The sequence below is a fragment of the Salvia hispanica genome, chromosome 3, assembly GCF_023119035.1.
Source record: "Salvia hispanica cultivar TCC Black 2014 chromosome 3, UniMelb_Shisp_WGS_1.0, whole genome shotgun sequence".
NCBI classification, from domain to species: domain Eukaryota; kingdom Viridiplantae; phylum Streptophyta; class Magnoliopsida; order Lamiales; family Lamiaceae; genus Salvia; species Salvia hispanica.
Window position 1 is genome coordinate 41,326,533 of NC_062967.1, and position 116,310 is coordinate 41,442,842.

At 34.3% G+C, this 116,310-nt stretch overlaps 12 protein-coding genes and 4 long non-coding RNA genes across 34 annotated transcripts; 6 read left to right on the forward strand and 10 right to left on the reverse strand.

Annotated features, from left to right (window-relative positions):
• Window positions 1–3,019: 3,019 nt before the first annotated feature.
• LOC125209070 lies at window positions 3,020–4,329 on the reverse strand. Its single transcript, XR_007174295.1, has 2 exons — window positions 4,172–4,329; window positions 3,020–3,287 (listed from the first exon to the last, which is right to left on the reverse strand). It is a non-coding gene; the product is annotated as an uncharacterized LOC125209070 (long non-coding RNA).
• Window positions 4,330–16,983: 12,654 nt separating this feature from the next.
• LOC125216509 lies at window positions 16,984–17,927 on the reverse strand. The gene has a single exon (XM_048118242.1). The coding sequence runs from the start codon at window positions 17,739–17,741 to the stop codon at window positions 17,157–17,159; it is 585 nt and encodes a 194-aa protein (XP_047974199.1). The 5' UTR covers window positions 17,742–17,927; the 3' UTR covers window positions 16,984–17,156.
• Window positions 17,928–23,638: 5,711 nt separating this feature from the next.
• On the reverse strand, window positions 23,639–26,205 carry LOC125208905 (ribosome biogenesis protein BMS1 homolog). Its single transcript, XM_048108430.1, has 5 exons — window positions 26,173–26,205; window positions 25,266–25,475; window positions 24,730–24,999; window positions 24,397–24,600; window positions 23,639–24,210 (listed from the first exon to the last, which is right to left on the reverse strand). Exons 2-5 carry the CDS (start codon window positions 25,413–25,415, stop codon window positions 24,046–24,048), a joined length of 789 nt encoding a protein of 262 aa, XP_047964387.1. The 5' UTR covers window positions 25,416–25,475; window positions 26,173–26,205; the 3' UTR covers window positions 23,639–24,045.
• A 2,685-nt stretch (window positions 26,206–28,890) lies between these two features.
• On the reverse strand, window positions 28,891–29,485 carry LOC125216215 (lachrymatory-factor synthase-like). The gene has a single exon (XM_048117873.1). It carries the CDS (start codon window positions 29,457–29,459, stop codon window positions 28,998–29,000), a length of 462 nt encoding a protein of 153 aa, XP_047973830.1. The 5' UTR covers window positions 29,460–29,485; the 3' UTR covers window positions 28,891–28,997.
• Window positions 29,486–34,282: 4,797 nt separating this feature from the next.
• Window positions 34,283–35,013, reverse strand: LOC125216838 (lachrymatory-factor synthase-like). Its single transcript, XM_048118615.1, has one exon. It carries the CDS (start codon window positions 34,884–34,886, stop codon window positions 34,413–34,415), a length of 474 nt encoding a protein of 157 aa, XP_047974572.1. The 5' UTR covers window positions 34,887–35,013; the 3' UTR covers window positions 34,283–34,412.
• Window positions 35,014–35,602: 589 nt separating this feature from the next.
• Window positions 35,603–38,676, reverse strand: LOC125212201 (protein SAWADEE HOMEODOMAIN HOMOLOG 1-like). The gene is made up of 9 exons (XM_048112296.1): window positions 38,536–38,676; window positions 37,895–37,980; window positions 37,762–37,807; window positions 37,527–37,662; window positions 37,379–37,442; window positions 36,965–37,016; window positions 36,596–36,739; window positions 36,065–36,184; window positions 35,603–35,980 (listed from the first exon to the last, which is right to left on the reverse strand). Exons 1-9 carry the CDS (start codon window positions 38,587–38,589, stop codon window positions 35,927–35,929), a joined length of 756 nt encoding a protein of 251 aa, XP_047968253.1. The 5' UTR covers window positions 38,590–38,676; the 3' UTR covers window positions 35,603–35,926.
• Window positions 38,677–39,933: 1,257 nt separating this feature from the next.
• LOC125213403 (histidine-containing phosphotransfer protein 4-like) lies at window positions 39,934–45,129 on the forward strand. 8 transcript variants are annotated; one of them, XM_048113928.1, is made up of 11 exons: window positions 39,934–40,072; window positions 40,905–40,933; window positions 41,042–41,115; window positions 41,358–41,473; window positions 42,687–42,786; window positions 43,540–43,571; window positions 44,204–44,334; window positions 44,434–44,502; window positions 44,581–44,652; window positions 44,805–44,877; window positions 44,952–45,129. In XM_048113928.1, exons 5-11 carry the CDS (start codon window positions 42,756–42,758, stop codon window positions 44,970–44,972), a joined length of 429 nt encoding a protein of 142 aa, XP_047969885.1. In that variant the 5' UTR covers window positions 39,934–40,072; window positions 40,905–40,933; window positions 41,042–41,115; window positions 41,358–41,473; window positions 42,687–42,755; the 3' UTR covers window positions 44,973–45,129. The 8 variants fall into 8 exon arrangements, with proteins under 8 accessions (XP_047969885.1, XP_047969883.1, XP_047969884.1 ...); XM_048113926.1 differs by having other exon boundaries at window positions 40,905–41,115; XM_048113927.1 differs by having other exon boundaries at window positions 41,042–41,473.
• Window positions 45,130–45,937: 808 nt separating this feature from the next.
• LOC125217016 (cell division control protein 2 homolog A-like) lies at window positions 45,938–49,546 on the reverse strand. 3 transcript variants are annotated; one of them, XM_048118835.1, is made up of 9 exons: window positions 49,421–49,546; window positions 48,687–48,695; window positions 48,416–48,600; window positions 48,034–48,154; window positions 47,635–47,808; window positions 47,091–47,254; window positions 46,874–46,961; window positions 46,742–46,795; window positions 45,938–46,332 (listed from the first exon to the last, which is right to left on the reverse strand). In XM_048118835.1, the coding sequence occupies exons 2-9, from the start codon at window positions 48,693–48,695 to the stop codon at window positions 46,243–46,245; spliced, it is 885 nt and encodes a 294-aa protein (XP_047974792.1). In that variant the 5' UTR covers window positions 49,421–49,546; the 3' UTR covers window positions 45,938–46,242. The 3 variants fall into 3 exon arrangements, with proteins under 3 accessions (XP_047974792.1, XP_047974793.1, XP_047974791.1); XM_048118836.1 differs by lacking the exon at window positions 49,421–49,546 and adding an exon at window positions 49,178–49,348; XM_048118834.1 differs by lacking the exon at window positions 49,421–49,546 and having other exon boundaries at window positions 48,687–49,349.
• Window positions 49,547–55,827: 6,281 nt separating this feature from the next.
• Window positions 55,828–56,341, reverse strand: LOC125211743. Its single transcript, XR_007174562.1, has 2 exons — window positions 56,252–56,341; window positions 55,828–56,127 (listed from the first exon to the last, which is right to left on the reverse strand). It is a non-coding gene; the product is annotated as an uncharacterized LOC125211743 (long non-coding RNA).
• Window positions 56,342–59,652: 3,311 nt separating this feature from the next.
• Window positions 59,653–60,604, reverse strand: LOC125211948. Its single transcript, XR_007174581.1, has 4 exons — window positions 60,466–60,604; window positions 60,276–60,402; window positions 60,075–60,205; window positions 59,653–59,995 (listed from the first exon to the last, which is right to left on the reverse strand). It is a non-coding gene; the product is annotated as an uncharacterized LOC125211948 (long non-coding RNA).
• Window positions 60,605–81,949: 21,345 nt separating this feature from the next.
• On the forward strand, window positions 81,950–85,830 carry LOC125213491. Of its 8 annotated transcripts, none has more exons than XR_007174950.1 (7): window positions 81,950–81,968; window positions 83,983–84,056; window positions 84,345–84,428; window positions 84,702–84,728; window positions 84,956–85,083; window positions 85,330–85,407; window positions 85,490–85,830. It is a non-coding gene; the product is annotated as an uncharacterized LOC125213491 (long non-coding RNA). The 8 variants fall into 8 exon arrangements; XR_007174954.1 differs by having other exon boundaries at window positions 84,348–84,428; XR_007174951.1 differs by lacking the exon at window positions 81,950–81,968 and adding an exon at window positions 83,358–83,392.
• Window positions 85,831–86,195: 365 nt separating this feature from the next.
• Window positions 86,196–86,794, forward strand: LOC125210199 (mitochondrial import inner membrane translocase subunit TIM17-2-like). Its single transcript, XM_048109769.1, has one exon. The coding sequence runs from the start codon at window positions 86,196–86,198 to the stop codon at window positions 86,724–86,726; it is 531 nt and encodes a 176-aa protein (XP_047965726.1). The 3' UTR covers window positions 86,727–86,794.
• Window positions 86,795–86,828: 34 nt separating this feature from the next.
• On the reverse strand, window positions 86,829–89,255 carry LOC125213489 (putative pentatricopeptide repeat-containing protein At1g69350, mitochondrial). The gene has a single exon (XM_048114063.1). The coding sequence runs from the start codon at window positions 89,100–89,102 to the stop codon at window positions 86,829–86,831; it is 2,274 nt and encodes a 757-aa protein (XP_047970020.1). The 5' UTR covers window positions 89,103–89,255.
• Window positions 89,256–90,867: 1,612 nt separating this feature from the next.
• LOC125213490 (amino acid permease 8-like) lies at window positions 90,868–94,383 on the forward strand. 2 transcript variants are annotated; one of them, XM_048114065.1, is made up of 7 exons: window positions 90,868–90,985; window positions 92,436–92,663; window positions 92,759–92,852; window positions 92,944–93,167; window positions 93,272–93,411; window positions 93,502–93,729; window positions 93,836–94,383. In XM_048114065.1, the coding sequence occupies exons 1-7, from the start codon at window positions 90,874–90,876 to the stop codon at window positions 94,265–94,267; spliced, it is 1,458 nt and encodes a 485-aa protein (XP_047970022.1). In that variant the 5' UTR covers window positions 90,868–90,873; the 3' UTR covers window positions 94,268–94,383. The 2 variants fall into 2 exon arrangements, with proteins under 2 accessions (XP_047970022.1, XP_047970021.1); XM_048114064.1 differs by having other exon boundaries at window positions 92,944–93,161.
• A 9,908-nt stretch (window positions 94,384–104,291) lies between these two features.
• Window positions 104,292–106,391, forward strand: LOC125210201 (MDIS1-interacting receptor like kinase 1-like). Its single transcript, XM_048109770.1, has 3 exons — window positions 104,292–105,173; window positions 105,232–105,823; window positions 106,087–106,391. The coding sequence occupies exons 1-3, from the start codon at window positions 104,292–104,294 to the stop codon at window positions 106,389–106,391; spliced, it is 1,779 nt and encodes a 592-aa protein (XP_047965727.1).
• Window positions 106,392–109,935: 3,544 nt separating this feature from the next.
• LOC125216739 (RNA polymerase sigma factor sigC) lies at window positions 109,936–113,825 on the forward strand. Of its 2 annotated transcripts, XM_048118506.1 has the most exons (8): window positions 109,936–110,171; window positions 111,435–111,592; window positions 111,719–111,904; window positions 112,019–112,282; window positions 112,377–112,607; window positions 112,836–112,976; window positions 113,061–113,261; window positions 113,453–113,825. In XM_048118506.1, exons 1-8 carry the CDS (start codon window positions 110,081–110,083, stop codon window positions 113,738–113,740), a joined length of 1,560 nt encoding a protein of 519 aa, XP_047974463.1. In that variant the 5' UTR covers window positions 109,936–110,080; the 3' UTR covers window positions 113,741–113,825. The 2 variants fall into 2 exon arrangements, with proteins under 2 accessions (XP_047974463.1, XP_047974462.1); XM_048118505.1 differs by having other exon boundaries at window positions 111,719–112,282.
• Window positions 113,826–116,310: the final 2,485 nt, after the last annotated feature.

The window sequence follows — 116,310 nt, forward strand, 5'->3', positions numbered from 1 at the left end:
ACATTCAAAACCCCAAAGCATATAGAAGGTGCACGTGTGATCAGACTGAATTCGAGGGTTAGAACGTTGAATCTAATTTGTCTTACTTTATAATGGGGTGGCAAAGCTTTACTCATTGATAGGCATGGGAACATGTCTTCTTATAATCACTAGTACTTCAATTTTTTTTTAAAATAGTCTTATTTTATTATTTTAGCCAGATGGCAAAGCTTAATTACTCATTGTGAGGCATGAGAACATGTCTTCTTATAATTACTAGTACTTCATCTTTTTTCTTTAAAAATAATCTTATTTTTATAAAATTAGTTCCGCTATCTATTAATACTATTTTAATTACTCTTCTCTCATTCTTTCAACTTTAACAATCGTATTTAATCTACGTTGTGGAGTTAGAGGAAGTATTATTCATGGTGTTAGGAATTAGGATCGAGTCATTTCATGAAAAATCCTCCGTCGATATATCAAAGTAATAAATGATGAATATGGAATAATAACTTTGACTTACATCATCCAATTTTTTTTTTTATCAATGAACTATATTTAGCTTTATTAATCTATGATTTGGATTTACTTTAATCCTATCATATATGTGTATATGTAGTACATTGAATATGATTATATGAATCCTATAAAATTAAGGACCACGTACTTACTAGAAACGTAGCCAATGAATCCTATAAAATTAAGGACCACGTACTTACTAGAAACGTAGCCAATGAACATCTAGTAAAAATTGAACATATAGGAAAGTATATGTATATATGGGAGTGATTAATTGTTAACCCATCATTTAATTGCTGACTATAACTAATTTAAGGCCACATGATTTTAAAAAACGTGTGGTCTGCAATTTGCCACGTGTAATTTTTATTTTTATTAATTAAATCGAAAAAGATAAAAAAAAACGCCAAATTAGGGTTTTGGATGAAAATGTCAATATAGTGTTTCGAAAATATCAACACAATGCTTTGAGAATGTCAACACAAATTTAGGATTGACATTTTATATGTTTTATATTGACATATTATCTTAGCTGCATTGACATTAACCTGTGTACGAAAAATACGAAAATTCTAGATTTTTTTTTTCAAATTTTGACGTCGGAACATATGCATGTAATATATCGTTGGAATCCTTATAAAATTATCTTTAATTTGATATATGTTATATGAATTTAAAGTTTTGGGATTTCTTTTAAAAGTTAGTTATAACTAACTTGACATTAATACCCCTATTGATTTTTATTGAAATTAATCCTATAGCCTTTATTGACGTTTTTTGTTGATCGTATTGATATTTTGTGGTTGATGATCTAGGCCTTTAGTTTGAATATCTAATGGCTATTATTGAGTTGTAGTTAGCAATTAAGTATTGAGTTAGCAATATAACACTCCCATATATATATATATAGAGAGAGAGAAGTGATCAATGTTTAACTAATTTTAAATCCATAACTAGAGAATAAATCTCAGCCACACATTTTAATACTTCAAATTAATCCTATGGCTTAAGTAATCCTATTGCTTAAATATAGCCCAAGGGCATTTTTGGAATTCAATATTACTAAATCAAACTTACGATTTCTTCACCACCACCATATTTCCGTGATTTTCTTAGCTCTTCGTGATTCACGATTTCTTCCAAAATTCAAGATTCCTGGTCGTTAATCCTCTGGATTTGTTCATCATGATTCGATTCCAGATTTCAGATTCATCACGATTCCAGATTTGTTCATCTCGTTCGTGATTTCCAGATTTCTAATCGTTCGTCAAGCATGATTTCCAGATTCGATTCCTGGTCAATCGTCCTTCATCGTGAATTCACATGATTCGATTCCAGATTTCAGATTCATCACGATTCCAGATTTGTTCATCTCGTTCGTGATTTCCAGATTTCTAATCGTTCATCAAGCATGATTTCCAGATTCGATTCCTGATCGATCGTCCTTCGTCGTGAATTCACATGATTCAATTCCAAATTTCAGATTCATCATGATTCCAGATTTGTTCATCCTATTCGTGATTTCCAAATTTCTAATCGATCGTCAAGCATGATTTCCAGATTCGGTTCCTGATCGATCGTCCTTCGTCGTGAAATCACATGATTCAATTCCAGATTTCAGATTCATCACAATTCCAGATTTGTTCATCCTGTTCGTGATTTCCAGATTTCTAATCGATCGTCAAGCATGATTTCCAGATTTCTAATCGATCGTCAAGCATGATTTCCAGATTCGGTTCCTGATCGATCATCCTTCATCGTGATTTCCATATTTCTAATCGATCGTCAAGCATGATTTCCAGATTCGGTTCCTGATCGATCATCCTTCATTGTGAATCCTTCGAGGTACTGCAAAAAGATGAAAGAGAAGTCAAAACAGAGGCAGTGAGAATCTGGCAGAAATAGTTCACTTTGTAGAATGTTTAGTTCACTTTTGAATGATTTTTAATATTTGAGTGAAGAATATTGGTTATAGTATACTGTTTTTTTCATAGAGTGAAGTATATTGCCCATAAAGTGAAGTATATTGAGCATACCTTATGGTGTACTGTTTTTTCATTCCGGTGAAATAAATACGATTTTTAATATTGCATAAAGTGAAGTATATTGAGCATAAAGTGAAGTATATTATGCATAACGTGTAATGTTCTAATGATGTACTGTTTTTTTTCATATAGTGAAGTATATTGACCATAAAGTGAAGTATATTGAGCATAAAGTGAAGTATATTGTGCATATCTTATAGTCTACTATTTTTTTTTCATTTTCAGTGGAATATATTGTGCTTATAATGATGTAAATTGAACATGTCTTATAGTTTACTATTTTTTCACTACAATGAAGTATATTGTGCATATAGTGACCTATTATATGTTTATAGTGAAGTATAATAACTTTACATTGAATTACAATGAAGCAAATATGTTTATAGTGAAACAAATATGCTCTACAGTAAAGTAAATAGTCAATATAATATTTAATTTAATTGAAACTGATGAGCTTTATATCCATTGAAAAATATTATGAACTATATCATTTTCATACAAATGGGCATGAACGCTTGAAGTTTACAATAATTTTTCCACATCTATCTCCATGTTGTTACTTCACTCTAAGCATAATCTGTTCACTCCAAACATAATATTGAATTTAAATGAACCGAATAGGGTTTACAATGAACTAAATGAAACATGTTATGAATATATCAAATTGGCACATCTTCGCCTTCATAGACGCCAAGCTTCCAATCATCATCTTGGCCTCTACTTTCGTTGCTCTAGATCTTCCTGTTCATCATGGTTTTTCGTTTCAGTGAAGTAAAACATGCTTAGAGTGAAGTATTCCATGGTTAGAGTGAAGTGTTTGTGATCCATGCTTATATTGCTCTGATTTTTCATTTCAGTGATGTAAAACATGTTTAGAGTGAAGTATTCCATGGTTAGAGTAAAGTGTTTGTGATCCATGCTTATAGTTTGTGATCCATCGTTAGAGTCAAGTGTTTGTGATCCGTGTTTATATTGCTTTGGTTTTTCGTTTCAGTGAAGTAAAATGTGCTTAGAGTGAAGTATTTCATGGTTAGAGTGAAGTGTTTGAATTATTTATAGAAACTATAAGCATGGATCACAAACACTTCACTCTAACCATGAAATACTCAACTCTAAGCACATTTTACTTAACTGAAACGAAAAACCAGAGCACTATAAACACGGATCACAAACACTTCACTCTAACGATGGAATACTTCACTCTAAGCACGTTTTACTTCACTGAAATGAAAACATAGTGCACTATAAGCATGGATCACAAACACTTCACTTTAACCATGAAATACTTCACTCTAAGCACGTTTTACTTCACTGAAACGAAAAACTAGAGCAATATAAACATGGATCACAAACACTTCACTCTAACGATGGAATACTTCACTCTAAGCACGTTTTACTTTACTGAAATGAAAAAATAGTGCACTATGTCACACCTCAACCCTTATGACGTATGCACTTACTATAAATAAATTCATAAATATTAAATAAATTAATCCACGCTTCAAGTACATAAAACGCACATATTATATCAGAGTCACATCATATAATCAAATTATTAACTTTATTTAACATCTAGCAAAGAAGCACATAAAATATGTAAAATTAAAAGTGTGATTTATACACACCTTAAATAAGGTGGATAACTAGTTGAACACCGATTCCGTCTCCTGCACTATGACCCTCAATTCTATTTTTTTTTTCTTCCATATTTTTCTGCTCCCTTACAAACCTAAGCTTCTTTATATATATAAATGTATAAGGCGGTGTAATAGACCGACTCTTATTTAGGTACTAATTAATACTATAAAACAATTAATATTTATGTTAAGTATTGTTGTACTCATAATTACTTATACATATTACGGCAGGAATGATGATGATAATATTAATAATATATAGTTATGTGTATCCATTTTTGGACTGAGTTGCATTTCCCATAATTCTTGAAATTTGAAATCATCTGAATTCGTACACGTATCCTTCCCTAAAACTTTAGTATGCCTCATAGTTAATAAACTAATTATACAAGTTATAAATAGTGTCACGTCTAGATTCTAGTTAATCAAACTATTGTTTATGTACATATACTAAGAACAATTACATATATATATTCGAAAATAATTATTTATGCACACACACATTCACGTAAATAGTATGCACATTTAACTTTACTATACTAAGGCAAAATATATGTTACACATAATATATAATTATGTTTATTCTAAATTAAATATTCATGATTTAAAACTATTTATATATATTGAACTATCACCTTAACAACTAATATATGCTCTATAACACACTTAGCATCTCTATACTAAAAATGACAATATAATATGCAATGACAATATAATATGATAATATGCAAAATAATGCAGGTGTCTGGTTAGGGATGTCACACACTATAAGTATGAATCACAAACATTTCACTCTAACCATGGAATACTTCACTCTAAGCACATTTTACTTCACTAAAATGAAAAAATAGTGCACTATAAGCATGGATCACAAACACTTCACTGTAACTATGAAATACTTCACTCTAAACATGTTTTACATCACTAAAATGAAAAATCAGAGCAATATAAGCATGGATCACAAACACTTCACTCTAACCATGAAATACTTCACTCTAAACACGTTTTACTTTACTAAAATGAAAGAACAGAGTAATATAAACATGGATCACAAACACTTCACTATAACCATGAAATACTTCACTCTAAGCACATTTTACTTCACTAAAATGAAAAAATAGTGCACTATAAGCATGGATCACAAACACTTCACTCTAACCATGAAATACTTCACTCTACGCACATTTTACTTCACTAAAATGAAAAATTAGTGCACTATAAGCATGGATCACAAACACTTCACTCTAACCATGAAATACTTCACTCCAAACATATTTTACATCACTAAAATGAAAAATCAGAGCAATATAAGCATGGATCACAAACACTTCGCTCTAACCATGGAATACTTCACTCTAAACACATTTTACTTTACTGAAATGAAAGAACAGTGTAATATAATCATGGATCACAAACACTTCACTCTAACCATGGAATACTTCACTCTAAGCACATTTTACTTCACTAAAATGAAAAAATAGTGCACTATAAGCATGGATCACAAACACTTCACTTTAACCATGAAATACTTCACTCTAAACATGTTTTACATCACTAAAATGAAAAATCAGACCAATAAAGCATGGATCACAAACACGTCACTCTAACCATGGAATACTTCACTTTAAATACGTTTTACTTTACTGAAATGAAAGAACAGAGTAATATAAGCATGGATGACAAACACTTCATTCTAATCATGAAATACTTCACTCTAAGCATGTTTTACTTTACTGAAATGAAAAAACAGAACAATATAAGCATGAATCATTAACACTTCACTCTAACCATGGAATACTTCACTTTAAGCACATTTAACTTCACTGAATTGAAAAAACAGAACAATATATCATTTCGCTCTTAGCAATATATCAGTTCACTCTTAGCATTTATCAGTTCACTTTAAGATCTATACATTTCACTGAAATCACAAAAACCAAAACACTATAGGGCATGTATCATATACTTCACTCTAAGCATAAAGTGATCCTCTTTAAGCAGAATAAACTACACTGAAATGAAGAAAATCAAAGCAATAAATAGGAATGAATCACGATTGGCGATTTTGAGTATACAGTCAGATTCTCTTGTTGTATTCATATTTTGATGTTTAAAAGCTACAAAATAAAATTAAATCTAAATCAGATGAAGAAATGTTAATGGAAAATGAGTTCTAAATCGGTAGGAATGATTTCTTACATTTTGAGAAATCTTTATGTTTTGATTACATTTGTTCGATGTTGAAACAACGGAACGTTGAGTTCTAAATCGGTAGGAATGTTGACGATAACAGAATGAGGCAATGGCAATGGCGTTGATGTTGAGTGAGAATGAATCAACCATGAGAAAATGAAAAGAAGTGAAGAGAACAGAAGAGAGAATCGAGCGGGAGAGATGATTTTCACAAATGAGAGACTAATTAGAGTGTAACCCTAATTTTGTGTGTGAAATGACCATTATACCCCCGCCTTGTTATAGTGAAGTAAATATGTGATAGAGTGAACTTCAAATTTGAAAATCACATGTGTAAATATTGGCCCTTGATTTTCTTAATCTTATGGTTGTGATTTGTTCTCTAATTATGTGCTTAATGGGCACTTGCCCTATATCACTACTCTATATATATATATATATATATATATATATATATATATATATATATATATAGGGGAGCACTAGGGTGCCCCCTTATTTAGAGTCACAACGTACATCCAATCTGGTGCTGCCATGTGGCACAAAACATGCAATATTTTAAACACAAAAATGCAATCTAGTTGTATATGCATTTTCGCAGATTGCATTTTAGTTGTATGTAAATTGCATTTTATAGTGTTGAGTTTTGCATTTTCACATAAATTGCATTTTTTATTGTTAAGTTTTGCATTTTCACATATAAAAATGCAATTCGTCTATATATAAAATGCAAATTAAACGGTCAATATCAAAAATGCAAAACTCAATGATAAAAAATGCAATCTGCATATAACAAAAATGCAATCCGCCGAAATTCATTTATAGCTTCTACAAATGTGTATTGCATTTTTCTGTATACAATATTGCATTTTTCGTGCCACATGGCAGCACGTGGTTGGATGTACGTTGTAACTTTAAAATTAGTTGTTATACTAGTACATCCCTATATATATATATAGATAGATATATATATTAAGATTATTTATTCATTTCATTTGTAAAAATAATGGATTCTTTTAAAATAAATGTGAGAAGAATCGAGTTTTATAATTCGTGCGATCAAATGAAAAATAAGTACTCCACGAGCTAATAACCTAACAAGACCATTTACATAAAATCGTTTTCCGTTGATGGAGTACTATTTAGTTAATTAAATACATATGTTACTATGTTTTCAAAATTTTCATTAATGTTAACACGAAAACCTTCTAATTAACCTTAACACCGTAACACGGTCTTTGACTAAAAAAAATGCAACGTCATCATCGTCTTTGTTAACAACCACGCTAATATCTTTTCTTTTTCAAAAAGAATCTAGATATTAATAGGATGACGATACAATCTGATAATAATCGAGACTTAAATAAGGGTATACTACTTGATTATATCCTCATAACTCTCTTTTTCAAATTTAAGTAGTATATCTTATTTAAGTCTTGATTATTATCAAATTGTATAGTATAACCTTATTTAAGTCTTGATTATTTTCATATTGTATCGTCATCTCTCGTTAATATCTAGAATCTTTTTGAAAAAGAAAAGATACAAGTGTGGTTGTCATTTTCCATAACATGACCATTAATGTATGTAGATAGATAGCTATCTCTAGGAGCCAATGCTCGAAACAAATATCACTAAATGAAAGCTCGAACTCAACGGAAGTATTTATTTCCTACTAAATAATTATTTGTAGTAGCCATAAAGTGATACTTCCTTCACCCTGTCCACATAAATAAAGATAATTTTTAGCCACTTTGGAACGTCTTTATATCTTTATTTACTTTTTCATTTTTGATAATTATATGTTTTATTTAAGACTATCATTCATTAATTTACATTTTATTATAATATTAATATATAAAGGTGTGATCGACATTCCATCGACTCTTTTTACTCAATTTTCTTTACATATCCATCAGATAATTACTTTGGAATTGGAGTTTTTTTTTTATGAGACCAAAATGCTCAAACCATTGAAAAATGGTGAGCTGAACAACAACGAACCACAAGGAGTTCATAGCTGTCCCAAAACGAGCTACTCCAAACAACACAACATACTCAAACAGAAAAATAAAAAAGGACAACCAAAGCTAACAAGAGTACGACACAGCACAACACCCAAAAGAAGACACCCAAGAAGCGTAACTAAACAGCTAAAAAACAGAGAGGGGGCAACCATTGAACCTTTTTCAAGTGAGCAACGAGTAGCAAACTAGAGGTGGGAATGGTACCACTTCAATCCAAAGTGAGGGCGTGGAAAAAACACTACCTTCTTGCTTCAGCTCGCCACATAAGCTTAATTCTATTCAAAATCAATTATTTGGTATTATAAAATTAGTTTTGAAATTGAATATTTTATCTAAAATTTTCTAATCTTGTAATTTGAATTCTTTAGCCAAAGTATATGATAAGCAGTGATATAAGGCAACCATTATTTAAATGCATTACTTGATAACATGAATTTAGTTCACAACAAGAATTTGAAAATACGGAGTGAACCAAAATGCCATTATAGTGAACTAAATATTCTATAGAATAAATACTTCACTATAAATATTAAATCATATGAACTAAATCGCTTTTATAGTGAACTATATAAATTCATGCTCTTTATTTAAGCATTTAATATTAGTTATACTATTAAGATCACTTTTAAAATTCCAAACAATTTAATATTAGTTATACTTGATCTGATCACTTTTAAAATTCCAAACAATTGTAAAATTGAATACCTTTCAAACACACTTCATACAAATTTACACAATATTACACACACGACACATACACTTGTATGCCCAACTCCATATGTATATAAATATTATGTAGAATTGTACATAACTACAAATTGAAAAAAAAAATCATCAAAAGTTAATGTCAAACTTTAGGTTTAACTTTTTGAGTTACCAAATAAAAAAAGTGAATTTAAAATATAAACTTATATCAATTACTTAATTTTATCAAATAAATAATGTTGGAGTAAATTTAAATATTATAATTACAATTTTATTTCTTTAAAATAGCAATTAAAACCCAACTCCAATTTCATTATACAAAACCTAATTCAGTTATAGCCGACTAAGTTGAAATAAGTCACAGTCCCAGAATGACAAAATTCACATGAGACTTGCGAAAATGGCTGAAAAATCGAACATCCATGATATTTTAGCCAACAGAGATTGTTTAAGAGGTGAAAATATCTTCTATTTTTAAGTACTACTTCATAATATAATTTCCATAATTTTATTTGTGTTTCCTTTTTAATTATTAGGGTTTCTTGACCTCATAATTGTTTTCACAGCAAAACTTTGATTTTAGATAATGAATTGCAATCTGAAAAATTAGGGTTTTTTAGAATTTCTATAAGTTTCATCATTTACACGACCATTTTCAAATGAATTTTGACACATAATGATACTTTTAATAGCAATTAATATTCTTAATATTTAATAGTATATTCCAAAATCCAACCATACTTATATCATAAACATTACAAGTCCACTTGTGAAATCTAATGCTCTTGCTCCGATTTATAATCTATCCTTCCAGCACAGCTAGACGTCCTGATTATTTTTATCCCACCGGATAAATTGTTTCTCTTGGAGCAATTTCTCTTGGCAATATCCCTCATCATCCATGCCATTGACAACTTGGGATTAACCCTAGTTGTATTATTGAAATCTTGCACAAACTTTTTATGTTTGATTATGGCATCTTCCATTGCTATGGGGCAACGCCGTAATCTCTCCTTCACAGCTTCTGTGCAAAGCCCGCAAACCCATTTACCCGAAAACGAGGTCCGGATTCGAGTTATATACTCCTTTGTGTAGTCTTCTTTGAGGCCACAACACTCGCATTCGGCTTGCAAGATTATTGTTTCTTCCATTTCAGCAATGGTCTCCAATTCTTTGCCTATTTTGTTCATTTCATTTGTCACGTCCGATACCGTTTTTCTTAGATATTGATGATCGCTCTGCAAGTATAATATGATATTATCAATATAGGTTACAATTATTAAAATGATAACTGAGGACCATATTAGTTTGTTGATCAATTCATACCAGTTGCCATCACAAAACATATCAATTCGTGACTCAGTATTAGTTCGTTAATTCATAGATATCGTTAGGGTTTTGTGATATTGAAAGTCAGCAACTGATATGTTTTGTGATGATCAACGAACTTAAGTGGTTCTTAATTCTCATTTTACAGTGATTCTCATTTGATCACAACTCTATAAATAATGTACTACTAACATAGGAAGGATAAACATCTTGTTATTGTGAGAACTAAACTAACTTATACATTCAGTGTAATAAATTATACACGTTGTGCGATAATTTATTGCACTGAATGAACAAATTCTTGAATCTTATCACAACAAGAAAGCTCTAATTAATACACACATGTATATTATACATATATTGACGAAGTGAAGCTAGGGTTGCATACCATGATTGGGAGAATATTGCTTTCTTGTTCTTCTTCTTGAGGTCTCACTAGCATCTCTCTTTGAGGAGAATAAAAAAATTATAGAAGTGGGAAATGGTGGTATTGTGGTATATATAGTGGGTGAAGGATGGTGGAACAATGAGATGGTGATGAAGAAAGGGATAGTTGATGATCATCAACAGAAGAAACATGAGATATCAACATTGCTTTCAAATTTGAAGTTACTTTTCCTATTCCAAGATAGGGCCCTTTAGAGGTTAAAGTCTGTGTATTTGAGCAGATAAGAGTCGCTTTCTTGGCATAGTGCCATAGCCATTAATGAATCTACATTGCAACTTGCAATTTGCATTAGATATTTACGTGTCGTAGGGTGATGAATCATGAAATGCTAGCTTAGACAAGTTGGTGAATGTTTAATTGTTTAATGAACGGATGTGTGTGCAGTGACGTAGCCAGGGTCTCAACATTAGGCGCCCCAAATCACTGTTAACAATTGTGAAGTATTTTTCGTCGTTGGAAACAACTTATGTGTATATGCTTGGACTCTCCTAAATCCTAGATACTAAACCCTAAATCTTATGCACAATTAAGTGACAAGTTAGATACAAAGTTTAAATTTTGTTGCAATTGCAACATTAGTATGTATTTGTGACTTTTCTTTGTTACGTCCAATCGTTGACTACTTAAGAGTATAATTTTGTTCAAAGTTGATTATTTCCAAGTCTCTAATTTAAGCTCAAACTTTATTTATTAAACACTTCAAATATATAGCTTTCTGTAAATTAAAATATTCATTATTTTCTTTTAAAATTAAATTGATCTATTCATTCACATATATAAAACATATTTATTAAAATTTGTGACATTTTAGTGTACAGAAAAATCAAGGTGTAATAAGTTAATAACTTATTGTTAATTATTGCACAACCATTGTGTGTTGTTTTAAAATCTAACTCGTCCAACGAATTTCTTCACGAGTCAATCAGTCGAGTTGCGTTAAACTCAAAAGCTTGACTTATATAGTAAACGAGCTTAACTAAACAAGTTTTAACAAATTTACAAAGTCGAGATGTAAAAAGTTTATCCAATTTACAAATTTAAACATATATTATTGTCAATGAATTCTATACATAACTAAGGCTATTTGAAATGAGGATTTGGGCTAGTATTGGATTAACATGAGGGTCATGTGAAATAGGGATGGACTTCATTTGGAATCAGACTCTCAAATTGCAAGAAAAGCCTTGTGGATATCTGTGTTTGAGTGTCAAAACAAACTAGGGTTTTTCTGGGGAAGTTAATGCTTGCATGAATAGTTGTTGAGCTTACCGTGAATTGCTCCACTTGGAAGCCACTGGTTCTAAATGGATAATCTTTGTGAATTTGTGATTGAGCAATATTGTATCTTGTCAGAAACCTTAAACAATTAAAATTTTCCATTTTAGGTCTACTTTCTATATAAATTTTATGTTACATGTTTTTATATAAACATGTACAAACTCGAATATTGAGCATTAATTTTATGTGATTTGTAAAATTAATAATCTCACTAATAATTTTTTAAAATAATAGAGTCAAATTAAATGTATGAACAAAACAAATAATTCAAAATATGGACTAAATTAGAGTAGTGTACATAAATGGTACCCTATTACGGACTCAATGTCCCACATCAGATGTCAGAACAACTAATGTGAGTATATAAACTAAATGAGTTCTCTCTTAAATAGACTAGTCTTTTGGGCTGAGTTATTATGTTTGTTCTGTATCCACTCGGAGTGGTGGCCGAATAACGAATCCGTCGTGACCAACGAGAATTAGGAGTAGTGGCCTGTCAAAGAACCAGCCGCGTCCAACGACGACGTTGGCCCTTAAAGGATGGTCAGATGTTACGGACCCAATGTCTCATATTGGATGTGAGAACAACTAGTATTTAGTATATAGACTAAGTGGCCTCTCTTTCTAAAATAGACTAGTCTTTTTAGATTGAGTTCTCCTGTTAGATGTAGAATAACTATCATATTGTTTTGAATTAAATTGGTAGTAGTAATTTGTTGTACCTTTATCGCCTACAAAAATTATCATAGATTGTGGAAGACCCAAATTTCATAAATAGTTGATAGTGTGACCGCATTGATAACCTGATTTCATATGTGGTTAATGTGGTAAGTTGTGTAGATCATACTAATATGGTAAGTTGTATAGATCATAATAATAAAAATGAAAAGTGATACGATACAAGTTTAATTACATTATTAATAAAGTATAATAGAAAGAAAGAGTAATGAATCATTGTTAGTTAAAAATATGGTTCACCTTATTATAGAGTAACAAGTTTTTCAAAACAAAAATGGACTACTTGTATAGGACCATGGATGAACCCACATAGAGAAAGGATGGGACTTCAGCCCTTAATGAATTTATTTCTTCATATTTTTCTTCTATAAATTTTTATTATTTATTCCTATTTTATGTACATAATTATATTATAGTCTATATTAGTCATTTAAATTACCTAAAAAAATATTTTTAAAATATAGCCCTTACTTAATGTTCATTTGTGCGTCCACCTAAAAGGGTCTCCATTTATATGGAACTAATGATGTTTAGTTTTTTTTCATAGAATAATAAAAAGAAATTGTGGAAATTTTATACTGGACCAGAAACGTATTTGTTATGACTTATGGCAACAAAAAAAATCAGACAGAGAGATGATAAAAATATATGTATCCAAAGTATGGCCCAATGTGTCATTCATATGTAGTAAGAAAAACCAGATAGACCAGTTTCAAAAAGAGTAACAAGTGGGCCGAAGAAAGCCCAATCCAAATATTGAGGATAAATATATATATATATATGATAACAATATAAATGAAATATACTGTATTTTGTTACAGACTAAGACTAAGGCGAAAATTGATCCTAAATATATGATCATTTTATGATTTTGGTCCTAAATTTCTTTTTCTGGATGTTTTAGTCCTGCATATTTCAAATCGGATCACAATTGGTCATTCGTCAATAATTCCGTAAATTTTATAACAGTTAATGGATTTAACTCAATTTTGACCAAATTATACAGTTAATTCTGATTTTTAATTAGTGACTTAAAAATTAAGGTTTTAATTAAGGTTTTCAATTTCTGCCAAATAATTAAGGTTTTAAATTTCTACCAAATCTCCTCCCCCACCACCGCCGCCGCCCTCCGCCTCTTCTTCCACGACTGCTTAGTCGGCGGCATTGAAGTTCTTACTCTTCATCTATTCTCCACCCCTCTGTTTTACTCTTCTTTCACATTCAATTTCTCAACTGTGTTTAGAAAATAGCTTCCTTCAACTGTGATATCTGCAAATTCTAAAATGATTAGTGTATGTGAAAAATTCACAGTAATGAAAATGAATATGTATCCAAAAAATATTGCTCCTACATCCATCAAAACTTCAAGCTCCTTGCAAAAAAAATCTACAAATGCACAAAAACTTCTCCTCTTAGTCTCTTACGGATTCTCTTATTTTGTTTTGTTACGCAACTTCATATACTTATTTGATACTGATATGTATGTGTTTGCTTTTTGCATTGTTGACTCAGATTTCAGCATAGCATAGAAGATCTTGCACGAGAGCAGTCGTGGAAGAAGAGGCGGAGGGCGGCGGCGGAGGAGATTTGGCGGAAATTGAAAACCTTCATTATATGGCTGAAATTGAAAACCTCAATTAAAACCATGATTTTTAAGTCACTAATTAAAAATCAGAATTAACAGTATAATTTGGTCAAAATTGAGTTAAATCTGTTGACTGTTATAAAATTAACAAAATTATTGACGGATGACCAATTTTGATTCGATTTGAAATGTACAGGACCAAAAAATCCAAAAGATAAAGTGTATGACCAAAATCATAAAATAACCATATATTCAGGACCAGTTTTGGTCTTCACTCTTTGTTACATAATAATTGGATATGTTTGCCTATAAGTTTTCAATTCACCTCCATTTGCCGACGGAAATTTCCAAAAATACTCTCTAATCATAATTAGTAATAGGGATGTCAGTGTAGCCTGCAACCCGTGGGCTTGTCCGAATAGCCCGCCCAAATTAATAGGGTTAGGACCGAAATTTATAGCCCAAAAAAATCAAAACCCCATTAGCCCGCACCCAATTAACCCGCAACCCGTTAGGGCCAGACCCGAAAACCCGATAAAATTTCTATTATTCAGTATTTTTACTCCTAATTCAACACTTTATTGATTAATTTTATAATATACATATCTAAAAATTAACTTTCAATTTTATATTAAATATATAAATTATATATTGAATTTTAATTCATATAAAAATTGATAAATAAATTAAAAACTTCAAATTCGCTAAAAAAATATTTAGATTTCTATAACATGCATTAAAATTTCACAAAATATCTCAAATATTAGTATTTGATCATGTTTATGATTGTGTTTAAGCTTATATCTCAAATTTATCATAATTAAATATTTTACATTTTATAAATATAACTATTTTTCATCATTATTTATTGGATTGAGCGCATGTTAATTTTATCGGTGACAACCCGATTAATCCGATGGGCTAGCCTGAAACCCGAGCTTTTAGGGTTAGGGTTGAACTTTTATAACCCAAAAGAAATCACAACCCGGTTAGCCCGCACCCGATTAACCCGAAACCCGAGTGTGCTGGCCCAAAACCCGATGGACCGGCACGATTGACATCCCTAGTTAGTCTGAGTAAACAGACATTTGAAAGGTTACATGAACTCGAAAAGCCGAGAACTTTAGTCTTATATATTAGTCACTTTATCTGTATGCAAATCTTATACACTCCTACTATTAATCACTTTATTGTTAGGCACATAAAAAAAAATTAAAATTAACTTGTATGTCTATATATTATATGCGCATGTTGTACAATTAACATTAGTCGTAGTCTTATTTAAATAGTTATGTTATATGCTAGATCTATATTGACCTCATATTATTTAGCGTATCAATAATCCAACCATAAATTTCCTAAGCTCTCCAAAATTAAATTTCCTCGACTACACACCTACTTTTTTATTAATCTTCAATTTCTTAGTATTCATTTACAACGTGATTTTTCTAAAATTAAATTATAAAGATTAAAAATTCAAAATTTGGATGATTAAAATGAAAAAGGTTAGATAATTGAAATAAAATAAAATTTACTACTTCATCCGTCCCAAGATATTAGACCTCTTTCTTTTGGGCACATGAATTTAGGAGATATATAGTTGTTTAGTGGTGTAAGTGGAGTTGATAGTAGAGTAAATTTTTATCATAAATAGAAATTATTCAGTGTATTGGGATACCCTAAAGTGGAATAGGGGTCTAATATCTTGGGACGGGTGGAGCATATAACTGGTGCATTTTAATTAAAGTCAGTGGGGAACTGGGGATCCAGGAATTTTGAAGGGATAATATATGTGAAGAAATCGAAGAAAATAGAAGACTAGGAAGAAGAATGGATGAATTGAGATAATGTTAGATATGTAAAGATATAAGTGGTATTTAAAGAGAGTGAATTAATAAAAAGGTAAAGATCCATTGGCAACGGAATAATAACAATATGAAATGGCAAAAGTGGCAACAGATGATAGAATTAAAAATTATTTAAAACTTGAAATTAAAAAAAAAAAATCAAATGGAACATCATGCTCCCGACCCACGATTGGGATGCACGCACGGCTGAGACTCGTGCGCGTAGTGGCACAATCACGCCGCACTCGTGGCTCATGTTGCAACCGCCACACCCCTCAGCGTTGCAGGTTGAGAGTTAATTAGTTTTCAACAATATGGATAAAATTAGTATAGTAATTAATAAGAAAAGGTATTTTGTCCATATTTATTTTTCCTTGGAAATTTTTCAGATTCGAATTAGACATGTTTCAGATTCGATGAATCATGTTAAGCGAATACTATTAGGTACATATCAAATTATCAACCGCACGGACAATAATTTAGAAACCCTTCGATGTATTACCTCATAATTGTTACAGATAAAAAAATTCTTCCTTCATCCATAATATATATACATTAAAAAATATACACATTAATTTATCAATTAGTTCAATTCTCTCCATGCACATATTTTTTTATGCGTATACATCATACACTTTTTGGTCACAACATGACAAAAGCGCCTATATATTATTATTTCCAAAACTTGAAAAGAAAAAAAACAACTTATAAAGTCAGAAAATTACACTACCAAATCAAACATATGCATTAATCGACAAAAACAAACATTATTGACAAGATCTAACAAGCATTAATTAAGATTAATAACATACTATTAATTAATTTACGCCTTGTTGCGATGATTAATCTCCTTAGTAATTGCAGGTATGCAGCTCGAACTCCTAGCAATTCCTCCTCTAACCGTTTGATTCGCACCTCCTTTATCTCTAGGGCTAAGTGATTTTGCCCTATTTTTCCTCAAAATGTCTCTCATGGCCTCCGCCTGGCAGAGCACTGGGTATGCTCTGCCTAGGCGGTTAAACCTAGCACATGCGCTCACATGCGCACGCATGGCCTCCTCCCTTTTCCCTCCGTTTTTCTCCATCTCCTCCTTCACGGCCTCTGAGCAGAGCCCGCATATCATCTGGCCATAGGTCCCGCGCACTTTCTTCACGTACTGTGGGGTGCACTCCTCTGACATCCCACAACACTCACACTTTGCGTCCTCGACCTCCGAGATGGGGGGCAAGGGCAAAGTAGCCTTCTCTGAGCCTGTTAGGGCTTCCTGGCTCATGAGCTCGAACGAGATGTCTGAGATTGTGCGTTGGAGGGTTTCCATCGAGAGCTTCGAAGGCTTCTGGATGACGTTGTTGTTGTTGTTGCTCTTAGTGTAACCTTGGAGAAAGGTGGTGTCACTATTGGGTGCCATTTTGGTATGAAAAGAAAATTGATGGGCGAGGGGCTAGGGTTTGTTAAATTTCAAATGTTTATATAGAGAGTTGTGTTGGATTTTTTCTAGTGTAGAAAAGGGGCTTGGTTAGGTTGAAATTGATGGGAAGAAGCATGAAGAATTGTAGAAAGTATAATATTGTGGAAATTCAAACACAACACTAAGTAGTGATGTGGAGATGGTATAACCCAAGCTATATATATAGAGTGATTGTTAGAAGTTTTTGTGGACATGATTAGAGCTAGAATATGTCTGTGATTAGAGAGGGACATAGAATCAACTGGATTTTTCATGTATGTCCATGGAAATGTAAAGAATTGCCTTAGTTCAATGTCCACTTCTTTTAATTTAAATCTAATTAATAGTGTTATGTTTCCGTGAACTAGTGTTGTTTCACGGACATTGTTATTGTAGCCATGCACTGTTGCTTTTGTTGATGAACACACAATGTCATGAAACCATTGCATTTGCATCATATTTTTTTAGTAGTATTAATTTTCTAGTGGGTCCCTTTTTGTATTCTTTTATCTATTGGGATTTTGGCATATATAGGTATAAATTATAATATGAGACACGAAGTGCAATTGCAAAGACCCATCACGAGAAAGTAATCAAACCAAATTTATGGCATAACTTGAAATAAAAATAAAGTTTTCTTTAGCTTCAAATCAACTCATGCACATGATTCTTGATTTGTAGCCAAAAGCAGTAACTCAACCACGCATAGTGAGTACTTCAGCGAAGTGCTCGTTATACTGTCAAAAGTGTTTGGTGAAACAACATTAGAGTTCTTGCTATTAAGATCAATGCTAATTTACCGAGCACTGAGTCACCAAGTTTCCGAGCACATCATTATGCTCGGTAAACAATTGACCATTTCCAGCCAAGCTAAACCAACGTGCTCGAGATTTATTAGTTGAACACTTCAAAACGCATAAGCTTTAGTTGATGCTCCAACTCAATATTGAGCTCCAGTAAATATACTTTGTATATGAACCAGCAACCAAAAGGTTCAAGAAAGTAGGCAAAAAGTTATGGGCATGCAATTAATTTTGTGAGCTCCTATAATTAATTTGTCCGTGAAAATGATAGTATTATACTAGTGACAAAATAAAATAAAATAAAGAAAATGTGTCTTATCATGTACATAATCACAAGCTTTCTTATCAAAAAGTAATGTGAAATAGATAAGAAGCGTAAACATCGACAAAATAATACTCCACTAAATAATCTATTCAAGGTTCGGAGAAAATTCAAAATTGGGAAGTATTCAAGATTTGATGCTTGTTCACTTCCTCTTCTCATCGGGGCAAATACTTGAGGATTGGAACGTCATCAGAGAGTGGGAGGGTTGACACCAGGTTTGAAAGCTTGAGAAACACACGAAATAGGTGGGCGTTGCCTCTTGCTCCCTACTCGCTATCTTCTCTCAGGTAGCTTCCTGTTGTTTTCCTTCGTTAGTTAGTGGTGTGCCTTGCTTTCGACTGCTGCTTTTTCTTTCTAGCTATGCAGATTTTGCACTTGTTGTGCTGTCAGCTCTGTTGGCTTTTTCTTCCGTTTTTTTAGTCCGTGTACGTTTATTGTTGTTGTACTCTACCTTGCCACTTTTGGATGGTTTGAGATTTTTGATTTATCTAAAAAAAAAAATTTGATACTTGTACTGATCAGAAAAAAATTCAAATTTCCAGCTTAAAGAAGTGAGAAAACCAAATTAGTCTGTTTTTTTTTCTTTATATTTTTCGTTTCCTTTTTTTTCTATTCTTAGAACTATACCAAATATGTAGTCCATTTGTGACGTGCAAGATTCCATCAATGTCACTTAGAAAAGATTTTGAGCTCCCTTTAGTTAATTATTACTCCTTATTTTACCAAATAAAATGTTTAGTTACATTTTATTTTGTATCCAATAAATTAATCTAAAATAAAACTATGTTACGTTAGACATTTTAATCTTTTGCTTTTAACTTTCCAACATAATTTCATCCAATAAAATATCAGAATGTACAATACAATATAACCAATCAAAGATATTTCATGTCCACAAACTCGATATGGAAAATGTTCTTTAAAAACATACAAATAGATCACGAGCAACATAATTAATTAGTGGATGTACGACACTCGAGTCACACTCTTGATAAAACACTAAAAAGTCAAAATTAAATTAAAGGGTGCGAGTTTTTCAGCCTCAAATTCTACATCAAGAAATGAGTTTGAGCCGTGGAAGTATTAAAGTGACATTATGTAACAGAAATCCACAAATTATCATGTTAAACTTATGAAGAGTCATGGATTTATTCAAACCACAACCTCGACCATATCCACAAAACATGGCCTATTTTAATTAGTGGTATGGTATTCATCTCCGGTCATCTTAAACTACTTGGCACTAATTTTTTTAGTAAAAACTTTATTTCTATTATAATACTTTAAAAAAATTTATAATTTTATTCTTTCTTCACTTAACCTTTAAAACATCAATTTTTCAAATTTTGTTCAAAGAAATTACTACGAAAGAGTAATAGTAGCATACTTAAAACAAATCCACCATGTCTAACCTTATCTACACAATCTATAGAGAGGCAAGTCATAAAAGGAAAGTATCAAGTCAAAATTGTCTATATTAACTCTTCAAAATATAGCTTCAAATCTACATTTGGTACCATCAATGAAAATGATATATCGGTACAATATTAGCTCTTCAAAAAATAGCTTCTACCAAAAACTCTTCAACTTCAAATCTATTTACAAATCTAGATAGGTAAGGATGACATAGAACAAGACACTCCATCTGCGGTCATGATTGTGGATTCTTTCTCTTCCTTTGATTTCTCCACTTCTACCGCCACCTTTCTCTCTTCCAAATCCTTTAGTTTCCGTTTTCTTAACAACTAGCCTATGTTGAACTTAGAAAAGTTTTCTTAGAGCACTCATAATTGAAGGCCCTTCCATTCCACCTCACCATTTGACCTAAGGGTCTATCTTCATGCAATGGAAGACCTTTCCATTCCATTTCATTTTCACATCATCACTATTTTATTTTAATTTTTTAGCACTTTTATATTTAATATATTATCAAATTAAATAAATTTAAATGCAAAAATATTAATATTCAAAAATATTCATTGTATTATAATATTGAAAAGGAAAATACAACGAGATGCAAATTTAAATAAAACTAGAGAGAGAAAAATTATTAAAAAATGAGAGAAGAAAAAATGATGGTGTGGGAAATAGAATGATGGGGATGGGGTATTTATATTAGAAAATATGAAATAATAAATAAAATAAAATAAAATAAAAAATAGGATCGGCCTAGGCCGTTCCAACGGCCATATGGGAAGGGCCTTTGATAGGCCTTCTTGCAATGGTTGGCCAATGGGGAAGGCCTCTCCATCGACCAACCATTGCTTAGTGGACATTTAGTGATATGATTGATAGATGAAAACAATCAAACCATTTACTTTGTTGGATTAGTACATTTTGAACTTATTTGACCATCTTATCCTTTAAATAGTCAAAATGTTCTGTTTTATCATCTATCATGTCACTCAAAGTAATGCCTCCTATGACTCGAGACAATATGTTTTCTTATTGAATCTAACAGAGAGCTAGGGAGTAGGAACAATAGTTCCCCCAAAGGTGATTTTTTTCTAGAGATATACCAAATGACAAGGAACTATTTTAATATGAATCCCACAAACGAATCAACCATTTACATTTGATCGCAGTTTCGGGTTAAGATATGGTTTCTAACTTAAATGTTTATTAATTTGGCATGATGACCAAAGGAGTGCCACCAAAGATGTGAGCCCAAGGGGCAGCAAATGGATGGTGGGCCCATAGCTTTGGGTTTTGCCACCATACGTGTGCCGTATGTGGAATCTAGCTGGAAAATAACTCTAGTGAAATCTTTGGCTTTATTAACTTCTCAGTGTAATTTAATGGTTTTGGGTTAAATCAGGACTCCCTGACTAAGTATGTTTATCAAATTACTACAAGTATTATAAGACTATTAAAATCTAACTTAAAAACAAAAGCAGTGAAATCTTTTAACAATTTCATAAAGTTATTACCTTCTCAGTTTTAATGAGTTAGTCATGGTTTCGGATTAAGATAGAGCTCCCTAACTTTAATGCTTTTCAGATTACCAAAAGAATCATAAGACCATTACAGTATATTCCATCCGTCCCTTGTTACTCGCACTTTTCATTTTAGGCCGTAAATTTGCGATTGATTTTTTCGTGTAATAAAATTAGAATTTTAAATGTAATGAGACACCACTTAATAAATGACCTCTTAACTTAAACTAACATATTGATTAAATGCATTAATTCTAACTTAAACTATAAATAGTGTAAGGAGTTTGTGACGAGCCGAAAAGCAATAGTGCAAGTAACATGGGACGGAGGGAGTATATAAATACATTGGTAACTGATAATTTCATATAGCTATTACCTCCTCAGCTTGAATACGTCGAAGGTTTTTGACAAATTTGTGCAATATCCTTCCAGGACACTCCATGAACACAACTCTCGGTACCTCAAACAACAGTCGTTTACTTGGAGTTGAGTCCTTCGATTCTGATGCGAACGGTTGAGCTTCCTGCAATGACTTGGGGAACTATTTTAATATGAATCCCACATTGGCTCCGCGTGAAAATATTGAATGGCATATAACTGAGTCAACCATTTACGTTTGATCACGGTTTCGGGTTAAGTTAGTGCTAAATATGGATATCCTAAAAAAGGGGCTACCCAAAGGGGTGCCACTAAAAATGTGGGCCCAAGGGGCAACAATTGGTTGGTGGGCCCATAGCTTTGGGTTTTTCGACCTGGCGTGTTCAATTTGTGGTAGATTCATACGAATGACACATCAGTTCGTGCCGCAGGCACGGACGGACAGCTTACCGCTGCGGATGCTCTTAAGACCAGTATCACTTTATTAAAAATAAAGAGAATAACATTTTTAGTCTCTGGGCTTGCACCAATATCATTCACGATCCCTATTCTGTAAAAATTTCATCAGACGTTCCTAAATATTGATATAATATCGTTGAAAGCACTTTTATATTTTTAAGATGTTTTTGGACAAAAATACCTTCAAGCTAGCTATAAGGTTATTTATGTTTATTTCATGAGAGAGGGAACTGTCATTTTAGTTCTCCTTCATTTCTTCATGTATGTGCCATGACGAGCAAGTATTTGCCACATACGTTAACGATTTCTCTTGGAGGAATACAGTAGAAATGAAAAAACAAAGTGTAAACCAAATAATGGTTCTCTCTCATGAAAAAGACATAAAGTTTTAAAAGTGCAAAAGATCTTCGATCGATATTATCAATATCCAAAAAGTCGCCAATTTCGCAAATAAATACTATTTCCTAGGACATTCGAATTGGATATCCCTGTAAAACAAGAACCGTACCCGCACCATCGAATTTCCTTCTATATATAATCTTTGATAACACATCAAAATTCCACCATCAGAGCAGTTCCGACCCAGAGGAAGCTACTGGCTTTTGGTGAGACGAGTAACAACACCGGAGGTTATCAGCAGGACTGAGATTCCATACCAAGGGCCTCTCTGCTTAGTCATAGGAAATGTACAAGATTGGAAGCCAAGGATTTTGATCGGAGCTTTCATCTGATTTTGGAATAACAATTGAGCTTCTATAAGAAAGAAAAGCACCATATCTTGTTCAAAGAAACTGGTAAGTAAATGCTGGTCAACTTTTATTCTCTTTCACTTAATCTTCAAATTTCATGTTCAAAAGAAATACCTCAAATAATACGAGATAGAGTGAGTAATAGCATAGTTAAAACAAAATTTCACCATGTCTACTTTATCAAGATACTTTATGGAGAGGCAAGTCATACATGCTAGTACAAAATTCTTTTGTCAAAAGTCAAAATGGCAAGTCATACAAACTACAAAGGTTTATAATTTGGTACCATCTAATGAAAATGATAGGTTCCAAATTAAGTCTTCAAAAATAGCTTCTACAAAAAATTCTTCAACTCCAGATATATCACGCTATGTATACAAGAGTACACCGAAATATGGATCATCATCCATCAAATATCTAGACTGATGAGAACGACATAGAGCGTAACACGCCTTCTATAACGTTGCTTTTAACCTACATATCCGTCTGCTTCTCGATGAAGGGGGCTTTCGACTTCATACTGCCGAATGAAAGTCACTCACAGAGGTTACAACAAATGCATTTCAGTAAGGCACATGAAGCCAGCAAAAATCTGGTTACCCAACCCATTCATGGTCATGATTGTGGGTTCCTGCGGATTTTCTTCTTCATTTTGTCCTCTTCTCGGTACCTTACCCTTCGTTCCTCACGCTGTCTCTTCTTCGAGATCTGCTCTTCCTTTGCTTTCTCCACTGCTAACAACTTTCTCTTTTCCGCCTCCGTTCGTTTACGTTTTCTTGTCTGCAGAAAGGATATCCCCGAATCCCGAATTAATAAAATTATAAATTAAATGACTGAAAATTTAACACTAGTCTATGTTGAAGAGAGAAGTTTTCTAATGGACATTTACTTTAAGCGATAGGATTGATTAAAATCTAGCTAAAAAACAACTGCAGTGAAATATTTGTAATTCCATAAAGCTATTACCTTCTCGGTCTTAAGGAGTTGAAGGTGTTGGACAAGTTTGTGCACTTTCCTTTCATGAGGCTCCATGACCACAGCTCTCCGGTTCTCAAGCAATGGCCGTTTTCGTGGAGCTAAGTCCTTCGGTTTTGATGCGAACGGCAGAGCTGCTTGTAATGACTTGGGGATGACCAATGGATTGAACTTCCTCGGCCTCCTTTCAACAGGCTACAATCACAATGAAGGGGGTAAGTAAAATACTCAGGCAAGTGAAATCCAATCTCTAAGTATAGGCTATGCAGTATCAATTTCTGATGGAATAGGACTGTGACGAGTGTAGCAAGAAGAAATTCTCACCCTGTAGAGAGAATCCTTGTTAACTGGCACTTGAAGATTATGTTCCCTCCTTAACTCGGCAACTGTTTTCATTCCCTGCCACGTCTTATCACGTGGCTGCAAGGCTGTTGTCAGAGGGTTGTAAAAGCGAGGGACTTCCACCTGAATCCAAGCACGCAAGAAAACAGTGTCGCCCATTTTAATTTTATCCTCGAATGTGCATCTAACGATGGCACCCTCCTTACTGCCGCCCTTCTTAGAGGGCTTGTTAGAAATCTCTCCTTTAGCAGCCTAGAATGAAATTCAGATCCAAAAGAGAACATCTTTTAGAATAAGGTAGACAGAGCATGAAACACGGAAACGAAAAATTATGAATTTCCTGACATAAATATAAAGTAATAAACAGCAAAAAAGTATAATCCACCTGCAGGCTGCAGCCATACGAAGTTTTTTAGACATCAACAAAGGAAAGCCTTCCTTACTAGTTTTTGATACTTTCATCCTCATGTATTGTTTCAATTACTAGCCTAGGTAACTGATATGGAGAAAAAAAATACCTTCTTCACTTGACCGCGAATTCCACTAACAGTTCGAACAGAAGCACCTTCAAACCTAGCTATTTCAAGATCTGAAGTAAACATGTCCTGAATGAATGCCGTCTTCTTGAAGATTTTACAGGGAGTACCGACTAGCTTGAGCTTCTTCATTATCTTTGCAGCATGGTTGAACTCTAGGACTGTAGCAGTAGCAGTAATCCTAAATGATGCCTGAAGGCAGGGTACCAAATAAACAATTATTGCTACAAACTAGAAATATGAACTGAACCAAATCTCAATAAAATTATACTAATCCTCTTATATGGCAAGTAAAAGGCACGTTACACTACTTGAGTGATCATTAGGGGCAGATACAAACTATTATTACTCAAAATGAGGTAAAAGAATCATATCCACAGTACTGTGGCAATATACAAACTTTAAAACACAGCCGAATGCAAGTTCTGTATAATTGTTTATATTGATCCAGAATAAGTTGAGAAACATTAGAATTGAATCTAAAACACAAGCCAGTAATCCACACAAACAAATTTCAAGCAATGTCTATGCGGAAAGCAAATCTAGTAAGAAAACTAGGTAATAACCCAACAGCTCTAATTCGTCGAGAACTGAAAAAACATGAAAACTTTTCAGTCTGATTTTCAGAGAATTTTCCTATCTTTAAATTGTGAAGAATGAAGTCATGCTCCAGTGGCAAAAGATCCCGTAATCAATAAAGTGTGGCTCTTTTGAGCACCACAACATTGAACCATGAATACCAGCACATGTGAAATTTACCCAAGTTCCAACACACTGATTCTGATGTTATCTGTAGGTATTACATGCAGAAGAAATAGGAGAATTTTCTTTAACATGCCTACACTGATACTCGTTTCAGAATAAGCCCCAAAAAATTACTACTAGTTACCTGATTATTTGATAAGTTCTGTATAGCAACAACCCCAGTGACATTCTATAGGACAAGAATTAATGGTGCGGACAAGATTTGAATAAATGATGCTTAGTGAATTAAGTATACAGAAAATTTACTTTTTTCGTTCCGTTTTTGCGGGAAATCATTTACTTCAATTTTGCTTTTTGATTTATTTACAATTATCTCATTTGCATCAATTAGCCTTATATTTTAAATGAATTTCTATATCAATTCATTATCAAATTATACATACTACATATATTTATATTTACTGGGACGAATTCATATTCTAATAAATATATGCAAAAAAAAACATTTATCATTAGATTAATTTACGTATCATTTAATATGTAAATTTATAGTCTAATAATTTAATTTGACTAATAATATGGCGTACTAGTTTTTTGGTCAAATAATATAGATTTTCAGTATAATAACGTAGCTTGACTAATAATATAATACTTCGTACTAGCTTTTTTGGTCTAATGATATAGATTTTCAGTCTAATACTAATATGGTTTGACTAATAATATAGCTTTTTAATCTAATAATGTAACTCGGCTATTATTATCACAACCGTCCAATCCAATAATTCAATGGTTATGATTTGTGTTGTGTTTTACACACATAACCCTAATACACCTCTCTATCTACTTCTTGTACTTATATTTAATTTATTATGCTAAAGTAATTACTAAATCGATCAGTCAAGTTCAATTTAGAGTGTATTTAATCAGGCAGAAGTTGAGCGTGAAGAAGAAGCTGGAGGCGTCCACAAGAGCTAGCAGAGATGATTAAGCATAAAGAAGAGGATGGAAGCATAGCTGGCCAGTGGCCACCGTAATGTCCGTTGGAGTGAATAAGACGATGATAATGGAAAAGGAATAACAACACCATTATAGTTAAGTATTAAAATATAATTAAAATGTATTTCAAGAAAACAAAGAAATGAATAAAAAAAATTAAATGAACAAAATCAAATAATGCTTTACAAGAAAATATTAAATTAAATAAAAATATAAATGAATTAAAAATAGAAAAAAATAATAAAATTTAAATATATTGGATGATAATATAAATGCTTTACAAGATAACGGAAAAAAGATAAAACGTACTCAATCCGTCCCATAAAAATAGGGAAACTTTCGTTTTTCCGTCGTCCCATAAAAATAGCTCATTTCCATTTATGGAAAGTTAATTTTGACTCATTACACGTATATATCGATTTATTTACAATTTATACCACTAGGGTCCACCATTAAACACTAATAATAATATAGGTCCTTCTATCTACTGACATTACTGTCCTTCTTTACATCTCTCTTTACCAAGTATGAATTGATTCTCGTGCTATTCAAATGTCTTTATTTTTATAGGATAGTGGGAGCAAATGATTAACAGAAATTTGAAATATGAAATTAACATATTGTTGTAACAGAAGAAGTAAAGAACCTATGTTTCGGTATGGGTAAAACTTAAAGATAAATTTCTCACTACATACAAATACTCCCTCCGTCCCAAGGTATTAGACCAACTTTCCTTTTTGGGATGTCCCAACATATTAGACTCGTTTCCTTTTTTAGCAAAAAGCATCTATCTTATTTTATTCTCCACCTACTTTTTTCTCTCTTCTCTCCTCTACTTTTCACTCTCTCATACTTTACTCTCTCCACTTTAACTATTTAAATATTAATTCCTTAAATCATGTGCCCAAAAGAAGTGAGTCTAATACTCCGGGACGGAGGGAGTACTATGTTTACTATGTTTTGGGATACAATTGTAGCATGAGCATTCATTGTTGGTTGCTTCTTGGATCTCCCTAACTTTGAACCTCCTTCTTCCCAAGCTAAATATGATATTTTTCTCTTTGTTTAAATACTTGAAATGATATTTCAAATTAATGTTGTAATTTATCCAAAATAAATAAATACTAAAATTTATGCCATATTATCTCTCTTTGTCTTTCTTAATTAAATAAGACACCATTATTTTTCCTACTTCTTCCTCTCTCTCTTTCATTTCTTGTATTTTCTTCTTCATTATTTCTTCTTTTGGTACCATTTAAAATTAAAATAAGAAGAAAAAGCTCAAAGTAGTGTCTAAAATAATTCATTTTATGGAGTAAAATTGACTAAGTGGGAGTATTCAATTTTAATTAAAATGATACATTATGTCTTCTTTATTCGTACACAAGTCAAAAAATGTTTTAAATTATTTTTGTATAAAATGGAGTTGGAAATTATTTTATTTATTTATTTTGGATAAATTCACAACATAAATTAGAAATATAATTTAAAGTATCCAAACATGAAGAAAATATATTTAATAATTGGATGGAAATTCTAAAAAAATATCATACTATGTATTTATTCTTAGGATGGAAAGTCTAAAAATACCTTCGTACCATAAGGGTATTTTGGAAAAAAAATGTCAAAAAAACTAAAAAGACTAAAAAAATTCTTCTAAAACTATCCATGTTCATGACCAAAACACGAGGGACTGTTTATATAGTTCACTCTTAATTAAAAAGTTTGGACTTTCGATCGATAGCTAGAAAACCTATTACTACTACTTATTTCTCACGCGAATTAATGAATTACTACTATTACGTAAGTTGAAATCCATTTTACGGAAGTTGAATCTCAAGCATTTATGCTTCTATTCGAATAAACGTTAACATGAGCATTATTCGAAAAGTTAACAAGGTTGGCATACCAAAAATTCAACTGAGATATTTTATAATCACAATCAAATTTAAAACATTTCTATCTTAATTATTTGAAAGGAATAACTTATTCATTAAAAATGCACAAAATCAATTAAAAAGCAGATTCCAAAGCTCTCTCCAAATTGAGAGCCATGCCTTGCAGCCCTATCCCAACATACTTAGCCAAATCCTCGCAGCTCAAGCCTTGGACCGGGTCGGTCTCGAACGACCATTCGATCTGGCAGCCGAGACCATCCCCGCCGTCGATTGGGACGACTTTCATCGTTGACTTGTAGTTGTTGAGCCCCATGTTGCTATCAACGACCTCGTAGCTGAGCCACATCTCGGCCGGGTCCATGCCCGTGAGGCGCTCGCGGCACCACTGCGCCTCCGAGGCGCAGTGGCGGACGAGGCCGTCTTCGTCAACGACTTTGAAGCACGTGTCGATTGTGGGGAGCCACTTGTGGAGGGTGCAGAAATCCTCTAGGAGCGGCCACACCTCGCTTGCGGTGGGGCGGAGGAGCTTTGCGGTGGCTTTGCCTTCCCATTTTGGAATCTCGTTTGCTTCTTCCATTTTTTTTTTTTTTTTTTTTTTTTTTTTTTTTTTTTTTTTTTTTGAGTTTTTTCTTGCTTAGATGAAAATATTGTGTAGAAATGAAGTTTTTATAGGGGAGAGGAGTTTTGTCGTTTAAGGTTTACACGCTGGAATCTTATTACTATAATTTATGTTTTTACTTTTATTGGATTTGGTGTGAGTGTGATACATTAATATTATATTCTCTTTACATTTGAAATTCTGTTCCTATCTCTTTCTGTAGAAAAAAAAATGCGATTTAAATCCTAACATATTATTAGTTCAAAAATAAAACATCTTATTAATTAAATTGCACTTTATTATCAAATTGAAATTAAAATTAATATTGTGAATAATTATGCAAAAATTCAATTGTGCACATCTATAGATTTAAGGTAAAACAGTGCATCTGATTTTGATGTATTTTTGTATAGAGACGATATATTGATATTTAAAATGAGAGAATATGAGAGAAGAGAAACGATTTATTTTGTAATTAAAATAAATATATTTGAAATGTTTATGTATATTTTTAAGAAAAATATAACATCAAATGACACAAGTCACATACAAATGGGTGTGTTGATGCTGAGAAGCTCAAATGCATGTGTGTTTGATGTAGAAATCACATTTTTGTACGAACTGAGAACATTAATACGTATACTATGTATTAATATAAAAATCACATTTTTTGTGCGAACGAGAATACAAATGTGTGTTATGTAAAAATTACATTTTTCGTGCGAACTAATAACATCAATGGGCTGGGAATGGTTCTCAATCTGCATAAGTATTTAATATTGTGAATTACAATCAAAATAGACTAATTCACACTCCACTAATTAATTTTTTCCACTAACTCTTCTTGACATTTTTAAAAACCTATACCAATTAAGTTTGACTATTTTATATTCATAGATATGTTTGACTTTTTAATATAGAGAGTACTTTTTAAGTTTACATTATCAATGTGGACAATTTGACTTCACTCAATTTTTATTGGGTTGTAATTAAATTGCTGGTTGGAATTATTTTTCAGATTCGATTTGACTCTGTGTTAATTGTTTGTTACTACATTTGATTTTGAGGGTATTTGTATTGATCAGTTTTGTTCAATACCGTCGGAATAAATTAAAGAGTGTGGTAGTAAGCATTAGCATGTTCATATACTGTAACATGTTAATGTGGATGTACTTATATATTTCTGCGAATTGAATTAAATGAGCAGTAGCTCATACACAGAAATAGATGGCATATGCTATGTTCCGTGTTGGCATTTATCAAATTTTATTTTCTTTATTAATTTTATAGAAAAATGTGTGACCATTTGAGTTCTGAGATAGAAAAATGTGTGACCATTTGAGTTCTGAGATAGGTCAAATTTACATATAAAATTATATTTTATTATTATATGTGTAATATTTATATAAATTTAGATGTTAGTTACAATAAGACGATCACAATTCTCATAAGAGAATCCGCAATGGTTGTCATTGATCCGATTCGACCAGAACATGATGCTGAAGGGACGCATTGTAGGTGGATTGGGGAGACGAACGCCACTCCTTCATATGAAAGCTTGTAGACAGTCCGCAGAACTTTTAGTATTTATTTTCATTTTATTAATTTGATTTTTTCCTTTTTCATACATTTACTTTTTAAATGTTATATTTAATTAGGATATTAATTCCCAAAACAACTACTACTATTTTTTGTTTAGTTATAATGAATGAATTTTTATTTGTTATTGGATTTAATTTAATTAGCTTTTATAGTAAATAAATTGAAGTAAAAATAAAAAATAACTAAAAATGTGGGATCAATTAATAGTTAAGAGGATGGTGATGGGGGTATTATTTTTTCACTGTGATGCATTGATAAATTCTGCATGCTATTGTTACTAAACTTGATATCAGTTTCAATATTTTGTGAAATACTGTATATTATTTAAAAATCTCCAGCAACTAGACTCTAATTTAATTTAGTATACTCCTACTTACTTATCCCTCTAATAAAATGTAGAACACAGAATTTATTAAATATTGACATACTAAGAAAATAAATTATGATGCAAAGTAAGGAAAGTAGTCATAATTATTTAAAGTAGGCATACCGCATACACATACAAAGTTTATTCATAGTAATTATTTTACTATTGTTTCCACTAATTATGTCATCATCAAAAATTAAGTGGATTTTAGAAATTGACACGGAATGTAGAGCAATTTGAATTTTGAAACTGTGGTCCTACAGTTTTTATTGTAATTGCAGAGCATAATATTTAAGAAGATGAGTGTGACTTGATTTTTTGGAACAAATTTATTAATGGTGAAGTTATTATTGTTATGCCTTAGCATTTATGCTCTACCCCACCACTAATTGTCGTGCACCGCCCATTTCAAGGTGTATGCTATAAGAAAGGAAAAAAATTCATTGTTAAGCTTTCAATCACAATTGAATGATGATAAGGAAAAATTAATACACTAATCACACAACTTCTACTCATTTTTTTGGTCGATTATAACACCGTTGAATAAATTATAAATATTACTTTATGATTTAGTATAAATTTATAGTTTAAGATACCTATTAAAATTGGAAATGGAGTAGTTAAATTTCATGTGAAAATTTGAAAAAAAGGGGAATTGTTATTTAAATTATAACTTTTCGTTAATATTTGTTCAATTTCATATTTTTTTTAACTATATATAAAGTCACAAATTTTAAATTTTTTTCAAGTATTCTATGATGGTCAAAATCAAAACTAATATGAGCAAAATAAAAAAAATATTATGACAACAAAATGACACCATTTTGAATATATTAACATATTTTAATTAACATTAAAATATATAATGACATTATTTTATAAAATTAACATTATTTTATTTTCATATCATATTTAATTTTTTTGTTTTAATTCTATTCTGATCATTGTGGAACAATTGAGAAAATTTTAAAAATTATAATTATAAGATAAGAGTATATTCCAGTTATAAAATGAATTAGAAGTTAATAAAAATTATCATTTACTTCTATATACTCCAAAAAACCAAATATTAGGATGCAATGACAAATGCACTCCATATTTATTTCTTAAGTTTATTTTATCATTTTAATATTTTAGATCAATATATCATTTTTCGCCAATCATGAATTACGTCATGTACCTAATAGTCATAATTTATGAATTCGGTCCTTACCTATATTTGCAATGCAATTTTAAGTCCAAATTTCAAGTTCCCTAGGAACAGTAGCTCTTTAACTGCAAGTCTCGTTTCGTTAACTGCAGTACCTTCCTAGAAGAGAGTCCAAAGTTATTTATTGATTGATTGGTGATTGTATTATTATCAACTAAGATGTGATACTAAATTTTATTTGTGTAACATTTCTACATTAAAATATTCTAAATTGTTTACACGGAGTATGAGTTAATCTCGAATAAATTGATTAAATTAAAAAATTTCAAATTTTATTATAATATTAATAAAAAATACTATTATTTTTACTTATATCACAAATTAATTGAATATGGCTTGATTTTATTTCTAGATAAATATATACATTTCAAAAAATTAAAAATATAGCTTAGAGTATTTATTTTCAAAAATAGTTGAGGAACACGTATTTTGCATGTTTTTAAGACTTAGATTTGACTCGTTTAAAATGTCACTAATGCATATTATGTCCATTATTTCATATACTTCTACATATTGATATCTTGACGTGTTTATTGAGAAATTAAAGAAAAATACTTTTAAAAGGTACAAAAGTCAAAACTGAAGTCCGGTGCATACAACAACCTTAGATCGAGCCAACTTTTCCGGCAATGTTGAAGTCCAATCAATAGCTTTAAACATCAAACTAATTTGAAAGAATATCACTTAATTAAATAACTTATGGAGTATGATTATAAAATAAGTCAAAATATATTTATTTTTTCAATTGAAAATAAAATCTTATTGCAACTTTCAATATGAAATAATTGGAGAATAAAAAGATATGTCCTTAAGTCCAGTAAACAAAAGACTTGTAATAATACTTTCCATTTTATAGAAATTCGAGGTAATATTTTTCATTTTGTCATAAATTTAAAAAATGCAAATCTCATTCAAGGAATAAATTTGGAGCCCCCACTTAAGTTAGTAATTTACAAATCGGGTGGCATTAACATGTAAGGAATCCATAAGTGGCCAAGTATTTTATGTACTTGAGATATTCTGAATGGCATAAACGATTCAACGTTATAGCATACACCCTTCATTGTAAATTCAGAATACACTTTAAAAAACTTTAATTATTAAATTGAGCAAAATTTGCTGACCTATATCCTACATTTTGGAGTTGTCCTTATATAAGAATCAGCAAAATTTTAGGTTGGTGATGTCACAAATTATGTGTCGTACCATGCTAACCTCGTTTGCCATTATATTATGGCGTATATATGTTTGCATCAATTACTCGAAACGAAATATATGTTGTTTAAAATAAAATATTTCATGTCTGTTTATTTCAAATTAAATAAATTGTGAAGTCATCGTCAATAATTGTTTTTTACTTTAACTTGTAATTCGTGATTAATCAAACGTGCAATATTGACATCAAATCTAAACTATACCTGATCAAATATAACTTTAATACGATAAATATGATTTAAACTTATCTTACTTCTTAGTTTTATTTAAATTATTTTTATTATATTTAAAAAATTATAGTAGTTTAGTTTTATTCTTGATATTGGTCTCTAAAACTATAAGATCCAAATTAGGCTTATTAGAATTAGATTACTACCCAACCAGCACAAATTGCTGCCTGCAAATGTATTAAACCACAACCAAAATAAACCTTCATTCATAAAAGAGACAACATTTGAGATCAAATAAACAACAACAACAAGAAGTCAAATAAAAAGACGTACACAATCACACAAATTGTGATTTAATATAATTAAATTCATGAAGATCCAGAAACAGCATCCTCCTCCATTTTCTTCACTATAAGCTGCAAAGCCACTTGATACTTGGCCACCAAATCCTCCAACTTTGCACCCTCCACCGGCTCAAGGCTGATCCACCACTCCACCATGCCGCCGCCGCCTCCACCGGCAACAACCTTAATGGTCGAAACATAGGACTTGAACCCGATGTTAGAATCCACCATCTCATAAGTAAATGTTTTTTGGGCTTCATCTATTGCCACCAACCTTTCCTTGGACCATTTTATCTCATCCGCTTCCTGCCTGAGCCCGAAGCCCGAGCAGTAGCGAATGCACCCCGGCTCCCCATTGGTTCCATGGATCCCGTGACAATTTGGGAGCCCCGAAAACCATTTGTGGAGCCCGAAAAAGTCTTGGAAAAAGGGCCAGATTTGGTCGGGCTCCGCCTTTTCGAGACTAGTGCAAACTTTTGCCTCCCATTTTTGCTCCATTTTGAGTTGGGATTGTGGAGATGACAAGGAATCGTTGTATATATATTTATAGTAGGCTGGGACTTTAATCTTTTGTAAATGCTATTAACTATAAAATATGAAGGAAAATTATGATAAATGTTTTTTTTTTTTTTTTTTAACTTTTTCGGTCTACAAACTTAACCAACGACTTCAAGGATGTATAAATTTTTTAACAAAGACGGTATATTCTCAAATTTGAGTTTTTGAATTTATTTTATCTCAATTTAAGTATATTAAACAACAATGAATAAAACTTTATGCTAAAGAGACAGAGGACTATATTTTAAAGATACACTTACTGATATTTAGAGACTTAAATGCAATGATGGAGACAGAGCAAACCTGCATGATTAATCAGGTTGATTTCATGTAAAATAAAAGTAGTTGGCAACGGCAAGTTCAATTTCTAATGAAGATTCGACAGATGTCCATACTATAAATGCGGGAGTTATCTTCTTATACTTTTACGAAGGAAACAAGCGCAAGAATTACCCATCCTTGACACATTAATATTTAATATAGTCACCTATCATTGACACAAAAATATTGGTAAATGTTTTTATTAAAGATGAAGATAAGCCTGTACATTTTGTAGCATTATCGATTGTAATTTGGAAGAGCTAATTATAAGTAAACTCAATAAAAGTTTTATAATCACAATTAGAATTTAATTAGAGCGCACTGATACATCGACATAGGACAAGAGTGTGCCTCGAGAAAAAATATTTGCAATATTCCTAAGTTCCTAACACAGTCGATGAGACTGAATTCCAAACTAAACGATGTAAATATTGTTCATTCTTTCAACATTTTCTTTAGAATTCTGTGAACCAACTTGTAAACGTCACATAAGAAAAGATCATAATCATCACTACCAAGTTGAACTAATACGAGCCTTGGACGCGATAGACAGTGCAGCCCAGAACACGAAAATAAAGGTGGAATGCACGACGACTCAAACTTTTCAATCTTGATGTATGTAAACCCGGACATATTCTTCAAGGGAGCTACTATTACTTCTACTTCGCGACTATGGTAGGCCGGCAACATAATCTCCTGAAACGGACCCTTTCCTATAAAACGGAGACATTTATCATATCAGATTGAATGCACCAAAAGTTTAACTTGATTATGATCCAAAAGTGGAAAGCATTCACCTCTGTATTATCATGTTCGTATCTAATCAAGAAAAGGCATCTGCAACCTCTTATATCATGCCATCTCCTTTGAATTTCGAGTACACGAGCATCGTAATATCTTGCTTGATCCTGTCTCTCCTGGTTCCGAAAATATACATGAGTGTATGCCGTCTAAACCAGAAATGACTTGTTAAATTCAGTGAGCTTTAAGCTGTTAGAAATTTTTAAAGGCCGCGACAGACATAGGTTTATCAGCATATTACATATGTATTGGTACTACATGTAGTTTTGTATTGCGTTTTACACTCTGATGGAACAAATCAGCAACCCCAGACTTTAGACGTGGTTTTTACAGGCCGTGTATTCATCCTAGAGCCTTATTTCAAACTGAGGTAAACTGACTGAACATTGCGTACTTCTCATTTCTCACTATACCTCTATCTATATACCTATCCGTATCACTCAAACCTTCCAAGCATTCTATTTGTAATCTTGCTGACTGATATGACTTCTGAAGGAACAAACTCCAATAAAGTCCCAAAAACATACCTGGAAGCACACTACTAGATCCCCAACCTTTACATTTTGGCATTCCGTATGCTCCAAAGCAACAGACCGCACCCTCACAGAATCTCGTGCATTCACCCATTCATCTTCCTCAGCTCCAAACCCAACAAACCTTACAAGGACTTCCTGCAGTTAGTTAAAGATATCAGACTTTGAGTTGATACATACATACAATGATACAGATACTTTCTCCCTCTGCTGATATGCATCGCAGGGTGAACAGAAAAGGCTAGGCCAAATTTAACAGAGAAAAAGAAAACTGAATGGTTGATATCAGCATCAGAAATTAAAAGTAGGAGCCATCAAAAGAAAAGGGTTGGTAAGGACGATTGCAGGATAAAAGTAACTCACAGGTTCCCCAGAACTGAGAAATCTATGGGAAAGAAATGTATCAATGTCATACCTGTAAAAAACATCAGAAGAAAATGGTAAATAAGACAACTAAATAAGTGACAAATAAATGTAGGTACATATCTAGATGTTGGTTAAAATAGGAAAGCATGTTGCTTCTTTTTCTCTGGAAATGGATACTGTATTGAAAAACTCTAGCTCTAAATTAATGCAGTCTTAGTCTATGCTCTCAGTTTCATTTTCATATCATAAAGAGACAGGAAAGAGTGCTGACATAGAAGATTCAACAAATTCTGACCTTCATTCCTGTAATTCCCTAATTTAATATGCAAATAATGCACGAAAGTGACTGATACAAAAATTCAAACGGAGAAATGGACAAAGAGACCCATCAAATGTTAAATTTAGGACTACCATGCTCTATCCTTCGAGGACCTCGCTTCAAACTCCAACCTAGATATATCTGCATCCTCGATTCCTGCCACAATTACAATGTCAGCCAGGATATAACATGTCAACTAATCATTTAGTTTGTATTAGAAATTTTGTAACCAAAACACACCCTCAGGCATCTTCGCATTTCCATTTGCTTTGTTCTGAGTGAGAGTTTCTGGGACATCAGGTAACTTGTTAGCTTCATCAAACGAAGCCTCTCTATAGTGGCCGTGCTGTTGATTTTTCTGAAACCAACTCTGAACCTTTCATATTGCGGAATGACAAAAGTGTTACAAAATTCCATTCAACTCTAAGAGATCAACTTATGATAGAAACCATCAAAGGAAAGGAAATGATTAAACCTCAGTCCACTTTACAACTGGTTTTCCAGCACGACCTTTCACACGACTGCATAAATGCCAAGCAGTGAGGCCTACCCCATACAATTCTTTAAAAACAGGCAATCTTTAAAGAATTGTTCAAACAATTACTCACTTGAAAAGTCTTGCTAATTTCTTACAGAACTCATCTTCCAAAGTTTGCTCTTTATGACTATCAAGCAACCACTCCATTTTCTGAACCTGATTAAAGGCATAATACGAGTTCCCCAAATAAGAGACTGAGTTGCTCACATAACGCATAATTCGACATAAACAATCTTACTCTCCAATACTTCAATAACACCTTATCACACAATCTGAGGCCACTCAAGCATTCTAGCATCCCTAAAAAGTTAGGGCTTTGAGACCAAATTGACATAAAAATTACAAATAAATTGGCTCAGCACCACCATTATTTCTACTTTGTTGATTTGTGCCAAATTATGCAAACATGAGTCAAATGGTTTTCAATCAAAACCATCCAACTACAATATACACCTATCCTTCCGTCCTGAAATTATAGTCTCCTTATGCTAAGAAAATGTATAACAAACAGTTATATACCCAGAACACAAATAATTTGAGCTAATTGAATATCTAAACAGGAAGAACCGAAGAATTATACGCCTAATAAAAAGCCTTCAACGCCTTAGTAACAAATCAACTTAAAAAATTTCACCGATAACAGAGATCACGAGTAGTGAATACATATTTGGGGATGGCACATATAAGTTGAGAAAATTATAGGTGAAAAACCTCGGATTTGGTGAAGCCGGAGAAGGATTGTCGAAGCCTCGGCCTGAGGTCCATTTGCCGCTTAAAATCTCAACCAAAAGAGGTTCACTCTTTGTTAACAACCATTTAAAGAGACGTTCTAAAACAATAAATAGCGATTATGGTATAAGAAATTAATACAGCATGAAATTAGAGAAATTCAAAAGATATACTATTGCTCCTAAAATTATTCAGATGAATCAAGATTATACCAATTCTATATTAGACTTTATATGTTATTCGGGACGATGTGTTTCTCGCTCTAAACGTACCGAACATACTTACGAAATTATGGAATTAAAGCTAGTTGAACGCATAACAAATAGTCCTACTCATTAGAATAACATTCCCGCGAAAACACAATAAACATTAAACTAATTTCTCAAAACCGATAATTCATAACTCTTATGGTTAGCGGAACACATAACACATAATATCATCTCATCAAATATTGTATCACAAATATGTCCATTTATAAATTTATTTCCAAACAATATAAAATCCACAAGTTCACCATTTATATTATCGTTCAATTTCCAAGTTAAAATATACTATTAGAAAAAAGTAAAATATAGGAGTATAGTACCATTTCTCAAAAAATAGCACATGAAAAATGATTCATAAATATAAAGCAAAATAATAGAGTAAATACAGAATTTTAACAAATGACCGAATCAATTCATTTAACTAATATATGAGCAACAGAAAAAAAAAAAAATAGCCACACATGATAAAGTTAAAACTGCAACTGCAATTCACTTGCTCCCTTGCCCATGTCACCCGCCAGGGTGGATTTGGAGACAACTGCAACTCACTACCTCATCAATGGTGACTCATTATTTCAATGAATCATTACTTCGGACAGAAGAAGATTATGGAAACAAGGAATATAGTGTGAAAAAAGACACTCGTTTAGGTATAGGGCTTTGGGATGGTTCGTGTGACGAAGTCACTTGCCCAGGGAAGTCTTTGTACCCCTTTTTCACACTTCATCCATAGAGGTAAAATATTGTGATAATTTAACTTAACCGCAATCGTGTAGAACTCACTATCTACAATATTCTTTTTTACTTCAAAATCACCGCGATGGGTAGAATATTTTGTCAATTATGTAATTTCTCGTTCTAATAAAAATTAGATTCATAGTAAGAGTTGACAAGACGTGAACATAGAATATTTATATATTTTTTAGTAAAACGTAACACTCACTCCTACTTTATTTTTTTTATTTTATTCACTATTTAATACACTATTTTTAAACTCCGTGTTTAAAAGAGCTGTGCTGAATAGTGCAAGCATGATACGTTATCAACATAACACGATTTATAAAAGTTTGACTATCAACGATTTCTTGTTTAGTAACAACTCTTTCATCAGATTGAAATCCTCGACTTAATTTCGCATTTTATTGTAATCGATAATCATCATACCCGTAGAATCTGCAACTCTTTAGGTTTTCATGCTAAGATTTTCGCCGAGGAGCTGAAGCTGATGTTTCTGCGGAGACGACTGTAAAACGGTATGCGATTACTCTAGGCTTTGTAGCTCAATAGTTGGCGACACGCTTTTTTGTTTAGCTGAATTTTGGTATACGGCGATGAGATTGTTGTTGACGAGAAGTAACTGTAAGTGATTATTGTAGTTCAATTCGACTTTTTAGCTGAATTTGGTTTGCAACGATGACATTGTTGTTGATGAGAAGGGGGAAATAGTTATTCTGAATGTTGTGGCTTTAACGGTTAGTGATTATTGTAGTTCAATAGTAGGCGGCACGGTTTTTTAAGCTGAATATTGGATGAGATTGTTGTTGATGAGAAAAGGGGAAAGCAGTAACTCAGAATGATGTGGATTAAACGGTAAATGACTATTCTAGTTCAACAGTAGGTCACACGATTTTTTTATTTTTTTTTGCTGAATTTTGGTTTACACCGATTAGATCGTTGCTGATGAGAAGGGGAAAATGGTAATTCTGAATATCGCGGCTTAATTGAGTAATTATCATAGTTCAATGGGAGACTAGGCGACATGACTTCTATATAGCTGGACGTTGAGATTGTTGTTGATGAGAATGGGGAAATAGAAATTTTACTATTTTGAATGAGATTGAGGTTATATGAATTCACATATGCTCATTTTCACCCCTTATTGCATGGATGTTATTCTTTTGTACGTTTTTGGGGGATGCGTTTTGTGTGTAATTGGTCAAATTCATGAGGATTATGCTGTCTTCCTTCTGGAGTTTATTCTTGTGAGTTCGATTCGTTGGTTTCATTGTGATTTAATCTCATAGATTTAAAGAAGCGAATTGAGTTTTTTGCCAGCCTATAATTCATCTTATATTTGATTTGCAGAAGAGTTTATATTTCCAGCCTATATTCTGGTATGATGGATCTGCAGGAGTTTGGCAAGAAAATAAGTAGATTTCGGTCCCAAAAACCCAAAGCCCGAATATGATGGAACTGATTTTCCTTTGTATTCACCGAGACAGAAGTAGGTTTAAGCATGTTGGATCATGATTATGGCTCCAAAGAAACATCTTGTACAGTAGCTTGGGGAGTAAAGGTTTGGAATTTGGAAGCTTATTGGATGCAAAGGAATAATTTTTTCACATTTACTTTTGTTCTGGACTGAAGTTGAACATTCGTGAAGATTATCACATCCTCTACGGTTTCTTATCAACAACACAGAGGAAAACAGAATCCATCTGTCTCTAGTGAATCAAAATCACATTTTTATGGATGCCTTAAAGCATTTTTTTTAAAAGCTGCTTTTGTGACCACTCATCCACATCAACACGTGGACAGAGTTTGCAGATGGGCTAATTATTCATGTAACATCTCTCAACTCTGCTTTCACTTTGCACCTTATGGTGGGATTGCTGCAATGCTGATAAGTAGTATTACAGGCAGCTAATCCAAAGGTAAATGCACTCTCTTTCTAATCATTACATTAGTGAGTTTTTTTTTTTTTTTTTATTCTTTCAGAATCCCTCTCTCCTGGATTCCTCATTTTTAGATGTTTATTCCTCCAGTTAATTGTTGGTTCATTTGCCTAACTCTTTGAATTTGAAACATTTTTGCTTATTTGAATTTCATCTTGTACCTTGACAATGATATCTGATGTGTTTCAATTATCTAATCGTCATACTTACTTAGAAATATCTATGCTACCACTAGCCTAGCCATACACAGAATCTTTTTGGGGAGTTTAATAGAATAGACAACTGTGTGCTGTCTTCACTTATCATTGACTGTTGGTTAGGCTAGGTTTACATCTTAGAGTTTTTTTCATGTCTGCCCAGTGCCCATTAATTGCTAGGGATAATTCTGTGCTGGTTTTGAAGATCAACAAGCTTTTTCGTGTTTCTACGTTGTAATTTACATTCACATGAATGTGCATAAGCTGCATCACATTTAAAGTTTACCAAATGGTACTAAGAGTGCTAGTGAAACTGACAAATCTTTTGAAGGCTTGCTGTTAAATGATTGCAATAAGAGTAAGAATATTACTATGTTTTTGCTTAATTTTAGCAAGAGAATTAGACGACAAAACAACGAAATTGTGATTGTTCATTGATCCCTTGGAAGTGGCACACAAGGTATCATAATTTTGTGGAAAAAGTTATAAAAAGTCATATCAGCTAAAAGTGGTATCCCAATTATTAACAAACGACTGAGTAACAAAAGTTTGATGTGGATAAGAACTCCTTGTGATACGACACACAAGCGTTTGAATATAAGCGATTGAGGTTTATTTTCGTTTGGTCTTTCTAGTTTCTCTTAAGGCATCCACTATGATTTGATTGTTGAGCAGAATGATCGCTCTAGCATATAATTCACTCGTAGCACACTAATTATGCTGAAATGCCCTTATATAGTTATCCTTAACACCTTGTTATTTTTGTCCTTATATAGTTATCCTTAACACCTTATTATTTTTGGTCTTGTCTTGGCTGCCTCAAAGCATCATTTAGTACCATTGGATAAATTGAACTTTTTCCTGCCAAAACAACTATTAGTTGAATTCTCCTATTATATGTAGTTAGTTCTATGCAAGAAAGACATGAATTTGATTCTAATCCAGTGAGTTTAGAAGAGAGATTAATGCTGAATTTTTCTTCGAATGTGGTGTGGGTGTTGTGTGGTATCATTGGGATTTTGGAGGGGGAGCAAGAAGGGACCAGGACATGGAAACTTTTAACTATGAAGGGACACATATTGCTAGAATCTGCTGGTATGACAAAAACCTCAGCTGTAAGAATATTGTGTGTGCATGTCTTTGTATGTGTCTCACTCGCACAGTTTCTTCGTTTCTAAGTGTGACACAACTATTTTGATATTTTGGGGGCGTTCACTTTTGCTGATAGGATTTCATGAGAAAAATATAAGCTAAGCTGCCATTTACTTTGATAGATTGATTAATTCCAAACTTTTTTGATCAGCTAATCTTTCAAATAGTTCAGTCAATATATACTACTAATATATGTATGACTAATTAAGTTTTCTTATTAGTATTAGTAGGATTTGAATATTCCAGGTTAAATTGCTAAAATATAAAATTATCTGATATGGAAAACTATAGCTTAATGTATCCTATATATTATGTATTTATGTATGTGGTTTGTTTATGAAAAAAAAATAGTCATTATTGACCTCAGTGTCCCCATATCCATGCCATAGGGTAGCTCTTCATTAAATTATGTCTCACTGTTGAACATGTAACAAAAGTACTTTTCTTTAACACATTCAAGCCATGTTTCCTGAACATGTTAAGTAAATATGACTACACATGGAAATGAGGGGGAGGGGGGGGACCTTCCTTGGATCTTTTTCTCCATCTATGCATCAATATTTTCACCTATATATAACGCATGCAACCATATGCCTCTTTTCCTATTGAATCCAGAAATACAATCTATTTTATCTTTCACTTGCTTTGTGCTATTTCTTTTTATTACAATGGAGGGTAATCAACTGTCATGCCAAGCTTCCTACATGAGAAATGCTCTATTCAATCAGGTTAGTTTACGGTGGCAAAATATTTTCTTTAACGAAGTTTGGTATTTTTTTTAGCCTGCCACATTTGAAACATATGAAGTTATTTGGAGCTTCCTAAACGAGGAATGCTCTATTCAGTTAGGTTAATTATGTCCTTTAAAATGGCAAATATATTTTCCTTTTGACGAAGTTTGGCAATGTTTTTAGCCTGCCATATTTGAACCATATGAAGTTATTTGGAGCTTCCTACATGAGGAATGCTCTATTCAGTTAGGTTATTATGTCCTTTAAAATGGCAAATATATTTTCCTTTTAACGAAGTTTGGCAATGTTTTTAGCCTGCCATATTTGAACAATATGAAGTTATTATTTTCAAATGAATTGTTGTCGCATATTTTCACGATAATCAACCTTTATTTTATTTGGCCTTTCATATTTTTCCTAAAAGTGGAAACCATCCCATAAGATTTTTCTCCTAATACAATATTGAAGAACTATAGTGCTATTATCCGAATTCCCAGCAATAAGTAACTACGTTTTGAAGATATTATTTAATCGATCAACAACTTCAAAGGTGTTGCATTAATATTCCTTCCATTTCTCATTATCAATATCATTGTTGCCTCCTTAGCTAAGTGTTGCTTCTCTCTCAGGGATATCTCGATGATCAATTCCTTCAATTGGAAGATTTGCAAGATGAAGCTAACCCTAACTTTGTGGAAGAAGTGGTCAAGCTATTTTACTCGGACTCAGCCCGCCTTATTCGAAACATAGAACTGACACTGTAAGTTGAAAAATTATACTACTAGTATATCATTTTCAGATTCTACCTTAACCGTTCGTCATTGAAATAGTTATTTTCTATCGTTTATCTTCCGTTCAGAGAAAATACTCCCTGGGACTTCGAGAAACTGGATAATATCATGCATCAGTATAAGGGTAGCAGCTCTAGGTACGTATATGATACTATTGCCTTATTTTCCTATTCATTTATGGTGTCTATATGATCATATTCTGCCCGAATCTGCAGCATTGGTGCCAAAAAGGTGAAGAAGGAATGTACACAATTTCAAGAATACTGCAAAGTTGAGAACATTGATGGGTATTTTTGTTTCCCTTATCCCATGTATACATGCCAACTTTAAATGTATGGCCATATTTTATAATAATACAGATTACAGGGTTTTCATTTATTTAGTGTTACTTACTATTCTGATTTGCAGTTATAAATTCTATAACTATTGTAATTTGTAGGTGCATGAGAACATTCCAAGAGGTAAAACAAGAACATGCATCTCTGAAGAGGAAGCTTGAGAACTATTTTCAGGTCTTCCTCGTTGTGGGTTTGTGTATGTATATATGTATATATCTATTAAACATGTTTTCTTGTCGTAATTTCAGCTTGTAAGAGAAGCTCGATAACTTGCTGGAGGAACGACATTACGAAGATGGTGATGCCAAATAAGTGAATGACTGTTACTAGTAGAATGGAAAACTTTTGACTAAATAAGAGAATGTTGCTTTCTGTTGAATGAAATAACTTTTGACTAGTCCTATACGGATGATCAGTTTCCGTACATTCTTGTGTTGATTTCGATGCTCATCTCCAAATTTTGCTCGTCTTTAAATAACTGAAATCGCAATGAGTCTGCATCAGCTCTTGAAGATCCTACTTTTAATTGGGTAAAAGCAATTTTAATAGTATGAAGATTCTTGGACACTAGAAACTTCGTTATTCGATTAATATTCATGATGGCCCATGTCACGTATTCCATTCGGCATGAAGAAAAAGTTGCTTTCAATAATAAAAGAAAGTGGCTTTTAACGCATTTTTCGTGAAGGCCTCTCAACATTTCTGGAAAAAGGAAGAATAATTGAATTCTAAAGAGATGAATCGATTAATAGAGTTTAAATAATTCTAAATCGTTCCACAATAATTCTTTTCGACACAGGTATGAAAAGTGAAAAGATAATAAAATAAGAAAGAGAACAAAATATAAAAGAAAATTTGTTTATTTTTACTCTATATATGAAAACGACTTAACTATAGAACGTTCTAAAATGAAAAAAATGAACTCAATTATAGTAGAATGGAGGGAGTACATTACTTAGAACAAGAGTTGCCGATCTGAAACGGAGATATAGCACAAGTCATGCAACCAAAATCAATAAATTTATTACTGAGTTGCAATTTTACATTCAAGTTTAAAATTTTGAAATATGATTTACGAACACTCCTCGCCCGTGAGCTTGGTGTATATTTAATGAACTTAATGGATTTGAGACATCCACAAAAAAATGTACACATTTATGTAGAACTTGCTAAATCCAAGACATCATGATTCCCATTAAAGCAGGTTTTGAACATACTATAGTGAAAAATGGCATAGTTTCTTAAGATAAAACAATGCATAAGATAAAACTTGAAGCAACCAAAAGCAAACCATAATATCTACTACAGAGCAAGGCAAAATCTAAAAGTCTTACCAACCAATCCTACAATCAACCAACAAAAATGAAGCAATCACGACCACACAAGGAGAGCGATAAGCAAGTGAAAGAGCGAGCTACTGTTAAGTCCAGAGTAGCTTTGCCCGGAACAACAACCCAAGAAATCGAAAACAGGTAACATTACCCGGATATCATGCGTTTAATAAATATACATTTGCACCGGGATGAGGATAATGCCTTATTAAGGGACAAAGTCGATATCCTTGAAGTACTCGTGGTCAAGGGCAGTCCTTGCTGTGATTCTTTTGCTAGGATCCAAGCAGAGCATTTTCTACAAGAGAGAAACAATGCATGAGTTGTCTTAACATCAACTATCTTTTCTTTGTTTGTATAACATGCATGCTGCTAGTCTCAGCAGACGTAAAATCAGAATGACTGTCTCGTATGTAATCTAGGTGAAGATTAAATTCAAATTGGAAAATAAAGGTACAAGAATTTCATGCCGGTGATATCTAAAAGGCAAACCATTAGTATATTGCAAAACAAATTTATGGTAGAAACTGAAAAGGAAGGACTGACTGATGTAATCTTTATTTAAAGTTCTAATACTATATGAAGAAATAAGAAAGTTTACATCATTATCATTCTACGTAACTCAACGAGAAATGCAGAACTTCTTTACAAGAATCATCCTAAACTCTAGATGACTCAAGAAACATCTTCAACGGAAATGAACTTACACGAAGGAGGTCAAGACCAGATGAATCAAGATTTGGTACGACAGTTGCCAGATCCTGCAAATAGAGATATGCTTGAATATTCTGATAGTTTAGGAGAAAGATCTGAAAAGGTAAAATATGCAAACAATATACCTTGGATGGCCACTTTGGAAATGATGATTTAAAATCAGGGAGGGATGTTACTCCAGGCCATGTGTCTTCAGTTGGGGTACCCATGACCCTTCATTAAGTTAATACACATCATAAATAGGCAACTCTGGTATGAATCTTAATTATAAAAATGAAAGGTGGAACAAAAAAGGAAAACTTGATGATTGTGAAAAATAATTTGTTGGTTTAGATGCATCACCTAAAAATTCTGAAGAGTTCATCAATTTCAGAGTCTCCAGGAAACAATGCATGCTTGTTTACCATCTCCGCAAATATACAGCCTACGGACCACACATCAACAGGAGTAGAATAGTGCCGCGAACCAAGGAGTATCTCTGGAGCTCTGTACCATAAAGTCACAACCTGCAAAAGAGATTCATGGTTTAGGGAAAGAAAAGGCAACGGTGAATTTGTAAGAGATCCTTTCTCGAGTCAGTTATAAGATGGTCATATCATGCAAAACTTCTGGACCAGTTTTGTTAGAGGTATCCACAGCCAGTGAATTTGGAAAGGAATAAGGTCATAACAGGAACATAGATAGAATATGAGGCAGTTTGCAAAGGTCAGGTTTGTCTTGTAGTCATGTTTTAGAAGATCAGGTTTCTTGTAGTCATGTTTAAGAAGATCGGAAAAAATTCTCACAAGTCACAAATCGACTACACAATCAAGGCTGATAGAATAGAAGTTATTATTCAGGTAGAAAAGCCTACAAATATAGTACTATCTGGTTGTGAAGCATTTACCTCATGTGTAAATGTCCTAACAGGAATACCAAATGCTCTGGCCAGTCCGAAGTCTGCAAGTTTCAGTGCATTGGTGCGTCGATCTATTAGTAGGTTTTGAGGTTTCAAGTCTCGATGAAGCACACGATGAGAATGACAATAGGCAAGTCCACATAGTATTTGGTACAGAAACGCCTGTAAGAGTAAGAGTGAGGTCCACTTAGTGATTACAACTTCCAGGAAAATTATTCACAAAAACTGTAAGAATTATTATAATATATGAATAAACACATATATTGTTATTTCTTTCTAGTCTCTATGTGATAAATTTCTCCACCAGATGCTTGCACGGTTCGAAATTCAACTTTTAGATCTAGCAGTCTCCCATAGATAAAAGATAGGCAGATAGAAGTCACTCACTTTTATCAGACGAGGATCCTGTGAAAACTCTGGACAAGAATCCATGTGTTTCTTCAAATCCAAGTCCAGGTATTCAAAAACCAAATACAAACGCTTCTCACTGTGAACCACATCATGCAATCTGCAACCAAGCATTAGAGGAAGTTTAATGCATGACTTTTGGTAATCAGAGATAGCTACATTGTATAATGAAGACATATCAATAAGATCATCTAAAGAATAATATCATATAGATGAAATAGAACTTTCAGTAAGGTTTTCCAAACAAGCTAATGGCATATATGTGTGCATCTAGTTTCCTAGTGTCACATTTTCTTCTTTGCAATATTCTTTTGTGACACTAATTTGCTAAGCAGCTAAACCATTTGAGTTTTATTCACACCTTACGATATTTCCATGCTGCATCTCTTTCAAAAGAGAAATCTCTCTGATGGCAGTGCTTGGCACCCCCTCATCCTCTTGCTCCAGCCTGATTTTCTTCAGGGCAATGGTTTCATTAGTTACACGATCACGGGCTTTGTATACCACTCCGTATGTTCCCTCACCAATCTTCTCCACTTTTTCATACTGTGTCGTTAATCATAAAAATCAGAACTCAATACAATTTACACACACTACATTATTATGCAGAAATTAGGGACACCTATATTTACCTGCTCCATCTGAGTCACCGTTAATTTGACCCACAGTCAGTCGCCGAAAATGTAAGGAAGGACAAAAAGAAATGTCAGGACACGAAGCACTGTATCTACAAATTCTACTTGTTCCACAATGTTTAGCAAATATCATACTACAATTCTTAGGAAAACACTGATGAAAGCACTATGGTAAACTACAATCAACTTTTCACAAAAATTGACTAGATCTGTGATCTAAATCAGTTTAAAAACAGCAATCACACATACACCATCGTGAAACAAATTCCATATCCAATGTACACATCCAGAACACAATGCCAGCAAAACAACAAACAGATACGGCATCGACGCACGTCACAAGTCAAATTCCGGCATAGAAACTACCGAAATAGCACAAAAATGAGTAAAATCAACATGCATTCTCTTCGTTTCGAGAATTTGACACAAAAATTAGAGCAACTGCACAAATCAACCGCAAATCAATACGCAATTCAGTAAACAACAACCGATTGGTATGAATCACCGTCGCATCCACCGATTCTCCGGTTAAGATACACAAACAAGATCAATCAGAACGAATCAGTCAAAAAGCAAGTCAATAAAAAAAATATATAAAAAACACAGGAGCATTAAAAAAATCATATGATGACAAAAAAACACAGTTAACTGAGTTGCATTTTGATTAAATGGAAATGATGCAACAAAATAAAGCAGAAAAAAACTAGAGAAATGATGGCGTATGTACGTACCAGAGATCGATGAATTGCGGAGAGAGAGAAGAGTAAAAAAAGGAGGGAATGGGGTGAGTTAGTTTAGCGCAAAGCAGTTTTCACCGAAAGAGAGCATTCATATCGCATAGGGTTGCTCTTTATTTATTCATCTTTTTTCCATTTTACAGTTCATCCATTGGTTCAACGATTTGACCACAGCTAAGTCAAGTCACTTTCTTTGCTTTTCCTTTTAGTAATTTTCCTTTCTAACAATTAAAATTGATTTATAAATATTTTAATCATTTTAAATAAAATACGTAGCCATGTAAAAATTAATTTTTTTATTAGATGTACCGATAATTATTTGCATATCAGACTGAAGAACATGCGTAGATCATCATAACTTTTAAATTAAACTCTTCTACTGATCTCGTAATATAAATGTTTCATTTGTTTATGAAATATAGTCTTATTGTTTCTGTTCTGTCTGCCATTAAAATTAGTAACTACTACTGGTATTATATTTATTTATTTCAATATTTTATACTTTCAGATTTAGTATGTTTTCACTTTACCGTATAGAAACCGTGTGTGCTTAAAATTTGATGGGATGTTAATTATGCTGACAGATAAAAGAAAATTAAATATAAAATATTATTATAAAAAGATTATTGAAGTGTGAACCACTTTTTTTTTTATCATCAATTAGTTTTAAGATTTGATTAGATGAATTATTATGGTATCAAGATTGATCTCCGGTTAACTAGTATCTCCTCGATCCATAACAAAATAGACTTTTAGAACAACATGAATTTTAATACATAATTGATAATGTAATAGATCGTAGAAAGAAAAAAATAATTGTATTATTGTTAGCGGAGAATGAGATCCATTTTATTAAAAATAAAATTTATTAAAAGTAGAAGGATTATTTTTATAAGGGCAAGGAATATATCTAAACTTTAAATTTGAGCCAATTTAATAAATTTGAGCAAATTGACAGAGAGTTAGTCCAATCATATAAAAAGTCAAACTTCACCTTGGAAAGTTTGGACAAAATTCATTGAATAATCAATATCAGGCCTGCACAAGCAAGGCCCATTACAAGTAATTGGTGGCCTAGGTGCTTATTCGTTATTTGCATAAATAACAATAATGAATTAATTTTCGTATGGATCATATTTGAATCCTAATTTTACAAAATAGATACCAACTAGGCTGCGTTTTGTTCTTAAAAGTGAGAATTCGTTCATTATATATACGCTGTCGTACTATTGGTAGAGAAATGATATACTTCCTGCAACGAGAGTCACACTTTGCCATTTTAGTCTATTTCAAGATAAGAGTCACACTTCATTTTTAGCATAAATAGTAAATAAGTCTCACATTCCACTAACTCACTTCACTCACATTTTATTATAAAACCAATATAAAAAAAAGTCACATATTCCACTAACTTTTCCAACTCATTATTCTTTACATTTTTTAAAAATCCGTGCTCACAATAAGAGTGACTACTATTGTCAGGGGCGGAGCCACTTGAGGAGCTTATGAGGCAAATTCCCCTCCTCAACCTATTTTTTTATACTATTTTCTTTATCAATTTTTGCAAAATTTTCAATTTTCTTCATAAATGCCCCACCTCAAAACACTTAAAAAAATTTTGTATATATATTTTTGCCCCTTCTGGATTGAATTCCTAGATCCGTCCCTGACTATTGTAGGACGAAGGGAGTAATACAAAAATCTTATGGGAGCATTATTATTGTCTGATGCACATTTAACATTGTTTATTTATTCATTTTATATATTTAGTTTGCTTCTAATATATTAAAAATGATATTGACATTTTAAATTTTACAAACCTTACAAAAATTGAAGCTTGATTTGTTTATTTTCTTATAACTTAATATAACATTAATAAAGTATTACTAAGATGTAGGATAATTTGGATCTCATCATGTAATGTGTATAATTGTATATAGTATTAATTTAGCACCAAAGTGTTGCAAGTGATACACTACTTACCAAAGGAAATTAAAACTGCCTGCTGTCCATCTTCCTAAATAAAGATTTTGTTTATATGCCTTAAAAGTGAAAAGAGTAAAAGATAAATTTACAAAAATTGTATGTACAGAATGCTCTTTAAATATAAATAGGATAAGACTAATTTATTTTGATTTGGTAACATCATTAATTACATATTTCTATGACTAAAATAACCCTATTTATAATTGTAGGAGGAAAATTACATTATTACAACCTTTTACTTATCAATTCATTTATTTAAACTATCACAATGATATGAAGATAAATAAATTGTTCCTTTCAAAAAATAAAAATTGGATAAAATATTCCTTTGTTACTTCATATATACTTATTTTTAAAACTATTGATAAATTTACTGTTAATTTCAACTTTTAGTTTCAAGTAACTTTATGTACATATTGGTTCATCTTTCAAAAGGGAAAAATTATTCTTTAACAAAATAAATATACATATCATTTAAATTTGTTTAATATTAAATTTCTTTGTAACAAGTTATACTAAATTGTTTATGGATAAAAATGTTAAGTAGTTTGATTTAATAAATATTAAGTTAATTATCAATATTTTCACTGTCTTTATTTTATTTTATTTTTGTTACTTATTTTAACTTATTTTCATATTTTTTTTGTTAAAAGTAGAAAAAACGCAATGTAAAATATTTATTTAAATTTTTGAAAATAAAATATTTTTGTTAGAATATAAGTATTTTCGTTTTGAATTTTAGTTAAAAGTGTTATTTTTCATTCTTTAATTAATATGAGGTGTTATAATGTAAAACTAAAGTATAATTGAAATAGGCAAGTTCCTTAATTTTTGCATATAATAAAAAATGACAAAAATACCCCAGTTTTGTATATACAATTTTGTTAATTTATCACTACAAATGAAAAATAGTACTGTAATGGATTTAATAATCTTCAATTCATATTATTTACGTAACAGTTACAAACGGATTCCCGAATCATATATAATTACAACATGATTGATCATGTAAACCACTTTTAACATCCCTCAATAGAAATGGTATTATTCAATGAATCACATATAACTTTATCTACACTTATATTTTTCTCAATTAATCTCATATTACCTTAAAATTTTCTATAGCAGTGAATTGGACCCCCAATGTTAAAATGATGTGTTAGCCATGCCTTAAATGTCATCGCAAGTAACTTTAATTTATACACTTATATTTTTCTCAATTTAAAGGAATACATTAATGTTTCGCATTGTCTATACTTATTAGTAAATATGGGCTAATTTGGTTGAAAAAGATATTTTTCAAAGTGTATAAGTAAATATGGGCTAACTAGGCATTGTATAAATATTGCAAACCAGATAGCGTTTCAAACTAAAATTTAAGCTTATTTTATCGTGTATTATATGCTATCTCATTATTATTTTATCTAAGAAATTTAATGCCACTTTTATGGTAAAAATTCATTACAAATACTAACTATTTTATTTTCACGGATGGATCTCTAATTAAGGAGATACCGTTTATATAATTCTAATGAATGCAATTATTTGGTATTGCAATCATAGAAACAAGTACATTGGTCGGATACTTCACAACGTCCATTAGCAAAGAGATCGTGCCTTTTCTTGCAGTCTGTCACACATTTTTTACGGTCACATAGTTCTTTTGTTGCCGGAAGTTCTTCAGTACATTGCCCTTCCCTTGCTATCGTTAAGCTACCTGCACAAATTATACAGTTCCCACTTAATTTAATTTTAATATACAAAATTTCACATGACTTATATTTTTTTTACTAAAAGGGGAAAAATTAAAATACTTTATCCGTCTTCAAATGAGTGGCGTATTGTGAAATTTATTTCACTTGCTTAGTCTTGAATGAATGAATTCTCAGTAATAATCTCATCTTAATGTAAAATTAAAAGGCTGACAAATGCAATCACATATGGTGTTCTAAAGTTGAAAGTATAATACTATGGTATAAATGTAAAATATCATCTTTATTGGTATTTTTTGCATGCTACATGATATAGTATTTATTTGGAGACATATCACGTGAAATTGAATTTGAAAAATCTTACATGTGTGGAGAATGAGAACAAGGATAAGAACAACTTGAAAGATGGAGCGCTTCATATCTGATTGTTGCACAAAAAAAAAACAATACAATGATGATCTTATGGGAATTGAATAATTTTTTGGTGTTATATATAGAGCTAAAAACTGGTTGAACATAAGATTAAGGTCCAAATTATTTCTAATGACAGTGTGATTTATTTGGAATGAGATTTTGGCATTGAATTGCGTGAACCACACCATTTTCATTGGGAAGAGAAATATGTTATTACAAAAAAAACGTTAACATTAAATTAACTTCAGCATAACATTCAAATAAGTTAACATTGAATTAACATATAAGGTTTATTAGCAAGAGAAAAGATCCCTAGTCTAGACATACCAAATAACATAGTGAATTGGTATGTCAAACAAATAATTATTTGACAAATGAAAATCTATAAAAATCATATTCCAACTATGCATGGCCACAAATGGAAACTAATGAATGTATATCTAAATTTAATTATAACTTTAAATTATGGGAATTTCTCCAAAAAATTTAGAACATTCCTTACAGACTCTCAAGTCTCAGCTGTATCTAATGGGTAGAAATATATACGTACATTTATAATTTTTACAGCTAGTACAAAAAAGTACAAAAAATTGAAAATAATCAATAGTAATATATTTTTAAAAAATTAAATTAATAACCAAACTTTGTTATATATGTAGAATATACGTTGATATATATAATATCAGGGGTTCGTTAAAATGCTAATTTTTCTTAACTTGCTAACTCACCAACGAAGTGTATTAAAAATGTCAACACGATCACATTAAAATGTCAACACATATTTTTGTTGACATTTTAATAAACTGTATTGATATTTAAATATCAATGTCAACACAATGTATTAAAATATCAACTTAAGTTTATGTTGACATTTCAGTATAATCGTGATAAAATTTTTAATACACTACGTTGAGCAAGTTAGCAACTTAAGAAAAGTTAGCAACGGATCACACCCCGTCATGTGTATATGTAAGAATTTTCTTCTATGCATTTGTTTCATATCTATACACAAAATTCATCCTTGTGTTGTCACCAAATTGGAATTTCTTGATATACCTTTATATTTTACTAATTTATATATACATATAAATGTAAATTATATACCAATAATGAAGTGTGGCTATTAACTTAAACTTTGTAACGTATTTCAATAATGAAGTGTGGCCGTTAACTTAAATTTTGTAACGTATTTTAATTATTTCAAATTTTTATATTAGTATTTTTTATAGCATGTAAAAGTTCAAGAAATTAAAAAAAAAATAGCAAAGGCATGTATAATGTATGCATATATTACTCCGATTAGATTTAATACGTACTTGAGAGTATATAAGTAAGATTCAGAATATTATAGAGAAATTCCCATATTTCAAAATAATGAAATGAGTTTAGGATTTACATACATTAGTTTCTATGAATAGTTATGTAGAGTTGAAATATGACGTTTTTAGAATTCCATTTGTCAAATAACCGTACCAAATCATTATGTCACTTGGTGTGTCTAGAGTCTACGCTATGGGGATTTATTCTCATATTAGCACGACGCAAATAGCGTGAATCACACCATATATCCCGAGAATCATATTGTTTCCACTATGGATTTTGCATTAATTCTAAACGCAATACATACAAATTATTGTATCACTCCTATTACATTAATAGAATAGTAGTGTTACAGGTCCACTACATTTTAGTGCATAATTGATCAAATCTCAACCAAATCAGAAATGGAAGATTGAGATTGAGTGTTAAAATTTGTAGATTTGAAAACATGGAGTTCACTATAATGACGTTATATAGCTAGTCAAGATAGATTATATCGTGCAATTCTAGAATCATAACATAATTATGTGAGCAAGAGCTCGTGAGCATCGTTTTTGTTTCATACTTTCATATGCTCTATCTTAATAATATTATGTGTTTGTTTATATTTATCATGTTAATTTTACTTTACATATATAATATTGTTTACCAACAATCTTTTTCTTTGCAAACCAATAATATATAAAGAAAATTAAATACTAAACATAATGACTACATTTACTAAATTCAACACTATAAAATGAGTACGATTGTTAATTTGTAGAGATTGATTTACTTAAATTACCTACCGAATTACGGAACATTTTTGTTCATTTCAAAAGTTCCCAAGTTTGGTTCATTAATAACATGTGTGTCAAAACTCAATAGATAATATGTTTTGCTAAATTCATTTAACCGATCACGTTCATCTTTAACTTAAAATCATAAAAGAATTAGTTTCGCTAATTGACATCGATTTTGATAATAATATTAGGGCACAACTTAACAAGATCAATTTTATTAGAATGAAATGTAATAAAAAGTGGCTTTGGTAACAATATCCCTTTATAACATTTTAAGGATATTATATACGCACGTTTTTATTCATTCAACAATTGTATCGACACCCACAAACTTGTCTTATCGTATTACAACGTCCTGTGCCACTTAATCCACGTTGTCTTCGACAATCCATTTGACATTTATATTCATTACACAATTCTCCATTTGAAGGGAGTTCTTCGTCACATCTACCTCCCACCTTCATATTTTGGCTTTCTGCGCAAATAACTGCAAAATATATATGTCAAGAAAAAATTAATTTCAAAATATATTTCTAAAATATTCTCCAAAATGATTTGAAATTTAGAGAAAAAAGTAAATATGTTGTGAGATTGAGATTGAAAAGTATTACATGAACAGATGATAAGCATAAGGAGAAGAGCTGCGGGAATTGAACGCTTCATTTCTGATTTCATTTGTTGTGATATGAAGTGAAATGATATGAATGTGGGAAACTAAAACCATTTTGTTCTATATATATAGGGTAGAAATGATCCGAAAATGAGGGACTTTTTGTTATATATTAATGAAGGTGATTTCCGTTTCAAAAAGTAAATACATTAATAAAGTTGAAGTTTCATTATTATAGGAGTACCCCCTTCTTCTCATTTTAGCAATCCCGTTGACTTTTCTGCATTCATTTTATAAAAATGATAGTAATAAATAGTTAAAGTGAAGTAAGAAAGTCTTCTCTATATTATTCTCTCTTATTTTACCATGTCTCCACTTTAACTATTTATTACTATCATTTTTATAAAACGGGTGCAGAAAAGTCAATGGAACTGCTAAAATGGGACGAAGGGAGTACTCCTATAATAATGAAACTTCAACTTCGTTAATGTATTTACTTTTTGAAACAGAAATCACCTTCATTAATATATAACAAAAAGTCCTTCTCTACATTATTCTCTCTTACTTTATCATTTCTCCACTTTAATTATTTATTTTCATTTTTATAAAATGAGTGCAAAAATATCAACGGGGCTGCTAAAGTGTGAAGAAGGGAATATATGATAAGAAATTATTTCTTAAACATTATATTGTGATGTCATCTTTTCCATAAAGATAAAAATAATCCTAAAACAAGTAATTAATCATATGGTATTCCAATATGTTTCTAGATGTGAGAAAGTTCGTTTGAATTAAACCAAAATTCTCTTTAAATCGCTTTGTAGAATAAAATATACGTATATCTTTCACGAGTCATTTCAAATTCCACAAATTCCTATTAAAAAATGACAATTTTGGAGAGTTTGCGTGGATCAAAATGGCAATTGAATGCTCCTATACACGTTTGGGTCTCACTTAGCTGGTTTTTCAAGATTTAGGATTACATTCGCCGATCTTTAAAAATATGGGATCGAGGTATACAAAATTATAAATTAAAGTACAAAATACAAAGCAAAGCAAATAATACCCAAGGATAAATTGTATGTAATCTCCAGTCTTTTCTTGCCTCGCTCCGAACTCCAAGTGATGAGAAGATGGGGGAACTAGGGATTGGAGTGGAGACGGACGAGCCTTGGAGGCTCCCTAGGAGTGGTGTATAGATGGTGAATAATGTGAATTAAGTTATGGAGTATATATAGGCTTAAAAAAGGTTTAGACTTGGCTTCAGAAGGTAACAATTTCTTTCCTTATTTGAATTTCCGCCTAAATTTCCGTCAGATTTGATTGTACTATGCGATGTTCGTAGAATTTTTATAACTTTCTCCATAAAACACCAATTGTAAGTTCGAAGACGAAGAGAATGGTACGCATTAGGCACTGATTTTACATCAACATGATCGCCGACAAAATTGGCTCGAACTGAGGCTATTGCATTATATTCAACGGACCATTGACTTCATCTGAACTCTATGTGGCTAGCTCGGCGACCACTGACTTAGGTTCGACGACTGCTGATTGGGACTTCCTTGGCTATGTTCGTTTCTGAAGCGAGCCACTAGGACGCTGGTGATCGACTGCTAGCTTGGTCAATGACCGCTGAATTGGTGTCAGCGGACCGCTGATCCTTTCCGGTGGGTCCGTCTCTGAAATCGTCCCTTTTGCACATTTTTCTATGCCTTTTTTTATCATTTCCCAGCAAACACGTCAAATTACCAAAATGTATAAGATATAGTACGATTTCAGAACATAATTTGCATGATTAACATTTAAAACGAGCCAAATATTGGTCTTAAAAATATGCAAAATCTGTGTTTACCATCCTCCCACAAGTATGTGGGGATTGGAGAGAGATTGGTCGCAATAGAAGTTGGGATCGACCCCTCCGAGGTGTCGAAGGTCCACTTAGTCGTAGGAGGCCAATGGACAAGAGGAAGAAGGTTAGGGTTTTTCGAGAGAGAAATCGGGGTTAGGGTTTCCTAAGGACTGCATCCATTTAAGAGAGATGAGGCGGTGGTCTATTAGGTGGTGGTCAACGACCGTTGAATTGGTGTCAGCATACCACTGATCCTTTTCCAGTGGGTCCGTCTTCGAAATTAGCCCTTTTTCACATTTTTCTATGCCTTTTTCTATCATTTCTCAACAAATACGTCAAAGTACTAAAATGTATAAAATATACTCCCTCCGTCCCCAAAGAATATACACTTTGGGTTCGGCACCGATTTTAATATAAAATTGGTAAAGTAAGAGAGAGGTAAAAAGAAAAAGTAATTAAATTATTGTTAGTGGAGAATAAGTCCCACCTCATTAGAGAGAAAAGACTTTCCAAAATTAGAAAATGTTTATTCTTATAGGACGGACTAAAAAGGAAAGAGGGCATATTTTTATGGGACGGAGTGAGTAGTACAATTTAAGAACATAATTTGCATGATTGACATTTAAAACAAGCTAAATATGGGTCTTAAAAATATGAAAAATCTGTGATTATCATTCTTCCACAAGTATATGGGGATTGGAGAGAGATGGGTTGCAATAGGAGTTGGGATCAACCCCTCCGAGGTGTCGAAGGTCCACTCAGTCGTAGGAGGCCAATGGACAGGAGGAAGAAGATTAGGGTTTCTCGAGAGAGAAATAGGGGTATGGGTTTCCTAAGGACTGCATCCATTTAAGAGAGATTAGGCGGTGGTCAACGACTGCGGAATTGGTGTCAGCGGACCACTGATCCTTTCCAGTGGGTTCATCTCCGAACTGACCCCTCTGAGGTGTCAAAGGTTCACTCAGTCGTAGGAGGCTAATGGACAGGAGGAAGAGGATTAAGGTTTTGAGAGAGATATATATATAGGGGTTAGGATTTCCTAAGGACTGCATCCATTTAAGAGAGACGAGGCGGTGGGCTATTAGGTTAGGGTTTCCAAGAAAGAGAGATAAAGAGAGAGTAAGAGTGAATTCATACAAATGAAAGGTGTGATGAGGTAAAATTGTAATGACATTTCTATAACTAATGAGAATAGAGGGGATATTTAGTGTGTCTAAATATTGTAAGGAGAACCGGGACTCCTATTTTGCGGATGAACGAAAATGAAAAATTTGGGACTTGTATTCTCGGATGGAGAGAGTATGTCATAAATTATAAATTTTGTATATCGATTCATCGATCATCCTAATCAATAAAAATAGATAATAAATATAAGTGAAAACTATATTCATTTTGTCATAATGCCATATACTGGTAATTAATTTAATTTCCCATCCGAATTGTCGTATTATATAGACCAAAGGAAAAAAAAAACAATTTTACAACAACGCTATATAAAAAAACATTACTCTAAATAAGTAGTGATTTCAAGAAATTATAATGCACGAAAATAAGAAAAATTATCGAAGAAACAACAATAGTTATGAAGAAGCTTGAATCCCATCCCACAATATGCAGTAATAAAACATATAGTAGTTAGAAATCTTATGAATCAAACGATGACCAAAACATGGAGTATTAGTGTTGTGTGAGTTGGCCTAGTGGGTGTGGTGTTGAATTGGTTGTTGAGTTGAGAAAGAGGCAGGCCACTGCACAGTCATCAACCTCTGAAGTTGGATACATATTCATCCATGCTCTAATTGCTGCACCCACTACTGCTTGAGCTGCATCCGAGCGTGTAGGGCTAGTGGCCACGAGAGTTACCACGTCCTCGTTCGAGAGCACGTCCCAAACCTAAGATTTATATATGCCTCAACAAAATGTAGTAGACAATTAATGGAATAAGAGTAGGTAGAGATGTTCATAACGTTACCCCGGCTGTTGCTAAGACTACAAACTCGTCTTCATCAGCGATGGGTCTATGGGAGATGAAAGGCGTGGGTATGAGGTAGGGAGTGTCCTTGCGATTTTGTGGCTCGGGCTATCTGCATTTTTGGATCCTTGCTGCTGGGGAAGAGATATCAATCTAGTAGTATATATATAGAAAGAAGCATTTGATCACTAAATTCAGTACCTGCAGGAAGGCGGTGAGGCTTGTAACCCATCATAGTCAAGCGCACTGGAATCAATGCATTATTCTCGTCTCTCGTCCCTAGTACAGCTCCCGAGTTCCCAATTTGTGCAATGACAAGATCTTCACCCTATTATAAGATAGAATATTACATACATTGCTGATGATGATTGAATTAATTTGAAGTATTAACCTGTTTAAGTAGGGTGAGTGCTGTAGTAGTTCCCCTACAGTAGCAATGAAAATTAGTCTGCGTTGTCAATGTTTTCGTTTCAACCTTAAGACCAGAAGGCACAGGGCCATGGCCGTTATAGACCGCACAGAAGGTCGACTCTGTTCTAAAATCTAAGGTCTGCAATGCAATTCAGCCAAAAACTAAAAGGTACGTAGGAAGAAGTGCATATGCTTGTGACGAGACAAGTGTTAACCTCATAAGTAATCCCGGGATAATGGGGCACAGTTTCGCAGGAAAAGCAGGATCCCATCTCAATACACTTAAAATTAGTCTGTCACAGACCATACAATATTAAACACCAACACTAGATCCATAACCTCAATGCATACAGCTTATTTCAAAATATGCATAACCTACTCACCCACAATCTTCAGTTAAATCCAACACCATTATATAGTACTTACATTCTTATCGATACTTGGATTTGTTCAACTGCTTAATTACAAGACTCGGATTACCAATTTGACTACTTCTAAACTGTAAATCAAATAGTACATCCCTAGTCTCAAGGAATTATGATTAAAAAAAAAGAGTAGAAAAGTGTTCATAGTTAGACAAACAAAAGTTTTCACGTATTATTTTTTTTGGTTCAAATATTTAATCATAAATATGATTAATTTATTTTTTACGTGTGTGTGTGAGAGAGAGACTGAATTTTCAGAGAAATTGACAAATGCAAGTTACATATATTTATAATTAGCGACACAAAACAAGATTAATTAATTTTTGTGTTCTAATTTAAAACACAAAATATGAGTGAGAGTGAATATTCAAAAAAGGAATAGTAAAGCGGGGGAATTCAACGGCTTTTTGGAGCGAAAAAGAAATTCAGATTAAGAAGGGGTTATGCAAACCGCTGCCAAATCTCTGGCTAACTATCCCTCTCTTGATTAATCCTTTTCCCTCTCTTGATTAATGCACTACTACTGATTTTTTTATTTTATTTTTTTATCATTATTGATCTTACTGATTCTTGTTCGGTTGTTCCGTTCTGTTTTGGACTGTGATTGTTTTTTGGGATTAGGGATAGTGCAGTACTTAATCAGCTGTGATTCCGGGATTAGGGAGAGCAGTGCATTGCTTAATCAGCTGTGAGTGAGACTAGGGAGAATAATGAGCTGGAGTAGCTGAATTTTTTTGTATAACTATTGATCTAACTGGTTCTTGTTCATTTCTTATTTCTATTTTTTTTTTTGGATTGTGATGGTTTTGGGTGGAAACTCAATTAGATCAAGATTTTTCTTGGCCGGAATATAGGTTTGTGAGTTTTTGCATTTTGTGTATTGGTGTGGGATTGGGAGGACAATGCACTACTGATTTTTTTTTCTGTATCATTTTTTTTATCTTACTGATCCTTGTTTTTGGGAGGAAACTTTATTAGATTATGTATTTTTTTGTGTATGGTTTTTTCGGAATGTGATTGTTTTTGGGAGGAAACTTTATTAGATTATGTATTTTCCTTGGATGGATAAATATTGGTGATGCTTCATGGAATCAACCGTAGCTTACAAATGTTAACATAGGATCAACCATGTTAACAAAAATTCCAATAATTTCAACACAGGTTCAACGGAAAAACAAACACAATCTGGATAACAAATTGTATTCGCAATCGACTCAACATACAAACATCTACATCATAAGAATCTGAAAATCACAAATCTGGAAATGAAAAATCTTTAAAAATATAGAAATCACGAACCACGAATGTGTCAATCTTCAACGTATGGAAATTATGAATCACGAATGTGTCAATCTTCGACATATGGAAAACACGAATCTGGAAATGAAAAATCAAATATCTTTTGAGGCATTAAGATTAACCTATAATTTCATTACCTTGAAATTACCTTTATCAGCGTTAGAACCCTCCATATATTAAAAAACCATTGTGACACAGAATATGCCGGAATTGATTTTTTGAAATATGAGATTCATCCGGATAATATTACATAGGTGATGGTACAGTCATAAAATAAATTCTTGAATACACCGACAAAGAAATCAATTTAAATCTTCAGAATAAAGTTTCTACGTCAATTACAGTGGTGTTAAGATCCTTCCGAAGATGTGAATATTTACGGTTTTAGAAGGTGGGAGAGAAATCAGGAACACAAGAACCGTTCAGAAACTTAACTTACAAAAATACCCTCTGTTGACATGCTCTTGTTGAGATAGAAATTATACGCAATATTAACTAGAGATCTTTTATAATTAATGGCTATGATTAAAGTTTTGAGTTTATATTAGATATATGGTTTGCATTTCATCACATCCCTATCTGGATATTATATAGAATTATCTAGAATTGAAGGCGGAAATATCTAGATATTTTGGTAAAATTAACTAGAGATATCTCTAGAATATAGATATTTAAAATAAAAAAAGAATTAAGTAGAAGAATATCTATATGTTTTGGTAGAAATATCTAGATATTTTTAGTAGATTTGTAGTAAAATACCTAGATTTTTATGGAGAAAAATCTAGATATAAAATACTCTCTCCGTCGCCGATTTATTGTCACTCTTTGACCGGACACGAGTTTTTAAGAAATGTAAAAAAAAATTGGTTGAAAAAGTTGGTGAATGTGGGACCCAATTTTTTATATTGGTAAAATGTGAGTGAAGTGAGTTAGTGGAATGTAGATGCCTACTTACCATTTATGATAAAAATGAAGTGTGACAATTATTGAGGAACGGACCGAAATGGAAAAGAGTGACAATTAATCGGGGACGGAGTGAGTATTAAAGAATCTAGTAGAGAATTCTAAAATCGAAAATGAATGCCTATAAATATGGCATAGTTGTACCATTTTCCATAAGTTGAACAAGTTGAGAACTTGAGAAAGTTTGTGAAATAAAGTGTTCCATTTGTTTACCCACATTACCAACCTCTCCTAAAACATTTTCCATATATTCCACCCATTTTCCTTTCAAATATTTCCTCCAAACTAAATTACTCCTCCAACATATATCTTATATTTTCCAACAGAGTTATGGTGATAGTAGTATGTGGAGGACTGGTTCATATTGCTAACGTTGGCAATTCTCGTGTTGTCTTGGGGCGGCTGACTAGGCCTAGACAGACACGTCCAAGCCACCCTGTTATCAACTAACCATGATATTAGTCTTCCATTTGGGAATGAAGAGCTTCAAAAATAGCACGAGAAGAACGTGCATACAAATGAGTATTATCTGGTAAAGAGCTTCATAAAAGATAAGAAATTGATTTTAAGTAGTTACTATCTTCTATTAGATACACCAAGAGTATGGCTGTCTTTTTTTGTTTAATTCGGAAAATCAAGATCGTAAATTTGTTCGTAATCTTGAAATGATGGTAAGTTCCATATCATTAATCTCTTTTTTCTTTCCCAACGAAAGTAATCTATCCGTCCCACTGAAGATGACCCATTTTCCTTTTTGGTTTGTCCCGACCAAGATGACCCATTACTGAAAATGAAAACATCTTTTATCTCTACTTTATTCTATCTCTTACTTTACTTTCTTTACTTAACACACAAAATAAAGTTGTATAATATCCCGTGCCACCCAAGGAAGGGGTCATCTTTATTGGATGGAGAGGGCAATGGGTGTGGTGTTGAATTGGTGGATGAATTGAATCAATGAAATCATAATTATTGTCTTTTATCTTTTAAAAAAAAGGAATTGGTGGATGAATTGAGGAAGAGACAGACCGTTGCACAGTCATCATCAACCTCTAAAGCTGGATGCTTATACCTCCATCCTCTAACTGCTGCACCCACTACTGCTCAAGTTGCATCCAAATGTCTAGGGCAAGTGCCCACGATAGTTACCACATCCTCGCTCGAGAGAACCACCCAAACCTAGAAAATGATTTATGCCAAGCTTAACAAAATGAGATGTATGGAAAATGAGATATTAGTTAGTTACCACTCCTGTGATGCGTTTGAGGGAGATAAAGGGCGCAAATAGGTAAGGAGGCATGACCACCTCAAGCTCAACTCTACATTTTCCGGCTAGGAAATTATAAAAAGAGATAGATTAACATAAATAGTAGAAGTGGTTGATGAAGATTGTGTGTATATATAACCATCAGATCTATTAAATGGAAGGATGGGATTGATTTTGTAGGATTAGAGTACAGATTGCTTGTTTATAAAGAAAATATTGTTTCTAACTGTAATTTGTTATTCTGCCTAAATTGACATCAATGACAGTCGTAAGCAAATGCTGACACATTGGCAAGCAAAATAACTAATATAATCAAGCAAATTGGGATATAAATTCAATGTTGAGTATTAAACCTTATCAAGCACAAGTCGACATGTATTGATAATCTGTTACTAATATACTCCCTCTGTCCCATTAGAAATGAAACATTTTCCTTTTTGGTTTGTCCCATTAAAAATGAAACGTTTCTAAAAATGAAACGTTTCTAAAAATGAAACGTTTCTAAAAATGAAAACAATACTCTCTCTACTTTTTCTTCTCTCATACTTTACTCTCTATTCATTAACTCACAAAACAACACTACATAAAATCCTGGGCCGAAAAGCAAATATTGCATATTTAATGGGACGGAGGGAGTACTTGTTACTAAAAAGCAATAAATTATAAATTGACATGTAATATGTGATTTATCATAATTTTTAGAATAGTAATGACGAATAAGGAATAAATTACATTGATAAACAATTCAGACTAAGAAGCAAGCAATAAAACACATGTAACTAAGCCTAGATACAAAATCCGTATTATGTTACGAAATAGGGATTTATATATATGACAAGTTGATAACCCTTCTTAAAATGACAACGTAACACCAATGTAGCATGCAATATTATAAACGCTACAATGAAATATGTCAATATTATAAACGCTACACTGCAATTTACTCCCTCCGTCCCATGTTAATTAATTGAATTTATCAATTACTCGGTGGCTAAAAGTAGTATTTTATGTTTTTATACTTATATCTATCTTATAGTAATTTTTACATATTATTTTTGAATTCATAAAATATATACTAAGTGTATGCATATGGGATAGATTTAATACTAATTACATAAGGGAATTGTACTGGGTCAGTCCCGGGCTTGGGTCGGGCTTCAGGTGGTCCTGGGTTTAGAAAACAGCCCAATTGGAGCCCGATTAAACCACTAAGCCCAGCCCAGGCCCGTTCTATTTCACTAATGGGCCGGGCCTGGGTCGGTCCACAACTGGGCTGGGCTGGGTCGGCCCGGCCCACTTGACATCTCTAGGTGTGCATCGGGTTTCGGTTCGGTCTTTTGCCCAAACCGAACTGAACCCGAAAACCGAATTTAGGCTAAAATTGAAACCGAACTGAACCGGAAAATCGAAAACCGAACTTAAAAAACCGAACCAAACCTAAAAAATCAAAATTTTAAAAAAAAACCAAAAAACCGAAAAAATAGTACTAGTATATATTAATATATAAAATTGATTTTATTTTATACTCCCTCTGTCCACGAAAATTTGTCCCAGTTTTCCATTTCCGTCCGTCCCCCAAAATTTGTTCCATTTCACTCTTACCATTTTTGGTAGTGGACCCCATATTCCACTAACTCATTCCTACTCACATTTTATTATAAAACTAATACTTTAAAAGTAGGACCCACAATCCACTAACCTTTTCAACTCACTTTCCATTACATTTCTTAAAACCCGTGCCCGGTCAAATCGGGACGAATTTTCGTGGACGGAGGGAGTATATACTAATAGAATATAAATATATCTAATATAAAATTAATAGAATATATATAATATGTATTATATAAAAATATATTAAAAGAATATACTCCATCCGTCGCACATTTGTAGTAACATTTAGATATGACACGGATTCTAAGGAATTGGTGGAGTGTGTAATTAATGAAGTGAGAGGTGGAGTGTGTAATAAATGAAGTGAGTTGGTGGAGTGAGATGATGGAGTGTGTAATAAATGAAGTGAGATGATGGAGTGTGTAATAAATTAAGTGAGTTGGTGGAGTGAGATGATGGAGTGTGTAATAAATGAAGTGAGATGATGGAGTGTGTAATAAATTAAGTGAGTTGGTGGGTCCTTTTTTGACTTTTTGATTTGTTAATTTTAGTGAATAATGAGGTAAAATTTTATGTGCAAATATGGTAAATTTTAAATGTTACTCCAAATGTGGGACGTACTTTTATGGCAAAATGTTACTCCCTCCGTCCCACAAAAGATATTACACTTGTGGAATGACACGAGATTTTAGGAGGTTTTATTTTGTGTGTTAAATGGAGAGAGAAAATATAATTTTTATATTCATGTGAGAGAGAACTTTTTCCAAAAAGGGAAATGTGACATCTTTTGTGGGAACAAACTAAAAAGGTGACATTCTCATGGGACGGAGGGAGTACTACAAATCAATGGGACGGAGGGAGTATATTATATATAATATACTCCCTCCGTCCCGGAGTATTAGACTCACTTCTTTTGGGCACATGATTTAAGGAATTGATATTTAAATAGTTAAAGTGGAGAGAGTAAAGTATTAGAGAGGGGGAAAAAGTAGGGGAGAGAAGAGAGAAAAAAGTAGGTGGAGAATAAAATAAGATAGATGTTTTTTGCTAATAGAATAAAAATATATATTTAACATATAATTCGATTTTTTGGTTTTTTGGTTTTTTTTTTCACCCAAATCGAACCGAACCGAAAAACCAAAATTTTTGTATTTTAAAACCGAATCGAACCGAAAAACCGAAAAAACCGAATTAAATTTCAAAATTTCGGTTTGGTTCGATTCGGATATTCGGTTTTCGGTTTTTTTTGCTCACCCCTATTATGAAAAAATGTATATAATGCAAAACTAAAAAATCTATATTGCATTACGTCTATATTGCAGTGTAGCATTTACAATATTTCATTGTAGCGTTTATATATTGCATGATACATTGGTGTTATGTTGTCACTTTTACAGTGGTGTCACCCTAACGCATCCATATATGTAGAGTCTGTATTTGATTATATAGAGTTGTGATCAATGTCGAACTAATCTTAAAGACTGAACTAGAGACCAAATTATGACCATTAGATCTAGTTTTTTTATGAGATGCGATGATGTGTCGGTGTTCATTACAAACCCATTTTACTTCATTTTGGTATGTTTATTACTTCATTTCGGTAAGTAATACCTTGAAACCACGACACTTTTTATTTACTTCCCGTAGATTTTGAAATGATTCAACACATGCTTCATTCGAATTCATTGAAATGGGTTATTACTCTATTCACTTTAAAAAATACAATTCATTCCAGTAGGTTTATTACTTCATTCGAAAACGTTATTACTTCATTGGACAAAGTTTTTACTTCATTCCAGTAGGACTTCAAATTTTTCTACAAATACTTCATTCAAATAGTTTATTATTTCATTTCATGTGCTTATTGCATCATTCAATTAGGATATCCTATTGGAATGAAGTTTTAACCTACTGAAATGAAGTAATATAATATACTGAAATGAAGTTAAATCCTCCTAATATGTTAGTATGACTTATTTGTCATGGGCTGAAGTAAAATAGGCTTGTGGTGAGGCGGAAATAATTTATACATTTACGCATCTCATCCATAAAAAACTAGATCTGAAAATTCTAATTTGGTCTAGTTTTGTAGTTCTACAATAAAGAGTGGATTTGCATATAATGGACTCCATCCTTATATATACTTATATATTAAAGAGCATTTGATCACTAAGTTCGAGACACAAAAATAAGTATTACATTAGGTGACTGCAGGAAGGTGGTGAGGCTTCAAATTCACAGTCAAGCGCACTGGAAATAATGCATTATTCTCGCCTCTCGTCTCTAGTGTTGGAAGAGTTGATATTAAGCTGTTGCATGAAGAACATGCTGACGTGGATTTGTGCAATGCTGGAAAAGGGAATGCACGAGATTGCTTCAAGAATGAGAGCACGGGATCTACTATCGAGGTCCACGGAATCCAATCCCGTGCAAAACTATCCGCAAAAACTTTCCAGAAGAATCTAGGAATTTTTTTACAAAGCTTTCTATTTTTTCTAATGTTAAGTTATTTCTATCCCCCCAAGGAGAATAAATAACCATTATATAGATGAAGAGTTTTGGGTTTCAGATTGTTTGGGGTTAGGGCTATTTAATTATACCCCAAATATAATTACTTAATCCATATTAATCTAATTTACCCATTTCCTTTCAATCTCCCACTTGGGCTAGATTAGATATAATACCACCCCTTTGCCTTTTCGATCAAAAAACCTTATAGTGTGACCCTTTTTTTCCCTTTTTATCATCTAATCGGCCACAAAAATCCCAGCGCGTTAGTCGATATATGAAAAACGTTTTACGGAATTGGAAACAAGCCTTTACATAAAGTTTTATAATATCCTTCATTCCAAAACCCCTTTAAACCCAAAATTTGCTATTTTTCATCCAAATGCTCAATCACTTTATCTCATCTTTATTAAATGACCCATTTGATCATATTCAATTACTTTAATCGAATATATCTTTCTGGCCAAAAGACATATGGTCAAGTAATATAGAGAATTTGAGTGTTACTCGAAATTTTAATCGGGAATGAATCTCTTCTTGGCTCAATACCATGTTCATTTATCTTATGATATACCCAACTCACGTGTCTCAAACCTCCTTTGGGAAGGAAAAGTTGGGCAAAATCAAACACACCACTAAAAAACAAAATGTGAATGACCTCGATCCAAGGACTATTACCTCTTCATGCACTAATAAAAAGAGACACTTAAAAAAACTTTTAAAAGAGGATACCAATATCTCCAAAAATACCATGTGTCCATCACGAGTATCAAATATCTCATAAATGAGAACAACTACATTCTCAAGTGGGTGCAAAACCCCTCAACCCATAACATATCATCAATATCCCATTCTTGATGATCATTGGGTTGGGGATTTGTTATACTATATCATTAATGTCTCACCCCATTAAGACCCCAATTTAAGGGGAAAAATATTTAGAATAAAGACAAACATTTAAACAATTTTAATAAGTGCACAAAACCCGAGAAAAAAAAATTTTCCCTTGAATGTGATCAAGTAATATTGTCTGGCCAAACGTTTCTAAGACATTAAAAAACCCCAACTCCCCCTTTGATTAAAAGCCTTCCCCAAAACATCTTAACCCCCTAAGCTCTCAAAGTGCTTGTTGTTTTTTTGTATACATAACGGTTTAGTGAAAGGAAAAATTTAAATTACCCATAATTTAAAAGTGTTTTCCAATTTTATGTCGTCTCTTTCAATTATTTCTACGATCGGATTTTCTTGGGAACATGTTTGTTCTGTTCGTACCCTTCGGGTTTTTTTCCCCTTGAAAACCACCGAGTGTTGTAAATTAAAAGGTATTGTTTCCCCTTCGGGCGACACCCGATTCCTTGATGAATTTCTAAAAAAGTTTTGACTTCTTTGGCGGTTTGGGATCGTATACTCCTTGGGTGGGGGAATTTGGATTGTACCTTTTTTTGGGCTTTCCAACCCCAATGCTCCACCGGGGATAAAAACATTCAGGGAGACTTATGGGGGGGTTCTGGTCTTTGGAAACAACATCGGTATCCCCTTTTGGGGATAACTGCAATTTTGTCCACCATAGACTAAGAAATATTCTTTAGTCCTTGGGTACTTAAGAATAGTCTTAGGGTTTCCCCAATTTCCCTAAAGGGTTTTCTTTGAAATTTGCTTGTCTACAAAGCGCATGGAGTCGGTTTTAGTAGATATCATGGCATACAAAAAATAGATCCTATAGCCGAAGCATATGGGACCCCTTTTTATTTTGCCCTTTTTGCTTTGTCATTAAAAAGGACAATCTTTTTTTTTTTTTTAAAAAACCAATGCCATGCCCCGGGGAAAAAAACCCTTTTCCCTTTAGAATTCTCCTTGAAAAAGCGCCCGCAACTTGTCTATGTAAGTGGTTGTGAAACCCCAAAACATCTTTTTGGTTATCTCGATAGATCTTAATTCCAAGGATATGGAAGCATCCCCCGGATCCTTCATCATAAAGGATCGGAAACCCCTTCTTTCCCCGGATTGCATCAGGGAAACCGATCGCCCCATAATCAAGATGTCATCAACATATATGATAAGGTATAGCGTTTCCATTTTGCGTTTTATAAACACATGGATCCTCTTTGCTTGACAAAACCAAACGATTTGATTGTTGTAAAACAAATATTCCAACCCCTAGAAGCTTGCTTAAGTCCATAAATGGACTCTTTAGCTTCTTTTGCATTGTCCTTTTTTTCGATTCCAAAACCTTGGGTTTTTGTCCTTTTAGACATCGCCCTTTTAATTTCCATTGAGAAATCGGTTTTTTTAAACCCTTTTTCCAAATATCAAAATTGTAGTATCCACCCCTTGCAAGTAATATCCAAAAGGACTTGATCTTAGCAAGGGGAAAAGGTTTCATCATGGTGTTTCCTTTGAGGCGCAAAACCCTTTTCCCCCTTTAAACCCAGCCTTGTAAAGGGTTTTTACTTTGCCATCGTTTTCTTCTTTTTTAAAGATCTATTTTGCCTATGGGGGAAACCCCATCGCCGTCGCTAGTTCCCGGGGACTAAGTTGAAGTACATCGGGCCTTTCGGATTCCAGGCCCTTTCCCTTTCCGATCGGTGTGACACCGCCTCGGTTTTGGTCTTAGGCTCTCGTCATCTAAATCAAATTAATCATCTTGGTTCTCAACCATTAGATTCGGGGGCTCTCGGGTTTGGGCGGCCGAAACCTTTGGACATTTAGTTGGTTTTTTTGGGTGGGCTTTTATTACGAATGTATTTGGTTCGGGAAAATCCATTTTTGATCTTGGGGGTAAAGGTGATGCAACTATTTATCATCTTGTCTTTTATCATCTCATTGTCTTGAGGAAAGGTTCGAGAGTCCCCTTTAAAAACTCCCCCAAAAAGTAATTTTCCCCCCCCATAGATCATTAAAAAATCCCGGGGTTATTGTTCAAACCATTTGACAATACCTCGTCCCAAAGTTATCTTGTGGTTCGAATTTCTTCAAGATCTACAATGTTGTGACCCCTTTTTCCTTTAAGACATAATTGTCTTCCAAACGTCCCTTCCCAGAGATTATCACCTTGTGATCTCCCCAGGGAGTAGAATTCTTTTCCTCTAGTTTGTTTAGGATATCCCCAAAGTGCACTCCTTTTAGATTCAGTTTTTTCGGTCGTTTGTTTTTAAAAAAAGGCTGGGAAAGTCCTATAGTTAAGGCAAAGGGTTTTTTCCATACCATAACTCATATGGTGTTTTTTCAATGATTTAGATGGAACTCTATTGGGAAAGTAAATACTTGGAAAAAAGCATGACCCCCAAAAGGGAAAAAAGGAAAACCCCGTTTTAAAATCGTCATGGATCGAACCTATCTAATAATGTTCGATTTCTCCTTTTTAAAACTCTTTTTTCATTTGTGGTGTACCGGGGGGTGTCCGGGCTTTTAATTCCATGTGATTTCAAGTAATCGAAATTCTCGGGGAAAATATTCCCCCCCTCGTCGATCGAAGAATTTTGATACTTTTCCCAAGTTGTTTCTCAAAACCCCATAAACTTTTTTAAATTTCTCAAAGGCCCCATTTTTGTTTCTAAGATACACATATCCATACCTTTCAAATCATCGGTTAAAATAATGAAATACGAATAACCACCTTTTTTTCTTGAGTTGGAAACGGTCCTTTTATTGGTGGTGTTAACACTCATTTAGCCCCCCCCGGGGGAAAATGGTTTATTAGTCATCTTTCCTTTGAAAAATTCACAAAAAACCATATGATTCAAAATCAAATGAATGTAGATAGTTAACCCCAATCCCCATTATCCCTTTTTTTATTGATATAACCCAATTCCAAAACCAAAAATTAGGCGTCACCCGGGTTGGGGAAGCCCCGGGTTTCCCCGGGTTGAACCCCGGTTCCCGGGTTCCAAAAAATGGAACCTTTTAACCCCGGGCCCCCCTAAATCAAACGGTTCCGGTTCATAACCGGTTCGGTTTAAAATTGGCCCCGGGTTTAAGACCCGGGTTTTATTTAGGGCCCGGGTTAAAACCCTTGGCGGTTCAATTTCATTTATTTTTTTAAATTTATTCATTTATAGTTCTAATTACAAATTACATCTTGTAGTTGTAGTGTTCTATTTACTAATTATTTATCGAATAAATAAATATAACGAAAATGACAATTGACAAATAGAGTAGAAATCGACATTGAAGTTGGACAATTGGAATTTTATTGATACAATGATTACAAATTACAATTATACAATTATACAAATTTGAACAATATGTTGATATTACAAATACAAATGTTGAAAATTGAAATTACAAAAAGTCAAAGACTTAAGTCTTAATACATAACATAATACATGCTTGTTAGCTTGTATAACAATTTAAATAAAAAATCTTAAGTAAAAAACAATAAATTAAAAATGCAAATAGATAGTATAATATAATATATATATTTTAAATTAAAAGAAGGAGATGTTTTATAACTAAATTGAGGATCCTTTGCAATTAACCTTAATTGTTGAGTTTAATTTAACCATCAAAATCATGGTAAAGTAAAAAAGTTTTTATTTAGTCTTAGAAAAGTCTTTTTTCGATTAAAAGTATTCAAAAAAAAATTTTTATAATTGTTTTTGTATATTTTAAAGTTAAACAATTGGGAAAAAAAAAAAAAAAAAGGGAAAAAGGATTTGACCCCCTTTAAAATTTAAAATTTAAGTTGGGTTTTTCTAATGTAAATTCATTAAGGAATCAAACCCCCTATTCTCTTCCATTTTCCCTATGGGGGGCGGTAGACCCCCCACCCCACCTCATTTTCTTCCCTTCGTGGGGTAGTATCTTGGTGGTTTTGTATTGGGTGTTAATCTAGCTCTTGATCTCTAATGTGGGGCAAATCGTCAATAACATGGTGGCCATTTTTGGCCCTAAAACCAATCAAACGCTTGTGCAATGTCCAACTATTGTCCAAAAAATGACATGTAATGCCCATATAAGAATTTCTTTGAAAAGCATCAGTCCACACATCAGAGCAAATGTTTACTTTGTGACTCAAGGTGGACAAAAAACGTGTTACTTCTTTTTGCTTCTCAAAAAATTGTCTGTTGTTAGATCTTTGATGTGAAGTTGCAGGTATTCTTTTAGCACCGACATTAAAAGCGGTTTGCATAGTAACTTCATATTTTTTGTCATCAAAAAAATTGAAAGGCAAGTGCTTCATTGCAGCCCATCTAACCATAGCATCTTGAGCGACTTTATGATCATATTTAAAAAGAGGCGTACCTGTTGTTTCAGACGCACCGGATGGGAAGTTTAGTTGGGTTTGGGATTTGGCGGTCCCATATTCGATCGGATGCTTTGCCTTTAAATGACGATGGAGAGTACCATAGCCCCCACCGACAAAAAAGGGGTAGGATTTATCGCAATAGTTACAATATGCGACGAATTCATTGGTCGGTTTTTTAGTGGTTGCATCTATTACCGCGACTTTTTTATAATGTTTAACAAAAATATCCGATTTCAAGGCCTTCTTATTAGCCTTACCCCGCTCGGTTTGAGTTTCAGGAGGAGGAACCGCTTCATCATTTTCACCAACTTGTCCGGCGCTCGTCGGAGGATATTGTGCAGATCCTCCACCATTATCACCGTCGTCGTCGGATGATAAATTCACGTTACCATAAGAGTGATAAGACTCGTAACCTTCGCCGCCGCTCATGTTGCTAAGTGCCATGGCAGCCCTATGATCTTCTTCGGCCTACAAATATTATATATAAAGTTATAAACGATATAAATAATGTATAGTACCAAAAATAAGAATTTGTAAAATTAATATTCGAACAACTTACTTGCAAACGCATAGCGGTTTGTCGGGAAACCTCATCCATAACCTCACGACGACTAGGGCGTCTTGATTTCCGAAGACCACTTTGATCTTGGTCTTGGGCAATTCCCTTGCCCCGATCACCACCACGACGAGATGAAGACATTTTTTGCAAATTGAAAAATAAAGAGAGAGTATAACAAGAGTAGTGAGGGATGACCGGATGATTATGATAGACAATTGAAGTAAATTATAAGAACAATTTGCACAAATATAGTAAACAACTTGAACAATTAGAGAGAATGGAGATAGAGATGAGAGAAATTGTGAGATTGAGAAGAGAAATCCTTGTTAACACAAGAATGGGGTGAGTAGAAATGAAGGGGAGATGGGGTATTTATAGGAGAAAAAATCAGATTTAATAAATAAAAAATAAAAAATAAAAAAAAATTGAATTTTCGAAATTTGAAACCGGCCGGTTTACCGCCTGAACCGCCGGTTTCTGACACGAAACCGCCGGTTTCTGGCCGGTTTCTGACGCCAAACCGGCGGTTTCTAGCCGTTCTGCCACCCTACTCTGCAACCCTAGCCTAGACCGCCTGAAAAGCTGCCGGAACCGGCGGTTTCTGGCCGGTTCCCGAGAAAACCGGCGGTTTAGTCGCCGGTTTCTGACAGAAACCGCCGGTTTCCTGCCACCCTACGCCTGCACACCTATGCTGCCACCGCCCCTACGCCTGAAAAGTTGCCGGAACCGCGAAACCGGCGGTTTGGAACCGCCGGTTTCCGGCGAACCGCCGGTTTCGAACCGGCGGTTCCGGTTCTCATTTTGTTTCGACCCTGAACCGGCCCGCCATAACCGCCGCCCCCTAGCCGGTTCCGAACCGCCGCCGCGGTTCCGGTTCCCGGTTCCGAACCGCCGGTGACGGTTCCGGGCCGGTTCGGCCGGGCCGGTTCGGTTTGGGGACGTCTACCAAAGATAAGTACCATTATCCGTATTACATAGCTTAAGTCTTTTATTTTGCACATTGAGAATATTCCGTTTGCATTCAAGCATATATAATCCATTCTCTAAAGAGGCATTTCCATAAAACAATCCATTCTTAGAAAACGAGCATCTGCTGTTTGCAAAATGGAAGGAAAAACCCTCGATGTCCAACATCGGAATGGAAATAATATTCTTTGAAATAACTGGAACAAAATAACAATTATGTAAATCTAGTCTATGTCCTGAGGGAAGATCTAATCTATAAGTTCCCACGCGTTCGGCAGCAACTCTTGCTCCATTTCCAACACGTAGGTCTACTTCCCCAGGCCTCACTTTCCTGCTGTCTATTAGACCTTCCACATTATTACAAATGTGTGAACCACAAGCGGTATCCAATACCCAGGATTGTGAGTTATTCATAGACATATTTATCTCAATGACAAACATAGCTGAGCTCCCACTCATTGCACCTTGTGCCTTGAGTTTTGGGCAGTCTCTCTGCCACTCCGTGAAATTTGACCTAGTCAATTTGTTTGTTTCCATCATACACTCATAAGATAAGTTTGACATATTATCTGAACAGAAAATAAAACGAAAAGTAAATTAGAAAAGCATACAAAGATCACATTCGCATCACTAATCAAACAAGGGTTTATTGTATTGATTAGCTCCCACTAATTTTAACATATATTATGCCCCCAAACATAAAATACGAATTTATATCAAATATAAATTTTAGTGGTCCAAGATCCAAGTCTATATAGTTGTAGCCTCTGCGAGGGCTGATGACTACAATAATATCACTAGGTAGGCCTCCAAGCCAATTGTAACAACAATTTTACAATTCTTGGTTTATTAATCTAATTAATATACATCCATAAATTATTTTGGTTGCGAGGGCTACACAAAATAATTTAAGCAAGTCAACCCCATCACACAATGCCAACCATGCATCTATGAATGAGCCTAAGCCTTGTGGATTTAGAGTAAACGCGAGGGCATAAAACTCGTGGTCGAAAAGGCTAGGAACATCAGACAATTATGATGGACGACGCGTTTGTTTCAAAACAAGACTTGTATTTTATGGGGAAAAGTGTGATACTAGTTATGTGAATATAATATCCAATATTAAATCTCAAACAATTACTGGGCGCCGCCTACCCAGACATAGTATAACACGGACTACACATACTAGACGCCGCCTATCCAGACATAGTATAACACGGACTACACATACAGGGCGCCGCCTACCCAGACATAGTATAACACGGTCTCTAACTACTATAGTTAAATAAATAAGCATAATCAAATAGCATGCTTATCACGTAAGATATCAAATAATGCTCAACAAATAAAATCAAATTTTATTTTCTAATTACATGTGGACTAAACGATTATATCAATTCCGAATCAATATAATTGTAAATATAATATTAATTTCAAATTAATATTGTGTTGTGGAGTACATATTATCATTTCCAGATGATAACTATATCGTAATTTGTTAATCTAATTAACAAAATTAATCCAATCTATATTAATTCTAAATTAATAAATTTGTAAATCAAGTGATAACTCCAAAATTATCATCAAGCATATATATTATTTATTATTCCAAAAATAATATTAACAAATTCTAGCTCATTAATCCAATTAACAAATTAATTATCTAATCTATATCAATTCCAAACTAATATAAACAGATATTTAATATTAATTCTAAACTAATATTAGAAACACATTTACTATTATTATTCAAAATAATGATAGTAAATAATTTATTTGCTTGATTAATATTATTAATTCTAAATTAATAATGTACTTTACAATGACCAAAACTACCCCATTTTAGAAAACCGTAGCCTAGCTACTTTAGCACATTGTGGTTACATTTTTACTTGAAATGAAGCCTAAAACGTGGCATCCCATTCAAATTGCAGCCCAACTGCCATAACCCAAAACCACGATTCGGATCCGACCCGGATCTTCAAAACCCGGTAGGGTTCTGGGAAAGAACAGTCGCCCCCTCCAAGGTGCTGTCTTCACGCCGCCGTCACAGCTTTCACCTCACCATACCGACCTGCCGCCGGTTCCTTCTTCTTCCCCACGTCGCGACTTCTCCAACTTCCTTACATCGCCTAGCAACGTGTTCGGGAGTTTCCAGTCATCTCCTACACCGTCGCTGACCACGCTGCCACTATTATAGTCGCCGAGCAACCTGCACGACGAAGAGGATCTCCCCGCGAGCAACATTTGTTTTCGCGAGGTGCTGCCCTTTCAGGCGTTTCCTCTGCCTCGTACTTCCTTCCGGCAACGATCACCGAACAAGTGGCTAGAATTTCGACAGCTGATTGAATTTCCAAAATCCATTGATCTCCAAAATCAAAACGAAGTCTGCTTTCTAAACCAATTTGAGAATTGCAGTTGGTGTTTTAAAATTTTGTTTTCGAAAGATTTTGTTCACGGCAATTGAAATCTAATTTGGCCATGATAGTTTAAATTGAAAACCAAAATTTGAATTTTCTCTAACCATTCCATTCTCAAACATAGATTTCGAAACATGGGGTTTTGAAGCTAATTTATGTAAGAATGATTTTCGTGTAAACCAACTTTCATTCCGTAAATCCAATTACGAAAGTCGATTAATAATCCACGTATAATTAACATACAAAATAATTATGATTCAAGCCCCGGGCTCTGATACCACTGTTGGGAATTCTTGTAATCATCTAATGAGCACAGCGGAATTTGCATCCAAGAATAACAGATCTAGATTCATAATCATATTGCAAGTTGAGCATGTAAAACACAACGAAACTAAATCTTACTTGTTGTGTTGTTTTCTTCTGCGATTGAATCCCGCAAGTTGAATCCACTGATCTAGATTCATAATCATATTGCAAGTTGAGTATGTAAAACACAACGGAACTAAATCTTACTTGTTGTGTTGTTTTCTTCTGCGATTGAATCCTGCAAGTTGAATCCACTACTATCGAGATCCACGTGCAATCCAATCCGATGCAGGAACTATCCCGGTACAATTGCTCCGTAGAAGAATGCTAGGAATTCTCTCTACAAAGCTTTACGTATTTTCTCTCTAATGTTAAGTTATTTCTCATCCCCACAATGGAGAATAAATAACCATTATATAGATGAAGAGTCACTAGGGTTTCATGATTGTTGGGCTTATGGACTATTATAATTATAGCCCAACTATAATTACTTAATCCATATTAATCTAATTCTAGCCCATTTCCTTTCAGAACTAAGCATATTGAGCTTGATATCCATTTTGTCAGAGATAAGGTCTTGAACAGAGAACTTGAACTTCGGCACGTTCCTACTCAAGACCAGGTAGCTGATATCTTTACAAAGCCTCTTGGACAGCAACCTTTCATGAAGTTGAGAAACAGACTTGGTGTAGTTTCTCTAGCCTCACTCAGGTTGAGGGGGGATGTTGGAAGAGTTGATATTAAGGTGTTGCATGAAGAACATGCTGACGTGGATTTGTGCAATGCTGGAAAAGGGAATGCACGAGATTGCTTCAAGAATGAGAGCACAGGATCAAAGCCTTTGCCAGCTAATGGATCTGGGGACCGCGTTTGTACCTTCAAGGGCGTGTTGATGAAAGGGCTAAAGGAGAAGGACGTTGGTTAGGATTAGTAGTCTTACTGAGGTGTTAGTATATTAATGATAACAGAATATGGATTCTAGATTGTTCTGAGCATGTGTATAAATGCTAGTATTGTAATCTTCATCAATCAATGAAACAGTATTGCTAGTCCTCTCTCATACTATTTTCGGTTATATTCCATACAAGCTTTCATCAACATGATATTTGGTTGTTCTTTTCATCTAGTACAGCTCCCGAGTTCTCAATTTGTGCAAATATAAGATCTTCACCCTATTATAAAATAGGGTACTAATTAATCTCAAGCCAAGCCAAGGCACTAAAATGGAATTGGAATTGGAATTGGAATTGGAATTGAAATTAAAATATTATATAGAGTATATAACAAAATCCATCCACTAATGATATGAAGCAGTAATTGTGTGTCGTAGTGTACTTGTTGGCGCGGGGTGAGTGCTGTAGTAGTTGCACAACAGTAGCAATCAAAATTGGTATCCATTCTCAAGTCTTGGTCTTGGTCTTAGTCTTGGTCTTGGTCCGAGGCATTTTGGACAACCTTAAGACCATAAGGCGGCACACGGTCAGGGCCGTAGCCGTAATACACCCCATAGAAGCTCGCTCTGTTCTCCAATCTAAGATCTGCATTACAATATAATATAAATACAATACCATACAATATAACACGGGGGTGTTCAGTTTGCAAGATTATATTCAGAATTAAATTTGTATTTGTGTTTGGTTCATGAGATTCAACCCCACAACTCAATCTTAGATGGATAATCATGGGATAATTAATCATAGCTAACCCCTTATGACTAAAATAATCTCACAACTCCTAGATTGTATCTTGTTAATATTTTTATCTGTTGAAATCATGGATTAAATGTGCCCGGTCAATGGACTTTGACCGAATAATAAATGTGCCAAGATATTTAATTTTTCGAAATTAAATGCTACAGCGTCGATCTACTTTTCGCGTATATGATCGTAGTATATTCACTTTCTCAAATCCGATTCCCGGTGAGTGAGAAATAGTGGATTAAAGTTGGGCACGATTGAGCTTTATCTAAGCTTGGATGTAGGGAGCAAACAACTAGTGTTAGTTGTCCCACATTGTAAATGAGAGCCTCTCTAAAGGTGTATGAATTAAGTGTTCTACCACACTTAATAAATTCTAAGTGGATCAAGTTGGGTCGAAGAGCCCACACGCGCGCCGCCGCCCGCCCGCCCGCCGAGCCGAGCCGTGTCCGTGGACTTGGACTTGGACTTGGACTTGGACTTGGGTGATTATATCCATGATGACAGCCATCAATGTTGTTGACCCCTGCATAACAAGGTCGGGCATATAAATGGGCAGACTCGTCCTTGAAAAGCAGGATCCCATCGTCGATGAATCAAAACGATATATTCAATAAATATACACTATCCTCCTTTTTGCTCAACTCTCAATATATTTTTTATATACTACCTCCCTCCGTCCCCATTATAATTAATTGGCACCGATTGACTTGACATGGATCTTAAGAAATATAATGGGAAAATGGATGGAAAAAGTTAGTGGAACGTAGATCCTAATATTATAAACGTAAATGGAATGCGTTAGTGGAAGGTGGTTCCATTACTAAAAGTAGTAAAAAGTAAGGGGAACATACAAAAATTGGTGTCAATTAGTAGTAGATGGAGATAAATAAATTGTTAATCTCATAATTTTTTGTTTGTTAACGATCCAAACCATATTTCCTATGCATAAATCTAATTTGACTACTTCTTACCTGTAAATCAAATACTGCGTACATCCCTAATCTCATAGAAATACGATCAACTATCCCCAAAAACAGGCACGGATCTAATGTGCAAGCAGGAGGGGCAAATGCCCTCCCTCAAAATTTCATATCTATGTATAAAATCTATTGTAGAAAAAAAATTAATATTAGTTTCTTCTTTAAATGCCTCTCCTCAAATACTTCAAATGTCCCCACATGTATTTTTGCCCATGCAATGATCATTTTCTGGATCCGTCCCTATCCAAAAAGTACTGCACGAGTATGAAAATTAGTACACTATCAATTATTTTTTATGTGGTTTAAAAATTACTCCGTACTATTTATTACAATGATCAAATTAGAGCTTATAATTAATATGTAAAATTCTAATTAGTACTTAGTAGGATTTGTTATTCTATTACTCCCAATACCTAGTATTGATTCGATTTTTAATAGAGAAATGTGTGTGCATGTATGGAGTACTTGCCTTCAGTTTCCATAGAGTGGAATTTCGAATTAATGCCTCCAATTATGTGGTCATTATGCGCGCGCGTGTGTTTACTTCTGGGTGATTGATTACTTGGATTGCTACCATGATCCAGTCCTTGACTTGCTAAATCAGTCATTTGATGTGTTGCAGGGAAGCAACTAATGCATCATGTTGCAGAGCTGGTTCCTCGACATGCGGGTCGGACGAAGAAACAGGAGCCTGCCACGTCCACTGCCGCCGGTTCTAAATCTGGAAAGGGTGGAGATGCTCTTGTACATCTTAATGTTGGATTGTTGAAATGTCAATTTGTAGCTGCTCTAACTAAAGTAGTAGTTGTTTATTAGTACATTTTTTTTTCCAAAAATATATAGTAATTGTTGTACTTCTACATTGCCAATAATTTGACTTTTGATATTTTTCCAAATATATTTATGAGCGCCAACAGATTTTTGTCTCTCTATTTTACAGTCTCTCTATTTGGCTGTCATACAGACCTAACATACTATGTTGCCCATTTTAGCAACCTAAAATATTGACTTTATATTATTCATCACATATTGACTTGATAGTAGTAGTAGTATTTTTGATTTTTTTCCTTATGTACTCAACATATTTTATTTACTGTACGCTAAATAAATAAATAAACAAAGCAAATTTAAAGCCCAATTCAGTTACAAACTCTCTTATCTCTCACAACTGACAAGTCATATCGGATTTCCCTCTTTCTAGTGTCGTCCACAAAAACCCAAGCATTCTGAGGTAAATCCTACTTCCACCTCTTTCTCTTGTGTTCTCTTGTTTCGGCTCTTCAATTCAACGCTGCGTAATCTAGGAACGCAACGTTTTATTTATTTTTTGCTGCATTTTTTTAACTATATCTTCTGGGAGAATCAATCGATAGACTGGAATTTCTCTATGATACTGTCAAATTTGTTCAATTTCTTCACTCCACAATATTGGTATTTAGGTTTTGCTTGTCTCCGTTTATAGTTGTTTTTTCAGCTCGTTGTGTACTTTTAATAGTACTTGTTTAAAAGTTTCGAAATAAATGGATAGTAGTACTTTGAAGTTTGTATGCCATGATTTTACCAAACTGGATATGTATTATGTTTAGGGATTCACTCAATCGATCACCAATTGAATTTTGATGGAACAGTAGCTGTATCTTTGTTGGCAGAATTGATATTTACATACTTGAATCAAGCATACACTACAAAAAAATCACTGTTTCCCGACCAAAAAGACCGAGCACAGAAAATTGTGCTAGGGAAATACCGAGCACAGAAAATTGTGCTCGGGAAATACCGAGCACCTTCACTTGTGCTCGCCAAACTACCGAGCATTTCAAATGGTGCTCGCCAATGGCAAAAACTGGTGGCTTAGCTGCGAGCAATTACGAGCACGGTCAACGTGCTCGGCTTGGAAATTAACTTGGGGACCTATGGTGCAACAGAAGTGCTCGGCCTTGTGAATATTTTTCACCAATATAGGCGAGCACCATACCAGTGCTCGGAATATGGCGAGCACAATATATGTACTCGGAAATTTGATAAAAATAAAATTATAATTGGCAATACATTAGTCAATTACAAACACTATTTTATTAGGCGAGCACATTCGTGGTGGTCGAGACTTACCGAGCACATATACCTTGTGGTCCATTATATGTGTTCGGGATAAAAATATTAAATTCGAAAAATATTTGAAAAACAATTCATTTTATTTTTTTCGATTTCAGCGAGCACATTCTTTTGTGCTCGGCTAATTGCGAGCGAATCTATTTGTGCTCGGCAAAATAATTTTGTACCGCGAAATATTTTATTTTTATCAATATAAGCGAGCAGATTATGTTGTGCTTGGCAAATTGCGAGCAAATCCATTTTGGCTCGGCAAAATAAAATATTTGCAACAAAATTTATTTTAGTTTTATCGATTTAAGCGAGCACATCAAATGGTGCTCAGAAAATTGCGAGCATTCTTACAGGTGCTTGCTCTTCTTCAGATCTTTTATACCACAGGCTTTCCTTTCTTCTTCACATTTTTACCGCTTCTCCTCCAAATTTCGTGTGATTAAGTAGGATTTCTGAAATTACTTCTCAAAAGAAAACCGCGAGTTCTCAAAACCTCACCGCCCTCTTTTTCGAAACATAAATTTGTTGGAGAAGATCCTCGAGCCGAGATCGGTGAGGTTCATTTGCGATCGTTGTTCTTTTCCATCGGCTAAACTCTCCTGTGTGTTCGATTTATTGTGTGTTTAATATCACTCTTAACCTTCCGTTTCCAAATTTCCTATATATTGTACGTGTTGTGATATACCAATAGCTATCATGTCGGCTGTGGCTGTGTGGAATGATCTTGCCAATTCAATAACATGAAAAATATGTTTGTTTCTATGTTTTGGAGGTCACGAGATTGGATTTGACAGAAATTCTAGGTCAAAATTGATTTTTCTACCTTTTCTTTATTCTGTATAAACCTTAGGTTAAATATTGCACATTTGGAAAGAATAACAGTTGCTCTCAATGTTAGTGTTATAAAAAGAATAAATCTCAATGTTGTGTCTCTGTTATGGAAATGTTATAGTATCAATTTGATGAACTCAGACGAAGGTAAAAACTTGTAGTTGTACATCAAGGTGATACAGGTTAATCTTCTTGAATCTGTCTGTATAGAAACTCACTCTCAACTCAACTGGATACAAGGAATATTGCATTCTCAATATATATGCAACAACTCATTTGTTATTTTCTCTGAATTGTTTTATTGTGACCAGGGGCCAGAGTAAGGGTTTTTATGTCTCTTTAGCAACATTTGAAGTGAGCATCACCCAAAATTTTCACTGCATATGTAAGTGAAATGTGCCTTGTTATCTGATGCATGAATTTGAACTTGTTTTGTAATTATAGATACTCTTTTATGGAAATGTGAAACCAGTTCTATGGCATTAGCAAAGATTGTTGAGTCTTTAGTATTGCTTACTCTAACATACTAATAAATGGAAGTTCAAAATGTGTTAAGTTCTTACATTATTAGTAGTAATAGTTTAGCAATGCTGTGAGATTTCTTACTCTGTTGGCTTAAGCAGCTATGAGGATGTTCGGATTTATCTGATTTCAGTTCTTATTATTTTGCTAGAAGATTGTATACCACTGAGTAAAGGCATAACCCCATTCTGAAACCCTCTCCATCTAATCTTCAGCTCACAATTTCAGTTCAAAGGTATTTTTCTGTATCTCAAATTCTCCATCTAGCATATTTGACTGAAAATGGCTTTCATTTGAATTGAATACTCACTTTCTGATTGTGGAGAAATAGGGAGATGGAGAAATCTTGTATTTTCTGATTGTTGTGTAAATAGCTTTAAGGATCATGTGTAAATTGATTTGATTAGCATTGTTTTTGGAAACAATCTGAATTAGCTTATTGTGACACAATTTCTTTCTTAATCATTACTAATACTACTACTCTTGCTTGTATGTATATGATCTGCAGGACTTGTCCCAATTGTGGCTGGTTCAGGTAAGCTCCGCTCTTCATTTTGTATATATATTTCATCCTCATTTCAGTGTATTATATATTGTCTGTATATTCTCTGTATTTTAACTCATATATTCATATACTCATATTCTTATGGTAAATTGAATGCATGTTTCTTGCTTGCTGAGACACAATTTCTTTCTTACTCAATTCCTTTTGTTCATGAAACGAGATGAGTTTTATTGAATGTAATGAGTTTCTGTTATAAGGTACAAGGAGATGATTTAATTAAGCAAAGAGAGCTATAGTACATGAAACTACTTGAGCAATGATGCATTGGTGGTGTGTGAGGGAGTTACTTGATCATATGGAGCAAATCAAGGATATGATAGCTAAGGTCCTTTGGATTCCTTGTATTTTTATTCATTTAGTATAATGCTACTTTATATTTCTCTCTGGGATGCATGTGTCTTCATAAGTTGATGCAAACTATATGATGTACTCCATATATCTTTGCATTGATGTCTTGTTCTGGAGTTTCTTATTTTCTATATTTATCCTTCTTTAGTTCATCATTAACATTTCTTTTGTTACTAACATTTCTTGTGTCTTCCCAAATTATGGTTGTTTATCGGGGCGGAAGCTAGAAGATAATAGAGCTGGAGAACGGGTTGCTGTAGATACGAGGAAGAAAAATCCTGCTGACTTTGCTATGTGGAAGGTGAGAACTTATATTTCTTTTCAGAAAATTGTTTCTGATTAATTACTTGCCTCGTGAATCTATCAATGTATTCTCATTGTAGGCTGCAAAGCCTGGGGAGCCACAATGGGACAGCCCCTGGGGTCCTGGAAGACCAGGATGGCACATTGAATGCAGTGCCATGAGTGCAAGATTAGAATACAAATTCTGTTTGGAACTGTAAATTTTGAATGCAAGATTGGAACTGCAGTGAAGCGGGAGGAAAGTTGCAATGGTGCGGAAGGAAGCGGCTAAGAGGGAGCAACAAATGGAAGAGCGAATGATGCGGCTTTTTGATGAAAAACTCGGACAAATGAAAAATGTGTAGTTTAGTTTGATTTTGTTAGATAATTTTATATTTTGTAAAACAATCTTACTTATTTAATGTTATTTGAATTTTGCTTACTTTTGAATTTAATTTAATAATTTTTATTTATTTTTAATAATTAAAAATAGAGAATTTATATATTAAAAAAATCTAGGATTGCAAAATAACATGTCTGCCGAGCACCTATCCTAAACCTCTTGAAAATACCGAGCACATGAGTGTGCTCGAATAGAGGTGCTCGCTACATCCAAAGACATGAAGGTGCTCGCCATATTTTCTAAAACCTTTCAGAAATTCCGAGCACATGGAGGTGCTAGCAAATTGCCGAGCACATGGAGGTACTCGCGCATCCTACGGTATGGTTGACCAATTCGGCGAGCACCTATAATCGCTCGGAGAAAAATGCCGACGAAGCGTTTACCGACCACCTAAAATGCTCGGAATGTGCTCGGTAGGCTCTCAAGCAGTTCGCATGAACGCTCCTCGTGTTGGTGGCAGTTTCGCAGTGTGGGGTGGGCTGTTTTCCACCTTTGACTGCACAATGGTGTACATGCGGCAGAAGGAGGATCCTTGGAACTCGATCATAGCAGGTGCAGCAACGGGGGGATTCCTGCAGATGCGCCAGGGAATGGGCGCTGCCTCTCGGTCAGCATTGTTTGGCGGCGTCTTACTTGCTTTGATTGAGGGAGCTGGGATCATGTTGAACAAGGTCATGAGTCCACCGCAGAACTTACCTCCCATGGAGGAGCCTGTTCCGAATGTGGCTGGATATCCCGGGAAAACGCCTGGTCGACCTTCAGTCAGCGTTGGCAGCTTGGGTGAGGGATCTTCTTCGTCGTCATCACCATCTTCTTCTTCATGGCTTGGAGGCCTGTTTGGTAAGAAGGAAGAGACGGCGCCTAGCGATGGAAGTAAGACAAAGGTGTTGGAGAGCTTTGATTCTCCAACTCCTCCATCCTTCGAGTACAAATGATGAAGGGAAATCTGGCAAAAGAGATACTGTATATGCTACTAACAATCAAAATTGGGCATTTATGTTCATTAGCTTTCTTGGAAATGGTTTACAGTTAATTTCTCAACTACTGTACAAGTGAGGATCAATCTCAATCATGCTGTAGCCATGGACCTTTTTAACAGCTAGATTTCTCATTCTTGCCTTCACCATGGAGCTATCATCCCATTTACCCTCTTCTTGATATACATTAGACAACAGTGTGTAAAACCCCGAATCATCCGAATCCATCTCCAAAACGTCTTGTTTAATGCTATCCAGAAAATCCATCCGTCGATGGATCCTACACCCGTTCACCAACGCACCCCAAATGCTAGCATCTGCAGGGAAGGGCATCGAGCTAATGACCTCATACGCTCCACTAAGATCGCCACCTCGACTCAGCAGATCAACCAAAACACCGTAATGCTCAGAACTGGGCGAAATTCCAAAATCCCTAACCATTGAGTTAAAGTAAAACTTCCCCTTTTCGACGTATCCAGCATGACTGCAGGCTGAGAGAATATTCATGAAAGTGATCTCATTTGGTTTTATTCCCAATTCCACCATTCTATCAACCAACAGTATCGAATCGTCAACATAGCCATGCATTGCATAACCCCCGATCATGGAACTCCAAGACACAACGCTCCACCCGGTCATGGTATCAAAAACTCTCCGAGCCATATGAAGGTCTCCACAGCGAGCATACATGTTCACCAATGCCGTATCAACATACATATCTTTATCAACACCAAAAGTAATGAGCTTATGATGAATCCATCTCCCCTTATCAATGTAACCAAGATTCGAGCAAGCTTGAACCGCGCTCAAAAAGGTCACTTCATCCATGTCACGATACGTGGCATACATTTCATCAAACAGAGTTAGAGCCTCATTAGAGCAACCATTTTGAGAGAACCCACACATCATAGAGTTCCAAGCTACAACACTTTCTCGTTGAACATCGCAGAATATTTTAAATGCGGAGTTTATGAACCCACATTTGGAATACATGTCAATCAAGGCATTCTCAACAAACTCATCTGGGAGGTAACTCTTGATGATAAGACAATGAATCTGACATCCCATTTCTGAGAGCTCGATCATTCCACAGGCCGATAGAGCAGGGGCCAAGGAAAACGAATCTGGTAATATTCCTTGAACCAACATTCCAACAAAGAGTGACAGAGCCTTCTCTGCCTTGTGTTCCCTGACACAGCCTGATATGAGAATATTCCACAAGACCAAATGCTTATATTGAGCAGTATCAAAGACCCGACAAGCATAGGCTAAGTTGCCACAGCTAGCATACAGATCAATCACTGAGGACCTAAGAAAATCTTTATCAAGCTCAATATTATTCCTCAAAACATATCCATGAACAGATTTCCCTTCCCTAAGCCATCCTAGTCTAGCACAAGAACACACGGCATTCATGAAAGAAACATGGTTACCGTCCACTCCAGACTGCAACATTTGAACAAAAGTCCACAATGCTTCCAAATAGTATCCGTTCTGATTGTAGCACGACATCAGAGCCGTCCACTGAATAACACCTCGACGAAATTCACTGCAAAAGAACAACTTGTCAGCGCTATACAAGTCCCCGAATTTCCCATACATTGCAACCAGGGAGCTCCACAATGCTTCACGATCACTTCCTAGATCCCTTCTCACCACAAAACTATGACATGATTTACCGAATCTCCATAATCCCAACTCACCACAAGCCTCAACTACACTTAGCATGGTCACAGAATCAATCTCCACACCCTCACTCACCATCTCCCTAAAGATCTCCAGTCCCTCACTTGCCTCCCCATTACGCACGTGGTTAGACATAATCGAGCTCCACGACACTGAATCCCTAATCGGCATTTCATCGAACACCTTCCTTGCACTAGACAAACACCCCAATTCACCATAAACACTCAACAGTGAGGTCTCAATCACAGGATCAGACTCACACCCTGATTTCAATATCCTTCCATGGACCTTCTCCCCCGTTCTCAAATCATTCATACCCGAGCAAGCCCTCAAAACGGAAGGGAAAATGAAGTGGTTCAGCTTCACCCAACTATCCAGCATACGCTGATAGACATAAATAGCTTCTCGGAACAAACCGTTCCACACATTGCATTTGATCATAACTCCCCACATGAACGAATCCGGGTTAGGGAAGGAGTCGAATAGCAGCGTTGAAGGCTGCATCGAACCTGTTTGTGAATATGCCTCAATGAGTTTAGTCGACGCGAGAACATCCCTGTGGAGACCCGTCACGATTAGATGTGCGTGCAGTTGTGTGAGGGATTTTAATTTGGTGCAAGCCTTGAAAAGGGGCATGTACTGCGTCATTCTCGATTAGAGTCGGAAAAGAGAGTTGCTGGCTCATTCCAGAAAAGCCAAAAAATAACAATACGTTTGCCAATGGAAGTCAAGCATTGCAGCGAGGCAGCGCTGTGAACCGCCGAGAAAACATGGAAGGAGGAGAGTTGTCTGAATTTAGAGTTGAAGCGGGAAGGAGGAAGGAGGAAGGAGAGGATGAAGATCCGGCGTTGTTGAACTGGGCTGGAAATCGGGCTGGAGGTGTAAATGGGCTTCACTAACTGAGTAATAATTGGGCTAATAATCTTTTTAAATATCTAATTTAAATATGCTCTCAGTATTAAGATTTCAAAAATATGAAATATGTTAAATGAATTAATTGTATAACTTCTAATAAAGTACTATACTATATGCCAAATGAATTAATTGTATAAGAGAGAAAAATAGAACAAAATTTATGTCAAAAAAAGAAATGGCTTGGCTATCTTGGGACGGTCCAAAAATGAATACGGCTTAATTTTTTAGGACGGAAATAGTATGTAATGACATTAGTGTTTCACAATCATTTTGAATCTGGTTAATTTCTAATATCACAAAATAGATGGATCAATCGCTGAAATATTCTCATCCAATTATTTTATTGATAAAAGAATTTCTAATGAGAGAAAGTGTTTGTTTATAAACATTTGAATGTGGTTAAGTTCTAATATCATAAATGAGATAGAACAATATTTAATTGTCCTCGTCCAACTATTTGATTAGGAAAAAAATCAAATTACATTAGTGCTTGATTAAAAAACAATTTTAATGTAGTTACATTCTAATATCACAAAATAGATTTATCAATAGTTACGTTCTAATATCACAAAATAGATTAATCAATTATTGAGTAGTAAAATACTAGTTTATATAAGATTAGTGTTTGATAGGGTTAATTTGTTTCTTCCCCTTGGAAGTTTTTTTATGATCCCACATCCACATTTTAAGATATTTTCACTGTTTGAATGAATCCTCGGGGTGCAAAAGATGGAAGAACTGAAAAATTACAGAAAAAAGAAGAAAAATAATGCAAGAAATCCAAGGAAGGATAAAGATAGTTTTACGCAGTTACTCATTTCATTTCTAAAAAAAATAGAAAGAAAAAATATAATATTATTAAAATATAGGTCCCACATTATTAATGAAAAGAAGTTTTTCAAAATGAAAATTTTCTATTTAAAAAATATACTAAAAAAAAGAATTTTTATATTTAGGAAACGTGGAAATATACTCTTTGCTCAATAGTCAAGATATAGAATCAAAATTTAAGCATTTATTTTCATTAGCTTTCTTGGAAATGGTTTACAGTTGCACCTATAAGAATTATGGGGGAAAATATAGTATAAGAAAAGAATGTCATTATGCAGTAATTAATGCAGGTAATTATTAAAATATAAAGTCCACTTCTTTTCTCTGAAGTTAGTTAATAAATATAGGTAGTTGGAGTACATTTAAAACTCTTTTCCTCTTTTAAAATAAGGAAATGATCAGTGAATATCATATGTTCTTTTTACACTTGTCTTACCACACACCTTTGACTCTGCAGTCATAAATTATCAACAAATAACAGCAGAGAAAGTAGTCAGCAATTGAGCTTCCCCTTATAAAACAAAGTGAAGTTTTTAGTATAAAGAAAGCCACCTCTTTAACTCTTGCCTTCATTCAGATTTGAACCAGCATGATTTAGTGATCTTGTATCCAAATTTATAGCAAAAGCATACTAAAAAAGCTTACTTAATTTAGTGCAGGTTAGAAGTTTATAATGCAGGGATTTGGAGATCAGATTTTTCAAGTTGAGAGCTCTCAATCTGGTTTGGAAATTCAGAAAGATGGAAATAAAGAGTTTGATGATGATGGGAAGCCTAAGAGAACAGGTGAAACTCATTATTAAAATTAATTGCATTTGCATGCTTGCTTGAACTATTTTCATCACATTTAAATGAATTAATGATAGGAAGAAAATGTGGGAATAGTATATATGTTGGTATCTCTGTTTGAGTTTATGTTGATGTTACTTTCTTTATTTTATTGGCTTTCTGCACATTTTTCAGAATCGTATGTTTTATATAGGATAAGTTAAGATGGCTGCCTAATATCTACTGTATATATTTCTGCTGTATCTTAAATCTCAAAATTCAGACTGCATGCCTCAATTCTTCCATAAAATGCAAGAATAAAAAAGAAGTCTAGAGTAATTGTGAAAATTTTAGGAGTGGACTTCAAAATTGGTCCCTAGAAAATGTGATTCGCACGTTTTAGGTCCTTGAACTTGAAAAAATATCGGACTCCAGAAAATCATTAATCACATTTTAGGTCTTTCTCAATATATTTTTTCACATTTGGGCTTTTGCCCCTAACTCCTTGAGAGCTTATTAATATAAATTCATTGATATTTTAAGAATTCGAATATCACATTACATATATTTTTAAATTTTTAATTTATATAAAAATATAATATACATAGATAATAATTAAAAAAATACACATTACATTTTCAGAAATTATTACTATAAATATTTACATATTTTTAGATGTATGCACAGCAAATTTACTACTAATAATAAATCATTATTATTATTATTATTATTATTATTAGTAGTAGTAGTAGTAGTAGTAGTAGTAGTAGTATTGTTATTATTATTAGTATAATTGTTAGTTTTGCTAATATATTTACACAATAATGCAATCTTTTTTATTTTTATTATTATTATTTGAGCATATATATATAAAATACTAGTATGATAATAGTATATTATATGTCATTTTTTAAATGTTTTAACCATCAGTAAATTAATTAATTTTTAATTTATTAAAATAATGTTATAAATGAATTTTTAAAAATTTAGTTTAGTACACAAGAAATTGAATATTCTATATTATATAATATTATGTACATAATATATAAATATATACAGTAGTATACTTTAAAATTTTTAATGCATATTTTCCACTTATTATCTATTTGTATGAATATTGTATTTTTATATAAATTGAAACCAAAAAATAATACATATAATGTTAGATTTGAATTTTAAAATATCAAAAGATTTAGATAAAATATGTCCTAAAAGAGTTCATGGGTAAAATGAGAAAAAAAATAAGTAAGAGATGACTGAAATGTGATTTTCAGAGACATGTGTATTTTTTCTAGTTAAGCGAGTTCACTCAAAATTCAAAATTCAAAAAGAAGTTTGCATATGCATAACACTTGAAATTACACTTTTATGTTGTCTAAATGGGAATAATTTGGAGTGCAAGTACTCATTATTACATATGCTTTATACATAACAGTGGGAATAACATACCTTTGTGATGTCGAAATAGGGAACGTTTGGACTGCAAGTGCACATATTATTACAGGAATCATAGGTTCTGGAGTTCTGTCACTAGCATGGGGTGTTGCACAGCTTGGGTGGATTATTGGCGTTGCGACTCTTGTCATCTTCTCCGGTATCACAATATACACCTCTAGCCTCCTTGCAGATTGCTATCGATCCCCACTTACCGGGAAACGCAACTATACTTACAAGGAAGTCGTCAAGAACAACCTTGGTAACGAAAACAACGAAAATCACCACACTCTATAGTTTAATTCTTGTTTTATTTTGAAACTCTTCCAACTTACATTTTGTTCAATGATTTTTTAGGCCGGGTGATGTATATGTTTTGTGCAGCAGTTCAATATGTGAACTTAACGGGGATGGTGATTGGATACACCATCACTGCATCGATAAGCATGGCGTAAGTATGCTTCAAAATTCGTCTAAAACTGTCGTCAGATGGTGTTGATCTTCATTATGAGATGATGTTTTAATGTTTTGGTGTGTTTCAGTGCTATCCAGAAATCGGATTGCTTTCATAGCCGAGGCCATGAGGCTTCTTGCAGTGTTTCTCACAATCCATACATGATAGGAATGGGAGTTCTTGAGATTTTCTTGTCTCAAATCCCAAACTTCCATAAGCTGTCGATGCTCTCTGTCGTTGCAGCTGTCATGTCCTTTGCTTACGCGTCTATAGGCGCTGGCCTCGCCTTTGCAAAAGTTGTTTCAGGTGATGGTTCTGTTTTCTAGTGAATGAACTAAAACTTTGATATTGATCAGTTGATTGGCGCCTCGTTTATTTGAAAGTATTATGTCAACGGAGTTTCTTGGCACGGGCAGGGCACGGGGGAAGAACCTTGCTCACTGGTGTAGAAATCGGGGCCGGTCTAACAGCAGCTGAGAAGATTTGGAGGATGTTTAGAGCCTTTGGTGATATTGCTTTTGCTTACACTTATTCTCAAATCTTGGTTGAAATTCAGGTATACTAGAAAAGGATATGTTTCATTATATCTTAGAGATTAAGACAACTCAACATTGAAATAAAAATGTTTGCATAATTAAATTTTTAGGATACACTAAAAGAAAGCCCTCCTGAAAACCAAGTGATGAAGAAGGCCAATCTTGTTGCTGTGTCAACTACTACAGCTTTCTACATGATGTGTGGCTGCTTCGGTTACGCTGCATTTGGCACTGATGCGCCTGGGAATCTACTAACGGGCTTCGGATTTTACGAGCCCTTTTGGCTCGTAGACATCGCCAATGCCTGCATTGTGCTACACTTAATTGGAGCATATCAGGTACAATAATATGATCATTTCCTTTTTGACAATGTTTATTTTATTTTTTTCAATGAGGATTAATAATGGTTTTTCATTTATGCATATTTATCCTTTTTCTTGTTAGGTATTTGCTCAACCGATTTATAGCGTGGTGGAGTCGTGGGCGAGGAGGAAGTGGCCGGAGTCGGAGGTGGTGACGAGAGAGTACACCATAAGCCTTGACAAAAAGCAAAGTCTTGTGATTAGCCTCAACCTTTTTAGATTGATATGGAGAAGTTTGTTTGTGATTTTTGCAACGTTTATTGCGTTGTTAATGCCCTTTTTCAATGATGTATTAGCTTTGCTAGGAGCATTAGGGTATTGGCCTTTGACAGTGTATTTCCCCATAGAAATGTACATTGCCAAGAATAGGATTGGGAGGTGGACCCGGAGGTGGCTCGGCCTCCAACTCATCAACTCAATGTGCTTTCTCGTTGCCGTGGCCGCGACCTGCGGCTCGCTACAAGGGCTCGGTAAGGCGCTCATGACCTACGAGCCTTTCAAGGTTAAGGACTAGGATGTCCATCTTGTGAATTGTGATGGATTTTTAAGAAGTATTGTTAGCTGAGATGGTACTTGACCACCTTTATGTAACTGCTCCATCCTTAATTTTGTAATCTAGATTGGGGATAATAGTCATCTAAATAATGAAGTCTGGTCAAATTCTGGTTATCCAATAGTGACTTTGACGTTGGAATATTAAATCATGAAGTTTCAATTTTTTTCAATAGTCTCATCGATTTACAAAATGTTGTCTTTTAATGATGTTCAAAACAACTATTTCATTAAAATAAATATTAGTATTATCTTTTAAATTCTTTTATTTTCTTATTTTATTAAAATATAATTATTTTTAACAATATTAAAAGATGATATTTTGTTCATAAATGAGACAATTTAGAAATGATGAAACCTCATGATTTAATGATTTTGTAATTGTTGGGTTGATCCTATTATAATGGGTTCGAAACATACAATGTGTGCACTTCGTTGGTTGCACCTGTTAGGCGTACCTTGTTGTACCTATTATCATTTTTTTCCAAACCATCTTCGATTTTGTTAGTTGTCGACAATTTAGAACTTTGTTGATAATATATCCACATAGACTTTGAATATCTGCATGATTTCTTCTTTGGTGTACTGTGCTCGTACGCACACTACACACACTATCCACATATGACACTCATTGCACATAATATACACACACCATACCGTACTATACACACTATTTTGTGTTTTCGTTATAGGCGCTTAACAAGAATAATCTGATGTTCGTGACTTCATGTATTCTCATTATAGCCAGTTAACAAAAATAAATGTGGAAGCTACCACTATTATTTTGTGTTGTCATTGCAAAAATACTGAAATGTTTGTGACTTCCTTGTATGACTATTCTCATTAATCTGAGAAATTTTGTTAAATGACCATTAATTTTAGAATCATTAACTATAATCAATCATATATGTAGTATTAAATGATCGATATTAATTAAAAAAGAAATATAACTATTGTAGCTTCTAGATGGGCAGATTATATTCAACGATTATGCATGCCAAATTAAATTTAACTCCACGTAATAGTAATTAATTAATCATTTTAATATGGATGAATATAAGTCATCTAATTCAAAATAATAAATATATTTCCTCCATCCCTCGCTGTGACACGTACCATGATAAGAGCATTCACCATAGGGGCGGACATCCCCACGGACAAATACTAGGATATCCCAAAACACCTCCCGCAACGTTACTAGAACATCCCATTCCATTGTCACATCACTAGGACATCCCACTGCACAATAGTGGACAAGCACTAGGACATCCCAACAAATGAACACAAATTCACAAATACGGAATTCAAATTTCGACACAAATACGGAGAAAATGCAACCATTTTATTTAAATTAAAACAAAACATACATATTTAAATTTTAAAAAAATACATAGTTCACTCGAAAAAAAACCCATCCCAAAGCTTCGACACGCGCAGCCCCCTCTCACTCATCGTCGTCCCCTTTGCCAGTCTTGGCGGCATCGGAGTCCAGAGGCTCCCCCTGCAGCACCCCCGGTGAGGGGTGGGAGCCCCTAATCGCGCCTCATACTTTGGATGACGCCGTCCAACATCTCCTTGTGTAAGGGGTCATTCGTCGCTCTCCAATCCCGTATGACCTCTATCATGCTCTGCTGCTGTTGGATGTGCGCGAGGTGGGTAAGAGCGGGACTGGGCTCGGCACTATGAGCTGCCGATTGGACCTCATGAGACCTGCTGGCGCCTCCCCTAGACATCCGCATTGTCGTCTTTTGCCCAACCGGGCGACGGCGGGGGAGGGGTCGGGGCCTCTTTGACATCGCCAGGGAGGTCGTGGGAGCCGACATTGCTGTTGTACTCGCCGGAGGCATTGAGCCTCGTCCGCTTCGGCCAGCCAGCGTCAACACCCACACGAAACTTGGAGGAATCCATGAGCACAACATAGGCGTCCCAGTATTTAAACGTGCCGAACTTCCCCTTCTCGGGGTCCTGCTGCAACGACAAATTCTTCACATCCTCCATGCTATGACCGCAGGTTATAGTGCGGGTGTTGTTTTCGTAGATGCCGGCAAATCGGGTGATGGCCCTCCTCACCCGCTCCCACTGTTTACGGCACGGCTCAGACGCGTGATGCTTCCCACCATCTGAGCAGAATTTTGCGTAGGCCTTGCTAATGCGCGCCCACATCATGTCGATAGTCTGATTAGCCCCCAATAATGGGATCTTCACAAACATTGACCTAGGCCTTTGCCAGAGCGACGTGCTCCTCCGGACTCCAGATGGTCCTCTTTTCCTCATCGGCCTCCTCCCCCTCGTCCCCCGCGTCCCCCACACGCGAGGACTCACCAGTGCCCTTGCCCTTGCCCTTACCCTTCTTTTTTCCTGCCGAAGCAACTCATCCCCCTACCGCCGGTGGTATCTTAGTGGGAGGCTCCCTCATCGAAGATAGACCCAACTCCTCCAGTGAGAAAGTCTCAGCACCAGGAACTGAGTATCAAGTGGAGTACTTTAGGAACTGGCGGACAATAAATCTATGTAGGGCCGATAGACATTGTCCCCAGGTGATTGGGAGAGCCCCACTCTACTACCCCCGCAGCGGCACACATGCCCTGCATCATCCTAGACATCATCATCCTGCTCATCCCATTTATCCCGGGCATCATCCCTCCAATCATCCCGGCCACCATCCCCGTCATCGCGACACTCAACCCAGGAATTTTGGGCACCATCCCACTCATCCCTGCCATCCAAGGGTAGATATTATAGTACCCGGGCATCATCGCTGCCATTTGGGGCATCATCCCCGCCATCCTGCTTATCCCTGCAGAGATGCCGGCGTTTCCCCTGAAAACAATCAAACAAATTCATGAAGAAGAAAGCCATAAGATATATTTCCAGTTTTAGCAAGAGTGAATTGTCTCTGTTTCATTGACGATTTTGAAGAACTACATTACAAAATTATATAGCATAGATTAGAACCATCTAGAACTACTTAATCTATGTACTATCATCTATTCTCTTGCTTAACAAAAGATAAACATAACAGAATCATGAACGGCTCTTCTTCAATGCTCCTTGAACTGCCACGTCCCTCCATGTCCTCTTGTGGTCCAGGTGCAGAGCTGGTGCTTGAGTAACAAACGCAGTATCAGGTTTGAATGGCACAAGACTAGTCCTTGCTATGTCTCGTGCTCCACTTCCTTTCACGTGACCAATAGCTACATCATCTTCATTCAACATTGTAACACATGCAACCTTAGTATCTGCTTTGGACTGATCTTCAACACGCCCCCTCAATCCAGGGAAGCTAATGATATTATACCCAACTTTGCTCTCAGCTTCTCGAAGGATTGTCTGCCTAAAGGTTTGGTGAAGATATCAGCTATCTGTTCCGCTGTAGGAACATGCATCAGCTCAATTTCCTTAGCCAAAACTTTATCTCGAAAAAATGGATATCCAATTCGATATGCTTTGTCCTAGCATGTAAGACTGGATCAGAAGCTAAAGTTATAGCACTTAAATTGTCCACCCAAATAACTGTGTTAGATTTCTTCTCAAACTTCAGTTCACCAAGTATAGAATTCAGCCAAGTTACCTCTGAAGCAGCAAGACCAAGCTTCTATATTCTGCTTTAGTGCTTGATCTAGCCACCACAGCTTGCTTTTTCACACACCAAGATATTAGATTTCTTCCAAAGTATGTACGGAAACCACTCGTTGATCTTCTATCATCAAGATCTGCTGCCCAATCTGCATCAGAAAAGGCTGAGATCACTCCATTCGATTTGTAAATCCGTATTCCATAATCCAGAGTGCCAGACAAATATCTGAGGATCCTCTTAACTGCCCTCCAATGAGTATCCAAAGGTGATGATATATATTGGCTAACTTTGTTCACTGCAAAGTTGATATCCGGCCTTGTAATGGTTGCATATTGCAAAGCTCCCACAATGCTCCTATACAATTTTGGATCAAAAACTGGTTCTCCAAGATTCTTACTCAATTCACATCCAGAAGTCATAGGAGTTTGGCATCCCTTTGCTCCTACCATATTAGCTTTCTTTAAAAGATCCTTGATGTAGGTAGATTGACACAAATGCAATCCATTTTCAGTTTTCACAACTTCAACACCCAAGAACAGATTCACCTCATCAAGATCTTTTAAAGAAAAATGAGAATTGAGTTGAGAAATCACAGTCTTGATAGAAGATGAAGAATTACCTGTGATTAACATATCATCTACATAGATGAGTAAATAGATCACTTCTCCATTTTTCTGCCAGAAGAACATAGATGCTTCAGCTTTGGATTGAGAGAATCCCAGAGAAATCAAAACTGAGTGAATGGTCAGAAACCATGCTCTTGAAGCCTACTTCAAACCAGCATAAATAGCTTTCTTGAGTTTACAAACCAAGTGAGGGCCTCCTTGTTCAAACCCAAGTGGATGTCTCATGTAGATATCTTCTTTTAAATCCCCATTCAAAAAAGCATTATTCACATCAAGGTGAGTAATTGACCAACCAAGAGATGTAGCCAAGCTGAGAATTAGTCTGATGGTGGTTGGTTTCACAACTGGACTAAATGTCTCATTGAAGTCAAAACCAGGTTGCTGGGAGAATCCCTGAGCAACAAGTCTTGCTTTATGCCTAACAATAGCTCCTGAGAGATGAAACTTGAGTTTGAATACCCAAGTGCAACCAATGAGATTCTTGCCAGGAGGCAGAGTTGTTAAAATCCAAGTACCATTTTTCAGAAGAGCAATGAATTCTGATTGCATAGCAGCCTTCCAGATAGGAATAAGCAAAGCTTCCAAAGCAGATCTAGGAAGCAAGCTAGGAGAAATAGTCAAAGAATACACTTTTGGCTTAAAAATGCCTACTCTAGCCCGAGTGGTCATGTGATGAGTAGACTGAGTATTTGGAGGAGGCTGAGCATTTTGAGGAGGCTGGGTATCAACGGATGACTCAGACATTGACAATGGGGAATCAGAAGCATTTAGAGAAGATAAGAAATCTAGATCAGAAGCTGCAGGAATATGTGATGGGGGTGAATCAGAGGAAGAACTGAAGTGTTGATTATTATGAGGAGAAGATGGAGGTGAAGCTGGGGCTGGAGTGGTGGGAATGAAATTTGAAGGAACTATTGGATTTGGCTGATCTGAGGTAATTCTGATATTATCAGAAGCACTTACAGGAGATGAATGAAAGGGAAAAACATTCTCATCAAAGGTAATATCTCTTGTGACTATGACTTTTCCATCAGGAAATAAGGTTTTGTAGCCTCTGTGAGAAGGGCTATATCCTCTAGAAAAGTGGCCTTAACTGATCTAAAAAGGAGCTTGTGCTTGTTATAAGGTCTAATCAGTGGATAACACAAGCAGCCAAAAACTCTTAGAGATGTATAATCTGGTTTCTGAGAATATAAAGCTTCATAGGGTGATACGTTCTTGATAACCTTAGAAGGCATCAGGTTTATAAGATGAACTGCAGAAAGAAATGCATCATACCAAAACTTATGAGGGAGTGAAGCTTGAGATAAGAGAGTTAGGCCTGTCTCTACAATGTGCATGTGCTTTCTCTCAGCAAGGCCATTCTGTTGGGGTGTATAAGGGCATGAGATCCTATGAATAATCCTACACTCTTTGAGAAAAGATGATAGTCTTTGAAACTCACCTCCCCAATCAGATTGATGGGCTTTGATTTTGATATTAAACAGATTTTCTTTCATAGCTTTGAATGTTTAAAAGCTGAGTATGCATCATTTTTATGCTTCAAGAGATATATCCAAGTAAACCTAGAAGAATGATCTACAAATGAAATGTAGTATGAAAATCCATTTCTGGAAATGATGGGCGATGGACCCCAAAGGTCACTATGAATGAGTTCAAGAGGAGAATTTATGACAGTAGATGAATCTGAATAGGGCAATCTGTGTGCCTTAGAAACACAGCAAGGATCACAAAGAGATGGATTTTTCATTGAGATAAAGGGAATATTACAGCTATTTAAAGCAAGTTTCACAACATCTTGAGTAGGATGTCCTAGTCTATTGTGCCACAAAGCAATATCTAGACTAGAACTATTGGAAGAGCTACTGCAAGAGTTGGAATTTGGCAGAATTGCAGGATGAACAGTTGGAACATCTTGATTGGAAATGAAACTGGAGCTATGGCTTCCTTTGATTGGGGAATGATCAACTAGGAAATGGTATAGACCTTTGTCAATTGTTCCCTTGAGAACGACCTCATTGGTGCAAAGATCCTTGACAAAATAGAAGTTAGGATGGAATTCAAAGAATACAGAACTATCCTTTGCAAATTGGGAAACACTCAGAAGATTTTTGGTGATATTTGGAACATGAAGGAGATTTCTAAGATGAATTTTTCTAGAGAAATTAGATGAGTGAGGTTTAATCACAGATTCTCCAATATTTGCTATGGAAACTGATGATCCATTCCCAAGAACAAGAGTTTTACCTCCAATGTACTCAGAACTGATGTTGAGGTTGCTCAAGTCATTTGATACATGGTGTGTTGCTCCAGAATCTGGATACCAGCTTGAAGAAGATCCAACATCATAGCTATATTTAGATGGATTTCCAATAGAGAGAGGTGCTGTGGGAGACCTCGGCACAGATTGAACCATATGAGCTGATGGATTATAGAAATTTTGTTGTTGTGGCAAATTTCCTCTGATCTGCTGCATCTGTGGAGGAGTGTAGTTCTGCTCAAAACGATGTCAACACTTTGTTGCCGAGTGTCCTGGCTTCTCACAGAGTAGACAAATGATTTTGTTAGCTCCTCTTCCAAAACCTCTTCCACCTCTGCCTCCTCTTTGGTTCCTTGATCCACCTCTTCCACCACTTGAATCAAATTTGTTGTTGTAAGAATTTGAGTCTCTTTTCTGAGCTGATTGTTGTTGAAGCAGATTCAGGGAAGGTTGAGATCCCTCAACACTAGTAGTATGGGCTCTAGTCGCTTCCATTCTTGACTCACAACTCAAAAGAAATGAGCTCACATCAGAGATGCTCCATGGCTCAGTTCAGGAGGTCACTGCACACACAGTCGGGTCATACTCTTGCCCTAGGCCACCCAAGAGATGCAGTACATGTTCTCCATCAGAAATCCTACAGCCAACTGAACCAAGAAAGTCAAAATAAGACCTCATTTTATTCAGATATTCATTCATAGAAAGTTCATCTTTCTTGGGATTCTGCATTTGTTGCCTATATTGCATGATTTTTGTTGTTGATCTGCTAGCAAAGTTAGTTTCAAGGGCACTCCAACTATCTCTAGCAGATCTGAGACCAACCACAAGTACACGTGCTCCCTCTGAGAGAGAAGACAGTCAGCAACCCTTCTATCTTGCCTTTGCCAAGCTACATATGCAGAATTCAGCATCATTGTGCCTTCTTCAGTTGGATCTGGAATCATCTGTGGTGGTGGAGTAGCTTCTCCTGTGAGAAAAGCCTCAAGGCCATAGCCACATACTGCAACATCCAACATCCACTTGTTGTTGCCACATAAGGAAATTTCCATCAGTAAGTTTTACTAAAATAGGTGGTAATTGTGAGAAAATAGGGAGTGCAGAGAGTGGAATGGAATTGACATTTGAATCGTTTGATTCTGCCATTTGGAAAAGATACAAAACAAGAAAGAGGCTAGGAGAGATAGGATCAAAGAGATCCTGATCTGGTACCATGAAAACAATCAAACAAATTCATGAAGAAGAAAGTCATAAGATATATTTCTAGTTTTAGCAAGAGTGTGAATTGTCTCTGTTTCATTGACGATTTTGAAGAACTACATTACACACTTATATAGCATAGATTAGAACCATCTAGAACTACTTAATCTATGTACTATCATCTAATCTCTTGCTTAACAAAAGATAAACATAACAGAATCATGAACGGCTCTTCTTCAATGCTCCTTGAATTGCCACATCCCTCCATGTCCTCTTGTGGTCCAGGTGCACAGCTGGTGCTTGAGTAAATACCTCAGTATCAGGTTTGAATGGCACAAGATTAGTCCTTGCAATGTCTCGTGCTCCACTTCCTTTCACGTGACCAATAGACACATCATCTTCATTCAACATTGTAACACATGCAACCTTAGTATCTGCTTTGGACTGATCTTCAACCTCCCCTACCTCCAATGGGGAACGTCAGCGTTTGAGACTCACTTGTGGCGGGAGGGTCGTTATCGTGCTCCAATTATCTTCAATTGAAATGAGAGTAAATAAAGAGAAATTTGTTAATACAAGTGATGCAACTGAAATAGTACAACGAGCCGTATATATAGAGTTTTGAAATTTTTTTTGAAATTTTGGCTCGTCCGTCGCCTGCGCACAATAGCGGACGAGAGGACGGACGATCCGACAGACGTCCACGCTTGACCACGGACGACCTCTCGTCCATCCCGGATGTCCGTGGCTCGCTCGTCCGCCCAATAGCGGATGTCCCCGACGGACGAGCCGCTCACCGGTCGGACGTCCGCTATTGTGGATGCTCTGAGAGTGAGTTGTATCTCTTGATATGAGAATTAGAAATTAATGTTTAATAAATTAAGTAGAGGAATACAAGTGAAGAACAAATAATAAAGAAAAATACTCCCTCTGTCCGCGAATAGGAGTCCCATTTTTTCATTTTAGTCCGTCCGCAAATAGGAGTCTCGGTTCACTTTTACCATAAATGGTAATAGGTTCTCATCTTCCACTAATTCTATCCACTCACATTTCATTTAAAATTAATATATATAAGTGTGACCATTATTCCACTCATTTTTCTTAACATTTCTTAAAACTCGTGCCGCCAAGAAATGAGACTCCTAATGGCGGATGGAGGAAGTAAAATATAATATAATAATCATAAAATTGATTGGTAACAAGAAATAAATGACTAATTTATCTTATAATACAACGAGTAACAAATTGGAATATTGTAAATAGAAAATAATTTCTCATATACTATATGATTCAACAACATACAAAATTTTTGATAGCAGATCAATAACGATTGAACGGTGGGAAAATAAAACAATTAAGTCATTGTGTGCGCATAGTGTGTAATGAATGTGGTGTTTACAACGCGTATGGTGTGTGTAAAATGTGCAATGTGTGGTGTGTAATTTGCGTGTAGTATGCGTAGTGTATGTAGTGTATTATTTCTTTCAATTATTAAAAATGCTAAAATTTTAGTTTTATTATTAAGATGATATTAATTTTAAATAGTATAAGATTATATTTTATACTTCCTTAGTATACAAAAATAGACAAGATTACGAATGATACAGATTTTAATGTATAATTGGTAAAATAAGAGATGGGAAAAGTAAGAGAGTGAAGAAAAATGTGGTGAAATGAGTGTTAGTGGATTGTGGGGTCTACATTTAGAAGGATATATAGGGTTTAGTCGAAAACTTTTCTTTTTGAACTTAGTCTATTTTTTGTGGACGGACCAAAATGGTAAAACTTGTCTATTTTTCGTGGGCCGAGGGAGATTTTGTTAAAATTTAAAATAAAAAGAAATGAGAATGAAATGGAATGGCCATTCACCCATTCCTTAGCTAAATGGAAGGAATTACTATTCCCATGTGGAATGAAATGGTGATTTCTAAGGAAGAAGAATAACAAGCAAAAGAATGGAATAGAGGTAGAAATGTCATTTCATTCCTCTATTCCATTTCACCATACCAAGTATCCCTGAGAGTTACTTGGTCACATCCATAGTAGTAGTTGAATTGGGAGGATATAATAAATCGAGGAGTGGTAGAATTTTGGAAAAATAAGAAGAAAATTAAAATAATTTGAATACGAATAAGAGCAAGAAAATTATTCTTAATTGATTACTGGGGTAGGACTGCTTCTTTTTCCCAGGGCACAAGCATTGACCTGAGACCACAAGCATTGACTTGAGTTCTTTACAATAATCTGAACACATTAAATTTGCTTCATACAGGTGCAAAACTTGATATATCATGTAACTCAAGAAAATCCAAAAATTTTGCAGCCAATGGCACCTCTTCTCCACTTCCACTTCCTCTTCCTATTCCTAATTCCTCTACACCTTCATGTAAATTCACAGAACTTATCTTATGAGCAGGCTACTCTGTTGAGCTTGAAACAGCATTGGGGCAGTCCCACCTCGCTTCAACGGTGGAATTCGACCTCATTTATGTGCGACTGGCCTGAAGTTGATTGTGTGTTTGGTTCAGTCACCGGTCTGAAATTAGCAGAAAAGAACATTAGAGGAACAATTCCACCAACGGTATGTTTGCTCAATAACATCGTTTCATTTTATATGTCTCGAAATTCCTTGTATGGAGACATACCTGTCTGCCTCAGCAACTGCTCAAAACTAGTGAGGTTGGACTTGTCCATGAACGAACTGTCTGGGACAATCCCAGTCGAGCTGCTCAGCCATAAATGGCTGAGCTCTTTATGGTTGCAGGGAAACAGATTGGTCGGGACGATACCAACACAAATAGAAGCATTAAGGTTAGAGGTTCTTGATCTCTCTCACAATAAGTGGAATGGATCGATCCCTGATGATATAAAGAAGTTGTCCAGGCTCAGATCCTTGGATTTTTCGGTGAATTTTCTCCATGGGACAATCCCCACAGATTTGTTCCAATTGCGTTTGCTTGAGTATTTGTCTCTTGGTTACAACGTCCTCTCTGGGAAACTGCCAGAACAAGTGCAAGTTTACAGACTGGAAGTGCTAAATCTTACTCACAACAACCTACATGGCACAGTTCCGAAAAGTATAACTGATCTAACGAGGATACGTACCTTGGATTTGTCTGATAACGAGCTATCTGGAGACGTGGAAAGTGTGGTTCATCTGAGGATCATGACAGCAGTCCGGCTCTGCTCTAACAAATTCTCTGGGAAGGTGGGATATGAGATTGTGAATATGTTCTTAAGACGAATGGAAGATGATTACATTTCAGAGGTTGAAGTTCAATAAAACAGAAATCTTGTCTAGTCTTACAGATGAAAACCTGATTGGGTATGGAGGCTCGGGAAAGGTATATCGAGTGTTCGTGAATGAAGGAAGCATTGCTGTTGCTATCAAGAGCATTGTGAATCCCAGAAAATCAGACCACGGACTCGAGAAGGAATTCCTAGCAGAGATCAAGACGCTGGGGACTATATGGCACAACAATATAGTGAAGCTTCTATGCTATCTCTCAAGCAAAGAAGTGAAGCTTCTCGTCTACCAATATGTCGAGAACAAGAGCCTTCACCAATGGCTGCACGGCAGAAACAGGGAAATATCATCTGCTGGTGACTGTCCAGTCACCAAATTGGAGTGGCCGATGAGGCTACATATCGCCATTGGAGCAGCACAAGGACTATGCTATATGCACCATGACTGCTCCCCAACTATCATCCACCGTGATATCAAGTCAAGAAATATACTACTGGACTCGGAACTCAATGCCAAAATAGCAGATTTTGGACTCTCAAAACTGCTCAGCAGCCAGGGAGACACAGAAACAGCATCAAGTATAGCTGGAACTTTTGGCTACATTCCCCCCGGTATGAATTATACTTACTAACCCTCATTATCTTAAGGGACAGTTTGGTAAGGCAGATAACTTATCGATACATTGACAAACTGCCCCATAAGTGATTTCTTGTTTATTTATCTTCCCTACCAAACTTGTAAACCATGCTCTTAATACATGACAAAACTTGTAAACCATGTTTCGTTTATTTCTCTTCCCTACCAAACTGTCCCTTATGTTATGTGACTTCTTGGTTTAAATACGTTGACAAAACTTGTGAACCGTTATTCGCAGAGTATTCCTATACAAGAAAAGTGAACAGAAAGACCGATGTTTACAGCTTCGGAGTGGTTCTACTCGAACTGACTACAAGAAGAGAGGCTGTTACTTATGGAGATCATATGAACCTAGCACAAAGGGCACACCTACAGTCAAGAGATACAAATGCCATTATTGATGCACTGGATGATGAGATCAAGGACTCGACCTACTTGAACCAAATAATAACTGTTTTTCGTCTAGGAGTGGTTTGTACTGCTGAGTCACCTTCAAATAGGCCATCCATGAAGGATTGTTTGCATATTCTACAATCTACATAATTGCATAAATGTATCAAATCTACATATTCTTGATCTTCTAGTTCAAATAATTTCTAGCTATCATATTGTAAAAGAACATAAGTCATATGTATCAAATCATGCATTACCATGATTGTTTAATGGATCAGATCAAATATTGTGAAAAATTACCTGAAAGAGGAATTAGTTGATGATATTGTGCCTCAAATTCTCTATGAATCAATGCTTGGTGTTGAAATTGAAATCCTGATTCCTCATCTATCGACATCCCAAATCAAGAGCACCAATTCAAGCACAGGCGAAGAGAACTGCTGTTGATGCGATCAAATTCCCTAGATGTTGAAATCCCAATTTCTCATCTATCGACATCCCAAATCAAGAGCACACATGCGAAGAGAACTGCTCAAATTCAAAAGTATATTTTCAAGAGTAAACTACAAAAATGTCTCCAGACTATGGATTTATTTCACTCATAATCCCTTTGTTTTAAAAATATCGTCATTAGTCCATGTACTAAAGGTTTATTTCAAAATTGATCATTTTTGTTATATTTTTTCCAAGAATGTCCGTTTGAGCATTTGGGCAATTTCGCCTTTTAACATTTTAACCGTTTCAATATGATATTATTTCAATGATACACTAAATCTGATATTATTTCAAAATTATCTTCTTCTTCCTTTCGCCATCTTTCACTTTATTTTTTTTATTTCAATATTAAATTTAATTTTTTAAAATTTAGATTTTTAAATATCAATAAATTATTTTAACTAAAATTATTAATTTATGTATTCTTTCTCGTCTCATAGCTATATATATAAAAATAAAACTATGCAGCCAACTCACACAAAACTCTTTCATAATAAATACATAAATTAATAATTTTAATTTAAAAATAATTTATTGGTATTTAAAAATCCAAATTTTAAATTTAATTATATAAAATTAAATCTAATATTGAAATAAAAAACAAAGTGAAGGATGGCAAAGGGAAGAAGAAGAGACTTTTGAAATAATATCAGATTTAGTACATCATTGAAATAATATCATATTGAAACAGTTAAACTATGAAAAGACGAAATTGCCCAAATTTTCAAAGGGCATTTTCGAATTAAACAAATAGCCAAAAGGACCAATTTTGAAATAAACTTCTAGTCCAGAGACTATTGTCGGTATTTTTAAAGTCTAGAGAGTATAGACGAGATAAACCCATAATTCAGAGACTATTTTTGTAGTTCACTCTATTTTCAAAGATGTCACCCTAAAAAATAATTTTACCCCAACTCTTTATATTAAATTCAAACTATTTTTGAGTAGCAGTAGTATTTCATAAAAGTAATACACACTCATATTTAATATTATTCCAAGCAAATTAGATTTAGTTTGCATTTAGAGAAATTTTCTATGTAAGTTTTGATATATGGTGGAAGATGGCGTAACAATAATAACCCATCTAAAATATTTACCTAATAGTGAAAGGAACTACTCCGTCCATGAAACTATATCTCATTTTACTATTTTAAGATGTCTGTGATTTAAAGTCTCATTTGCTTTTTTATATTTTAGATAAGTGGATTCACCATTCACCTAACTCACTACACCCATATTTTATTATAAAATTAATATATAAAAATAGGATCTACTTTTCATTAACTCGATCTATTTTCCATTAACTCATTTATTTATTTTTTTCACAAAGTTAAACAAATTCTTAAATCTCGTACTGAGTCAAAATGAGACTATAAATAGCGAACAGAGTAATTTTGATTTTACGGATCAAAATAACAAAAAAAAAACTATTCTTTCGAAATAAAAAGAGTAGTAGTATTAATTAATTCATTACCTATTACTCCTAGTAGCATATATTATTAGGGGTGGAAATATGGGTATTTGTGAATACCTGACTCGAAAAAATTGGGTACTCAAACCCGGAAATCGTCTAAATATCTATCCAAAACCTGGCCCGATATATTTTCGGGTACTCCAATACCTGCTGCGGGTATCCATATCCGACGTATAGGGTATCCAAATAACCGATTCTTTACATGTGTTAATAACTAATAAAATCAAATTTTATATATTAATATAAATATATAAATATTTAAATTGACTAATATCTTTAATGTTGTATTTATTTTGTAGTATATAACTATAAAAAAGAATGTGTCACTTTTATTTTAAAGTATGTGATTATATTTATGGGGATTGGTCACGTAAGTAAAATAATAAAGTTACACATTTAATTAAACTGTAAAAGCAACAAGTAATATAATTCAAAAAGTCAAAATAATTAACTAAAATATAAAACCACATGAGTTGGATATGCAATACGTAAAACTTGAGAGTTTGGAGAAGCCGTGACCTAGAGTAAGAAAGATTGACTTATTTATATAAGTTTAGATAAAGTTAACATAGTAAGTTGTAATTAGCAAATAAATTAGCCCAGGTCTTGAAGCCCAAAATGGCTAAACCTAATTTAAAAAATACTTTAAATAATAAATTGGATATTCGGGTAATATCTGATACCCATTCGGGTTATCCAATACCTAATTTATCTTAAAGTTCAATACTCAATCTCATACCCAATCCCATAAAATTGGATATTGGGTATCCAATACTCGGCGGATATCGGATCGGGTACGGATAAACCCAATATCCGATATCCATATTCCCACCCTACTATATTATTAAATTTTCATCTCATGCGGCTTGCATTTTTCTTTTTGGGTAGTAAGTTAAGGATTAAACAATTAGTATAATTAAATTAGTATTTTAAAAATAACAAATGAATACTCCTTAATACTCCATTTGTTCTGAAAAATATGAATATTTGTTTTTTACAGATTTTAATGTATAATTAGAAAAATAAAAAAAAATAAATGATAGTATGAGTACTGTTAGTGGACTCCACATCATTAGTGTAACTAATGGTATTGTAAATAAAATAATGTATTGTTTAACTATTCCAAAATTAGAAAATTCATACTTTTCATAGACGGACTAATAAGAAAACATTTCATACTTTTAAGGACGGAGTGAGTAAGAAAATACTTAATTAATTATAATATTTTAATTAAATATCCTAATTATTAGAATCAATGCAAGTAGTTTTGGATGAATCGAAAAAAAAGTACAAGTAACATAAGACGGGGTGGGTTAGTCATTCCAATGATATTGAAACCTCTAGTGAAAGGGCCGAGCGATTGTACCATTCCTATTCCAATACTCACAATAAAATAAAATAAATAATCGGTGAAAGGGATGCTATCTGATATTTATGCGCCATATCTTTTTAATCAATTTATAATTTTCATTTTTTTGTGAAAATATATTCGGTATTGAGACAATCAATTTAGCTAAAATCAGGTACGGGTACCCGACTTGTCAGGTGCGGGTAACCCGTTTCGCCACCCCTAGGTCGGACAAATAAAGTAATCATCAAGCGTTAATTTTTTGTTTTGCTAGTTATATTATTTAAATATACTGACTAAGGGTTATATGATTATTCATTTTGTAATAAATTTTGTGTAACACGGAAGTAAACGTGTGAAAGGGAACTGACCCCATGCTTGAGATGGGGAACCAGTGGCTGAGAGTCTGAGACACCCCTGATCTCTCTCTGCTACTCATCAGTTTTCATTATCAATAAATAAATATTTGATGCTTACTCTATTTCCCCTCTGTTTCTTGCTTTCAAGAAACGATTTTTGTTCATGGGTTTTAGGCTAAACATCAAATGGGGCGGTCTCTCAGTTCAGTCGCCTCTCTCCACAAGTTCTTCATCTTTGCCTTCTTCATATTCTTGTCAGTCTCATCACTTCTTCAATTTTGATTTATTTTTGTATATGACCATTTAATTTATGTTGGTTTGGTTTGTCTTATGTTACTTTAGGTTCGTTTCATGATAGATTTTCTCAGTGATTCTGCTTCAACAAATGTTTTTATTAGTATTATAATTATAATTGGAAAAATATGAACTTTCAGGTTTGGGATGAATTTTTCATTTAATTGCATATGGCATGACCAATGAGAAAAACAAATTGTGATACTATTTTCTAATATTTCCGAGAGGATCAAGGCTATAAACTGAAATAATTTTGTTGGGTTAAGATTGATTCATAGACTAATGCATTGCATTCTAGATTCAAGATTGTGTATGAAGGCCTTACCTATTTGTAAATTGTGATGACAAGATTGTGACATTAGCTGAACTTCTTGTTTTCGACTCGGGAAAGGGCTCTTCAGGTCATAGCTTGTAGTGGTTATGACATTGGTAGGGTAGGCTGAAGCACCCCAAACACAAAAACTGTTATAGTAGTATTAATGGAGGGCTGTCGAACTCTTTTGCAATTAACCGCCGTCTCAGTTTACAAAGACAGTGGAGCCCTTCCAACATAATTTTCTAGTTCCAACACTCTCATATACGAGACATCTTGTTTTCTCGAAATTTGTATCCCGTACACTGAAAAATAGTCTGTGTTGTATCCCTTAGTCGCTCAATGAGGATTTATCCCGGAGATTCTGATAAGCTGCTCTGCTCATATCCTTTTATTTCGATTCTATGCAGCATGCATTTCTTTCTTGTGTTCATGTTTATGACTCTCTGAGCTGTTAAGGCTCACTTTAATCTCCTCGTAAAAGTAGAAGAAATGAAACTTCAAGTGATGTCAATATTATCACTAAGTTATTATTTTTTTTCCTGAAATTAAATTACTCTAGGAGTAACAGCTGAGTAAATCTACCCTTTATAATAGTAAGAGGGAACCCAAACTACTTTATTTTGGGTTGTTTTGAAGTCTGTCACTTTCTTGTGGTTGAAAAGAATGAGTTAATTTTTATTGTTTCAGCATTCTCTTAAGGTACAACTGCATGATTTCGTTGGGGCCGATCATAGTAAATTTATCATGAATATGGTACTTTTCACGACTGCTTAAATCTCTGCATCTAAACTCGATCCGGTTTCCTATTTTTCTTGCCTCTCTTCATAGAGAGGGTGTGACATGCCAACATGCATAAATACACAATAATCATGAATTTCTAAACTCTTCTCTTCATCTTACAACGCAGGTAGAGGCAGAGACGTTTCGTATATTATGACGAGAGTATCTGCTGCTTCTGTCCTATATGGCGAGGCCGAAACTCAAAACGATACGTCCAAGGCACAAGCTTCCTTGTCTTCCCATCAGCTCTTGGAGAAGTATTTGTTGGAAACTAGAGAATTAAAGGTTGTTCTTTTGTTTGCTTTTAGTCCTTTTTGCATAACCGAGCAATGTCTTACACATGTTTTTACAGATTCGTGTCCGTTGTTGTCTTTAACACTCTTTTGCTCACTTTCGTATCTATTCATTCAGGTGGGACTTGGAAAGGGCTCCGGAGATAGTAGTGTATACAGGTTACTTGATAACGACACTCAGATTTCTAGCAAAGAGGATGAGTCTGTCTCCCTTACCACCGCACGAGCAATGCAAACATCACAGTACAGATTGTTGATGAAGAATCTCGATGTGTTGGAGTACATGTTTGCTGATTCTGACGTGGTAAGGTTGGAACGAGATATTCTGGAGCAATTAGAAAGACTCGGTGCTCTAAGATTGTTCAATTCATTTCTATCAAGGACCATAAAATCCTCGACTTCTTTTGATTTGTCTAAGGCTCCAACTGAGAATGTTGACGAGTCCAAGGTAAATGACTCGGTGGAGAATCGTACAGGCAAGGTGGTTGTTCAATCTGGGAAAAAAGAACTCAGAAAATTGAGAAGAAACAGATCATTGGAGAAGGAAAGTGCTATTTTGCAAGAATTGCATTCAAATGATCTTCATAAGGCTAAACTTGCCCCTGCTAGAAGAAACTCAAGATCCAGAAACAAAAAGCTCAAGATTGCTAGGAACGAGGCAGAGATGTCAAGTGGAGTTAAGGTTGTTTCAATTTCTGTTATGCAAGAAGCGCTTTCGGTTCATTTGAGAAAAAAAATATTTGTCTCATAGTTAAGTTAATGTTATTATATGATAGATGGTTGCAGAATTGGAAAAGCTGAGGGTGGTACTGGAAAAGGATACGGGTAAAATCCCTAGCATGAGTAGCTGGGCCGAAGCTGCCGGAGTTGAAAAGAGCGAGCTGCAACGTCAGTTGCATTATGGATGGCTTTGTAGAGACGAGCTTTTAAGAAGCACGCGCTCCTTGGTTTTGTTTATTGCAAGAAATTACTGGGGACTTGGAGTAGCATTTGAAGATCTGATTCAGGTTCATCCTTTTCTCTTTCTTTGTAATGTTTTGGTAAATAATTGAATCTGTCTCGGAAAAGCGCTCAACTTTCCTAAATCTATTCCAAACTATCAATCTTGACAAGTTAATAACCAAACTATGTGAAGCTATGCAAATATGTCTCGAGATTCAAACATGTAACTAGACCGTGGAAATGGTTTCCATTGTCGTATCCAACTTTGACTCTGTAATCGTGTTGGTCTACAGGCTGGGAGGATAGGTGTCTTGCAAGGTGCAGAGAGATTTGATCAGTCAAGAGGGTACAAATTCTCGACCTACGTCCAGTATTGGATCAGGAAATCAATGTCAACATTGGTGGCGAGACATGCCAGAGGAGTCCGTATCCCTGTAAGTCCCGTTCGTTTACTACTTTTTCATCCATTCTATGTTCAGCAGAATCTATAACTTCATTTCTTTATATTTCTGTTGCAGTGCACATTGAGCAAGGCCATTAATCAAGTACAGAAAGCACGAAAGTCCCTTCGTACGAGCAATGGAAAGTATCCAGATGACTGTGAAATTGCCAAGTTTACTGGTCTCACCGTAGCTAAAATCGTCTCAGCTAGCAAATGCCTCAGGGTTGTGGGATCAATCAATGAAAAAATAGGGGAATCCACCAGCACTAAGTATATGGTAAGGGCCAAAGCTCGTAATCTTGGTTCGTTCATGTTTATTGCCATACATTTCATTCGTCGATGAGCCATTTTGTTACTTCTAACGATGTCGATCTAGCCAGACAAAGTTGGCTCGGGTAAAAAAAACCCAATTGTCTCAGTTGAGATCGATTGTTGCTTCTCTGACCTCTTATCGTGGCTATCTTGCAGGAGATCATACCAGATACATCGACGATGACCCCCGAAGAAGCAGTTTTCAGACAGCATATGATCAAGGATGTGCACACACTTCTCCATGGGTTGGATTCAAGAGAGAGAGAGGTAATAATCCTAAGATTCGGACTAGGTAAGAGTCAATGCAAATCTCTGGAGGAAATAGGGAGGCGTTTCAGTGTGAGCAAAGAGTGGATAAGAAGAATAGAGAGGGCTGCTCTTACAAAACTGAGGAATGAGGAATCTCTCAAAATTTTGGACCACTACGTATATCTTAGTAGTTAGTTCTTGTCATGAATATATGAGGTTGTTGATGATTTATATATTTCTTGTATAAAAATGATGATAATAGATGAAATTATGTTTATGATGGGTGTTGTCTTTGCTGCCATTCTTGAATCCTGATTAATAGAAACTCCACCACCACATAACCATTCTTGATGATTGAGGGGTTTCTATGGTTTTTTAGCTATGGGCCCATTCAAAATGCAAACCTTTTCAAATTGTATATGGATCTACATCGGAGTAAATATTTACTCTTTTCAAGCTTTTATGCTTGGACGACTGAAGAGGTTGATAATGTCACATTTGCAGTGTCAAGAATGTGAGCCTATAGATTAATGAATTCAATGTGATATTATAATGACGTTGATTTTTCGAATCTTTAATGACAGTTGACAATCCTTGAAAATCTCAAAAAATTCCAAATAACTTAATTTCATATAACTCTCTTGATTTTAATAATTTTTTATTCACATACCACATATCAAATCTCAATTGCATACATATGGACGAAGAAATTTGTACGAAAATGTAATTTGTATATACTTATAACGATGGACGCTATAATGTTCTTCATTGCATTGTTAATGTACACATGACCTAAATGGCAATGTGTATAATCTACAAAATATGTAAATGTTTTAAGTGTTTTCGAATCTGCAAGCAATTGTGATTTAATGAATTTTATTGTTTTTGAATTTGCAAGCAATTATTTTTCCACTCGCATTTTATTATAAAACTAATATAAAAAAAAATAAGACCCGCATTTCATTATTTTTTTTTATAAACTCCCTTTTTACATTTTTTAAAATCCGTGCCGAACTCAAATGAGACTTCTAAAATAGACTGAGGGAGTAATAAAATAAAAACTTATCTCTAATTAATTACTCAATTTTATATTACAGTAGTATCTTCTATTTTATTTATATATTTTATTTTTGCACACATACTTTACCTGCTTCATTTATTTATCTCTCATACTTTTACTAATTTATTAAAATCTTTATTAGTTAGACTATTTTTTATTGGCGAAAAAGTATCATAGGCTATGTTTATAAATCGTCTTAATTTAGCAAACTCCTCGAAATTGAAATCGTAAATGTCAGTAAAAAAATCTCTTAAAATCTGAATCAATATCTTTATTGGTATTTTGTACTCTACAGAGGAGTTAAATAAGAGAAATATTTTTGTTATAATTACATTTGATATTATATCAACTAATTATTAAATTACAAATAGGCGGGACTGCTACTTATATAAGGCGAGAAAATTATACCTCAGATATTAGAACATAAAAAACTCTCAATTATTTATATTTGGGGATGATTCAATTTTACAAATTTAACTAGTCTCATTATTACGAAAAAATATCTAATATTCCTTCAAGAATGAACTATTTTATGGAATATGTCTATAAAAAATTGCATATTTACAGTATCTCATGAAATAATAGCACCACAAGTCTCGACAAGTACTTAATTTTGTTTTGAGGATCTTTTACATTATTTTAAGATATTATTGAACATTTTCACTTTATCAATTTATCTATATTTATCCTCATCTTAATCTCTCCCTTTGTTTATTTAATTTATCTCTTCTCTCTATCTTTTATTTACCTTTTCTTTCTTAGTATTTATTTAATTTATCTCTTATACTAATCAGTTATTATTCAGAATATCTTTCTAATTTATTTAATTTATCTCTTTATAGAGTCTATTTTTATTAAGTAATGAACATATGCTACCTAAATTATTATTACATGTAGTACTTATTTTGTATATTTCATTATTTCTAGTATTATTATTATTATTAGTATTATCAAAATTACCATCAAATTGATTTTTAAATAAATAAAAGCAAAACAGAAAAATATTTCGGAATCTTTAAATTTTGGTGAAAGATACGTTAAATAAATAAAAAAAAGAAAATTAACTGTGCCAGATTGCCACCTTCCCCCCAAATCCCCCACCCATCTTTCTCTCTCTATATTTCTCCTCTCTCCCTCTCTCTTTCTCTCTCTACTTTCCTGCAAAACCACATCATCCTCCACCTTTACGCACAAGCCTGTATCTATAGTTTCCGGCAGGCAAACAGCAGCTCACTGCACACATTCGCGCAGTTTGAGTTGCTAGGAAATCGCCGCGGTTGCAAACTCGATTTCGGCGGCGGTTCCCGGTGCGATTTGGTTTGCGCCGGGGAGGATTCCGGGGAGATGCATTCCTTTCATGCTATCTCCACTCCCTGCGGCGCGGCGTGATGACTATTCTCACCGGTACATGGCTAATTGCAAGCTTCAATTCGCACTTTTACCTCGTGTGCTGGTAGGACTAGCGGCAGTGCTGTTGCTGTCAGTCTACTGTAACCCTAGGTTGATTTCTGCAGTAGCGGATTCGGATTCGGACTTGGATTTCGACTCGGATTTTCTGCTGTTCCACCAGGACTACTCGCCGCCGGCGCCTCCGCCTCCTCCGCCGCACCCGCCGTCGCTCTCGTGCGAGTCCGATCTCGGCGGTGTTGGGAGTTTGGATACTACTTGCCAAATTGTCTCCAGCGTGAACATAACGAAGAATGTG

What these genes read in the sequence shown, in the direction of transcription:
- LOC125216509 (XM_048118242.1), bottom strand. Translation starts at nt 17,741, where the DNA reads ATGGCACCCAATAGTGACACCACCTTTCTCCAAGGTTACACTAAGAGC.
- LOC125208905 (XM_048108430.1), bottom strand. Translation starts at nt 25,415, where the DNA reads ATGAAGAAGCTCAAGCTAGTCGGTACTCCCTGTAAAATCTTCAAGAAG. An exon ending in TTCGCGGTCAAGTGAAGAAG is followed by an intron (nt 25,000 to 25,265) that starts GTATTTTTTTTC and finishes ATTTCATTCTAG; the next exon opens with GCTGCTAAAGGAGAGATTTC. An exon ending in AACTCCTTAAGACCGAGAAG is followed by an intron (nt 24,211 to 24,396) that starts GTAATAGCTTTA and finishes TCCTTTCTGCAG; the next exon opens with ACAAGAAAACGTAAACGAAC.
- LOC125216215 (XM_048117873.1), bottom strand. Translation starts at nt 29,459, where the DNA reads ATGGAAGAAGCAAACGAGATTCCAAAATGGGAAGGCAAAGCCACCGCA.
- LOC125216838 (XM_048118615.1), bottom strand. Translation starts at nt 34,886, where the DNA reads ATGGAGCAAAAATGGGAGGCAAAAGTTTGCACTAGTCTCGAAAAGGCG.
- LOC125212201 (XM_048112296.1), bottom strand. Translation starts at nt 38,589, where the DNA reads ATGGACCTCAGGCCGAGGCTTCGACAATCCTTCTCCGGCTTCACCAAA. An exon ending in AAATTAGCAAGACTTTTCAA is followed by an intron (nt 37,808 to 37,894) that starts GTGAGTAATTGT and finishes GCATTTATGCAG; the next exon opens with TCGTGTGAAAGGTCGTGCTG. An exon ending in ACGAACATGATAATACAGAG is followed by an intron (nt 35,981 to 36,064) that starts GTGAATGCTTTC and finishes TCCGTTTTATAG; the next exon opens with GAAAGGGTCCGTTTCAGGAG.
- LOC125213403 (XM_048113922.1), top strand. Translation starts at nt 43,332, where the DNA reads ATGACTACACATGGAAATGAGGGGGAGGGGGGGGACCTTCCTTGGATC. An exon ending in AAAGTTGAGAACATTGATGG is followed by an intron (nt 44,653 to 44,804) that starts GTATTTTTGTTT and finishes TGTAATTTGTAG; the next exon opens with GTGCATGAGAACATTCCAAG. An exon ending in AGCTTGAGAACTATTTTCAG is followed by an intron (nt 44,878 to 44,951) that starts GTCTTCCTCGTT and finishes TCGTAATTTCAG; the next exon opens with CTTGTAAGAGAAGCTCGATA.
- LOC125217016 (XM_048118835.1), bottom strand. An exon ending in AGGATCCTCGTCTGATAAAA is followed by an intron (nt 47,809 to 48,033) that starts GTGAGTGACTTC and finishes TTACTCTTACAG; the next exon opens with GCGTTTCTGTACCAAATACT. An exon ending in TTAGGACATTTACACATGAG is followed by an intron (nt 47,255 to 47,634) that starts GTAAATGCTTCA and finishes TCTCTTTTGCAG; the next exon opens with GTTGTGACTTTATGGTACAG.
- LOC125210199 (XM_048109769.1), top strand. Translation starts at nt 86,196, where the DNA reads ATGTGCTCGGTAGGCTCTCAAGCAGTTCGCATGAACGCTCCTCGTGTT.
- LOC125213489 (XM_048114063.1), bottom strand. Translation starts at nt 89,102, where the DNA reads ATGACGCAGTACATGCCCCTTTTCAAGGCTTGCACCAAATTAAAATCC.
- LOC125213490 (XM_048114065.1), top strand. Translation starts at nt 90,874, where the DNA reads ATGCAGGGATTTGGAGATCAGATTTTTCAAGTTGAGAGCTCTCAATCT. An exon ending in AAATCTTGGTTGAAATTCAG is followed by an intron (nt 93,412 to 93,501) that starts GTATACTAGAAA and finishes TTAAATTTTTAG; the next exon opens with GATACACTAAAAGAAAGCCC. An exon ending in ACTTAATTGGAGCATATCAG is followed by an intron (nt 93,730 to 93,835) that starts GTACAATAATAT and finishes TTTTCTTGTTAG; the next exon opens with GTATTTGCTCAACCGATTTA.
- LOC125210201 (XM_048109770.1), top strand. Translation starts at nt 104,292, where the DNA reads ATGGCACCTCTTCTCCACTTCCACTTCCTCTTCCTATTCCTAATTCCT. An exon ending in CTAACAAATTCTCTGGGAAG is followed by an intron (nt 105,174 to 105,231) that starts GTGGGATATGAG and finishes ATTACATTTCAG; the next exon opens with AGGTTGAAGTTCAATAAAAC. An exon ending in TTTTGGCTACATTCCCCCCG is followed by an intron (nt 105,824 to 106,086) that starts GTATGAATTATA and finishes CGTTATTCGCAG; the next exon opens with AGTATTCCTATACAAGAAAA.
- LOC125216739 (XM_048118505.1), top strand. Translation starts at nt 110,081, where the DNA reads ATGGGTTTTAGGCTAAACATCAAATGGGGCGGTCTCTCAGTTCAGTCG. An exon ending in TGGAAACTAGAGAATTAAAG is followed by an intron (nt 111,593 to 111,718) that starts GTTGTTCTTTTG and finishes CTATTCATTCAG; the next exon opens with GTGGGACTTGGAAAGGGCTC. An exon ending in CCAGAGGAGTCCGTATCCCT is followed by an intron (nt 112,977 to 113,060) that starts GTAAGTCCCGTT and finishes TTTCTGTTGCAG; the next exon opens with TGCACATTGAGCAAGGCCAT.